General features: G+C 43.3%; 1 protein-coding gene across 2 annotated transcripts; it reads right to left on the bottom strand.

The window, feature by feature from the left end:
* Positions 1-2,589: 2,589 nt before the first annotated feature.
* pik3cb (phosphatidylinositol-4,5-bisphosphate 3-kinase, catalytic subunit beta) lies at positions 2,590-103,164 on the bottom strand. Of its 2 annotated transcripts, XM_080772553.1 has the most exons (24): positions 102,792-103,164; positions 79,640-79,719; positions 51,706-51,901; positions 45,899-46,127; positions 43,409-43,629; positions 39,550-39,732; positions 37,507-37,674; positions 33,964-34,053; positions 26,829-27,083; positions 25,839-25,935; positions 22,329-22,459; positions 20,943-20,993; positions 17,417-17,605; positions 16,308-16,429; positions 15,523-15,666; positions 15,229-15,328; positions 12,851-13,047; positions 11,853-11,962; positions 10,554-10,632; positions 9,066-9,236; positions 7,845-7,968; positions 7,404-7,549; positions 5,017-5,149; positions 2,590-4,605 (listed from the first exon to the last, which is right to left on the bottom strand). In XM_080772553.1, the coding sequence occupies exons 3-24, from the start codon at positions 51,859-51,861 to the stop codon at positions 4,468-4,470; spliced, it is 3,234 nt and encodes a 1,077-aa protein (XP_080628679.1). In that variant the 5' UTR covers positions 51,862-51,901; positions 79,640-79,719; positions 102,792-103,164; the 3' UTR covers positions 2,590-4,467. The 2 variants fall into 2 exon arrangements, with proteins under 2 accessions (XP_080628679.1, XP_080628680.1); XM_080772554.1 differs by lacking the exons at positions 39,550-39,732; positions 43,409-43,629; positions 45,899-46,127; ... (1 more) ...; positions 79,640-79,719; positions 102,792-103,164 and adding an exon at positions 39,315-39,342.
* Between the last annotated feature and the right edge of the window lie 4,212 nt (positions 103,165-107,376).

Genomic DNA, 107,376 nt, shown 5'->3' with positions numbered 1-107,376 from the left:
AGCCGATCTAAGCAACGCGCGACGTCCGTGTTGTGAGCTTGTATACTTTTACTTGGGTACTTTTGGTAAAGAATTACCAAAAGTAGCCGATCTACAAGCTCTTCTCACAATACGGACGTTTGGTGTTAACAGAAACAGCAGTCCAATAAATGACTGCCTACACAATGAAGTTGCAATTTATTGCAATTCAATGAAATAATGTTAGATAGCATATTCATGGCAGGAATGAATGAATATTAATAAAACATATGTTCGGACACAATTAATATGTGTCTCACATGCATGTATTTAGCCTACGTTTGTGATAAAGAATCTCACAAATATATTCTACAGCAAGCAACTGATTGCTCTCCTAACGTCATGCGCTGGGCCTGGGTGATACAATTAATCAGATTAGTAATACTATTGCAAACGAGTAGATTTATTATAAATAAAATAAAACAATTTCAAATAAATGCACAGATCATTTGTCTCGAGATCTGTAGCTTCGAGATCCGCCAGGGAAGAAAAGAGGGGAAAACGAAAGTTTAAAAAGTACATTTGTGTTGATTTCTTTCGCTGGTTCAACTTCTGCCTCTTCTGAGTTGGAGCGCAATGAGCGCATGCATGCAGAAGCAGCGCACGTGCGCAAACGCGTGCATGTGCGCTCAAGAGCGAGCTTGCGCAATGCATTATGGGGCAGATTTGCTTCGCTGTGTTTTTGTAGTGACCATCGGATGCTCCCTACAATTCCCGGTGCATTGTGGGATACTTCAGTCCACTACGTTAGGGTGCAAAAATGCTCACTACATATTCGGACACTATAACAAAATGGCGGAACCTCAAAGTAGTGCACTATATGGGGCATAGGGAATGATTTCGGACGCAGCCATGGAATCTTTCACAGACTTTCATACTAGGCTGAGGAATATATCCCACCCTTTTCACATTTGCCAGTTACAGCGCCACCAACAGGTGGATCTGTTGTTGTTCTTGTTGTAGTAACGACCCAGCACACTCAAACAAAAGAGGCTGATGACCCTCCTTGGGCCCCCTCAACTCTCCTCCTCCTCCCCCCCCCCCCCCCTCCCTCTCTCTGTTTAAAAGTACGGCTTGGGATAACCGTGGATATACACGGCTTGGGTCTAATTATGACAGGCAATTCCTCCTGTCAAAATATGACCCCCCAGTCAAAAAACACTTTTTTGAAATAGAAGGGGGGGTAACTACCTGTCAGTGGGGAGTGTTGGCTGGGAAGAGGAGAAGGACTAAGGCTATACGTCCGTGTAGGCTGTAGGGCGTGAGGAGGCAGTTTCAAGAAGAGCGCAGGGCCCGGTGTGAACTGGGGACAGGGAGGAACTCCTTACATGGTCAGAACACTCTATAGTAGGGAGGATTATCACAACAAAACAAAAAACATATATCCCAACAATACATGAACATTCATTGGAAACCCTGATGATAGCAGATTTTCTTTATATCCAGTGGTGCAATTTCATTTACATGAGTTTCCATTTTTCAATTATTTATACTTGAAATAAGTAGGTCTGATAATACATCTTACATCTGCTATTTTTGAACATTTCCTGAACATAGATTTAAATTTTGTTTTAACAATAGCGCAAAAATTATAATAAACTTAGTGTACACAGATTGTGCACAATTTAGGACTGTAATTGCATGTGTGAAGTCTGGTGCCACCCAGTGGATAAGCCTTATATTGCACCTGTCTGTTGACCCGTGCCATTAGTATGGACAGCCTTTATTCTCCATTTTCTCAATACAAAGCCATTTCCTATTTGACCAGAAATACCCATTTCACTACATTTCATCATATCAATAGAGCCTGCTGATGAACACAAATGAGCTCCTTATACAGCTAGAATGAAATTAAACTTTTCTACTTTTACTCAAGTAAAATGTTGAATACAGGCATTTCTACATTGTGGTATTGCTACTTTTACTTAAAGCTACACAGTGTAACTTTCCTCTTCTACACCGGAATTGAACCCCGTTTCCTGTGCAAGCGCTGAGCTAATAGAGCCTGCCTGCTTGCCCAGGGGATGAATTGAATCTTCACCATCAGGTCAAAATTCGTGTCAGATCCTGTGTCTAGGGGAGACATGACCTTCGACACGATCTAAATGTTTCAATAAATAGCAGGGAGACAGAATACAACCACCCCAGTTGTATGAGTTATATACAACCACCCCAGTTGTATGAGATATATTGTATTAACATACTCTACACCATACAGATTGAACATGACATTTAAAAAGTTCTTCTCCACTTTAAGTAAAAACAATCAGAGCTTCTTTGTCAGGTCAAACTCAAGTTGGACCTGACGAAGATCTTAGGCTCAAAACGTCATAGAATAAATATTGGACCCTAAGACTGTCATGGTTCCATTCTTTTCCTTGCGATCATTCCTATCCAAATGCATTACCCGGTTAAACCAGGAAAGCATAATGCCGTACGAAGCAAGAGTGAACAAGTTACCAACAAGAATCTGTATGAGGGAATGCCAACGATGAGCAAGAAAACAGACCGATTCCAACACAGTCAGACAATCCACAGCCAGCATGAAGAATGGACCACAGGGAGAAAAAAAACACTTAGATGGAAAATAACTTTAATATTTTATCCTATGAAAACAAAAACCAGCAAAACAATAAAAGCCTGTACATTTGACAATATCCAGTGTCTGAGTGACATTTGAAGGCTAGCGGTGCGAAATACAGCAGCATCACACATAAACCCACAGTGAGTGAACCATTATACACTTTGTTGCACAACCCTGAAAACGCAACATTTTTGTGACCCTTTCCGAGAGGCTTGTGCTACAAAGTATAAATCAGCGTTTAGGTTTTGCCCCAAGGGTTCATATACTAAATATACAGGGTCATATACTCGTTTGCGGATATTGCACAAAAAATACCAAACAGATGCAGATGCTGAGGAACACCTTATGTCAAAACCAGGAAATAACTTGGCATCACAACAATCCCCCTTTCCACACAGGCCCCTAACGCCACCCACACCTGCTCATTATTATAAAAACAAATACACGTATAAAGAGAGCGGCACATACAGTATTTTGCAAAGACATTCAATTTGGAACAGATCATTAAAAACAGTCTGAACAAAACAATAACTACCTCTTGCACGTTTGTCATTTTGGTCCTAAAAGGCATGTTATAATGCTTCAGTTATTTGTTGTGGTTATGAGGGTGAGCTGGATGGAGCTTTGAAAGGCTGACATCTTTAAGTAATGCCGTGATTAAAGACAAACTTCTTCAGGCTAGTGACAATAACCAGCAGGACACTTAAAAATAAATGTTCTCAATGACTTGAGTTCTTCCATAAAAAAAAGACAGAAACAATATCAAGGTTTTATAAAACCACCCAAAAATAAATGATTTAAGATAGTTTTTAGCTAATTGAACAATAATTTAAAATTCTCAAATATGATATTTCTCTCTCCATTTCAAATGATTCCAGTGTTCAATTATGTTCGCTCAGCCTTTAACTTCAAGCTAAGGCTCAGCGTTCTCTTTCTCTCACTCTTTTTCCTCACTCAGTTTTTGGAGTAGTAAAGTAGTCTGGCACAGAAATCTCAGGATAAAAACGTTAAAATAAAAAATACAATCTTCCCACAGTTGAGAGGCACACTTTCACGGCGAGGAACACAACTGCTACGACTGCAACCCCTGTGGCTAGTGTGCACATTTTGGTGTCATTATAAGACATGGGTGTCACAGCTGTCCTCAGTCATCTTTCCATCCCCACCCGTCTGTTATCGGAGTTGTCCTTTTATACAGTTCAGGGGCGGGGCCTGCATTCGCCGTTCACGCTGCCCCCTCCAAGCCATTGTCCAGACTAATCAGACGTCCATCTGACACGAACAAACCACCCGGAACCACCCCATTACCTCGTCACTGGGTCGGTCAGTCCACTCCATTTTAGGCTGCGCAGGGCCAGTCCATTTTCGGAGATGAGGTGGTTAGGGGGAGCGGTGCATTTGAAGGCTGCTTTCCCTTCTTTGGCGACCATCACGGTTCCACAGATATGCAGTACGCCACTGAACCTCTTTGAATAGCTGGAGGCACTGTGACAGAACTATATAAGGCAAGGGAGGGCTAAGTACAGGTACCTATACACCTAGGAGACTGGATGTACCGTACTCTGTGTGAGTGTGTGTGTGTGTGTGTGTGTGTGTGTGTGTGTGTGTGTGTACATGCTCAGCTGCTGTCATTTGGGATGGTCCTCTAGATTCCCTTTATTTTTAATTAGACGTGGTTGTCTCCCTGTCCGTCCTTGGCACCCCCCCTTCACTGTGTCCTCCAGACCCTGGTGGGCCCTGGTCTTCAGCTCTCTAGCTAGCTAGGTCTAAGAGCGGTTGTCCTTGGCTACGTTGACCCGTCCACCCCCCCTTCACTGTGTCCTCCAGACCCTGGTGGGCCCTGGTCTTCAGCGCTCTAGCTAGGTCTAAGAGCGGTTGTCCTTGGCTACGTTGTGGGCCATCCAGTTGACCTTGGTGGTCCAGCTTTCTCTGAGGGCTTCGTCAAATTTCTGACGGAACTGCTTCAGGGCCTCGTCGTCCGTCTTGCCCAGCGCCAGAGAGTCCTTAAAGGGAAAGGACAAAGGAAATGAAGCGGGAAGGGAGGAGAGGAAGAAACATTGAGGAGAAGGAAAGGAGATGTAATTGGGGTGGTAACGGGAAGGAGAGGAGATTTAAGGTGGAGAGAAGAGGACATGCGAAGGGGATTGAAGGAGACGCAGAAAGAGAGGAAGGAGAAATGATAACGGGAAGGAATTAGGACAGGAGAAAGGAAAGGGATGGTGGAAAGTGGAATTTGAGAGAGGTGAAGAACGAAAGATGTAAATAAGATGGTCTGACGATGTAGTTTATTTCACTTACAGTATGCATGCTCATGTGCATGAGAGAGAGAGAGAGAGAGAGAGAGAGAGAGAGAGAGAGAGAGAGAGAGAGAGAGAGAGAGAGAGAGAGAGACACAGACAGACAGAGAGAGATACCTTTAAGTACTGGATGTCTTTGACAGAGGTTAGCTCCGGCAGGCCAGCAGTCAGCATGAGGGCAAACAGGGTGATGAAGAGGTTGCCGTTCTTCCTCAAGATTAGATAGGCATCCTCACAGTATTGTCGGAAACTGGGAGGTTTAAGCACATACAAATTAAACATATTGAACCATTTTGAACCTAACATACTATAGTTATTATAACCTGACGCGATGCAACACGTTGTGTGCTTGTACATTGGCTATTTTTGCAACTTTCGCATATTCATATGTACAGTATAAAAACAGGGAAATATTTATGAAAAAACATAAAAGGATTAAATGAAAATGGAAGATGGAGATGCATACTTTGAGTTGAGTGTTTGATGGAAAACAGAAGGATATAGGATGCCTGTTTGCAGCACGCTCTGGCAGTGATGACAAGATCAGTGATGTAAAGTAACTTAAAGTACATTTACTCTTTTACTCTCTCAAGAGTTAAATTAAAGTTAAACATCTGCATTACTTAGTTTACAAGAAGTCTACAGAATTAGAGAATGTAAAATGATTGTTGGTCAATGTTAATGTTCCCTCCTATGGTACCACATCAATATGGAATATCCAACAATAGCAAAAACATTATTTTTGGGCCTGAGAGGCTAAATGTCATGAAATGGTGGTCCGTGGCTCAAATGCCCAATAAACAGTGGTGGAAAAAGTACAAAAATATTTTACTTAAGTAGAAGTACTGATTCTCTACTTGAAAATTACTTAAGTAAAAGTACAAAGTGCCCATTAAGAAAGTTACTTAAGTAAAAGTATAAAAGTACCTCAAATAAAATGTACTTAAGTACAAAAATTTACCCGGCGTAAAATGTACTTAAGTATAAAAGTAAAAATTACAAAGTACAAAATACAAAATTATTTTCAAAATGAATACAAAGAAATGAATTTCCAAAATTGTCATCCTGTCAAAAGTGGCTTTATTCCAAAAAATTAAATGGCATACAAATACTGAAAATACAGAACCCCCAACAGCATACATCGTGTTGGGAAAGTTCTTTTTTTTTAGGAACTATAGTTCAGTTCACAGTTGTTGATTTTTAAAATGAACTAGTTCCGTTCATAGTTCATCATTCCAAATTTTGAACTAAAGTTCATCGTTTGAAAAATGAACTATTATAGTTCTTTTTCGTTCTTTTTTTGCTTTAATTTTTATATATTTTTTACATTTTACAAAAATTGCTCTTTTGCAATGTGAAATGCCACCGAATTATTTTTCCTTCTCTATATGGGCTTTTGCATGCTTTTATTGTGAAGGCAAAAGTTTCTGAACGTTCTCAGAGCCTGCATCTCCGCATGCTGGGGTTGGCTGATCTACAAGCTCACAACGTGTCCGGACGCGACGAGTTGTGAGCTTGTATATCAGCTATTTTCAGCACGGAACACTTTGTACGGCGAAGAATAAATTAGGCATCACTGTGGAAGAGAGATGTCTTTTGTTGGCCGTTCGTGGCGATATTATGGACACGTACCTCCTCGAAGCGATAATAACCAACTAAGCTATTGGAATCTATTTTTCGTGGCACATTATGTGTGTACAACAACAAGTTCCCTCAGTGTTTGTGTTAGGAGTTGGGACAGTGTCTGCTGTCTGTCAGCGTGCATGATCATGCAGTAGCTAGATGCGCGCTCCAGTGACGGCTGAGAAAGATTAGTTAATTTGTGTCGGATGGGGACTTATTGGTTGGTTTTCCGCTAAATATTAAGGCATGGGCGTAAGGCATAAGGCAAGGACAAAAATAAAAAATCCTTCTGCTAAGACTGTGTCTCGGTCATCCATGTTGAATGCGTGTGACAAAACACAGTGTGTGCGTCTTGCCGTCTTCAAAGCAGGCCAGGCACAGAACACAACTCCGCCCCCCTATTATCTGAGAGTGGAGCGCACTCAGCGCAGCCCTGTTAAATTCTCAACTGCGCATTCCTCCAGTAAGACAAATATAAGATTTTATTATTTAATTTGTAGCGAGTAACGAGGTGTCCGATTTTAAATATAGCGCATTAAAAGTACGATTTTTTCCTTGTAAATGTAACGAAGTAAAAGTAAAAATACAGCAAAAGAAAAGTAGTCAATAAAAGTACAAATTCTCCAAACTTGTACTTAAGTACAGTAACGAAGTAATTGTACTTCGTTATTTTCCACCACTGCCAATAAATAATGGGCCTTGAAATGAAAAGGGTTGAAAACCACTGCTCTATTTGGACTGCCTGGTGGTCGCTGCTGAACGCGCGACAGTGACAAACAGTGATCCAGGCTAGATTTCCAAGTACATGCACACACCAACCTCCAGCCTGGACGAATGGCCAAGAAGCAGAATGGGAGTTGGAAAGCAGAGAAAGCACCAACCTGCCAAACTTTTCGGTGTTGCCCGTCTTGCCCTGTTGGATGACGTGGATGAAGTCATGGGTGAGGATGAAGGGCACGCGTTCCCTCTTGATGCCAAACTTGGACTTGAAGTTGCCCAGGATGTGACCAAAGTCGATGTGGAAAAGCTGATGGACACACACACACACACACACACACACACACACACACACACACACACACACACACACACACACACACACACACACACACACACACACACACACACACACACACACACACACACACACACACACACACACACTTTGAAAAACATAATGTCCCCAGTGTATAAGGCCCTTTTGAAAGGAAATAGCATCTATATTTCAAAAGGTATTAAAAACAGTACACTCACAGGACAGGACACTCATCGTGGTGAAACATGAGCACATTATAAAAAACATAAATGTTAAATGTTTGTACCTGTCCAGTGCTGCGGACCATGATGTTGTCGCTGTGACGGTCCCCTATCCCCAGGACATAAGTAGCTACACAGTAGCCTGCACAGGACAGGGTGAACTCCTCGATGGCCCGCTCCAGAGAGTCACTACAAGTACAACCAAGGACACAAACAAAGAAAAACCATTCAAAACAAAAACGAAATAAACACAGATGAGAAAGACGGAAATCCCACCTGTGTGAAGTGAGGGGCGCTCTATTCATCGTACATCATCCAATAAAACAAAAATAAATAAAAATAAGACATGTAATGTTCTAAATCCTTTAGACCCATTATTGACCTTGAAACATACCTAATTAGTTAATTGGCCAAGGGTTTCCACCGACATACCGACAGCCGATTTTCTCAGACACTTATGACATAAATTCTCCATGCATTGTCAATGGCATTTAATGTTTGTGTTCAGACAGAATCTACACTATAGCTGTTTATAGGAGGGGCTAGCACCCCTCAAACAATAAAGAGTGGACATTGGACAACAATGACCAATATGAAAAATATCAATTGTACTAAACTGTAGAGGATATAACATTAGAAAACGGGACTCTAACCTGTGACATACTGTTAGGGTGGATTACCAGACTAGTTGTACACCAGGCTACACCAGCCATCCGGGTCAGGGCTATATAGGTTTAGATGATTTTGATTTATATTAGGATAAATCTGCGCGAAAAAAAGAGAAGCGGGTAGGAGACTTCACATTCGATGTATCGCTTATCATGAGCTTCCGTGCTCTAGACTAGACTGTATGACGGAAGCATTTGAACATTTCGAGAGGCAACAGTCTGGCCACTGCGGGCTACTTCTTTTGGTCGATAAAGTATAGTTTTAGACCACGACGGAGGGACGCCATCTCAAGCAAACTTGAGCCACGAGAGACCCAACAGAGCGTGCCACGACGCGCAAGTTGCGCGTCGTCAAATAATTAGAAATAAGAAAAACTGTTGTATCATGCCCTTTCTAATTATTTGTTCGGCCCAGAATATTGTGTTTATCGTCATGATTTGTCAGGAGCTGAGTTGGCTTTGTCCGAGGCTTTAGTTTAAAAAAGGTACTTTCTGAAACGTCTAAGGGAAAAATGAATGGGAAATTCCCTTCCGGGCCACTTGTCGGGGGCGGGACTGCGACGCTCTGTACACGCAGTTTGGACAGCACAAGGTTGCACAGGACAACAGCGGTCTTACCCAGAAGAGTTCTTCTCTTTGATCCAGTTGAGCAGGGCGTCCTTGTTGAAGGCAGCAGTTGCCGCCACGTTGCTGCTGGTCAGCTGGATGTTAGCGATGGTGTCCGCTGATGACACCACCTCGATCAGCCCCGCCCTGTCCCCCGTCGCTAGGCAACCGTAAGGCACAATTCTTCAAGAAAAGGGTAAGGAAGAACTAGGTTAGTTACAGATTCCTGCATCCTAAATTCTTCCGTTCAAAATCCAAAACATACACTTCACTTTGTAAGGCAGAAAACTGAGAGGAAGATTGATATACTGTACAGAGAATATCTGTTCATAAAGCAAAGTTAAACTCATTGTGTGAATGTCAGACACACCCAGCCCATTGAGATAGCTTTACTACGCTTTTCGCACCTCATGCCTGTGCCTGCAAAGTGCAAACGTGTATCATTTGCCAAACAACTGGAAGAAGTTCGCTTCTAAAGTGAAACTGGGATGCATCGCAAAGTGCACATCTCTCCTTTATGAATATAGTAATTAACCACTTTCAACCTGGCAAATATACAACCCAAAGATAATACATTTTCATCTTCAAGCTAGTTCTCACAATCTCCACTAGAAGGCAGTGGAGGTTCATTTATTCAGGGTGTTGTTGCTCCTCCAGCTTCTATCCTTGATGCCTACTTTTCTGACTGTCTGAACTGATCTTGCAGAACAGCCCTAACTGAACAAAATAATACTAATACCAATACTCCAGGGAGACCCGGCAGAACACACGAAGAAGACTAATACTTTTCAATTCCAACAGTTCCCAGATCCGGTACAAAGAATAATTGGTCTCCACTTCTAATAGAGACCAAATGCATGTGAAATTCCTGCTCCAACTTGACGGGTGTTGAGTGGCGTGTGAATGAGAAACACACGCACAGACAGCTGGGTGAACATTAAACGGACACGTGTAGCTCGGTACGAGCCGCGGGTGATCCCCGGCGAGCCTCCCTCCCTCCCTCCGCCACATCAAAATGGTTCCGTTAACATCATCGTCCACATCCTCCTCGTTCTCCTCCTTGCTTCGTTCGATCCTTCAAACCTTTGTCCCTGTAACCTAAAGCCTGGCCTCTGGCTCGACTGTCAAAACAAGACCGTCTCTACTGCCTAGCTCCAGATGTGTCAGTGTCAACGTGTGAGTGTGTGTGTGTGTGTCTGTTTTGGAGAATAATGGAGGAAAACCTGGGTTTTTATAAAAGACAAATGTGGATTTGATTAGGAAGTAAAGAAGATTGTGTGTGTGTGTGTGTGTGTGTGTGTGTGTGTGTGGGGGATGTGTAGTGTTGAGGGGTTAGAGGTTAAATTAGCGGGGGGGGGGGGGCAGATTTAGAGCCCCTCCTCTCCCTCTACAGTCTACACCCCACCACAGTGCTGCTTCCCCTTCCCTGCAGAGAACAGGAACAAACAACCTGGTGGTGCGCGCACACACACGCACACACACAAGCGCACACACACTGACCTGAGGTCCAGATTATCCTCCTTCCATAGCATGTCCATCAACCTCAGAATCTGGAGTGTTAGCATGTCCTGCCTCAGGTCTGGGAAAGGAGCGAGCGAGCGAGAGAAAGAGATGAATAACAGAATGAAATTAATTCATAGAACTTTGTTTTAGCCCTTCCATTCATCCTCCCTCCTACCATCCATCCATTCATATGTACAGACCAACCTCTGTCCTACCATACAACATGCAGAGCAGCCAACCCCTACGCCACAAACATGTGAAACTGTCCTACCAACAGTCGTAAAGGAATGTGAATCCCTACTCTCCTACTAAAAGCGCTCTCAAATAGAGCACTTACTGTATAGCAGGTGGCCTCAATTCCAAACTGGCCCCGTTACAAAAGTCAACGCCTACCACCCGAACTGTTTACTGTACACATTATTGTCTCCACCAGGCCGAAGGTATGGGGAGAGAGTATGTTTTGCAATTCGTCCGTGTGTGAGTGTGTGCGTGTCCGTCCGTCCGGCTAATCTCCGGCACCGTTAACCCGGTCGATGTCAAATTTGGATGCCAGCGATGAACCTCTGCCCCAAATTTTCCAGAATGGCCTGTTGTAGCGCCATCAGGAGGCCAACTTTTGTAAAACACATGTTTGGATATTACTCCTCCAGATTCTGTCCAAAAATCATTACACACTATCTCTATAGTCATGTGTTCAAGACGGATCTGTCCGATATTTCATATTCCATCCTAATTGGCTAACATTAGCTTTCAAAGTTTTCAGGATTGGCCCATTTTGAACAAAAAGCCTCAAATCATGGACGCAGCGTGCAATTTATGTGAAATCTTTCATGGACTTTCCTACTAGGCTGAGGAATATATTCCACCCTTTTCACATTGGCCTGTTATAGCACCACTAACAGGTGGATTTTTGTGAAACACATTTTTGGAACAAAATGCCTCAAATCTTCCAATTGCCATCCAAGGCACATTGGCCTATTATAGCGCCACCAGGAGGCCACAACCTGCCCTGCCCTGGTGGAGACCTGTGCTGCGAGGGGCACTTTATCTAGTTAGTTTTGGTTTCTAACAGTTTATATGATTTTTTTGCATAGTGCTGTACATTTGTATGTCAATCAATGTTTCGATTCATTGAGTATGAAGGACCCCAATGGAAACAAGCCAATAGGCTTTCTCAGACCTTGTATTGAACTGCACTTTCCTGTGATGTTTTTTCTGCAAACTGTTAAAGTATTCAATCAATCAATCTCCTACCATCCATTCATACATACAGAGAAAATATCTCCTCTCTCCTACCGTCTCCGTTCTTGAAGATGATTCCTAAGGAGTCGCCTCCTAGCAGCTTATTGTTGTAAACAATCCACAGCGGCTTCATCTTAGAGTCCATGTACCGACACTTTTCAACACTGCCATAATGGAAGGAAGGAGAGAGAGAGGACGAGAGGGAGAGAGAAATGGGGAGAGACAACTGGTCAGTTGATGAAGCTTTCCCCCAGGGACCCCTTCATCAATTCATTTTTAACGAAGCCTCCTAGAACAGGGTTTATAACTAGTATGTAAAGTGTATACTGCAAGATTTTGGAAAGATTTTTTAAAAAGACTACATTCTAGTCCAGACTCCAGACTCTCATACTTTGTAGGAATGTAATGAATATGTTTGAGGAATGTGTTCAAGCTACCCTGACCTTTGACCACCTACTTCTAATCAGTTCATACTCAGTTCATACTGCCCAAGTGGACATTTTTGTGCTGAATGCCATGAAATATCACGTTAATAAGGTTCCGAAGAGTAAAGTAAAGCCTTCGGGGCATGGCTGTCCACTGGCAGGGGTGCAACATTCTTTTTAAGACTGTCCCCACACTAGGATATGCCGTGTAGCCAGCAGTATAGTGAGCCACTGAACACAAACATACAGTGACTATCAACAGCTGTATGTTGATAGTACAGTGTGTGTGTGTGTGTGTGTGTGTGTGTGTGTGTGTGTGTGTGTGTGTGTGTGTGTGTGTGTGTGTGTGTGTGTGTACACACAATGAGGCAGAGCCATTATTAGACTGTATATTTTGTTGTTGCTAAATTCAGTGTATAGCAGTAAACCTCACTATGAAGGGAAGGGTTAACAGTAGAGAGTGAAACCAGTGATGAGAAGAATCATTCAGGCTTTTGGTAGAACTACAGTGCTAGAAAATAAAACAGCAGTGCAATTACTGTAACGTATTTACTAATTACTATAACATTACTTAATGTTATTTATAGTCCTGCCAGGGACCCCTGGGGATCACATTGGGAATCTTACTTGATGCCGGCGAGGACGACGCTGGGATTGAGAGGGGAGTGGATGTCAGACAGGGTGTCAATGTAGCCAGTCTGCCTCAGACAAGTCATCATGGCTTCCTTCGTCAACATGGCCTCCTTGGTCTTGCTGCGAGCGTTCTTAAGGGTTCCCAGCTTGATTAACTCATTGACCGACTTCAGCTTAGTCAGGGCCTCCATCTGCAAGGTGACAGAGAGGAAGACTTAGTCAGGGCCTCCATCTGCAAGGTGACAGAGAGGAAGACTTAGTCAGGGCCTCCATCTGCAAGGTGACAGAGAGAAAGACTTAGTCAGGGCCTCCATCTGCAAGGTGACAGAGAGGAAGACTTAGTCAGGGCCTCCATCTGCAAGGTGCAAGAGACGAAGGCTTGATTTATACCTACAGTAGTTGTACACCAGAAATAGCAGATCTACAAGCTCACACGTGCCACATTGCAACACAATAAAGTGCAAGGCGATACAATATAGACATCTCGACGCAGAAGAAGTTCATACAAGGTTCAAAGTTCAAGTTGTACCACAACCACAAAGTTCTAGTTTTATCCACAGTGTCAGCTCTGGCACCGTTCATTCTGGCAGTAGAACGCTCAAGTAAACACACATCCGGAAAAAAAACAATTAAGCAGATTGTCTTCAAATTAATAGACATGGTTCAAACCAGTTTTCTTATAGCACCAGATGTTTACGTTTGTTCAGAAAAGTTAACGACACATTTGGGATATAACTGCTGACCAGACATGAACAAATAGAGTTATCAACAGTAAAAAGATAAATATGTACATACTGTATTGGGCATGTACTGTAGATAATGGTTTGTAACTTTGTATATAAAATAAATATAATGCTACTGTTCATTACAATTATAAATTACATCTCATTGCAGGACATATTCTGCGCATCACCTTAAAGTCACGCTAAATTCAATTCATTGTTTCCTTTAAAATCACGGTTTCAGTTTAATGACCTTGCTGCCCTGGCATTTGGCCTTTGTGCCTCAAAAAGTGACACCACCAAAGGCCAAGTGGCTAAATTCCAGACCTGGTTGTTATTATACCTCATCAAGACAAAGGGCACATTTCATAACATAAGGTTGTACATAAGAAGTTGAGACTCATTGTCATGAAATGGACACGCAAGCATTTTGAAGGTTCACTGCCAATAAATCAAGGATCCCAGGGATGATGGTATGATTGGCAGGTGCGCTCATTCCTCTGAAATAATCAACGCGTCAGCACTGTCACACTAACCCATGGCCCACCCGTGGGTCAACTCTTCAAAACAGGAAGTGACCCGGTAATGGTCAGTGCTGAAGAGGAAGCTGAGGGGGGGGGGGGGGGGAGTGTCCGGCAGAGTGGTTGTCGGAGCGGAGGTCGAGGGGTTGACCCGTTGTCACTGGGACACACTAAAAATAGTAAAATACCATCCCATCCAGTCCCGTCAGGACTCCACCGGGTTGTAAAACGCACAATAGACACTAAACATGGCTGATATATTGGACTGGAGAGATGACAGACGTGGTCCAATTGGACAGTGGTTCTTAAAGTGTGGTCCGACCAAATGGAGGCTCGTGTGGCTTGGGTGTGTAACTCAGAAAACTCTGCCAAGTGGCCGAGTAACCATTTTGTCTACTCTAGATGATGGAAGATCACGGAGGTCACCATAATCAGTAGGGTCCATCCTCTGAGGAGCTGCAGGAGCACGAAGGTGGACAGCAGCTAGACACTTTTTAAACTGTGTTTTAGAATGTTAGATTTAGGCTTTTAACCATTATGTTATACTATAGCTATGGAAAAATAGAATATATACAAGCTCGTAGTGTGGCACTAGATCTGCAATTTTCTTTTATCATGAAAACGTGTGCAAATCTTTGATTGTAAATTCTTTCACAGCAAATGTTTTCTGAAATACTTCAAATATCAATATAGCAGAATAATTTATTTGTCATTTTTGAATACTGTACATACTGTACAGAACCCCAAGAGGGGTTCCCATCCGGAAGGGTTAGAACACCAAAAGGGTTTCCCGCCCACAATGGGTTCATTTCTTTGCTTCTGGGGTGTCCCTGGAACAACATACTTTCAGATAGGGATCGGTGGCCAATTACACATAATGTTTTGGGCCCTTTTGACATGAAATTGTTTGAGAACCACTGACATAGAAACATACCGGTAGGTTTTTCAGAAAACTGTCATGATTTAGAAGACATTTTGTAGTAGAATCTGGTCTCAGGTCTTACAATGGGATAAGTGCGTTGATCAGGGACACGTAGACAAGCAACATTCTGAATACCAGGCGGCCTCTCTACCCACTACGTGCGTGTGTAAGTGTGCGTGCGTGCGTGTGCGTGTGTGCATGTCCAACCTGTTTCTTTAAGACCTCAATATGAGGGATGCTGCCTCGACAGTAGGCCTCCAGGATGAGGGCGAACTGGACGGTGACGGCAGGCATGTGCATCTCTGACCTGTAGAGGGTGCCAGAGAGACGGCAACGAGTGAGAAAAGAAAACCATCAAAGCAAACATTCTGTTATGGTGAGACACCTGGTCTCTTTCACAGTCCCACCATGTCTTTCACTTTCTTCCTCGCAAACACACACTCAGTCTCACACACACACACACACACACACACGCACACACACACAGTCTAACGCCCTCACCGCAGGTGCCAGAAGAGGAAGTGCCCTATCTTTCGGTTACGCTGGGCCCGGTCTAGGAGGAAGCGGGTGAGAGAGCAGTCGTAGTAGGGCTCGTAGCGTAACACCTGCACCAGCTGCAAGAGGTACTGAGACAGCTCCTCGTCACTGGAGAAAGAACACACAAACACCCAACTAATTGATTATAAAAAAAGTAATAGCTAATCAATATTTTAATAAAATAATAGATTCATATTCAATCCCTATTTTGGGCATTATAGGTTCATGTTTTTTTTTATCGCCTATTTGCTGTTTTTTACATGATACGGTTGTTCAACAAATATCGTTTCGTAATCGTAATCGTTTCGTTCGATACACTATCATATATAAATAACTGGCGCTTCTCGATTATTTGATTAATTGAATATTTTATCGACAGAATAGAATAAAATAGTTATTTGGAGCCCTACATTGCAAGGTTTAAAATAGTCTGGTGAAAAGATAGACAACACTAGTACAGAGTAGAACAGGCATTCTAGTTGTGAACACATTACTGTTCCAAGAAGGATGCTTAACCACATGAACCCTAGCATCCCGTTCCTATTCTGGGGTCAGCTATTGTCATCCAAGAGATTTAGTGTTGTTGACCGGGGAACGCAGTAACAGTATGGTTTAACAAGCTTTAACGCAAATTAAAAAAGTGCACAAATTATAAACGAAGTGTGTCTCAGCATATTGCATGTATGTGTGTGTGCGTGTGTGTGTGTGTGTGTGTGTGTGTGTTCATATTGCATGTGTGTGTGCTTTACCTCATGTCCATCAGGCAGCACACAGCGTACTCTCGGACGTACTGGTCGGGGTAGTTGAAGTCCAGCAGCTCTAGAGCGTCTCGGGGACTGAGCTTGGGCCAGATCTGGAGCAGAGCCTGGAGCTGAGAGAGAGAGAGAGAGAGACATACACACACACACACACACACACACACACACACACACACACACACACACACACACACACACACACACACACACACACACACACGTCAACTGAGAGATACAGGTTTTGTTCCAGTAGTTGCCTGACTCTAGGCCACCGTTTCCCAACCGTTTTAGCTTGAGACATCACATTTTTTTAATTACTAAAACATAGCTGAGACCATTCATGTTGCTCCTATGCCACTAAAATGTGGAACGCCCTACCAACAGCCACTAAGACATGTTAATTCCTTCCTTGGCTCCTTCAAAACTGCTCTCTTTGGCCCGGCAATTAAGTCTGAGCTCCCCCCATCCCTTTCTCCCCATAAGCTACATGTTTTCCCTTTTTTACTTTCTTTATATTATGATATCCTGTTTATTTTTATATAGAAGTACATTGTACATTTCTAAATGTTCTGATGAATTGAAAATAGTGGACCCTGTTGTAAAGTCTTTACAACAGGGTCCACCATTTACTTCTTTAAAAGAAGTGTAATGCTTAATCATGGATCGTTTTTGTATTCACTATTCTGCATACTGTAAAATGAAAATTTCAATCAATCAATGAATCAATCAATACCATGTAACATACATACATTTGACTAATGTCTTTGCTATGAATACAGGTGTGCCTTGAGATCAACACTATCACTGCTGTGCCTAATATAAGGGTTCAAAAGTCGTTGCGGGCAGCAATACGGAAACTGGTACACAGCATTTCTATCCATACCGAGTGAACCAAAACTTTAAACTATTTCATCATTTTTTGAGAGTGATGTCATGTTATGTAGTCATCAACTTCGAAGCAAGTTGCATGCCAAGTTAGGAGCAATTAGCACAAGTTACGGATATACAGTATCTCTCTAAATTAAATCAATCAATCAATCAATTGAAGCAATGTTAAACTATATCTATACATTCAATCTACATTACACGCCCCATCTAACCTGAGCCATGTCTTCATGTTTGCTCCATTTGACAGAGAGCAGCAGCTTGGGTAGTGACTGGGGGAAGTTCTCGCGGCAGTCGTAGCGTAGTGTCCAGATCAGGTCCTTCTCGTTCTCGCACAGCTGCGATAGCGGGTCTCGCTCCATGATCTCCTTCAGCTCAATGTGAAACTTCTTGCCTCCTCGACCCTGAGAAGAAGAAACACGTGTTGGTGAGATGGTATTAAATCCTGACAGTTTTCTGAAAAACCCATGTTTCTGTGGCAGTGGTTCTCAAGCATTTTCATGACAAAAATGGCATCTGTGTGAACAGGCAAACAATGCAACTATCTAAATAACGTACATAGGATATGTGATCAGCTAATCAACAAACACCCAGTGCTAGGGGATGAGCCGGAGACCGAAAAGGTGAGTTTTCAGACTGCAGCGGATAGGGAGTGAGTCTGCAGTCCAGAATGTACGTGTGTTTGTGTGTGCATGCGCGCGCGCGTGTGTGTGTGTGTGTGTACAGAGGGTGGATCACGTCCTGGAGGTAGGGGGTGTCACGCCCGTGGTCCATTGATGATCACCCGTGTTTTGAACTGGATGAGAGCAGCAACTGGGAAAACGTGAGGATATTGTGTGGTTGGAGAGCAGACGTGCTACAGCATTCTGGAGGAGCTGTAGGGGTTTGAGTGAGCAAGCTGGAAGACCAGCAAGTCGCAGTAGTCAAGTCTGGACATGACTGAGGCTTGTATAAGGAGCTACTGTAGGGTCTGATGCTTCAGACATTGTACAGTGCAAACCTACAGGAGCAACTAGCAAGTGATCGCTGCAATGTGTGCTTTGAAGGACAGCCTAAGTTCTTGGCATTTTGAGCAGAAGTCACCAGGGTGCCGGTGATGGAAAGATCCTGCAGGGGTAAAGACTTCCCAGGGCAGAAAAGGAGAACTGTTTGGCCACTGGATGGCAGCAGAGTATGACAAAAGTAATTTGGAAATCCCCACCACTTCCCTAAGATCAATCTATAAAAAAGCCAAGAGATCAAATTTATTATAAGACTAATTTGATTCCACATTACATGTAAATATTCTAACTATATAAAATGGGACCCTAACATCAAGGCACACACATGGTTCAAGCTCATGGTTCAGTCTTAACACGGCTTCAGGATAAAAACCAACATGATGTAAGGAGTCAACGAAAGGCACCATGACGGCATGACAGCCTCAGTGCACCGCAGCTTCTACAAAGCTTCATTCTTAACTATCAGTTAGTGTTTCTTCCACAATGCTGGAAAATAACTTATGTCTCAAGGTACTGATCTCCGTGAATCTCCCACAACAACTGAACTGAGGTCTTATCACGTCTATTGACATACACCATGTCCCTCAAAATGGGTCCAAGTAAAGATGACTCATGTGACCACGTGACTTTACACTCCTCAGTAGTAGGTCAGCAGGCGTATTCTTTGAACCAGCTCATTTTCAGTGGCACACACAGCACTGAACAGACACTATCCTACTCTGTCAAACTCCCGTTTAACCGCTCTTGATTAAACCCCCCTGACATTGACATTTGCGGTATAGCGGCTGATCACATTTTCCTTGAATTTCCATCAACGGTCGTCACGGTCAACCAGCCAGCGTGAACTTTCTTCCATAGTTTTGATTGATTTGATTCCATGCCAACATCAGCCGTTAAGCCTACGGTCTTTATACGTTCCCGGACTCTGTACTAGGCCTCGTTCTACATTCAATATCTTTGAAGAAAATAGGCGATCTACAAGCTCACAGTGCATTACATTGCGACGTGCTGCAAGCTGGTAGATCTGCCATTTTCACCAAATGTTCGCCCCCAGAATAAGGACAATAGTGTTCAAGTGGTACAGACAACTGAACAGCAGCATTCAGCCCATGTATACTTTAGTCTCGTTCACTCGCAATAACTTGTACTGTAGTTCTGCATGGTGCATTAGCATCTCGGCATGCACCACACACACACACACACACACACACACACACACACACACACACACACACACACTTTACTAGTTGCATTAAACAGCAAATTGTACTCTAGCAGAAATACACAGTTCTCACTTCACCACATGTTTGGGGCATGTACCGACAAGCGCTGCACATCACTGGGAATTACATAACTCCCCCAGTCAACCCGCCCTGTACGTGTGGCTTTTGGATAGGGGGGCCAGTGCAACAGGAACCACATACAGAACATCGGATTACAAATGCTGGATCCGAGTTAGGGGAGATGGTAGGGAAGATGCTTTGATGCTACAGCTACACCCTGCCGGAGTCACAGCAATTCCTGTTCAAATAACTGATTTAAAAAAAAAACTAAAAACAAGATTGGCACATGATTCATTATTGAAGTAGTGGTTTCTGTTTCTGAAATGGGTCTGAATCATTTTGATGGAAAGGGTTTCAATACAAATATCTAAATGTACACATGAGGTTGTAAGCATATGCTTATCGGTGTTGCGAGGACGAGGGGGTACTTTCTCCCCTCCAAGGGGTACCTGGGCCAAAACAGTTTGAGAAGCCCTGTCCTAGCTGATGTCACAGAAATAAATGCTGTGACATCAGTTAGTAACTAATAAGCATGTGAGAAAGACTGACAGTGTGTCAAGTGTGTGTGTGTGTGTGTGTGTGTGTGTGTGTGTGTGTGTGTGTGTGTGTGTGTGTGTGTGTGTGTGTGCGCGTGTGTGCATGCGTGCGTGCATGCGTCTGCCTGCCAGAAAATGTGTGTCTCACTCTCACCATGCTGGAAGACTGGAAGAATGAGCAGGAAGACTATTTTAACGATTATTTTAACGCTGAAATTAGCACTGCACATGATGGGTGCATGGTCATTTTATGGGAGGGACATTTTTGTAATAACAATTACCTTGAGCTTGGCCGCAGAATGCTCTGAAACACAAACTCGTTCAAGATCTTGGCACTGAACCCCTGATCTGGTCATCCCAGTTTAGTAAAATAAAGTAAATATATTTAGGACTACAGTTGAGCCGATTCTACTCTATGGCTCCGACACATGGACACTTTAAAAGAAAAACGGTTGGATGGCACTTACACCCACCCACCTTCTAATGAGAGCGCAAGATCTGTCTTGGAAGAGCCACCCATTGACTTCACTAGTCCGATTCAGAAGAACACCGTTTGCCGGCCACTGCTACAGTAGCTGACAATGAGGTTATATCTTCCCTTCTTCTCTGGAATCCTGCCTCAAAGCAGACCAGAGGTAGAAAACTGTCGTTCCCTGATGTCTTCTCTAGGGACACATGCATCAGTAAGCAGGAACTGGGGAGATCTCATAATCTGGATATAAACTTAATTTGGTGTATAAACACAGGTGACGTCTGCACAGGTTTGCATCATGTCGTACTTCTCAAATTTATTGTTTTTTTTTAGTTGGTTTGGTTTGGTTTATGATTTGATTTCTATTCGGAAACTCTCAAGAGTTACAGACCCATAAGGGTCAATTTGGACCCCCGGTCATCCCTGGACCAGCTCTGCATTAAACTCACCATTGGTATGCAGTCACTTCCTTTGGCGATCTCTGCAGCTTTTTCCAGGATCTGCAATGAATACAGACAGAGAGACAGACAGACAGATGAGCAGGCTGAGTATTCCAGGCCTTATTCTGCTGACATGTGCCACTTTGTCTACATCAGAAGTTACCATTAGGAGGCAGAGACAAATTGTCCTGCACACACACCTCATGTCAACCTGACCTTCACACTCAATCGATGTTTGATGTGGATGCATCAGTGCGACTGAAGACATTACTGTACATTCGGAGGTCTTTGGAAAATGCGTCTGTAGTTACTGTACGCGTATGCATCTAACTGCATGTATGTGTGTGCTCGCGTGCGTGCATACTTGTGTTACTATACAAGTGAGGGCCAAATGACCCCATAGTACAATTCAAGAACATTTTCTTGTTTTGTATTGTTAAAACAAGATTTGGGGAGATGGGCTTACAATGAGGATACGATTCGGGTTGGATCTGGTTAGGATTAGACATTTAGAGGTTATAGGTTTAGGGGTTAATACAATTTAATTTAGTTTTAATCACATTTTAGTCATATTATGTGTTTTAGTTGACTTATTTGATGGCTGATTTTACACTTTTACACTAGCAGATCTACAAGCTCACGTTTATCCCACGATATTTGTAACCCATTTTTCACCCGGTGCCAATTGCCTAAGAAGCTGTAATCCTGGGCGCCTACTCTCCCTCTGCCAACCTGGGGAGAGCCACGAACTGAGCTCATGCTTCCTTCAATGCATGAGGAGTGAGCAGACCAGACCACTCCTCATCACATAACAGGGGGGGAGTTTCCACATTATTCCAACCAGTTCCTTTCTCTTCCATCAGGCGCCCCAGTTGACCAGGGGGAGGCCGTATAGAGACCAGGATACATTTTTTATGAGGGTACCTACTCTAGGGCAGTGGTTCCCAAACTTTTTCAATGACCCCCAAATTGCCACTAATGATCCCACGGACCCCCATTTGAAGAGATATGCCAGGGACCGCCATAAGATAAGATTTGTACGGCTCTAGCAGTGATTCTCAACCTGTTTACCAACCCAGCGTCCCCAGCGGGAATCGAACCAGGGAACTTCTAGCTGTGAGGAGACAGCACTACCAACTGCAACACTGTGCCCCTTCGTTTTTATTTGTTGACGATTTGAAAATCATTTTTCGTCATAGTTTTAGTAGCCAATCCAGGGCTTCTATTTTCGGTTTTAGGGTTGATTATCTTTTTACTAATTATTCAATAAATCACTGTCCTAAAATATTGATGTCCTCACGCAAGTACAGTAGGCCTATATAAATCCAAACGTGTATGTATGTGAGGGAGAGTGTGTGCGTGCGTGCGTGCGTGCGTGCGTGCGTGCACGCTGACCTTGTCGAAGGGAGGGAAGACGATGGGATGGGGTAGGTATTCAGGGAAGTGGATGTGCAGGGCAGTAGCGTTTTCAGTGTAGGGGTTGGTCTGGATGGTTCCTATTGGGTTCAGCATCTCTTCAAGTTCATCTGAGCAACACAACACACCAACAACACACAAACACACACAAACGTGCACGCATGCAGAAACACAAGACGATATTGAACTAGAAAACAGTTCCCTACGGAAACTGCGTGGGCTCGCCAAAAGACGCAATGTATATAATGTACAGTAGAAAATGTATTAAAGCTGAAGGAAAAGTAAAAAAAAAAGAATGTATAAAAAATTGTAAAAAGAATAAGCATAAATAATAAGTAAAAAAAAAAAGTTAAAGTTTTTTCTTAATAAGTTAAAAAAAAAAAAAGTTAAAGTTTTTTCTTAATAAGTAAAAAAAAAAAAATTAAGGTTTTTTTTTAATAAGTAAAAAAAAAAAGTTAAAGTTTTTTCTTAATAAGTTAAAAAAAAAAAAAAGTTAAAGTTTTTTCTTAGTAAGTAAAAAAAAAAAAAGTTAAAGTTTTTTGCTTTTTTTAAGTATTCATTTTTTTCAAAAAATTACTTTTTTTTCAAAAAATTACTTTTTTTTCAAAATAATACTTTTTTTTCAAAATAATATTTTTTTTCTAAATAATACTTTTTTTTCAAAAAAATACTTTTTTTTCAAAAAAATACTTTTTTTGGAAAAAATACTTTTTTTGGGAAAAATAATTTTTTTTGGAAAAAATACTTTTTTTGGAAAAAATACTTTTTTTGGAAAAAATACTTTTTTTCATTTTTTTGCGTGCGTGCGTGCGTGCGTGCGTGAGCTGTGTAAAGGCCAGCCAATAGGAAGACATGGTGTGTGTGTGTGCGTGTGTGCGTGCTCTTGCGAGAGCTGTGTAAAGGCCAGCCAATTGCACAAATAGCAGACCTACAAGCTCACAAGGTATCACAGAGCAACTCATTGAGATCTTGTAACTTTAATGTCAGCCCTGTAATTAAGCCCTTATATGTCTCAGCTGTGGAAGTAAAAGACTTCCAAGTTCTATGCCAGTACTATGACTGGGAGATTACAATGGTTCTGAAGGGGGGAAAACTATGCCCCGAACAAATTGCTCTATCGCAAAAAGTAAAAGTCGAATGCAAATATTTTTTTCGCTGTGAGTGGCCTGAGATATTGACGTACACCATGTGCGATTGTGGTGTTGGTACGATTGAAAATGTGGTTATAAGAGCGAGTTAAGAATTGTCTGCGCGATAATATCCTCGTAAGAATTATACAATGGAGGTCAATGAGCAGATTGACTGTTTTTGTGTCACTTAAAAGGCCGTAGTTCACATTCTGTATGTCTCTGTGCTTTGGTGGTCACATTGTGTGAAAGAGGACATGTGTGGCTACAAAATGACAAAAGAACATGCGTGTAAAATGAATACTTTGGCCGGGACGACAATTTGTTTGGTAAATTTTCAAGGAAAGAATTTCAGTCTCCACACTCTAGTCAAAGAAGGCCCGCACTCTAAAATGGCACTAATTACACGAAACGGCCTGCGATTGAACTGCGATTTCGGAAAAACCGTTTAACGTATTCGAATACGGTTTGAACCACGAAAAAGTCCAGAGTCGTGTGAGCGTTCTAAAGTTTAAATCACGTTTCTACGACAAAGTATGCCAGAGTAATGAGGCTGCAAAAGTGAGCTTGATTTAGAGATAAATCCCATACATTGTCAATGGGAGGGAAAAACTATGAATAAAGTTAAATATTTTAAAAAGTATAAACTTTTTCAAAACAACTTTTTCACCAATGAAAGTTCAAAGATAGATGAACATTATAAAGTTTGAATGAAGTTTCAAAGTGAAAATATGACGGAGTAATAAGAGCTCCAAAAAGTTAACTGTGAAAAATGGGACCTTTCTTCCATCGACTCTCATTATAAAGGATGTAAAAAAAAGTTAAAAAGTTAAAAAGTATAAAAAGTATAAAACTTTGTAAAAAGTTGTATGCAAGCACACATCACTGCAAAGAGCTGAACAGTTTGAAGTTTGAACTAAATTTCTAGCATAAAGTATGTGGAAGTAGTAGGGTGTCAAAAAAACGGCGGAATAAAGAATAAAGTATAAACATAGGCTGGCAATAACTAGTGTGTGCTCGCTGTAGCGAGCCCACAATAATGCATTTCTCTTGTGTGTTTGTGTGTGCACTACAATGCAATGAGGCCGACTCAAGATGTCCCCGCAACACATGCTTAGCCTTTTATTTATAATATAATAGAGCACTGAAATCTGACGTCAATATCGGTAGAGGGCGCAAATCCACGGGTTCATGTACTTTTTATTTGCATTGTAATCCCCATAGGGGGATTTTAGATCGCCTCATACAAGTACTGTGTTTGAAAAAGAAACACGTCACCCCGGCCGTTTCACTCATATGGATATGAAGAATCAACTGACTGAGAGAAAATGCTATTGTTACTGCTACTGAATTAGTTACATTTTCTCTAGAAACAGACTGTATCAGAGTGACTGACTGTGGTAAACGATACAAAGACACCTCCCTGACAATAACGCCGAGACAGCTTGTTTATTTTTGGACCACAACGCTTATATGAAACGATTTTAAGATGAGCCCATATTATTCTCCATAGAGAAATGACTTCCGTGAACCAGTGGGATCGAGGGGATGAGCGAGTTACGTCAGGACTTCGGTGCTCTATATTTGTTTTATAACTATGTTGGTTCCTTTACTTTTATGTAAAGTGACTTTGGGCTACTTAGCTATATAAATCTGAGCTATTATTATTATTATATTTTCACTATTTGTCACTGAATGACACTGTGGGACTAAGAAATTATAAAATGGGGCTTAAGTGGTTAATCAAACATTGGAAATTAATTAAAAAAAATCCAATGATAGAATAATGGCTCGGATCCCTATGCTAGTCTGTGACAGGAAAAGAAGATAATGGCTAGCGGCGTCCCTACTCCCTAGTAAGGCCGCACAATATGTCGTTATCGTATCATTATCGAGGTATGAACATGCACAATATCAGTTTCGCAAAAAGGCAACGGTATCGTGATATATCGTCAATATATCGTGTCGTTGATATACTGTATCGTGACTTGTTATTATGCATTTTTGAGGGGCGCTAGCCCCTCCTATATACAGGTTTAAATAATGTTTGTCTTTCCTAGACAAACATTAAAAACGCCATTGACAATGAACAGAGTTTAATGTTTGTTTTGTCTGTCACTGAGCAAATCGGCATATTATGTTATGATATCGCGATGATGTAAGATAAGGGTTGGTATAGCGCCCCTCACTTCACACGTGTGATTTTTTTATAATGTTTCTTTTTCAATGTTGCAACACTTAATATGACATTTTAACGGAAATATCGTATAGATATCGCAATATTTGGCCGAGATATGAAAGTTTGTCCATATCGTGCAGCCCTAGTCCCTAGTCTGTATGGTTGTATGTGTCTGTACTGTACCAGGGAAAGAGGACCAGCTGTGCAGGACAATGTCGCCAGTCTTCAGCTGTCCTTTGTAGTCGAATACCATGGTGTTGACCCAGGCTATAGGGTAGTGCTGCGAGCCAGACAGAGACAGAGAGAGAGAGACAGACAGAGAGACAGAGAGAGAGAGAGACACATGGATTAGCACACCGTTACCCAAACAGTGGGCTAGTGGGAAATGCAACCACAAAATAAGCCACAATTCACCGTGTTGGAGTACAATTTACAATTTAGGCATTTAGCAGACGCTCTTAATCCAGAGCGATTTACATTAAGCGAGAACAAAAAAGCATGGGAATACATCACATAAAAACATTTATCATGAAACATGCGTAAGCTAAGAAAGTAACAGTGGAATATCTATATAATGAAACTATACATATAAACTATACATATATACTACTATGCTATACATATGTACTATGACGTGCTATGACTACATACAATGCACTTATGCTGTCTACATAACATGCTATAAGTCTGTATCAAATGCTATCTAAGTCTACAGAAATGCTATCTAAGGGGGTGGGGTAAGTGCTATGGGCCATGATGGAGTCTGAAAAGGTGAGTGAGAGTTTTTAGTCACTGCAAGTGTATTATTATATATACTATAAATAATATAAAATATATTGTACTGAAAAGAACACAATCTTCTGCTTCCTAAAAAAAGAAATCAAACAAACTACTACAATATGCCTTGGAAAATGGTCAGAAGAAATGTCTAATGTGTAGTATTCTGTAAGTAAAAGTCAAAGGATTAAACATGCTGGACAAGCCAGTAGCATGGGGTCATTAGAATAGGTATAAACTGTATACCTATTCTAATGACACCATACTACTGGCTGATACTTTATAGTATAAAGTATCAAATTGGACAATATACTACACTGAAACTTGCGGATAGTGTGCGTATAATCACATGCATGAACGTGCGTGTGCTTATGAAGCTGCGTGCGGCTCTCTCACCACTTTCCCGGCCTTGCGGATGGTCTGGTACTTGTTGATGTGCATGTTCTTGGTGGACTTCTGCTTCTTCACCTTGTCCATGACCGCGTACACGGCGAAGCAGAGGCGCGTCATGCGCGGCAGGTCGCTCACGGCGATCTCGAACTCCAGCTCGCCGTCCGACCACGCGTGCTCCGAGCGCCCGCCACTCTCGCTGCTCACCGCCGGCTTGCACAGCAGCTCCGTGCCATGGAAGAGACCCGCCCGCACCTGGACCTGAGGACGGAGGAGAGAGAGAGACGCAAAACATCCAGCTTGAATCAGATCTGTGCCGACACACATCCAGATTGAATCAGATCTGTGCCGACACACATCCAGATTGAATCAGACCTGTGCCGACACACATCCAGATTGAATCAGATCTGTGCCGACACACATCCAGATTGAATCAGATCTGTGCCGACACACATCCAGATTGAATCAGATCTGTGCCGACACACATCCAGATTGAATCAGACCTGTGCCGACGCAAATCCAGATTGAAGTCCGATTTGTTTAAGTAAGTCTAAATACAAACAAGTCACATGGAATCCGATTTAGGTCAGGTTACTGCATTCAAACTGAGACAGATCTCTTATAATCAGATTTGAAACCACCTCTGAATGTGGGTCAAGTCACATTTGTAAAAATCTGACTTGTTTGTGTTTAAACTGGGCGGCAGTGGCTCGGGTAGAGTGGGTAGAGTCGCTGGATGGGAATCATGAGGTTCCCAGTTCGATCCCGGGCTCCCCCAGAGTTAGGCCCTCATTTATCAATCGAGTGTAAAATCTGCCACAGATTCGAGTGCAGGTTTCGTAGTACACCCACGTCGCCACGGCATTTATAAAGTGATCGCAAACAGCTGATCCTTCCTTAATTTCGTTCTCACGTTAATAAATGTGACGGCTGAAATCTATCTGGCACGCCCTATGAAATCAAGCCTCGCCCTCGTTTTTGCGACCTGAAAACGGCAATACGTTTACTGAAACCATGGCAACATGAAAAAATAGGTTTCTCCCGTGCCTTGCTGCGCCTCACTCTCTCATACACACGCACAGACGCACAGCACGCACACGCAACTTGCAAGCTGCCCAACTAACTGGTGTGTTGTTAAATAAATAAAAAACGAACACCTGCATGAATTAAATAAAGTTGTAGGTCTACCCTGTCTGTTTCTCCTCTCGCTTCCCTTATTGCTGCCCGCCTCACGGTCCTCACCCCCGCACGCCACGCACGCACGCACATATCGCAATTTGCAAGCAACTTTCACTGTGTGTTGTTAGTTGTATATTAAATTATTAAAGTATTTTTAATTTAATATACAACAAGATATATTAGTGAACGAAAACCTGAACCTGAACCATAATTAAATAACAAATAGGCACACACACGAACGGTGACACGCTGCTGTTTTGCAGGTGCTCCTCCTGTCCTGTCTGTCTGTCTCTCTCTATCACTGTGGTCCGTCCGTGACCAACTGCATGCACGTTCGACAGTCTAATTAGATTGCCTCGCAGTCGCTGCAGTGGCTGCAGGACTGTCAACTGTCAATTATATTAACTAGAATTTCGCCCGCCTTCGGCGGGCTCATCCCAGTGTCGTTGCAGCGCAATATGGGAAGAAGGAAATTGCAGGAGTTGACAGACTCCACTTCATGTTTCAGCTGTGTTTTTAAACTCAGTAGTGTGCCCTGCACACAGCGCACACTCGCAATTGCAGCTGGAGGGCGACGCGACACACACACACGCCCACACACACACACACACACACACACACACACACACACACACACACACACACACAGAGCGATGTGTGGATAAATCAGAGATTTGGGAAATGTGTTCTGAATGGGCCTGAATATATGTGTGTAGTGTCCTTTTGTGCACTTAAACCTCTCCAGCTGATCCAAAATGCCGCAGCTCGCTTGGTCTTCAACCAGCCAAAATTCTCACATGTCTCCCCCCTGCTCCGTTCCCTCCACTGGCTCCCGGTCGCTGCCCGCACAGAATACAAAACTCTGATGCTGGCATTCAAAGCAACCAAAGGTATGGCTCCCCCATATCTTGCAAGTATGATCGAACCCTACAAACCCTCCCGCTCACTCAGATCAGCCAACGCAGGGAAGCTGGAAGTACCCTCACTAAAAACGCCGGGACAACACTCCACACGTCCCAAACTCTTCTCCCTTCTGGCTCCAAAACTGTGGAATGCACTTCCCATTGCAGTCAGAACTGCAGCATCACTCCCAATCTTCCGCCGTAGTCTGAAAACCCACCTTTTCAGACTCCATCATGGCCCATAGCACTTACCCCACCCCCTTAGATAGCAATTCTGTAGACTTAGATAGCATTTGATACAGTCTTATAGCATGTTATGTAGACAGCATAAGTGCATTGTATGTGCTATTGTCATAGCACGTCATAGTACATATGTATAGCATAGTAGTATAGATGTATAGCTTATATGTATAGTTTCATTATAGATATTCCACTGTTACTTTCTTAGCTTACGCATGTTTCATGATAAATGTTTTTATGTGATGTATACCCATGCTTTTTTGTTCTTGCTTAATGTAAGTCGCTCTGGATTAAGAGCGTCTGCTAAATGCCTAAATTGTAAATTGTAAATTGTAGGCTGCAACAATGATTTCATAAAGTGTAGTTTAGTTTTGAACAGGCAACTAATGTAGTGATAGATTAATTGAATGGGCCTGAATAGATAGATAGATAGATTTCTTTATTTTTGTGTCATGCACCAAAGGCGCCCAGCCCACATGGGCTAATTGGGCTTACAGGACACACCATATCATTGCATTGAATATTGCATTGTGTACAATAAACAGATATGTTTTGTTGATATTCCCTTTTTTGTTTTTACACAAACAAAACATTCTGCCTTATTTCCCACGCCCTGCATAAAAAGTCTGCCAAAGCGCACACTCGCAATTGCAGCTGGAGGGCGACGCGACACACACACACACACACACACACACACACACACACACACACACACACACAGAGAGCGATGTGTGGATAAATGACTGAGATTTGGGAAATGCGCACGCAAGCACAGAATGCACGGCGTGACAGGATTATATAGGTCACCCGTTTTGGTGTGACACACACGGCTTCCACATTTAGCTTCATACTGGTTGAAAGTGTCCTTCCAAAAATATTTTTTTTGCTCGAAATTCTTATTCACAATGACATTGAGTTGTGGTGTTGTTTTTAGGGTAATTGTTGCATAAGCGCTATTTCGCACTGGAGTCCCGTGAGGCGGGCCATCTCACTCCCCTCCCCTGTGTCTGAAGCAGCTAGCATGGAAGCTATATGGAACCTTTCCCTCCGAGTGCACACAACCATGCCGTTGTCCACGCGTCCATCCGATAGCTTTTAATGTAAATGTCCCATCCACTGAGCAAAAGCGATATAAGCGCCTTATTCATTAATTCGATTCATTTGGGTGTGGGGCTGTGCAGTGCTGTGGGCTTTAAATTGTGACGGAGGCGAGCTGCTGCTGCTGTTCGACTTCGAGTCGCTGTCTATGGAGCAGTATAGAGTAGGCGTGGCGCAGCATTAGAAGGGCGCAGCAAATACGACATTGAGGGGTAGAAACCATCCCGGTCGCGTGGTTGATCTAACGCGTGTGTCACTGTGAAGGACTGGCCCCATTAAGTGAACGTAGTTGGCGTAGTAGACGCCAACATGACGATTCTGACGTAGGCTGTAGAGGTTGAGCAAGAATAGCGTGTTTGAGAAAAGTAATATTTAAACAGTAAATAAGACATTTTTGGCGAATGCAATGTAGTCTATATGTTTTCTGGGAGTGTGGCGAATTTATTTAGCATATAGAGATGTCTGGTAAAAGTGTGGTTTGGTCGGAGAAAGCTGTTGGATAAACGGCCATGTGCTTATGTACCCCTGTCTATTAGGGTAGCAGGATGGGCCTGAATAGATAGATAGATAGATTTCTTTATTTTTGTGTCATGCACCAAAGGCGCCCAGCCCACATGGGCTTACAGGACACACCATATCATTGCATTCAATATTGCATTGTGTACAATAAACAGATATGTTTTGTTGATATTCCCTTTTTTTTTTACACAAACAAAAGATTCTGCCTTATTTCCCAGGCCCTGCATAAAAAGTCTAAACTCAGTAGTGTGCCCTGCACATGTAGTAACGGATGGGTTATAAATTATGATAATACTGTACTGCACTCCTTAGTATTGCACTGTACTGTAATGTTGTCCTCTGTACTGTACTTTACTGTACGTCTTTACTGTACTGTACTGTACTGTTGTTAGTGTTGTTATTGTTGTTTTTCTTATAATGATTATTATTATTATTGTTATTATTATTACATGCATTATTGTTCTGATGTGAGCTTGTTTGTAAATGAGTGAGTTTACAAAGAAGTTTATTGTTATTATTATTATTATTATGATTATTATTATTAGTATTGTTATTGTGATTATTACATGGATTATTGTTGTGATGTGAGCTTGTGGCTGACTGACTATCTAGAAAATGAAAACATGGCACTTCATTTAAAATAGGTTACAGACCCCTGTTATATGCGCTTGTTTTGGGATTATTTTTATAGACCTATTTACTTGTTTCTATGAGACATGGCAACAGCAGCGAAAGGCATCCACGTCTTTCTCTTGTGAAATGCTGAGATTAGAAACGACCATAATTATTTCATTTCTCAACCTTAAAAAATAAATAAAGACATCTCCATAATCCTTGGGAAGTGTGTGTAGCAAAAGTAGTCGGCATTGTCATGGTTGAAAGTATTCATGCAACACTGACGCTGTAAGCTGTGTGATGCTAACGCGCTAACACCGTTAGCATGGTCTGTGTTGGTGAAAGGGAAAAGGATAGATATGAAACTACTGGCCAAAATAAATGTCATAAAAAACACAACACCTAAAATCGGAATGTGATGGTGACCTATTGAGCACAAACAGACAATCATGATTTGCTTGCTGGACCTATAATTAATTTATGTGCATTACATTTCCACCTCGCACATATAAATCAAGCCACAGTGCAGTCAGAGAGTAGTTCACAGGTCACACACAGGAGCAGTGAAAGGGGGAGGGGACTTGGTATGGCAGTGTAGAGTAGGCACGACATTGAGAGGTAGAAACCATCCCGGTCGCGTGGTTGATGTAACGCGTGTGTCACTGTGAAGGACTGGCCCCATTAAGTGAACGTAGTTGGCGTAGTAGACGCCAACATGACGATTCTGACGTAGGCTGTTGAGGTTGAGCAAGAATAGCGTGTTTCAGAAAAGTAATATTTAAACAGTAAATAAGACATTTTTGGCGAATGCAATGTAGTCTATGTCTTTTGTGGGAGTGTGCAGGTTTTATTTTGCATAGAGAGATAGAGAGATGTGTGGTGGAAGTGTGGCTTGGTCGGAGATAGAGCACGAATGAACGGCCAGGTGCTCATGCACCCCTGTCTATTAGGGTAGCAGGATGTGCAGCCAAAATATATGGTAGCCTACTGGTGGTGGTGGGCTGACTGGCTGGGTTAGCCTATACCTATCGCCGATGCGGTTCCCATGCACTTGCGCTGGGCTGGCACGGCACATTTGACATTCCAGTGACACGTCAGGTTTATTAAACGAGGAGGAGATTGCATATACCGTAACTCCAGAAAGACAAGTGCTGTTGGCCTGCTGTAGATTACAGTATATAGGCTACCCATGCATGTTGGGACTCTCCGCAGCTGCATTGCACTATAGGCTACTTTCCAACGTCATGGAAATATTCCAGCACAGACAGCCCAAATCCGCATGTATGCCGCATGGACATACATGCAGCATGAGAGAGGCTATCATGTCGTCAAGGCAGTCATAATCAACGTTTATGTAGTGATTTCTGATTTGATCATTGATGAACGAATCATAAACATATGGATGAAGGCTTGCCGCTTGCATGTGTGCTGGTATGTGTTGGCGACGCACGCCGCGCGTTCCCGTCCTCCCGAGCCCCGAAAATGATCTCGCTTTTATCTGAACTGTCAAAACTGTCAAAACCTGTCTAAGCACTTATTTAAATGGTGAATGATTAAGTCCCTTACGCCTATAGCCTGCTAGTACTTACTACAAATAGGCAGCTGTATGCTTGTCATTGTCACTTGGAAATAAAGGCGTGCAGTCCATTTATGCCTTTTTTTAATAAAATAAGCTAACACAATCATAAGCCGCATCACCGCATGCGCTCCAAAAAGTTGCTTGCATAACAAGGCCAGTAAATCACTGTTTGATTAAGCACAAACTAATACATTGTAAACATGTTATATTGTTTTTAATTGCGCGATTTTAATTACTTGTAAAGTTGGAAATCTCTCTTTTGTTTTTTACATACACATACCGTTTTATATTAACATTTTAGGAGTGAAAACATATGTTTTGATGCCTGTGACAGTGTCAGCAGTTCAGACAAGGCTGCTCCGCTTGTGTAAGACAGAAAAAAAATGCGTACGCCAAGTGAGGAGCAACCGTGGATTTTCAACGTTGTCACGTTCAATTTCAAGCGTTGGCGGAAATGGTAAATGTCAAAAATGTCGGCAATTTCGGCGTGCACCCATATTTTGGCGTACGCACGGTTGATAAATGAGGGCCTTAGTGTCAAAGTGTCCTTGAGCAAGACTCCCAATTGCTCCTGATGTGCAGGTTGGTGCCTTGCATGGTTTCTTCCTCCATCGGTCTATGAATGGGTGAATGTAATGTACATGTAAAGCCCTTTGTGTAAAAGCGCTATATAAATGCACCATTTACCATTCATAGTAGGGTGGAACCAACACCGACTTCCTATTTATTGGTTGACCATGCTACCCCATCTCCCTCATTTGCATATTTGAAAAAATAAAATTTGTAATACAATAAATGATTGTCTTCGTGTAAGTAACTGGAGAAGTTTCATGGTGATAATCTAATATAGGTATACATATATAGGCCCACTCAATTAATAACCGGTTGGTTCCGATAATTGGGAACCAACCGGTGGAAAAGGGGTCTCAGTGAGAGGAAGTATGTGATGCTATCTTTGCATATCTTTCTATCTACATGTACAACACATGCCACAAAAAGTTTAATTTACCTTGGCAGTCTCCTCTGCGTTCACCTTGCTGCCTTTTAGTAGGACTATCTTATACGGGCTGGACACGTCCCAAACACTCGTCTGGACTTGCTGGAGGAGGGAGGCAGGGATATAGAGGCAGAAGACATCATTTAGCAAGAATAACACATCAATGCACCTCACATCTACCCCATTCCCTGCAAGCACACACACACACACACACACACACACACACACACACACACACGCACGCACGCGGGTCAGGCAGGTCATTGTGATGTCGAGCAGAGATTTGCTAGGGTCAGCAGTCGACAGGACAAACATCATCATATGACTGGCCCACGGCTAGAGCCCACGATCATGACTAACTAGCACACTTCCTGCTATTGGCTAACTGTCTCTCTGTGTGTGTGTGTGTGTGTGTATATACAGTATGTGTGTGCGCAGGCCTCTCAGGCAGAAACATTGTATCTTCATTTATATTAGTAATCTTTTCATGTTTTTTCGTGAATACTCTATTTTATACTTCGTCGTATGCCAGTGTCGTGTTGAAAGTCTATCTGTGGGTTTACTAAATATTTAACAAAGGAATGTATTGACAAGAGCTTGTGACTAAATAATAACTATATTGGGTCTATCAGAACAGGGGTTCTCCCCCCCCCCCCCCATTTCCTGAAAAGTAACAGTTTTGTACATAAATGGTTTGTGTCCGACAGCGACGATGTGTTTATAACACATGCAATTCAGTCGACTGAGAGCGAGTGCATTTTCCACGGAGTCACCGCCATTTGCCGGCAACACCTGTGGCAGTGTTTGTCGGCGGCATCAGTCCGACACCCTACCACAGACCCTAACCTCACAGGGAAGACACAGGTGACAACACATGTCTCGGCAGTTGCAGCCTTGGGATGCGGAACGGACTGACAACGCGGCAAGAAATAGTCCCTCTCCCCCACAATAAGAAGGAGCGAGTGCATTTTCAGACACGAGGGGGGGGGGGGGCAGGTAGGGGGAAGGTAGCAAATAGTTACACCTAATAATTAGACCTTTCAAACGTTCCTTCACAGAGATATTGAGATTCCACATTTACAGAATAATTATACTGTATAACATATTTTAATTCAGTTTATATACCTTTTTTTTCATCAAATATCAATGATTTATTTTTCTTTAAAAAACTAAAAAGAGATCCAGAATATATCTACATCGATAAAACTGTATTTCTTATATAGATAGAAACTTGAACCATACTTAATAATACTAGGTGTTTATATGCATAAAGTAGGTAGGTAGCAAATAGTTACACCTAATAATTGTGTGCAAGAAGCAAGTATGCACTCGACAGAGTGCAGTTCTAGTTGTACATAGATTTGATTTAAATAGATGTTTTTTATTGGTTAGTTCGATTAGGTGTTGCACCCTTAAACTTAATTAACAATCCCATGCCCACTGTATCCATCCATCCCGTTTAAATTAATTGTGTGGTTTAAAACTGTGGTGATTTGTGGAGCAAAACGTGTTAATATCATAAGCCTTTGTTTGCCTACAGAGCTTATTTTCTGATTATCCAAAATCCATTGCAAACATTCCATTGGAAATCTGTGATTGGAACACCTAGTGGGGGGGATAACTGCCTGGTTGCCAAACTCTTACAAAGATTCTGTATTATCTTTTTCTTGGCAATTTTTTGTGCCTCTATAAATAAATAGAGGCACAAAATAAATCTATTTACATTTACCAGTTTCAATCGTTACATGCCTATGCAAATGTCATGTGAATGGGTTATTGCAACAGTACATACGTTTTTGTAAATTCAGCAAAACGAAACAAAAGCCGGTCCACCTTTGGTAGCATGTGGCTGATAGTGATATATGGATCCAAGGACACCTGACAACCCTACTATTTACAGTACTATCCTCGTGTGACAAAGCACGTATCGTGCCATGGCGATGGAACACCATCCATTGCCATGGCATCCGGGATCCGGCAATTATGCCGCCAGGGGAACTTGCTATGGAGAGCCAATTAAATTGGTCTGACCTTTACAGCATGGAGGCACATCAAAGCATGATGAGCAGCTGCCTGTATAGTGTGTTGAAGGTAAGGCAGGTTTGACCTGATTTTAATGCACACAATGCACTTCCCTGTGAGAGGCAGGTGGCATGGCAATGACCACCACATGGTGTTTACTTGGTAAACCTGCACACCTGCCTCGGTGTGTTGTAACTGAACTCAATGCCCTGAAGCTGCCCTCTTTCAGGGAAGAGAGAATAGACCATTTACAATAATGCCAGTGCCACTCAAAAATGGGTGTATTTCTTTCTATTTGTTTCCATTTCCTTTTATTTTAGAGTAGCCTGCTTAAAGGGAATGCTTACTACAGGTGAAGGAGTTCAGTTTGGCTTGAGGCTAGCCAGGGTCAACTTCAGGGGAGAGCTGCCAGGGCCAGGAGGTTTTAGCCTGTTAAAGGGTTAGTTCAGATGTTTGGACTTAATCTTAGTAATTTAGTAGTTCCAGGGTCTGGTGGCCACACATTAAAAATAAATGAATCCACAAAACTAGCTTAATTTGTATTGTTGACCTATTAAGAGGTTTAATAGGTCAATTCCTTTGCAACCACTATGTCAAGTATTTCCTAAATTAAACTAAACTAACCCTTCAACACCCAATGTTGGGTTCCTGATTTGTTGTTTTCCTTGGGTTTAGTTTTCATTGTATTAGGAACTTTGTTTTGGCCAGTCTTTGTTTTTGATTTATTTTTGCTCAGGCTTGCACTGTGAAATCCTACACAGAATGTTCATAGGTTTAAATAAAAATATCGTAAAAGAAAGAAAAAAAAGAATGTTTGTAGGGGGAAAAAATGCATTAGTGGACTTGGAGCCTTGTGCCATCGGCCAACCTTTTTACCGATTTAACCGTTTAATCGCCAATGAATTGATACTACTGCTTGCCACTGCTGTTGTACCTCACCTGCCAGTGAGGAGCCACCCCAGGCCATAGGACTACATGCAGTGACAGGAGCCACCCCAGGCCATAGGAGTACATGCAGTGACAGGAGCCACCCCAGGCCATAGGAGTACATGCAGTGATAGGAGCCACCCCAGGCCATAGGACTACATGCAGTGACAGGAGCCACCCCAGGCCATAGGACTACATGCAGTGACAGGAGCCACCCCAGGCCATAGGAGTACATGCAGTGATAGGAGCCACCCCAGGCCATAGGAGTACATGCAGTGAAAGGAACCACCCCAGGCCATAGGAGTACATGCAGTGAAAGGAACCACCCCAGGCCATAGGAGTACATGCAGTGATAGGAGCCACCCCAGGCCATAGGAGTACATGCAGTGAAAGGAACCACCCCAGGCCATAGGAGTACATGCAGTGAAAGGAACCACCCCAGGCCATAGGAGTACATGCAGTGAAAGGAACCACCCCAGGCCATAGGAGTACATGCAGTGACAAAGATAACCCTCAATGCCTGGCGTCCCTCTCCCGGACACCGTTTTCGAACAATGGTTGAAACTGCACAATTGTCAATACCGATGCAAACGTTTTGGGACTAACCGTGGGGATCCTCCGCTTGGGTGGAAGTGGTAGAGGAGGGTTGGAGGACTTGCGTGTGACCACTGCTCCTATGGCTTTGATCTCCTTTTCGAACATGGCTTGGACGATCTGGGTATGGACCAGGGTGAGGTGGGGAGATTCCTTGGTTTGCAAACATGCCCGAATGTACTGCAACACAGACAGGAGAGGAATGCAGAGTTAAGTGTTTACCCCCAGAAGGTTGTGTGCTAGCACAGGAGAAATCTCATAATGCATGATTAAAGACTGAAGACTATATTGGCTCCCAAAGGCGAATTCCTTTACCACAGCAATGTACATATCTAGAGAACATTCAATACAACAGCACACGATTACAGCAATACAACACCATAAGAATGGCAAACAGTATGTGTGCCACGGTTAAGGTCAAACCATGTTGATATTAATTTTAAGTACACAAGAATGACATTATTTTGTTCTCATACTGTACATTTCATTGGGGAGGGAGGCAGCTCTTCGGTTCTGTAATTAAAATGCTGTACACCAAGTTCAGAGAAAGTACACATGCCATGCCTACAGCACATGCCTGCCCAGCTGACTATAAGCAGTACTGTCTCTACACAGACAGAATGAATGGGTAAGAACGAAACCATGTCTAATGAGAGATGTGACAACATCGCCTTAATGACTCCGGATCAGAGTGCCTCGAAGACTGTCTCTGGAAAAGGTCAAAGCCAAGACACAGTCCGACGCGCACGTACACACACACACACACACACACACACACACACACACACACACACACACACACACACACACACACACACACACACACACACACACACACACACACACACACACACACACACACACACACACAGCTAGGCTATAGAAAGCTAATGAGCCATCAACTGAGCCGTTCAGCTCCATTGCATCTTGTTTACATCTAAACGGCAGACTTATTTTTCTTTAAAGGACGCGTGTCAACTTCTCTCGTGTTCTTCAATTGAGACAAACGGCGCAGCTGGGCAGGGGGAAACCATGGGCTGGGGAGGGGTTGGTTGGGGCAGGAGAGAAGGCTGCTGTGGTGGGATTTCAATCAAGGTCGGTTAAAAATTAAATTAAGAGCCATTTAAAAGGATGCCTGTCGCAGCCAGTGATGATTTTCCGCTGACCAAATCAATACTAAGCAGCGTTATTACATCACCATTTGGGATTGCATGAGATCAGTTGGAACTTGGCTGTGATGAGCATGAAAAAACACATCTGTGTGAAGTGAGTGGTGCTCTTATCATCATGCATCATCTCATTCCGGCCCATCACAATGTGTGTGGACAATTTGTGATGGCCATTCATTGTCAATGACTCAATGGCATTCAATGTTTGTGTTTACACAGTTTTTGAGGGGCACTAGCTCCTCCTATATACAGGTTTAATGTTTGTTTTTAGAAACGTCATTGACAATGAATGGAAAATATACGTCATCTTGTCCCTAACACAAACCTTAAATCCCATTAACAATAAAGATAATTGAATGTTTGTTTTACATTATCATTACATCACCTAATCATAGCATGATAAGGGCGCCCCTCACTTCACACAGGTGTGATTTCTTTTTTACACAAATACTCAAAACTAGTCAGTATTAAAACTATGTTTGTGTTTAGACAAACCCTCAAAGCTGGACATAAGAGGGGCTATAGGGGATGGTCTCCACACAGGTCTGAGCATCTACCATGTACTGAGAGAGGGGATGGTCTCCACACAGCTATGAGCATCTACCATGTACTGAGAGAGGGGATGGTCTCCACACAGCTATGAGCATCTACCTTGTACTGAGAGAGGGGATGGTCTCCACACAGGTCTGAGCATCTACCTTGTACTGAGAGAGGGGATGGTCTCCACACAGCTATGAGCATCTACCTTGTACTGAGAGAGGGGATGGTCTCCACACAGGTCTGAGCATCTACCTTGTACTGAGAGAGGGGATGGTCTCCACACAGCTATGAGCATCTACCTTGTACTGAGAGAGGGGATGGTCTCCACACAGCTATGAGCATCTACCTTGTACTGAGAGAGGGGATGGTCTCCGCACAGGAACTCCAGGCGCTGGCTGACCCTCAGGACGTACTGCGTCCCCCGGCGGGCCTCGTCCTCCGGGCCGTGCGTGGTCAGCCACTTCCTGGTGGCCAGCTCCATCAGCTCACTGGGGGTGGTGGACGGAGGCACCTTCAGGCTAGCAGTGTCCTGTAGGACAATGCGGAGGAGAGGGAGAGGAACAAAACATTTAGGGCGGCAATTGTCAGATGCTCTTAATCCAGAGCGACATTTCTACCTCCTCAGAGGTACAGTACAGCTCCATAAGGGTCCATTTCTACCTTCTCAGAGGTACAGTAAAGCTGAGCAAGGGTCTATTAAATAGACCCTTACGGAAATAGACTTTATTTGGACCCCTGGTGAACCCCGGACGGCCGGACCCCATGTTGAGAAACAGTGAGACAGATAAATACACAAAATAACCAAAAGTCGGCTCTTCTTTGAGCCAGTGAATGTAAATCTTTATAGTACTATGTCATTCTAGACCAGGGGCCTTCACAAAAGGGGGTCCGGGAACCATGGGGGTCCTCAGAGTTACTACAGGGGGGCCGCCAAATATTTATGTGATAGGATGTTTTTTAACCCTAACATCCCTATTCTAAGCAGAACTTTTGCCAAAAATGGCAGATCTACAAACACCTCATACTGCGAGGCAAAGAGGTTTGTTATAGAGGGGAAAAAGAGCAGACTAAGTGCATAGTGAAAGGTGAAGTTTACTAAGTATTGACGGTTGTGGTTCAATTTAATGTCTGAAAATACACATTAACATGAATCCAACATACACTGATAATAGTGCTGTCAAACAAGTCTATGAAGCTGGAATCTTTAATCTGCAACAACACTTTATACAGTATGTAGTGGGGGACCGGGGGTCCCTGCTTCATCTCTCTCTCAGCTAAGGGGCCCTTGGCCTAGAAAGACACCTGCTCTAGACAATTGCTTCAAATTGTGTGGCAACAGTTTGCGGACGGTCGTTTCCTGTTCCAGTACTGCAATCGCCCACCCACGCTCCCCCATAGAATAATGGTTTGTGGAGATCAGTGGGCCTGGACATGAAAAGGGTTGAAAACCACTGCTATAGACTTGCCAGCGGAGTCCCCCATGGCTCTATACAAGACTCCTGTCTTTGCTCTAAATATCCTTGTAGAAAATAGCCGAGCTACAGTACAAGCTCACAGCGCGTCATCATGCGACGCATGGTGAGCTTGTAGAGCTGCTCTTTTTATTCAAATGTTCTATCCCAGACTAGATTGATGCTACGGTTGATGTGGTTAAAACAATGCTGAGGACCCATGCGGTCTTATGTTGGTTATTGATGAGTGAAAGGCTATTTCTGCTATTTCTGTTCTTCTCACCAGTGTGAGAAGAACATGATAAATAGCTGCGAATCGCGGAGTTCATGGAAAGCCCTTTGTCCGAGGTGAACTTGAGATATTCTGCTGAAAGGAAGCGAAGGAGAGAGAGGGAGGAATGTGGGCGGAGGGGCTGCTACGCCAGAGAGATTATATGATAGGATTGCACCCAACAACCTGCCGCTGGCTCTGCCTAGCGCTGAAAGCATAACATGTTCCCATTTGTGGATCTGAACAAATCCTCTCTCTCCGGGAGAATGTACGCAAGAGAAAAACACTGTTCTAGATGAGAGAGGTGAACGAAGACAGACAGAGATGTGGGTGGGTCTAGCACATACATTGGGCAACTGGCGGCCACATGTGGGTTAATATCTGAATATTGATATATTATTTATTTCAGCTGTTACAATTCCAAACATGACCCGCTTTAATTACTTCAGCTTAATGACTAGTATTAAATGCATTTGGAATGTTACTTTTCAGGATTCCAATTCAAAAATAGCAAAAAGAATTATCAGGATTTCAATTCAAATACAGCAACAAAAAAAAAGCAGATATTAAAGCACAAAACACATCGCACTGCGTGAAATAGAATGGTAGTGAACGGTGGTGGGAGCTGAACTATCGCTACTGCCCCCAGGCGGTGGTTGATTAACTGGGGACCACTTAGAACCCCCTCAAGGACCACTGGTGGTCCCCAGACCACTGGTTGAGAATCACTGGTCTATAGGGTTCAAGGGATAAACTATGAGCCTGTGTGTACACTACAATTAATGAATGCCAATTCATATTGAAGTACTGGGTTGATAGTATGCATTGTCCCTACCAAGATTAGAAGTAACTGAAATGACATACTGACACTATACTAAATTATATACCCTTGGCTAACCTGGAGTTCCACAGGGCTCTATACTAGGACCCCTAGATCAGCTGTTGTCACAGAAGGTTTGCCCACTATAGGGTACAAGTGGTTAAATTCAAGTCAACAGAAGGCCAATATAGTGTTAAACAGGAGACCCTGCCTTCGTCCACTCAACAGCAATAAAAACACCCCATCGCCACACTTCCTGTCCTTAATGTGGCTTATTGTGTCTGCGATAGCTCCCTTCCTGACAACTGTCCACCTGAGGAGGCCCACATCTATGGCCCGTGTGCTGTGCGTGCGTGTGTGCGTGCGTGTGTGCGCGTGAGAGAGAGAGAGAGAGGGGGGGGGGGGGGGGGGAGGGAGAGAGGGAGGGGGAGGGAGAAAAAAAGGACTGATGTTGATCAAACCTGATATTCAACCATCTGCTAGGACACAAACATCCGTTTGATTAAAAAAAAGAAAATAAATTGTATAACAGAAGGACAGCGAGAGAGATGAGGTATAGATGCAGTAAGGGCGAGAGAGGGGGGGGCATTAATTTAATCGGAGTGGTTAGCTCAATTGGTCTGTCATGATAACATCTGTGCGTGTGCGCGCCTGCGTGTGTGTGTGTGTGTGTGTGTGTGTGTGTGTGTGTGTGTGTGCGCGCGCACGCGTGTGTGGTGTCCTCAGGGAGGATGCCATGATTTCCACTGATGGTGCTGACCCATTTAGTTCTGTCACATGGCTAACCAGTTGAGCTCCGTCACGTGAGCAGAGCACCCCCTACCAGGAGGGAGCCAGCCCTGGGCCTGGAGAAACAGACAACACTGACTGGGGTGTCTCGTGAAACTCCATGGCCTCAAACACAGTGGGAGAGGAGCCCAGGGTCTGCAAAACATGATCCAGTTTTACTGGTGTCCATTCGCTGCACGTCGTCTCGCTGTGTTATATTCCCATGGTGTTGTGGCTTGCACATGGAATAGTCGAAAAAGGATGATAAGATTTTCATCTTCTGTTACATTACAAGATTTCTCCTGAAGACATGTTTAAGGCCATGTTGAACGAGGCAGATTCAGACCAAAATCTGTTTCAATGGCTTCATCACAGCTGTTGAAAAAGTACTTCCATTTGAAAAAAAGAGTTTCAAGGTAAACGTGAAATTGGCGATCAATCTCTCAAAAACAATCAACACCAATTATCGTCCTGGGAGAGAAAAATGTTGTCCCTGGCTAGTACAACAGGAGCAGAGACACCCAAGCCATACAGCGTGCATTTGATATTTCCGACACAGACACACTGCCCTCTTGCCTAACAGCTAACAACAATCTAGCTACTAGAAAGATGCACAGACCAAAGACATAGTAGTAGATAGATACTAGAGATGGAAGATCGTGTACACAGTCAAAGTAGTTGCTTGCTCGACAGAGATGTAAGAGAGATGTAAGATAGTGTACAGTGTACACAGTCCGAGGTAGTTGCTTGCTCGACATGAAGCATAGAACTACAGCTTGACCAGCTTGACGTTTGCAAACAACATGACGCTGAAAGTGGGCTCAACGTCACTACACCTCGTCACTGTGCTCGTTCTCTATATCAACAGTGAATATATAAACGACAGCTCACTCACTTGGGACTGCTCGAAGTGGATGGTGATCTTGAGGTCGACGGGCTTGTCGTTGACGCTGTCAGGGACGGGCGCCGCTTCCAGCTGCGGCGAGAAGCACGCCTGCAGCCACTCCGTGCAGGTCATGGTCTGGACACGCTGCATCCTCTCCTCGCTAATGCGGAACATCTTACTGCGGAAGTCCTTCACTTCCTGGTCCTGGAGGGCGTCCAGCTCATGGAGACCTGCGGGCCGGGGATAGGTTGGGAAGGAACATGGAGGCAGTTGAATGAGAACTGTACGTGGAATCATATTCCATGTACAGTTCTCATTCAACTGCCTACTGCATATTATGCCCGCATGTACACATTGTACAACACTGTACAATGTGTTAAAATGCTACAGTAGTATTGATTTTAGAAAGGTGGTTGGGACTAAATGAAGGAATACTAAATATCTGGTCAGGTTTATGCATTTCCGTTAATAAAAAACATCAATCAAAACAATAATGCTTATTAATTGGCAGTGAATAGTGATCATAGAAAGAGCTTCTGTGATACAAGCATCATGCACTACCTGCAAATCTTGCATTCAACAATCAGGGACTCCGCTCAGCTAAATTCAATACCATTTTAGGCATAGTGCTGCTATGGTTCACATACGGTATAGGCACAATACATTTAAACCACAAAAAATCACAATCACAATAAAAAAGTAGCGATTAAAAAAAACGGTGAAGATTTCAGGTTCCTTTGTGAATTCGGTGTAGTCAAATGCTGTATAAACATTGGAATGTTGGATTACAGGATTTATAACAAGACCTTTAGCCTGCCTTCATGAAAAATGCACCAACACCTGTGTGACACCTGATGCCAAATGTTAGCAATGAATGTCTTTAGAGGATCACCGATGGCAATCTTTTATGGGATGAGCCTCTTGTATCCATGCTAATGCCAAATGCTAGAGGTAGGAAACTGTTCGGTGTATCCTATGTCTCTCTCTCGCTCTCTCTCTCTCTCTCTCTGAGCACAATACACTCTTGATAATGAAAACATAATTGACATTAAAAGCCATTAAACATTCATATGACCGTCCGTTCTCAAAAGAGCGCTCTGGACCACATTAGGTGGGAGAGTGTGCCGTCTGTCTCGTGTGCATGATTTGGGTGCGTGCTTCTACTGTATGCTTGTCTGAAAAAGCAAAGCTCACAAGCATTTTCTGAGTACGATTGTCTTGTTGCTGTGCTTGAGTGTGTGTGTGCATGCATATGTGCACGTGTGGGAGCCTGCAGGGTAACTTTTCAAACGCAGCTCGGCCCTGACAATAGCCTTACACAGATCACATGTGACTACAGTAGACCCAGGAGGGAGCTACAGTATCAGTATTGTGTAGTTCTCCTTCGATTAGCGTCAGCTCCCACTTCCCTCTGGCTTCCTCTCGCCCTCCCCTGTTTCTCTTTCTTCTTCTGAAGGTCTGCTTTGGCCAGCGGCCAGGAAGACTTCCTAATACCTTACTATAACAAACACTCGCGCACGCGCGCACGCACACACTCACACACGCACGCACGCACGCACTGGATCCACGCTTTCAAGATTCATTGAATTGATCTGTGAATGACAGCGGCGGCTGTGGTTCAGGGGTAAAGTGGCCGGATGGTAACCGCAAGGTTGCCAGTTCGAACCGGGGCTCCCCCAGAGTTAGTGTCGAAGTGTCCTTGAGCAAGACACTGAACCCCTAATTGCTCCTGATGTGCTGGTTGGTGCCTTGCACGGTTTCCGCCGCCATCGGTGTGTGCATGTGTGTGTGAATGGGTGAATGTAATGCACAATCTATGTAAAGCGCCTTGGATAAAGGCGCTATATAAATGCACCATTTACTATTTACCATTTAATGACGCATCTGTGTATTATTCCATGTGTGTATGTTTACATGTATGATATACACGCGTGAGTGTGGGCCTCAATGCAGCATTCATATGATCATTATGGTATACAGTATGTGGGGTCTAAGTTACAGCGCCAGTCTGGCTCGCCTCGTCCCACTCCCCTCCAGGAATCTAAATCGCTCACGGAGATAACACAGAGTGACAGGCCGCGGAACGGACAACAGGGACCCGTCCAGTCAAACCTCACGCTTCTCCTTCAGATAGCCGAGCTGATGATGGGAGGCAGCTGTGAATCAGCCTCGCATCAGACTGTCACGGCTCTGTATGCTTGCGTGTGCCCTATGCACTTTTCTTTATCGGCAATGTCCAACGAGGACGGCGAGGGAGCCAGTCAAGAAAGAGAGTGAGTTTCAGTGAACGTTGAGTCATAAGTGTTTTGTTTGTGGCTCAGAGCGTTTACATCATCCAGTTAACCACTTAAGTCGCATGTACTTCAAAAAATAATAGTCAATCTACAAGCTCAAAACACGTCGCTTTTTGGGCTTGTAAATTGCCAGGTTGAAAGTGGTTAAGAATACCAAAGGATGAGCAATATAAAAATTTCCCCCTTTTTTTAGCCACTGCCTCACCCTTCCCAATGAGCACGCCGATCTTGGAGTCGAGCAGGCGCTCGGCGCGGCCGCAGATGCGCGTCATCAACTTGAAGACGGGCAGGAAGGGCCGCACATCACACAGCCGCCGCGTCTCATCCTCCAGCTCCTCGTGCACGGCCGCCTGGTTCACACACTCGAACATGTGGCTCTCCATCTCCCCCAGCGCGGGGAACAGCGGGAACGTCTGGGCCTGCTTCCATAGGAGCTGGTGGGGTAGAGTGGTTAGTTAACATGTGGCTCTCCGTCTCCCCCTGTGCGGGGGACTACGGGACCGTCTGGGCCAGCTTCCATAGGAGCTGCATGGTGAGAGCACTGGTGGGAAAAGGTAGTCAAATGTTTTATTTAATAGTAAAAGTCCGGAGTTCAAAATGTACTTGAGTAAAAGTACTAAACTATTGGTATGAAAATGTAGTGCAAGAGTAGAAAGTACTCATTGTGTAGTGTCCCATTTCAAGTTTTCAAATGCTTAAAAATCTTTTGAAAGTAGCCGACCTACAAGCTCACAATGCGTCGCCAATGTGTCGCTTGTATATTGGCTCTCTGTAAAATGGTCTAAATGTATAGTGTATGGGTTTTGTAATAATAATTTAAAACTACAAAGTAACTAAAGTTTTCAATAAATGCAGTGGGGTAAAAGTAAAGATTTTGCCTCTGAGATGTAGTGGAGTAGTAGTAAAAGTATTGGAAATACTTAAGCAAAGTGCAAATAACTCAAACATGTACTTACATACATGTATTTAGTTACTTTACACCTGACCACAGGTGAGGAGGTGGTGGGGTAGAGTGGTTAGTTCCTTTCACTGGTTTGTGGTAGTAAATATAGATTGCACATTTCACGGTAAAACCGAAAGGACAAGTGCCATGTAAACATGACGGGCTTATGATAGAAAGTACTGGGAGAGCAATTCACCCTTTGTCAAGTCCCGCCCCTGGTTGTGCCCCTCTTCGCACGGATTGGTTGCCGTTTCATGGTTGGACAAAAATCCTCTCTCTTCATCCACTACCATTGAAATAACGTGTTTTTCAGTTGCTTCGTATTGATATTCTGTGCATTCATTTCTTACACAACACACAACATCAACAACAAGACCCTGTGCGTCATAATGGCACATGTAAGGCTGCATGGCTGGTAATGAAAAGTTTGTTGTTCAGTGAAATTGCTGACCACCCAAAAAATTTCAAAGAGACTTAATTGACATTGACTTGTTTCAAGGTGATGTTTGGTGTATTTTATTTCCACATTTTCAGAAACCATGGTTCTGACAAAACAGGAGAAAAATGGAGCATATCAATACTCAAAACATATAACTCAAAGCATAATATAAACAATACAATAAAGAAACAAGGGCTTACATTTTGATCAGTGATGTATGGCTTGGGTCTGGAGTGGAGAGCTGTGTGAAGGCCTATTCATAGTCTGGATTTTCAGTGGTGAGGTGACCACCGGAGCTGAAATAACGTTTAGCGGAGTAAAAACAGCGGAGTAAAAACAGAGAGAAGGGCTGGAGCGGTGGCAGTGTTTTGCTCTTCACCGCGGCTCGCGAGTCATGTTGTAGTTCGGTGGTCACCTAAACACCGAAAATCCAGACTATGTATGAGCCTTGAGTGAACTGTGTGTGGAGTGAGTGAGTGTTTGTAGGGGAGCACACCTGGGCTGACAATGGCAATCAGCCAAGGGGGCTGATGGCAGACACCTGTGGGTGATTGGTGCAATTGTGGTGGTGGCAGGGGAGTTGAGTTGAGAATGGTTTTGTCCACCAGAGGCTGCCATTTGTATTGCCTGGGGAAATTCTCAACAGCTGGAAACAAACAAGATGACACAGATCTGGATGAACCAATCAGGAAGTGAATCACCATCCACCAGCACACCCTGGCATGATTCACATACCCATGTCCCTGAAGCACTGTCACCATGTTGGTATGGATGTGTGTGTGTACTACTGTATGCATTACTGTGTGTGTGTGTGTGTGCGTGTGCGTGTGTGTGTGTGTGTGTGTGTGTGTGTGTGTGTGTGTGTGTGTGTGTGTGTGTGTGTGTGTGTGTGTGAGTGTGTGTGTGTGAGTGTGTGTGTGTGTCATAAACACAAAGAAGGAACAGTACATGTTCTCCCTCAACACAAATATTTGCCTCTTCAGGAACACCCATGATTTTATCGTGAGCTTACTATATCTCCACATGGATAAACAGGCCACCACAATAACATACTGTAGACAGAGGACTCAACTCTCTGACCGAACAATGGCCTCATAATATGTATCCAAATGATTCCAGCGAACCGTCATTTGCATGTTCAATTCCATGGAGTTGGTCATTAGCATTATGATAAAGCACATTGAAAGAACATTTTAGCATCTAGGTTCAAGTCATGGCAGGTCTCCAGTGGGAAGGAAACTAGAGGATCTCGCTCAACAACAATTCCAGTAAAGCTCCATAAATGCTCTCTCATAACAAAATAAGTATTCATTCGTCAGATCATTCGTAGGTGTGTGACAAATCATTACCAGGATTAAGGCCCAATCCCAATTCGTTTTTTAACCCTACCCCTCAGCCCTTGCCCCTTCCCCTTGTCCCTACATAATGAGTGTCAAGGGGTAGGGAGATAAATCATCCCCCTAGGAATTGGAACGTCCCTAAATATTGAACGTCCCTTGTAGATATTGATATACAACCTGTTCTCAGAACATAGCTGATCTGCAAGCTCACTACAGGCCAGTGGTCCCCAAACTTCGATGTTATTTCTGTCTCTAGGACCCCCAATTTATATTGTAATATCAATGTTAATTAACTCTGAGTGTACAAACTATCATTTAGCCCATAACCCACTTTGAAACTACTTTCCATTTGATTTAAGCTGTAGAGATGGAACGTAAATATAACATTGCTGTGGTTATGATGAAATAAATATATTGTAATTTTGTCTCATGTTGGTAGCCCACCATGCAGAATGTAATTCAGCTAGATATAGCTCATTCTGACACCTGCTCAACAGTTGTACCTGATTCATTGATTATTGTATTAATTATTGTATAGCATGGGTACAGATATAGGGTTAGAAAAAGGAAAAACTATTTACAGTATAGAAAGAAGGGGCTTTATTTTCATCAACATCAAATTTTCCTGCACTGACCACTGCTCAGCAACTGCCAAACTTTGGGTTTGGTAAGTGCATCGCTGTCTACCTTTTCATTGGATATGCTTCTGAAACATCCCTCACGCCTTTGTCAGACAGCGATCAATCAGACGAGGCTTATTAATTTAAGACCCCTGGCTTTCACTCTCCATCTCTTTGTTCCCTTTTATTTTTTGCTCTCTCCCTCTATGACAGTGTCTCTCTCTCTCTCCCTCTATGACAGTGGCAGGAGGGTTTATCTCTCTCTCTCCTTTATGTAATGTCACACTTGGATGATTTATCATTTTCAGAGAGCTTTCCCTAGCGTCTCTCCTTGCTGGCCCCCGGGGGATGGGTTTAACTAGATTGCACGTGTCCATGCCCACCTGCATGTGCACTTCGGCATTGCAGGGGAGGGAGGGGGGGGGGGCTGGGGGAGTGTGGGATGATTATCATCAAGATTCCAAAATGCCAGGAAAGAAGTCGCAAACACATTCTTAATTGGTTATGAGCTCATAGAGGCAAAAACAACAACACACACTTCCATGACTCTTACTCCTCTCATCACGTTAAAACTCTCAAATCTGTGGAGATTATTGTGCATGTGTCCTTATAGTATGTTTTAAACACCTGTTACTAGTTCAAAATAACACATCACGTAGGGCTGAAATATCTCATTTGCATACAGGCGTTGATGTTAAAACTGACAATAAACTGCGCAGCAGCATTCATTTGAGGTTTTTTTTAAAAAGCCACATTCGTCAACTTGAAAAAGATCAATCATTTATATGGCATCTGACCTCCATCTCTCAGCCCATTAACCATAGTCTGGCATGACGTCAGGAGCCATTTGCATGCTGTGAGTGTGTGCTAGGCACTCGCAAACAAAAACAAACTAGCCAGGAGCAACAGCCAGCTCTGTCAAAACAAGCATTAGGCAACGTCTAGCCGACCAGCTGACTGTGTGTTTGTGTGCATGTGTTACGGGTGGTTTAGCCTATAGCTCTTTTTTCCGACTGGGACAAAGCCCTGGAGGCCTGTGAACGACAGCACTGCAAACAAGAAGCAGTTCATCGCGGCCAATTATACTTTGGAAGTGCAATCAGTTCAGCTAAGAATACAATGTGACCTTTACAAATTCCATTAGAGTGTCGCACATGAATGGTTAACACTTTATAATAAGGTACATCTATTAAGGGGAAATTAACCATCTCTAAATGGTTATTAAGCACTTAGGGTAGAGACAGAGTGGGGTTCTCAACGGGCCTTAAAATTAACCCTGACTGGGCCCGACTGGGCCTGCCCGAGGCTTGGCTTTAAAGTATTTATTTAAAGACGGTTACACCGCGGACAAAGCCAACTCAGATCATGACAAATCATGACAATGAACACAATGTTTTGGGCCGATCAAATAATTTATAAAAAGAAAAACAAAACAAATAGTGTTGTCTCCTGCCTTTATTTTCTTCTTTCTAATGATTTGATCGGCCCAAAATATTGTGTTCATTGTCATGATTTGTCACGATCCGAGTTGGCTTTGTCCGCGGCGTAACCGTCTTTAAAGAAATACTTTAAGAAATGCCTATGAGGAAAATGAACGGCGATTTATTTTCCGGGTCTCTCGAGGGGGCGGGACTGCGACGCTCTATTCCCCCACACAGTAACTCTGTCATTTCTCGACCGTTTTCTTTTTTTCCAATTGCTTTTCAAATGCTTTTAATTAAAGTTATGTTAACTTTATTTATGAACTAAATACAAATACATTGTACATAAAAAAAGACAATACAATTATTTTTAATACTACTCATTAAGCTACTAATTTAGACTGAAGTAATTGTTTGCCCACGTGTGCTCAAGCTCGAGTATTTCTTTCTGTACAACTGCGGAGGTGTTGATTAGTAAGGAGTTGGCGTCTGGCCCACTAATGAGTGTGTTCACAGTCACAGTGTGCAGCGCTAACTTCACTCCCAGCATGCAGTGCAAAACCTCCGTGTGAAGACGTGTGTGTCACTGCGGGTTTGCCCCTCCCAGTCTGTCCGTCTCTCACCAGCAGTAGTGTAAAAAGTTGTCAAATATTTTATTTAAGTAAATGTATCAATACTGCAAAATAGGAAATACTCTGTTACAAGTGAAAGTCCGGAATTAAAAATGTACTTGAGTAAAAGTCTGAACGTCAAAATGTACTTCAAGTACCAAAAGTAAAAGTCACTCATTGTGCAGAATGTCCCATTTCACCAGTTTTCAAAATGAACATCTTTTGAAAATAACAGATCTACAAGCTATTTTCAAATAGCTGGAATATATATATATATATATATATATATATATATATATATATATATATATACACACACATACATACACACACACACACACACACACACACACACACACACACAATATTTAGGAGTACAATATTTGGATCCAAGATGTAGTGGCGTAGAGTTAAAAGTATTGGAAATAGTCCGGTAAAAGTAACTCATTAAGTAGCCAGTACTTGAGTAAAACTTTTTAAAACTTTTCAAAATAAAGGCGCTAGAGTGCCCGGGAGTGCTGAGCAAGGCGTTGCCTAGCAACAGCCACTGTCAAACTTTTATATAATGAAAAAGGACCTAAAGATGTCTCCAGACTGTGTGGAGACATTTGGGGCAGAATAAGTGTACCACTGCTCACCAGTTTGATCTGCAGGATGGTGGCCTCGCGGGGGACGTCCATCTGGATGTAGATGCCGGTGGGCAGCAGGAAGTCCATGGTGACCAGGGCGGGGGCGTGGCCGGAGAGCGAGTGGGACGCCCACATGTCCAGGAGGTCCGTCATGGCAGGAGGCATGGCAGGGGGCGTGGCACGCCACCTCCTCAACCATAAGGACCTGAGAGAGAGAGAGAGAGAGAGAGAGAGAGAGAGAGAGAGAGACAGAGAGAGACAGAGAGAGACAGAGAGAGAGAGAGAGAGAGAGACAGAGAGAGACAGAGAGAGAGAGAGAGAGAGAGAGAGAGAGAGACAGAGACAGAGACAGAGAGAGAGAGAGAGAGAGAGAGAGAGAGAGAGAGAGAGAGAGAGAGAGAGACGCCAGGTTTAATAATGTGGTTAACATAGAAGATGTAGTAGAAAATAGTTTTGACTCGATGTGAGACATAATGCTGTTTGATTGATTGGAATTTGCATTGACAGTTTGCAGAATGGGTAGAGTTCAAGGAAAGTACAGGTCAGGGCCGCAAATGGCCCGTGGGCCGCCTATTGGGTAACCCTGTGTAGCGTGTCTGGGTTGAGTTAATGATCAGTTACAAACTTAATGACAGGACCGCAGTGAGAGTCCAGGTTAAACAAGGTGAGCTCACAAAATAACAGTTTAACACCTAGTAATAAGGCAAAAAGCAGAGGTTTGACTCATCCACCAGCTAGACAAAGAAACCACCTCGGCTAATCTCAAGGCAAGCAGGCTTCTTGTTATGCTCTTCAACCGATGTTCTGCTGTAGCCACAATACACACGTAATGATATGTTCCTGTCTGGCTGAACACGCTGCAGCCGCCGTTTATTGTTGAGCGGTGCCTAACCGCTTCAATCCAATGAACAGTGTCTGTCCCCCATGTATGTATGTTTGAGTAATGTACTTAAAGTACATTATAGTCGCACCAGTCACAGCTCTTTTTTTAAACTTTGAATCAAGTTTTTTTCATTTGCTAAGGAGTTTTAGGACTAAAAAAACACTATCATGTGCATAATGCGTTGTGTAAAGAGCTCTGTTTAGGAGCCATAAGAATGTATTATATCACGTATTATTTATTTGTTAGGTTGAGATATTATTTCTGAACACTCTGAACAAGGGCTTTAGAGTGACAACACTGGGTGTGCATTTAGACCAGTGGTTCTCATTGATGAATTTCCAGTGGTCCCCAGCTAAATGATGGAGAGTTGGTAACCAAATGCACCCTTATAGATCTTTAACTCTTGAGAGTTCAACATGAAAAAAATTAAACTTTAGGTTTAGAAGTCTACACAATTACAGAATGTAGAAGAATTGTTATTTTGATTGTTTGCCTGTTATCTCTCCTAATGGTACCAACATCTGAACATTAATACAGAATGGAATTGTGGACACAGGCAATGGAGAGCACATGCAGCGTTCCTAGCAGCAGCCAGAGACAGACAGAAGGGAGAACAGAGAATTGCTATACAATAATTATCACCTTCATTTCATCCGTGCAACTCTCATTAAATACACTCAGACTGGACATCCATCCGTTATTTTTTTCGGTGTCTACCGCATAGGATCACTCCCACCATACCCATGACAGTAACGTGCCAAAGACGATAGTCATCGCAAGGGGAAAATTGGCAATTACATTCAGAATTGCCTTGCTGTTGAACGCGAATAAACGTGTCTTGCCTAATCTGGGGGGAAAATGTTTAATTTTCCATAATTTCTGAAACCATCTTTAGGAAGAATTACGAGATATTTGAAAACTTGGAAAAATAGATCAAGCCTGCCATAAGTTTTTCTCCTCTGGTGAAAAGCTGGAATTTGCGCGATGGCAGTCTCTCAGTCAAATCTGGTCACAAATAGTGTAACATGGTATCTGAGCAGATACACATCACAGGCCCTTGTCAAACAGCACAGGTGCCAGGTGGATGTTGCAGCAGTACCACCGTGCTCCTGCGGGGGCAGCGCCTTGCTGTGCTGGGTGCAGAAGGGCATGGGGGAAGAGCTGCAGTGTAACCTTACTTGGGTGCGGGCCAGTGCTCAGAGGAATGCCCACTAAGCAAACAGCAGAACAAAAGGTCAGTCTGCCCTCTACCTCATCTGACAACCTAAAGCTGCTCCTGCTGCTACAGCACACACACTCTCACACACACACACACACACACACACACACACACACACACACACACACACACACACACACACACACACACACACACACACACACACACACACACACACACACACACACACACACACACACACACACTAAAGTCTATAGATGCACACACAGTCACACTCACAGTTGACCATTGCCAAGGTAATTATCAGATCGTGCTGTTCCCTTCTGTGTGTCATCTGACTCCATCGTTCGTAATAGCTGCTGGAAATTATTTTATGTGGCAGCCAGAGGTTGGCAGAAGTCTTGACAACTTAGGTGGTGTGAAACAAATCTCAAAAAATAAACAAAAAACAATGCACTCTTGGACAGACGGACGCACAGACACACGCACGCACGCACGCGCCCACTGGTTTCCATGCGAGACGAGGCCGCCTTGCCACAGCTGGCCTGCTCTTCCACTTGTCTCTTTTGCTCTCAATTGCCTGGTGCTCACGTGGCCCAGCGTCCATTAACTATCATAGCTCCATCTCCATTTTGGCTGAATCTGCCCATTAAAAATGACATTCTCCATTGCCTCTAATGGCTCTTCCCCCTCAGTGTTAAGTGGCTGAGCGAGCCGCAGATGGGCCAGTGTAATGCCATGTGGCTGGCGCTGGCTGGTCCGCTTGGCGTTCGGAGACACTATCTTGGCCACTTAACATTATCTGCTCCACAGTAAAACACACAGTGTTACTTTAACTCATCAGTGTGCACAAATGTAACCAAATGGACCCGCAAGGCAAAATGGTAATGGTGTTCTGTCTGAGTGCTGTGTCGTACGTGCTTGCGGTCCCCTATTGTGAAATTACTTTAAAAAACGCATTGCGGTGCATTGGGAGCTTGTGCCTACAATATATGACGGATTTTTAAAATGTTTAAATTCTTCATTGAAAAAGAAAACATTTTTGACTATTATGAGCCTGCAACATTAGGGACAGCAGTGGTTAAACTAGAAAAAAAATATCATATTACTTCAAATAGAAATGTTGATATGAAATTGTCTGAGTAGCTCAGTGAGTAGACCACTCACTCCTCCTGGGTTTGATCCTGGTAGCCCAGTAGTACGGCCTGGGTAACTACTGTAAGTTGTACAGTAGGCCATGGACAGTAGGCCGTGGACCCTTATGGGTCTGTAACACAGATAATGTACAAATGGAACCATTGTACGAGTTAAATTCACATTGTTTTTACACTACACATTGGGTCCCAGAGATGAAAAGAATACCATTAAATGGGGGTCCGGCCGGTCCGCATGACCGTGGGGTCGATCATTGAAATGAAAATGTTTGAGAATCACTGCCAGAGCCATAAAAACCTTCTCTTATCGGGGTCCCTGGCATATCTTTTTCAAATGGGGTCTGCGGTCTAATAAATGTAAATTTGGGGGTCCTTGACATGAAAAAGTAACCATGGTGAGTGTACTGCTCCATCTTAGCAATCCATCTCCCAGGGGTCTAGCACATTAAGGGGATTAGTCTCAGGTGATACTGACCACCCCAACCAACTAAAATACTTAAAAGTATATGAGGTTATTATGAACTTTTCTTTTCTTCAATTTCCTCTCCTTTCCAACTGGCCCTCCTGGCGCCCCATGGTGGACCCCGGAATTTGAAAACCGGTGTCTTGACTTAATGGACACAGCCTAAGTTCAATGCACAAACAGCAGCAGTGATGGAAAAGGTACATTTTGTACTGAGTAATATTATCAATACTGCAATTTAGAAATTCAAAGTTTACTTGAGTAAAAGTATTGGTATCAAAATGTACTTAAAGTACCAAAAGTAGAACGTACTCTTTGTGCAGAATGTCTCATCTTTTGAAAATAGCAGAAATTAGCAAGCTCACAATGTGTCGCATTGCAGTGCATTGTGAGCTTGTAGATCAGCTATTTTCAAATAAGGAGGATATTGTACGTTTTGTAATAATAATCTAAATCTACAAAGTATTAAAGTAACTAAAGCTGTCAAATAAATGTAGTGGCGTAAAAGTACAATATTTTGATCTGAGATGTAGTGGAGTATCAGTAAAAGTATAGAAAATTGGAAAAACTCAAGTAAAGTACAAATAATTAAGTACAGTAAGTAAATGTACTTAGTTACTTTCCACCAGTGAACAACAGCCTCGCCCACCATCGGCATGTGTATCAAGCATGTTCACAATCACAACACCTTTCACACACACACACACACACACACACACACACACACACACACACACACACACACACACCGCATGTTTGGTAGGGTGACGTCACAGAGGGGGTACAGTTACATGTTTGGTAGGGTGACGTCACAGAGGGGGTACAGTTACACACATGAAAAGAAACATGACACCCCAGAGATTCTGTCTGACGCACCGATGATCAAGGACAGATGAATAGGTCCTTCATGCATGAACAAGCAAGCGCACACGCACGCCTGCACAGGTATTACTATAGACTACTTCTGAGGTCTAACATTGTCACAAGCACCAAGAATCAACATCACCTACAGTATTATGATCAAGGAATAATTTGGTACTACACTCACTGTTTGAGAGGTCATTTCATTTTGTACCTTTTACTCAAGTTACATTTTGAATCCAGGACATGCACTTACTTGTAACAGAGACAGAGTGTTTCCACACACACACACACACACACACACACACCAGGGTTATGGGGTACGCGGTGGCGAGCAGCCAGGAGTCTTCTGCTAGGTCGGGTTTCACAGGAAGACCGAACACGGAGGGGCGCAACAGAGGTGACAGATAGAGGATGGAGTGAGAGAAGGGGGAGCTAGAGAACGGGGAAGAGAATATATAGATGGAGAGAAAGCATTTTTATGTGAGAGCTATAGACACCCTAGCCTGAGGGGTACCAGTCCAACCACATCAGTCAGTACAATGTGCATGTCCCTAGATCACCACATGCACACACACACACACACACACACACACACACACACACACACACACACACACACACACACACACATGCTTTTTCACGAAACCGTGAACTGAATGACCTGGTGACCTATGATGAGTCCATGGATGTAGTCATTTACTGACAAGTTGGAGTTCAAGAAATGCAACAGAAAAAGGGAGTTAGAATCTCAAGAAGGGGAAAGTGCACCGGATTGTCTGGTTGAGTCATTATTATGACCAGTAGTAGTCAACGGTTGAGAAACAGTGGGATGTATACTACACATGGGATGCATAGCAACTTGCAAGTGTTAACTTACAAAAGCACTAAAGCCCATATCCCCACCCAACACAACAGTGGTCCCCACTATTCTAAGTCAGGGTGGTGGACCATGGTTCACAATCAGTTGAAAACCCCTGCTCTACAGGGATAAAGGACGGCTATGACTTTACTTTGAGAAATGCAGGAATGTTTTCCCGCTTTTAATCCAGATGTTCCACGCCTACCTTGCCAACAAGAGAGAGGAGTATGAAGTTGAGCGCATGGACAGAGGGAGCACAGAAGGGGAATACAGACTTGGATTTATGCAGGCTAGAACTATGAAGACAAGAGCGAGCCAACTCTAAGTGGATTAACATGTGCATATATTGAGCTATCATGACTAAAACCATGCCATAATTTATGAGAAAGATGGTCGATGAAGTACGCAACCCCAGTACTTGAGTAAAAGTACAGATACTAATGGTCAAATATAATCCGCTACAAGTGAAAGTAGCTCAGTCAAAATGTAAACTAAACTAAAAAGTATAAAATAAATTGCTTTTAAATATTACTAATTTAAATATACTTAAGTATTCAAAAGCACATGTTAAAAAAGACTTAAGTAAAAGTAAAAGTAGAGGTTTTTGCAATGTTGAACAAACAATGTTTGAGTCTTCTGTGTGCCACAGCATGTCACATTGACATTTAAGGTCACACAAACTATGTCCAGACGCACTTTGCGAGCAGTGGAGGTGAGACACGACAGGTGTCGATGATTAGACTATTCAAAATCATAAAAGAAAATTAGATAGGCCTACTGTGGAGGAAAACATAATTGGTCTTAGAGCAATCAGATGAAACACTTTTGGGCCATTTATGTGAAGGAGCCATTCTACTTGTGTGTGACACACACTACGATCCGAATGTCGCAGCAGCAACAATTTCCCAATCGTAAATCATAATCCAATTATAGTATGGTGAGCCTGTGCGAATTGTAGCAACAGTTACGTGTTCTTCACTGACAGGACTGGCACCTGCTGTGGTGCTCTGCAGCTGTAGGCCATCTGCCTCAAGGTTTGACGTGCTGTTTTCTCAGAGATGGTCTTCTGCATACCTCGGTTACTGTGGTTACTGTTGCCTATCAGCTCCAACTAGTCTGGCCATTTTTCTCTGACATCAACAAGGCATTTTTTGCCAACATAACTGCCGTTTCTTTTTTTTTAATCCCCCCCCTCCGCAACTTTCTCTATAAATCCTAGCCATGAGGCTGTGCATGAAACTTCCAATAATTCTGAAATGCATCTGGCACCAATAACCATGCCAAGTTCAAAGTCACTTGACTTAAAGTGTTCGGTTTGAACTCCAGCAGATCGTCTTGACCATGTGTACATGCCTAAATGCATCGAGTTGCTGCAGTGTAATTGGCTGAGGAGAAATATGTGACAACGTGCAGTTGGACCGCCGTATCTAATGAAGTGGCTGGTGAGTGTATGATACAAAGCAGAAAACGTGTTATGCTTGATCAGCACGTTTCGGCATCGACTTAGTTATTTCTCTAGCGCCACCACCTTCCCTCCGCCTACTTCTCCATCTCTGGCTCTGACTGAGCTCGTCTGACTTCATACAAAACAGCCAACGTTGTCTCACAAGTCACAACACTGATTGGTGCCGATGACGTCGACTCGTCGGGCAGGTCCAAATTTGACATACACACCTCAGTACCGAGATGTCATCGGGCTGAAACCATGCCCAAATTTGGAGTCATGCAAGATACTTCACAATGGATAGACTAACGTCACAGGCTGGCCACATGAAGTCCTCTGGAGTAAACCAACTATACAGTACTGTAGTAGGCCTACACAAGTACAATTCTTTGGTATTTTACTTTACTGGAGTATTTACAATAATTTCTACTATTTCATTTGAGATACAAATATTATACCTTTTACCCCACTACAATCTTTTGAAAACTTGAATTTCTAGTTACTTACGTTATTATTGTTACAAAACATACATGAACCACTTGAAAATAACCGTACAAGCTCACAATGTGACATGAGAGCCATTTTCAAAAGGTTTGTATACATTTTATATATTCTAAAACTTCTGCATAATGAGTACCTTCTACTTTTGATACTGTACTTGATATGAATGCCTTTGAATCTTTTTCAGTACATTTTGAATTCTGGATTTTTATATCGCTGTATTGATACTTTTGTGAATAAGCTATTGCATGAATACTTGTAGGTCCTCTTAGTTCATTTTATACCAAATATTTACACGCAGTCAATTCCACTCTTGAATTGACAACTACATTGACGGTGATGCTGATTTTACTGTACAGGGAAACGTCAGCGAGGGTGAAGAGTCACACCAGCACGTCTGTCAAGTTGGGCCCTACTGTACTTCACAGGCACGGTAGTGTGATTCCATGATGACATGTCTGTCAATGTGTGAAGTGCAGGAGGGAACCGGGGGGATACAGTTGAGGTTAGTTTGGAAAATAGTTTGGAAAGCTAGCTCCAACTCCATCCATATTATGGCTGGGCAATATGGACAAATCAAATATCACAATGTTTTTTCACAAAACACTTCAATATCCATATGTTCATAACATTATATTGGGACGATAATATATATACACTCTTAAAATTGTCAAAGATATTCCAAAATAGGAAGAATTGTAGATCTACAAGCTCAACGCTTCACATCGAGACACGTTGTGAGCTTGTAGAGGTGCCATATTCCCTATTTTGAAAAATCTTTGAACATCATTGAGAGTATAAAATAGGGCTGAATGATGCCATATCATTACATTACAATATTCAAAATACCTAGACAGTTTGTGATATAAGACTATAGTGTCAAAGCACGATCATGTCCATGCAAACACACAACTCCAACCACACAGAATCTCAAAACAAGCCCAAGACTCAAACAAATGCAGAACTCCATCTGTACCACCACAAAGCATGAGACCTCAAGTAACCCCACCAGAGAAGACAAACAATAATAAATAAAGATGACAAAATCTAGTTTGTTCTCCACTTAAACATGTTTTGAAAGAACACCGACAGGGGGGGGGGGGGGGGGGGGGGGAGGAACAAAAAAAAGGCCAGTTGGTTGCCATGGCTACAGTCCATCTCATCGCGAAGTGACAGTGACACGTTGGAAAAGCCTTTATGCCCCAGATGCATTGTGCTTATTTAAACACTGCCGCTGCTCACCACTTGCTGTCTAAAAAGCTCTCTCTGTCTGACAGTAAGGGGTCTGTCAGGCTCTCAATGGAGTGTGTGTGGCTGAGATAGATAGCAACCACACAGTCATAAAGGGAGCGAGTGTGTGTCTTTGTGCGTGTACATGCATAGACATAACTGTGTGTGCAGTCTATTCATTAAGGATCCTGCTGGCTCTGGGACATGTGTTCCTGTCTTACACCCCACACTGAAAATGTTTTAACAGCCTGACTTAATTCCTCGGATGCCGCACTCCATATATTCTACCAATGTTTACATACACGTGCAAGGACGTAAACACTGTCCCACCCGTTGAGGGACACCCTGAGTCAGTCAGTAAAGTGAACTCAGTCATTTGTGGGATCCGATGACAGGCATGTCTGATTGTCTGTACACTTGACCTGACCTTAACACATACAAATAAATGAATTGTTTCCCGTCATCGACACATTATAGCAACCTTGGGGAAGTAATAAGACAATAAAGTCCACACCCACAACACCAGAGGGAGTTCAACAAACCATGTGCAACCCAGATTCGGCTCAAACAAGGGACTAAATTAATTTCACTCCTACGACACCGAAATGTGAAACGCCCTACCAACAGCCATTAAGACATGCAATTCGAAACTGGCCCCCGAAAATAAAATAAAATAACTAAAAAGTGTTAAAAGCCCAAAAAGTGAGGCTAGCGGTAAAGTTTTTAAAAGGTGTAATTTAATTCAACATGGGGAAATTGCATGGCTGTCAGTGAAAGGGTTAGAAAGGAAGCACTCGTGTATATGAAAAGCTGATAACATGTACACATCACTTATTGGGTTATGACAGGATCTTAAAGAAAATGAATGGATCCCGCACACTCACGTGTGCCTTTCTAATACGTTTTAATGACATGGTTTAAAACCGGGGCTTTTCGTTTGACCTGACAAAAAGCCAAGGCTTTAAACGTCATTAAAACGTAACGTATTGGTGAGTGTGCAGGTTGTAAATGTGTATGGGTGGTACTGCAAGAGAGAATGGAAGTAGGCTGGTATGTAGTGCAGTCATTAAAGCAGCACTAGGACTAGGTTACATACTTTAATAAAATGTTCTTTTTGTTCAAATTCTTACATTCTTTACTACATTCGGCAGGATAACCATAAATAAAATGCTGAGAGAGAGAGAGAGAGAGAGAGAGAGAGAGAGAGAGGGAGGAGGGGAGAGAGAGACCAACAGGAGTTTTCTTGTTGACTATCATGTCGTCCCGCCCTGACCTTGAATTCCCCCAAACCATTCATCTGATCAGTTCAGAACTCAGTTCAGAATGAAAGGAGGAGGAATGATTGAACAACATCTTAAGGTATGTGTAGTATGTGTCTGTGTAGTATACACATTCTGGGAGTTCTGCGTGCGTGCCTGATCAGATGAAGATGAAGAATTACCTAACTATAAAACACAGAGCTTCCATAATGACATCATTATCAGGAATCAGCAGACTGGTGGCACTATTCTGACATAATGAGTCTGCTCTGCAGTGTAATAAGGATGAGCCATGACGACAATTAAAAAGACAGCCGGGAAATCTTGAAATGCGTCCTCTTCTCACTCTAACCAACTGTCTCGGATTTCAAATGCTTCGCTCGGATTGTTCTCTCGTATTTCACATTTCTGCTTTGATGTGTTTGCTTGTGTGTGTGTGTGTACTATAGTACAGTATAGCAGCGTGAGCTAACCACATCCTGCTACTTGGAGATAAGTCTGTTTGTACAGTAAGCATCACCCACGCCCACCCTGCTCTATATGTGGGCTACATACAGGAAGTGATGACACCCAAAAGGAAATGAGTGACAAATAACGCTCAGAGCACAAGTGCCGCAGTCATTCATAAAAACAAAACCGTCGTAGGCTGAATCACAAGCTCAGTTGCTATTTTAGTTGTTGAAGGTTGTGGTTGACATTGTTTTCCGTCTGTCCAAATGGTACAAAAGACTACAGTTCTGGCAGTTTATATTCTATTGTATGTGAATAGCAGAAGGACTAACTTCACTAACCTAATGGCTCTAAGCATAACCTCAATCCCTATTGCACATTACAAAAGCTAATCCTAAAACTAAACCTAACCCTTACTTCTAACCCAAGGATGCTTAATCCTAACTTATTTTACCACAATCTACTATTACAATAATTACAACAATCTACTATTACAATCTTTTACTAATTGTAACCCTTAAGTTCCTTTTAGTGGATTTTAGTGGAGGTGCTGGGTTCAAAAATGACATCAGAAAAAGATCAAACAGTTTGACCAGATGAAGAGCCTTGGCTCGAAACATCGTCAATAAATAAACTTTTGGAGCAGATGAGTGTTCTCTTTTCCTTATAACCAAAAGGGCTATAATTTAAACTGCCGTTTGTGTCACGAGTGTATTCACATTCACAAGCAACACATTATTTTCAATATGAGCTGGATTTATCACTGTAAATCTCAAAAGCTTCAACCTGTAGGACCGAGGCATCACCAAATTAAAAGGCTGTGAATTCTGTATTATTATGTTATCCGTTTTTATGTTGGGGACTACGGATGAAAATTATTTTGCTAAATCCTGTGCATTTACATTACATGTATTGTTCATGAATTTCCCTTACAAATAAAGACAAATGATGTGTGAGGATCTTTACTCTCCGTCTCTCTGAGCACCTTCACTCTGACTTCTTTGTCCATTTCATGGAATATCAGACAGGGGTTGTTCTGAGATATTATGAGGTGAGAAGAGATGGGAAGAAGGCAAGCAAGCAATACAGAATACAGATCTGTAAACTCCATCTCCCATCATCTGGCCTCTTCACCCAAGGTGCCCAAAGTTGATATTGTGTATTTGGCCACAGACAGAGTTAGTGCCAGGCACCCCAGAAGAAAACATGTGTAATTTTGTATTTTCAAAATTATTTCAAATGTTTCACAATGTTTCAAGATTTTTCAAAGTCTTTCAATAACAGGTGATCTACAAGCCCCCCAACGCGATGTGATGCGTTGTGAATCGCTTATTTTGTAATTACTGAAGTATCAAACAACTGTTCCTCAATTTGCTGGAGTCCCAGGACAGCACATCGATAATCACTTGTCTAGGCAGCAAGATAGGAGGCAGAGAATTACAGCCAGGGCCCAGGCGGTCATAATCCACGTAACTCGAGAACCGTTCGCCCCACCACCTTCAAATTTGACACACGCGTTCCACACCACCACAGGGAGTGCTGTCCCAGGTGTCGAGTCGGTCAGATAAACTGTTTTCCAGAACCTTCAACCACCACAAAAGGCTCTGGTCAGGCTTTGCCAGAGGACATCACCTGTACATTCCATGACGTCACATTGACATTAGGCAACACACTTCATATTTGGGCATGCCTGACACAGAACTCCATATATAGGAATAAAGGGACAGAGAGAGACAGATACAGAAATCTCCATATATGGGCATAAAAAGGAACACAGACAGATGGGTGGAACGGGTACTCTGACACGGGTACAACAGGTATTGCAGAGTCGGGTGGGGCATGGATCTCCAACTTCCATCGTTACAGACTCTGTGCTCTTATAAAAACCATCATCGTGACATCATGATCTATTTTGGCTTCACAAAGCTGTGGCACGCTAAATCATTAATTAGGTTTAATCATCAGGTAAAATTAGATTTGACAGCACCATCAATTCACTGTGACACCATTTATCATTATCAATACACTTCGATGCCTTTCTTTATAACACAAGGGAGCAACAAAAAGTGAGCAACATCCACAATACTAGAGGGAGAGGGAACAACGACCTGGTACCGCCCACTTACAAATCAAACATGGGCAAATTCTCCTTCTACAAGTACAACACTGCCACCCAAATGTGGAATGCCCTGACCCCTTCCCTCAAAAAATGCAAATCACTGGAGTCCTTTAAAACAGCCCTGAAAAATCCAGGAAATGATCGCTCCTCCCTTAGTCAAGTGACTACCCCCCCCATCTCTTTATAACCCCCTTCCTTTGTTCCCCAGCCTGTCTTTTTATTATTTTTGGTGATGATTAAAAAAAGAAAATCATGTCATGATTATTAATTGAATACCCAGGACATGAATGGAAACAAGACCGCAAGGACTTTTTTCTGTGATATATCAAATCAAATCAAATCTTCAAGATTTCTTATTTGGGAGAAAGTGTTGGGCTAATTCCATTTTGAGATATTTTGTGTGCGTGTGGAAATGTAGGCCAAAGGCAGTGCTAGAGTAAAGTGTGCGTGTGGAAATGTAGGCCGAAGGCAGTGCTAGAGTAAAGTGTGCTTGTGGAAATATATTTGATGTTGTATATTATGTAATCTGCCTCGTAAGGATCTGGAGTGTCAGTGTGGTATTCCCTTGATCATTGTTTGCAAACCGTCATGTCGGTTTATTGTAATCGTTTATGTAAACTGTACAAAGTGTCCTGTAAGTCCATATGGGCTGGGCTTCTTCGGAAGCATGACACTTAAAGAATCAATCATCAATCATCATCATCATCATCATGTAGGCCGAAGGCAGTGCTGAGTAATGTAGGCCTAAGGCAGTGCTAGAGTAAAGGCCATGGGATGAACAAAATCAGTACCGTTCATCCTCATGCATGAACGTACACAACAAATTCCATGGCACTCTAGCCAATATTTGTTTAGATTTATCTTGTTGTTTGGGACGAAATACATCATCCTTTGAGCTACACCACTAGCATGGAAAAGAAAAACGCCCCACCAGATAATAACCACCAGAGTGCAAAGCTTTAACAATGAGCACATCTTGAAAGCATTTGGTCCATCCACTCTCACATAATGAATAATTTCACGAGTGACCAATAGGCCATAGAAAAGAAAAGAAAGTAACAGGGCTTTTTTGTGAATGTCAACAGAGTCCTGCACAGGACGGTTTTATATGTCCCACTACTGCTGGATGCAACTAAAAGGTGCATGCAGGCAGCTAAAAGTGCCGTTTGGTACTGCATAATCCAACAATATGACAAATCTTCTAATCCCGCATAATCCAGCAATTTCCTAAGAGTATCCTGGGTGTTTAATACGAAAGGGAAACATACAGTATTTCAAACCGAAACTCAGAATGAGAGAGAAAGTGAGAGATGGACAGAGACAGACCAACAGACAGAGATACGGCCATTACAGCACCAAAGACAGTAATGCAGTGTGCTCAGATGGACTTTTTTCACCTGGTTGAGGATAATGCTAAAATATTTATAACGGAGGGTTACACTCTCTGTAACCCAGGTTCTCTGAGTGGAGAGACTGGCTCTCCACTACATATTTTCAATATGTACGGGAACTGACCCGACGGGGCAGTGTACATGGATATCTCTTTAAGACACATCTTCTATGGTGGCCCTGCCCAGATTCCAATCAGCGGGCTATTTAAGCCCCATCTGTGCAGTGCCACTTTGATTAATTCTTGATTGACACGCATTTCGGAGCGGCTCTTTTGTGGAGAGCCAGTCTCTCCACTCAGAGAACCTGGGTTACAGAGAGTGTAACCCTCCGTTCTCTATCGTGTTCGAGACTGGCTCTCCACTACATATTTTCAATATGTACGGGAACTCTCTAAGACACACCGCGAGGAAATAAGCAGACCAGCTGCCCCTGCGGCAGCCCGAGGCAGTTTAACCTGAATTCCGTCCGAGCCTATAAGTGGTGAGCGCCATGAGTCACAGGCGCTTGCCAAAATGCTCCAAAACTTCAGTATTCATACCAAGTAAGTAATACTCGTGGCCTAGGCGCAAGACGCCACCTAGGCTCAGCTGGCCCAGCACGATGCTAGGCCGGTGACCACCGGGGTGAAGGGCTTCTCAGGCCAGCCCGTCAGATGCCCGGCCGACCTGACCGGTCAAGGTGCTGGTGACCCTACCGCTGAGTAGCACGCAGGAGCGACTCCCACAGGGGGAGCGGATGCCACCACGTTCCATCGGTAGGACAGGGTGAATGTAGACAGAGTCGCCCATGTCACTGCTGTGTAGATCTCCGTCAGAGATACACCATTCTACAGCAACCAGGGGGCACTCCTGCCTGCTTGTCCCTGTTGGATCACCCCTGTGATCCGGTGGGACAGTCCAGCCTTCGACCATGGTCTACCCGAGCACTCTCTGATCAGGCCGTATGGTATAGAGTGCAGGGATTGGTGCCAGCACCACCTAACCATTGCCATGTAGGAAGTGGCAGCCTCCTTCATGCACTGATAGGGACATTCTTGTGGCTGACACTGCTAACAACAAAAATGCTGTCCTGCGAGAAGCCACCCAAGTGTCCACGCTTAATTGGCTCATGCCGCAAGGCAGACAGTACCACCTCCCGTGGGGGGGCTGCCGACCTAATGTGCGAGCACCCGGTACACCGTGGTCTCCCTCAGCCCTAAGGGGCGGAGGCACCAGCTGGCACACTGCCAAGAGATGCCAGCCAGCAAACTAGTGCTGTGGGATCCAACAAACGGCACCGGTCACGAGGACGTCCCACGCCAACATCCGTGGATGTACTCAAGAACGACGCAGGAGCGCAAAGTACCAACAAACTGGCCAGATGGAGATCCAGGATCACCGGAAACGACAATGGAGGGCTCGTCTGAGGACGACCTCGAGAGAGCTACAACCCATGACATGGTGGAACCTACTCAGGGGTCCACCTGAATTGACCGCCACTGTCTCGAGAGACAGCATGTGGGGGCTGGGTATCCTGAACTGTCCGGACTGAGGAGTGGGCTCGGTGTGCTGAGCACCTCTAGCCATACCCCGCCGGTTGGCCCTGGAATTGTTTGTTTACGCTCTCTGCCGTGTGGTCTGGCCGGACCGCGGCGGCAACGATCAGCGACCGTAGATGGCCTCAGAGTACGCCGACTAGGTCAGCTCCTCTGGGTTCTACCCCGCTACCCGCCGCAACGGTTTACAGCCGCGATGATCAACCAGGAGGTTCACCGACGAGGTCGGTTTCGCTCGGGGTCTCACAGCGCTTCTGCAGCCAGGGAACCCAGGCTCCACCAACGAGGTCGGCTTCGCACTTGGGACCCTTTGGCCGCACCGAGCGCCGTCTCAAGGTTTCCCCCGACGAGCAGGTTTCACCAGGGAGCGGACGCACGGACCGAACGCCGTCTCAAGGTTTCCCCCGACGAGCAGGTTTCACCAGGGAGCGGACGCACGGACAAGACTGAGGCTTCCTCCGCGAGGCAGATTCGGCACTCAGTCTTGTTGCTGTTGTTGTTGGCTAGCTGCGCCTAGATAGCCATGACTTCGTGACTTCTCTGGATGAGAAGAGCTTTCTCTGTGGTTTCAGACCGGTAACCGGATTCTACCCCGCAGAGTCACACCTAGGTGCATAAACGGCTCGCCGTGACACACTGTACACTGTATCGTGTGCTCTGCCCGACCGCCACAGCACGCTCTGCTGTGTCACTGAGCCCGGCTCCACCGTGAAACTACACCACGGACGCATGAGCTGACCTCGTCAGCAATACGCCCTATAGTGTGATAATGGCTGAGATTCAGGCATACTTCCTGGCAGACCCAGCATGTCATGTCTATGTTACCAAACGTCGGACAGACACAGCATGTCCTGTCTGTGACAGAACTACACCACTGTCGCGTGAGCTGACACCCCGCCAGCAATACGACAGTATAGTGCGCTATGATGACTGCCCAACATAAAGGGAAACCTTCGACTGACCCAGCACGTTCTGTTTGTGTCACTGAACCCAGATCCACAATACCGAACTACATCACCGGGGTGTAAGCTGGCGCAACCCCCACAATACATGTATTCATTTACTCTTTGTATGTCTATTTCATATGGACCCCAGGGAGATTAGCTGTCGCTTTGGCATCAGCTAATGGGGATCCATTCAGTAAACCATACCCTGTATAGTGTGCTCTAATGGCCGTCTGACCCCAAGGAATAGTGTTAGTCCCGAAAACTTTCACTAAATCCTTCTTTACAGACCTGTCCGTACCAGGCAGGGCAGGAAAGAGGTGGAGCTATAGCCTGAGCTTAGCTTGCCCAGCTCTGCCAACCTGGGACAAGGTTCAAGGTAGTCTTTATTTGTCTCTCTTGAGAAAACATTGTCTTGGATACAGAGTCACAGCTGTATACAAATAGCATATACCCGTTCACATAAAAAATACATTTTTATGGGTCTGTCAGTGGAAACGACTGGTCTTTTGCCTCTAAAACAGGCATGGCCCCTCCAGCTTCAGCTGGAAGGAAGAGACCATTCATACAGGAGGTCCTCATACCAGGGCCCCCGCAGGGCACACACTGGTCATGGCCATCCTCTGTGGGCGTGTGAGCTCCACCTGCAGCCTGAGAAACCCCTGCTATTTCCATCTCCTCTTGTCTCTATATAGATATATTCATATGTATACCTATATATTATTTATTATATGTGTACCTATATATACATATATATATACATCTTGTATTGTACACCATATTTTAACTGTTCGGAATGTGCTCCACAGGGAGTGGGCCCATAGTAATTGCTTGAACGTGAGGGGTCATAATCTACCCTTTGCAGCTCACAATGCTGCATAAACGAATCAAGGCAACATGGTACCCTAAGACATCCCCATGACGCGGATTCTCAGTGTGCTCCTTTGTTAGGACAGAGTCCCCAAATCAATGTCCACAGTTTGTTTTGTGTCACCAGCAGAGTTATGGACCTCTGGAAGAGGTTGTACATAAACTGCTCGGCCGCTCTGAGGCTCTAGCACAAAACAATCTGACATTAAGCACACTGGAGGCTTCCAAACTTTTGTATATCATACCAGTGGGCCTACAAGTCCACATGCATAGTGTGTTGTTGTAGCCATTATCATACTTATAATAATAACAATAATAATGAATTGCATTTTTATAGCGCTTTTCCAAGTGCTCAAAGCGCTTTACAATGGTACATATATATATGCCTGTACTGTATTGTACAGACTGTACAATACATTGGTAGTGTATCAGCTTGCGTGATACACATACCTGTATGCTTGTATTGATACACACAGGTATATATATATATAAGCATATAAGTATATATTAACCAGAACCAATTGTGACAGAGTAAGCGATTTAATAGCAGCGCCTAACACGGTGGGTCATCTGGAGTTTTTGTCTCCTGATCTTTGAGCCACACCGCCCTCTTGTGAACCGTGAGGTACAGTGCAGTCTGGGCAGCCGTCCCTGACGAGCATACCTCCTACACTATGACGCTCACGTCAACCTGTCAATGAGGAAGTTGGAACACGCTGGGATTGTTTGTTTACACTCTCTGCCGTGTGGTCTGGCCCGGACCGCGGCGGCAACGATCAGCGAACGTAGATGGCCTCAGAGTACGCCGACTGGGTCAGCTCCTCTAGGTTCTACCCCGCCAATCGCCGCCGCGGTGTACAGCTGCGATGATAGACCCGGAGGTCTCACCGCTTCTGCAGCCAGGGAACCAGGGCTCCGCCAACGTGGTCGGCTTCGCACTTGGCTTTGGCCACACCGAACGCCGTCTCCTAGTTTCCCCCAACGTGGTCGGGTTTCACTAGGGAACGGACGCACGGACCGAACGCCGTCTCAAGGTTTCCCCCAACGTGGTCGGGTTTCACCAGGGAACGGACGCACGGACAAGCTGAGGCTTCCTCCACTGTCTAGCGGATTAGGCCTGCAGCTTGTTGCTGTTGTTGTTTTTTTGTGGAGCTACGCGGCGCCCCGAGAGGAGTCGTCGAGACGACCAGCTCTCTTCTTACCTAGGTAAGTGGACTGTGTGCCACGCAGCTTCATGTTCTAAATATATATATTTATATATATATATGTTGTTTAATAGTGTCAAAACTGCTGAGATACACGAAACGTCTGCTCTCGTGGAAATCAAAAAATCAAAGTGGCACTGCACAGATGGGGCTTAAATAGCCCGCTGATTGGAATCTGGGCAGGGCCACCATAGAAGATGTGTCTTAAAGAGATATCCATGTACACTGCCCCGTCGGGTCAGTTCCCGTACATATTGAAAATATGTAGTGGAGAGCCAGTCTCGAACACGATAGAGAACCTCATTTTTCTGGTGAGTGTGTGTGTGTGTGTGTGTGTGTGTGTGTGTGTGTGTGTGTGTGTGTGTGTGTGTGACTGTGTGTGCATGTGTGACACAGTGTTATAGCAGGTCAGCCATTGACAAGACGACAATGCAGACCTGCTCTCTACACCTCCAGCTGTCGCCATGGGAATAAAGAATAGAGACAGGCTAAGAGGCTGGCTTTGGAGAGACACATCACATACAGCAGCACCAGCCCAGTGATGGGAACTGAATACATTACTATACAAACAACATACCAAGCATTCCCAACTAGGACACCTCCTGCTGAAATGAGGAGTGTGTGTGTGTGTGTGTGTGTGTGTGTGTGTGTGTGTGTGTGTGTGTGTGTGTGTGTGAGATTACAGCAGAGTCATGTCACAAAATTAATGATGTGTGTATGAGTGTGAGAGAGACAAACGATGATCCATTCTTTTCTATGTATTAATGATTGAAGCTGCACTTGACTTCTTGACTTGCACCTGAAGTCAGAAGATTAAAAACATCAGGGCTAAACACCGCCAGGACATAGAAGAGGAGTTAGGGATAGACTTGCTAACAGAAAACAAAGGGAGGAAGCGTTGTCTGGGTTCAGAGGCGTTCTCAAAGGGTTCTCTTCAAAAGAACAGGTAAAGAAACAAAAAAGAGCATGCTTGTCCCCAGTGTGCAGACTCTCCAGGGAAGAAATATTGACCTAATTCAGTCTTCAGGTGAAAAATGTATTTATGGCAAGGCAAACAAAAGATTACACGTTTTGACTATTGGCTCTTACTTAATGAATTCCTTGGGGATAGAAAGAGAGAAATGCAGATTGACAGATAGGAAACAATGAGAGAAGACTGTCCATGAGAGTGTGTGAGATGGGCAGTCAGGAACGTAAGTTAGTCATTAGGAAAGGCGATTGATTGATCAATCAATCAATCTATATAGGCCTATCTATCACTTCCTTCTTCTCAAGACAGATAGCCTACCAATGACTTGCGTCAGGCTCACAGAAAGATGACTATAACAAAAATGGGTGCTTCTTTTGGTTGGCAGCGTGACCAGTTGAAAACGATCATTATGATCGATATCATTCCCGCTCCTGCACGCTCCCGTTGACTATTACCGTCCCGTCCCGATCGCGGGATTAATACAAATATTAATCCCATCCCGCGGGAATCCCGTAACCCGCGGGAATCCCGACAAAATGTCAGTCTCTAACACACACACCGTGGCCATTCCCCGACTGCAGCAGTCAGACTTTCTCACACTTTCAGAGGAGGATGGACAGACAGAGAGCTGGATGGAGGGAGGGATGGGAGGAGGTGAAAACAGTTTCAGCATGACTGGGAAGTGGGAAACATGAACAGATTGACAGTGGAATAACATACACAAGAACAGGAATTAAATGGAAACTAAACGACTGCGAGAACAAATGTTTTAAAGTCACACTGAGATGGCAAACAAGAGAACCAGCATGGAGCAATGGGAGAGAGACAGACAGACAGACAGACAGACAGACAGACAGACAGACAGACAGACAGACAGACAGACAGACAGACAGACAGACAGACAGACAGACAGACAGACAGACAGAGACGTGGGAAGGGCAGATACACAATGCGGGGCTGTAGTGGGTGGGTTGAACTGGGCTGGGCTTTTACAATAGGCCTCTGTTTTTGGCAAGCGCCAGCTTGCGTGTGTGTGTGTGTGTGTGTGTGTGTGTGTGTGTGTAGTCCCGTGCCCTTCACAAACACTACCCTTGTGTTGCCTTTGCCCCCCATAACCTAGTGCCATCCCCTTTACCTCATATCTCTCTCTCCTCTTCCACAAAGACCAACACACGCATTGAGCGCCTGCAAAAACCCTGAGTGGAGGGCAATGGGGTCACAGGGCACAGATGACAAACGGTAAACAAATGCTCACATAGTGGATTGGATATGTCAGTGTCTTGTTCAGAACTACTCTGAGGCAGTGCATTAACACCTTTAAAGGATGGTCTTTCTCTTCACACACACGTCAAACAAAAAGCACATGCATGAAAACGACATGCTTGGTTTGGCACATTCAGACTGTGTGGAAACGTCACAGGAAATGCAACCGATGGATCCAGAGGACGTGTACACACGTCCTAGCGCTTTTTCATCAATAAACACAAAAACACAACACAAAAACACAAACATGAGTAAATACTAAGCTAATACTAGCCCCAATATCACACCCAACCATCTCGTTGATATTTTGCAGTACGTATATTGTGACCTTTGCCGCTGTCCAACAAAATGAAATACTAAAGGCTATGTAAGCTCCTTATCACCATCATCACAGATCATTATTCAAAGCAAAGTCCCACACACACACACACACACACACACACACACACCCACCCCCTTTAGGAAAACCAAACATATGCAAAGTTGGCCAGACCTATCAGATTCCGTGAAGCAGGAAGTGCACGCACTCACACACTGTGGAGGAATATAGAAATACTTTGTTACAAGTAGAAGTCCGGAATCCAAAATGCACTTGAGTAAAGTACAAAAGTATTCGTATCAAAAGTAAAAGTACTCATTATGTAGAACTGTCTCATTTCAGGTTTTCACATGTATAATAATCTTTTGAAAATAACAGATCTACAAGCTCACAATGCGACACGATCTGCTATTTTCAAATGGCCCGAAATGTGTATAGGGCTGAAGTGGTTAATATAAGTTTTGTGTTAATAATCAAAGTCTACAAATTAACTAGTAACTAAAGTTGTCAAATAATTGTAGTGTAGCAAATTAGCAAAAGTACAATATTTGCCTCTGAAATGTAGTGGAGTAGAAGTACTGAAACTATGGCATACACAAGGTACAAATACCTCACAATTAGCCCAAAAAACGATTGTCCAATACCAATCCAAATACTGTAGTTTAGCAACAGTTGCTATGCAGGTCACTGTACTAAAGTACAGTACTTAAGTAAAAGTGCTTAGTTACTTTCAAGTTTCAACCACTGCAGTCACACACCACTAGTGTTGAGTCTGCATTTATCAGACCCGAGGTGCCTATGGAAGGGGAAAACCTAGGTTGTTGACCCATCTTCCTCTTTCATTCATTGCTTTGGAGAAGCATGTCAGACAGAAAGAGATGTTTGTGGGAATAGTAAACTTTAAGCACTCCTTTTAAACCAATGGTTTGTAAAATGGTTCCCAATACCGGAAACCGAATTATACATTAATTAATGGTGATGGTAATCTGAAATGGTAATGGTAATCTGAAAGATTCTACACGCATACAGAAACGCCTAGGCTAGGCTCCCAACGAACCGTTTTGACCATATTCACCAAGTCAGTGTTGTTGACTTCAACGCTCTTGCTGCAGACTTCTCCTTTCCTCACGCTCTGTGCATGTTGCAGGATGCGTGTGGATTTAATGCACTCTTCTTGCAATCTGCCTGAACTCGTCAACCCTCACCCCCGCCCCCCTTCAAGTCCATTATTGTCTTTAGCAAAGATAAAGGGAGATGTTGTGGATGTTATGTCACTTAACAAGGCAATGCAGAGATAAGGTGTTTGAGAGGCTAAAGTCACTGTCACAGAGTGCTGTTATCACTCAAATAACAGTGTTACACAAAGTCATTGTACGGATACTTAACAAGTTACAACATAGCTCACTTCAGCATCAGCATTACTATTCAAAGTAACACTGCAGTCAGCCACTCAGAGAACAGAGTGCAAACAACAGTGTGGCAGGGAAGTGTCTTTTAAAAATGAATAAATAAACCATGCTGCAGGAATCTTCAAAAGTGAGTGTATATGTTGTATAAAGAGAAAATAGAGCGACAGAAAGAAACATATGCTGTATAAAGAGAAAAGGCAGAACTGTGACCACTGAAGCAAAGGAACTTAAGGAAGAAGACCACAGGAAGTAGAACAGGATTAACAGAGATGTCTTGAATGAGCTATAGGCAACGACACACGCACCCAATTGCACACGCATGTGCACGCAAACATGCACATAGTAAATTACACCAGGCATGGGTCAATAATGTAATCGTCATTTCATCATCTAAGGCAGTGGTTTTCAACCTTGTTCATGTGAAGGCCCATCTTTTTTCGGCATTTGCGCCACGGACCATGATGATATAATATAATGGTCTCTCAGACCCAAAATGTAAGAATTTTGTTATCGTTGGATAAGATTTTGTCCACAATTCCATGCTGAACTGATGAGAGATAACAGGCACGAAAATCATTCTACATTCTCTAATTGTGTAGACAGAAATTTAGTAATGCAGTTGTTTATCAATAATTTAACTGGAGAGCGTAAACTGAAACAAAAAATTCCATTTGGTTTCATTTTACACTCTCAAGAGTTAAGCCCTAACCACACCAAAGGGCCGAGATGGTTTTAGCGTTGTCCCAGCGGTGTGATACGTCTTGTTGCACGTTGACGCAAGCCGTCCCAAGTGATTAAACGCATGGAATTCAATGTCCCAAACCACACCAAAGGGTCACCATGCAACTCCTTGCAACCGTTTGGACCCAAGGAGTTGCATGGCGACCCTTTGGTGTGGTTGGGGCTTTAAAGATTTATATGGGTCCATTTTGTTACCAACTCTCCATCATTTAGCTGGGGACCAGGACTACCTGGAACACCCTCAAGGACCACTGATGGTCCCCGGACCACACGTTGAAAACCACTGATGTAAGGCAAGGACCGACCTCCACTTTACTGCGGCAGAAGGCAGAGCCAGCAAAAAGCAGGACAGCAAAGTTGAGAAAAGTTCAAACGTTTCGCCGGTGTATGTGGCGAGAAAAAGCTGCAGCCAACCAGAAGCACGCATTGGATTTTTTAAAATAAATGTGTACAAGGTGATGGAGGAGTTTTAGACATTTTGTATGCACCCATTTTGTGGAAAAACATAGCAGATGTGAATTCAATGCAAGATCAGTATGGCTATACTGTATATTAGACACTGGATGTCTAGGTTGCCAGGAACACAGCACTCTAGCAAAAGATACGTCTCCACATCCTCTTAATGTATCCGTCCATCAGCCTCACTTTACCTACCACACTCACTTTTTTCCCATCAAATCACTTTCGATTCGCTATGGCTTCAATTAGTTACCCATGGATGTACATACATGCAGTTCATCAAGAGAAGCCTAATCAAACACGCAATATCGTCCACGGCCAGGCAAACGTGGTCTACCTGTTATGTACTAAAAAATTGTTTTTTTAATAGTTGTACATTTAAAAAAAAAGAAAAATAAATCTTATCAACTAGTATCAACAAGGTCGACTAGTGGATTCACTAGTCGACTAGTTGAATAGTCGACTAGTTGCTTAAAGCCCTACTGAACAAGAGCCAAGTCTGGTGACACTGCACACTGTGCACAGACTGAACTGAAACGTGTAATTTTGTATTATTATAATTGTTTAAATTTTTATACACATACATTGACAGTCATGACTTATCAATTATGCAATTGTATTATGCATGCAGTCATGTATTATGCACTTTATGCCTCTCCTCTCTTTTTATATCCATCTTTTATATAAAAAGGCCTATACAATCTGTGACCAGAAACTATTAGGACACAACTTTCTCACGTACTGTATGCCTATATTTAGTGGACGACGTTATTGCTTTTGTCCAGTTTGAATGCAGCCCAGCCTCATTACATGCAGACTCGGTAATAATAACCTGTGTTTAGTGGATCCATTGTAGCAGGGTTAATGTCAGCCAAACACTCTATTAAAGAATAGAGCTGCAAAGGGCAGGGCTTCCTAGGATTGTGCAAGTGACAGGGCTAAGAGAAGTGTTTTTGTGTCAAATGGAGTATCATGACTTTAAAATAAAAGGGAACTTTAAAAAAAGAAAGTGTGAAAAGACAGATTTCTGGGAATTAACAAGATATGGTCTGCTCCTTATTTGGCATGCTGAGAGAACAAGCGGTACACAGTCAGTGCAGAGCCATGATCTCACAAGAGCCATAAACCAAATCCTTCTGCTCTCTGGGTGATGGAGTAGAGGTGGGAAAAGAGGCCGGATCAGTGGAACAACAAGTAGCGAGGATAATTGGATCAGGCTAATTTTTCACATTTGTGTAGGAGTAGGGGAGGGTAGGAGGTATATGGGGGGGGGGGGGAAGAGAGAGAGAGAGAGAGAGAGAGAGAGAGAGAGAGAGAGAGCAAAAGAGAGCAGGTGGGAGCCATCTGTAGTGTGATTGGCCATGAGCATTGATTTTGGCACAGCAGGAAGGGAAAAGTGGTCACCATGCCGACAGACGTTTACAGATGCGTTTACACCTGCACTTCCAAATTTAGTCCCAAGTATTGAAAGATGAAGAACAGAAATAAACACACTTCATGCATTCAACATTGATGACTATTGAAAGATGAAGACAGAAATAAACACACTTCATGCATTCAACATTGATGACAAAAACAAACACAAAGCGACAGAAAACAACCATTATTTCACTTGAGGCAAACCATGTTTTGAAGGAGACATTCATTTAGATGGCACGGCCATAATAGCTGCTACCATAATGGAAAATCATAAACCAAATATGACAGAGAATCATCCCTGCAGTGCACAATAACAACTTAATTCATATACTTTGTCGGATGACCTCGAGTAGGGTTCCAAAGTTTTGGGTTAGCTTTGAATAAAGGTGGGACGGTTCTTTGGGACATTACAGGAACACATATGGGAATAAACAGGAGTAACCAGGGGTCACAAACATGTCCGTACACGGAATTGTTTTGATTTTCTGTTTTACACACCATTAATGTTTTTATTTTGATCATAAGACCCACTTACTGAATGTCAAGTCTGTATGTATGACAATTATTTACTATGACTCATTGGCACATTAGGAGTCTACTAGTACTAGTGGTTCTCAAATGTTTTATTTTAAGGACCCCTTAACTCTGAGTGTTCAAATGGAATCAAATGGGCCCGTAAGGGTTGATCTGTTATGGTCATTCATATGGTCATCTATTTATGCGTTCCTGGTAATATTATTGTACACTCATTTTCTATGTCGGTGGCAAAAATGGAATCATGTCGATGACCCCTGGGAATAACATGGAAGTGTACGGCCACTTTATTTAACGTATTTTCACAGTGCTTCCGATGTACAGGCGGAAGCATTGCGTTAGCCAAAAAGTCTGTCTCAAGAGACTTAATTAACAGTTAACTGAAATATAGATCATAATGAGACAAAACAAGACTAAAAGCCCCATTAGCCACTTAAACCCCAGGGGCGTCCAGGAGGGAAAATCTAAAATATCGGAGTTGGAACCTGAGACCTTGACCAGCCCTGAGAGCTGTTCATGAGGTGGACAGCCGCTGCCCCCGCCGGCGGGGGATTGGATTGGGGCTTAAGAAGTAAGAAGGCGGCTTACCCTCTCTCTGGCCAAGGCTTATTGGTTAGCCAAATACATGGAAGTGGGCTTCCAATCCAATGCCATATCTTCCAATGCGTTTCCCCAGGCTCTTACTTTTGAGCCGAATGCGAATAAAAATAAGAGGAGGCTAAAGATACTAAGATGCTAAAGATACACTAATAGACGACACACATAGGGGTGGGGCTAAGCGATCATGACAATTTGATTATTATACTACAGTGTGTGAGATGGGTCAAATGCGGAGAACAAATTTCACTGCTGTAATGTGTGTGACAAATCGTACGACTTTGACTTGACTACTTTCATCCTATCAATAAAGGCAGAAAAAGCCAAAAAAATATCTTTAAAAAAAAAGAAAAAAAAATCTTGGATGCAAGAGGAAGATATTGCCCCATGGTGAAGCTAGAGGAAAGGACACAGGGTCATCATCAGGATGTCACAAGACCCACAGTAGCAGTGCCTCATTATGTGTATTTAACTTTTCCCCAAAATGTGATCACTACTTAAACTTTAAGTAGTGATCACATTTTGGGGGAAAGTTAAATACACATAATGAGGCACTGCTACTGTGGGTCTTGTGACATCCAGATGATGACAAAGCGATTGAAGCGATTTCATTTTCAATGAGACCTGCATTTTTTTTCTGTACGCACAGAGAAGTCGAGGGGCAACATCGCAAGCGTATTTACGTGCATACGCCCGCGACTCACCAGACCTGGATTCTGTTTAGCTTTTTTTTTTACGCCCCTCTTGAACAGAGCTGTAGCAGACCTGTTCTTGATCCATGCGACAACATGTCCATCGCTGCCTATTTGAAAGGACCTTTATACCTTTCAATCCGGGAGCTACCTCTGTGCCTCATTAGTTGTTGATATACATGTAGCAACATATACTGTATACGGTATGTGCAACAGCCTAAGCTGGCTCCTTTCCAGGCGAAGAAGCAGCGACTCTCTCGCGTGACTGAACTTCTCACCCCATCTAAGGGAGATGCAAAGCTAATATAATCCATCAAAACACAGTACAGTCAGTTCGATCCAACACCATCGCTATTTTCGGCGTATGTGGCATAGAGTTAAAAGTTAGAGTGAAATATAGAACTCTGGGGGGTCCTGGTCAATGAAGTATATTAATTGTATACAATATTGCTCATCTATATGTAAAATGGTGTTCTTTTTTTGTGTGTGATCATAATGTACTCAATGCGTCCTAGCAAAAGAGAGCATGCTCTCAATGGTCTTCAATGATCAAATAAAAGTCAATAAAAAGTATAATAATAATCCCATAGGAATCATTGCTATAGTCTCTGTTCAGTAATAGGGGTCTCTGCACCTCTTATAGTAAACAGAAAATATGTTTTTCAGATGAGGATAACAATGTTTATCCAATTAGGAGTCAGGAGAGCACTCTACAGGATACAGAACAGAAAAGGTCTGTAGAGACCCCTGTTACTGAACAAGCACTTTATAGCAATAATTCATGTTTGAAGATTTGAGCTTTAAATGTTTAACAATTTTTTTATGGCTGCTCTCCTCCAAGCATTCTGTGGCTGTCCCAGCATTCATTCTCTCTCTCTCTCTCTCTCTCTCTCTCTCTGACAGGTAAAGTAGGTCAAAGCAATTTAACACTTCAAAGCCTATGTAGGCTAGTATGACAAAAAATGGCAGATCTACAAGCTCACTCTTCTTTTGAGCTTGAAGATCAGCTATTCTAGCAGATTTTTGGAGCTATGTGAATGTTTGGTAACACTTTGCGATATTTGCATGCCCAAAATAGAGATCATGCGCCCATGGGTTCAAGTGTTTAACAGATGGCACATAAGTGCACGCGCACACGCACACTAGTGTACCTGCTGTCACACACACACACACACACACACACGTGTACCTGCTGTCTCCTGGAGGCTCTTACTTCCTCTACCTCTGCTCGTTGTCGAACGTGTCACGGGAGCTGTTGGAACACTGCATCTGTCAGGGAAACACACACACACACACACACATAAGAGATACAATACGCACACACACACACAGTGTATTTATGTTGGGTGTGTGAGAGGGCGTGGTGTGCAGAGTGGTTGAATGCAGGGGGAACAAAAGTTTTAAGTCACTCTAGCCCAACACACACCGGCTCCTTCCAACGCGACGCGTTGCCGCGCGGCGCCGCCTGGAAAATGGAACTGGTTCTATCGGCGCGCCAGGCGAGGCGTCAGCGCGTGTCGGACGCCGCCGGTGTGCGATAGGTTAATTGAAAATAATGGAGGCGGCTGTTTTGACGCGCGGCGGTCGCAGACGGTGTGTGATGGGCTTTAGACTGGAGTTGTCCCGATACCATCTTTTTGAGTACGAGTCCAAGTACTTCATCTTTAGTACTCGCCGATACAGATGCAGATGGATCTCCGATTTACACTTGTCAGTTGTCATTTATGCTTGTAGATGTGGCCGTTCTTGGCGATTTGCTGCTCAGACTTGCTCCCATTGCATTAATTCAGCCTAGTGTCAATTGGATGTTTTGGTACTCGGGTCAAAGTATCGGGACCAGTACCGAGTACGAGTACTTGAGGGTGGTATCGGCCCGAGTAACCGATACCAGTATCGGTATCGGACTAACTCTAACTTAGACCCTATTTATATATATTTATATATTATCCAAGCTGTAAGCATGCCACGATAAATTGTGAGCTTGTAGATCTGCTATTTTAAAAACAATATGTATACATATAGAAGAAATTGTGAAGAATTGGGAAAAATCGATAAAAAGATGAAAAGTAAAAATCTATCGGATCCACTGGCCGTTTTTTGCCGACACCCGCCCGGCTGGGGCAGGCTTCCCCCTAAGGGTGACATGCTTGCACTGCAGGTAGGAGGGAGGCAAGAGAAGGATGAGAGAACACACACACACACACACACACTCTCTCCACGCCCTCTAGTCAAGGTCATTGTTGGACACGTTATTTGAGGGAGCATATTTCGTTACACCTCGTAATACGCGTCGGGGACACCAATATTAATGGTCGGTTAATGACAATTTCTTTCAGCAGCTTATTGATGATCATTTAATTGCCAACATAATATTATGTATATTACTTCAGGATTAATAAGTTTTCTAATTTGCACACCATCAATCATAGCTTCACCATTTCAAATGACTGCTCTCCAAGTATATTTTCTATAATAACTATATGCACCGACTGGGCAACACTGACATTGAAGACGCCCTTGAGCGGAATGCATCCAGGATTGCAGCTTTTCATCATTATCCATTTAACGTGCATGTAACCAGGTTAGCCCCACTGAGAGAACAACAACACGCTGCTGCTGCAGTAGTGGTTCCCAAACAGTGGGTCGGGACACAATTTTGGTTTATTTTAATTTATTAATTAATTTTTTATTTAAAATGGTTAAAAAATATATATGTACAATAATGTTCATACATTAAAAAGAAAATCATTAAATTCATTTTTTTATATATTTTTTATCCCACGATTTTGTAACCCATTTTTCACCCCTGTGTCAATCATCTAATGTGATCCTGGGCTCTACACACCCTCCGCCAACCTGGGGAGAGCAACGGACTTAACTCATGCTTCCTTCATGCTTGAGTGTCCAAGTTGCTCCTTTACACCTGACAGGGGGGAGTTTCCCTGGTTGGACGTAGCACGTGGAAGGAACACGTTATTCCAACCAGTTCCTTTCCCCTCCATCAGGCGCCCCGGCTGGCCAGGGGGAGGCAGTTTAGAGACCAGAATTACTGCATGTTTTTGTGAGGGTACCTATCCTAGGGGACACGGGGAGAACATGCAAACTCCACACAGAAAGGCCCTTTCGCCAACCCCGCCTTCGGGTATGGGCACTGATGACGCGGAGGAGGAAACACGGCGCCAGCACCCACAGCGCCCCGAGCGGGAATCGAACCCAGGACCTTCCAGCTGTGAGGCGACAGCACTACCAACTGTGCCACCGTGCCCCTCAAAATCATTAAATTGTATCAAATTAAAAACAACTAAAATGGATTCCACAAACTTTTAAGCTGAAGTGAAAATAGCCGACACACAATGTGTTGCTGTGAGCTTGTACAAAAAAAAAGGGGGGGGGGGGAAACTGGCCGGCTTTCAATCCAATTAAGTTCAACCTTCAAATTAAAATCTGACAATGTAAACAACAACACGTGTTACTGCATGTATGCACGTTCTAGCTCACTCCGCTGTTCCTCACTTGATGTGCCGATTTTTTTTATGAACCCGACCACTGTATGCACCGCTATTGTTGAAGGCTGCCATCTTGCGTTTAAAGCATTTTAACACACTTTTAGTGACCGTCTGTAGGGCAGTGTAGGCAGCTACTTACTGCATGTAATCACGGGCAACGGGCGGACAGCGTATAATCACGGGTGACATGATTTACGTCTACAGATCTGAATATTGGGGCTGCACGTCAATATTCAGTCCTGCACGGGTCCAATTCTGTCAACCCGCACCTGGTTGTCAAAATTGGACCCGTGCAGGACTCCGCCCTGTGTACCACAGCTGGCTTTCAATCCAACTGATAGTTACTTGCATTCAGGTGTGATCTTCGTTATTCTATTCCTCTAATCTGGGATCTAATCTGGGATCTGGGATGTTAATCGTCTAACGAGTACTAAACCCTAAACATGTCTAACACGAGCCAATTTCATGTTAATGACGTGTAGAAGATTTAGAACACTTTCCTGGGGTATTTATGTGTGTAATATGTGGTTTTAGACACTGGGCTCACTTACTTCCTGGACTACATGTTGTCTCAGTAAAACAGCTCAGTGCCCATACCCGAGGCGGAGTTGGTGAAAGGGCCTTTCTGTGTGGAGTTTGCATGTTCTCCCTGTGAACCCTAGGGTAGGTACCCTCACAAAAATGTAGTAATCCTGGTCTCTAAACTAACTCCCCCTGGCCAGCTGGGGCGCCTGATGGATGGGAACTGGTCGGAATAACGTGTTCCTTCCACGCTCTACGTCCGGCTGGGGAAACTCCCCCTTCAGGTGAAAAGAAGCAGCTTGGACTCCCCATGCATAGAAGGAAGCATGAGGTCAGTCAACTGAAAAGAAGCAGCTTGGACTCCCCATGCATAGAAGGAAGCATGAGGTCAGTCAACTCCACCCCCAGGTTGGCAGAGGAAGTGTAACACCCAGGATTAAGTTAGATAATTGACACTGGGTGAAAAACGTGGGGGGAAAAAACTAACAAAATTTTAAATTAAATACATGGGAGAAGGTGATCCCAGAATAAACTTGACCGCAAGTGCCAAATCAAAACTACCAAATCTGTACAGGGGCATAGGAGGACCTTGCTGTTCCTACATACTGTATGAGGACTCAAATCATAAAGGCCTACCCAACCTAGATATATACAGTATCTTGCCCGGATAAATATTTTAGGCAGCTGGCTCATAATTTAATTGTACAGTGTAAAACATTTTAGAGAGTGAATTATTAACGTTTTTGGCTGGGGACCCCCCTGGAAATGCTTTGGCCATGTCTTGCGAGCAATACCAGGCGTGTATTTTTAGAACTGTCGTGCACTGCACGGCGCTTCTGGGACGCATCTGAAAGTGAAATACGTCGGGCCGAAACTGAGGCTTAATCAGAGATCTGGGATGCTAGACAACTGGAATCCAAAGTGAGTGACACCCACAGCCCACAGCCACAACACTAGAGGGAGCGGCCGTGATCTGATCTGCCCCCCAACATTTAGAACAAACATGGCAAAGTTCTCATTCTACTGCTCTGACAACAAAAGGTGGAATGCCTTTTGCATGGTCTCTTAAAAAATTGCCCCGAAAACACATCCATCAGGAAACCATCAGAAGTAATTCTGATAGGATGTAAAACCAGTGAGCACAGTTTAAGCAGGGCTGTTCGGCTCTGGGGCGTGTGCTTCTCCAGAGGCAAGCTTTCCCGAGATTAGCAGACATTCGGTAGGCCAATCAGAGGCAATGAACAGAAAACATTTGTTTTCTCATGCCAATAAAGCTCCCTTTGTATTGAATTGATATTAAAGTCCCGAAAAACATGCAATTAGTAGTCACTTGAGTGGCTTCCGCACTTCCGCTGTACTTCCTTCTGACACACACACACACACACACACACACACACACACACACACACACACACACACACACACACACACACACACACACACACACACACACACACACACACACACACACACACACACACACACACACACACACACACACACACACACACACGGCGGCACCAGTGAACTGCAGCAGCCAATGAGGCATCTATTTTTTTATATCTGTGGGGCTGACCCTCCATCTCTGGAGTCTGGAAACACATCAACACTTCCTGGTCTGGGTCAGCCAGAGGCTGGTGTCTCTCTGTCTGGAGGCAGCATTCCAACTAATCGGTCTCAATGAAGGAGATGGTATACTATAGTGTGATGATCTATTACTAGTATAGTAATAGATCATCTTTTTGTTTTAACCGCATGGTCACAGGATCAGGCAGGCATCACAACGTCCAAAACAAGCTCAGATAAACCTTTTCTGTACCCCATGATCATTTCGATGTCCAACCATAGTCAATTGATTAACTTATACAAGTTACTGTGGATGCATCTATCTAGCAAACGTAAAAAAACCAACATCAATGTATGTACGCGTCTACAATCTCTACATACGAGTGGCCCTGTAAAAACAGGCCATACTGAGTTCCTGTGTTTTCCCCAGTGGTAAAAACAGCCTAGCTTGTTTACCAGGGTGTTACCCCGAGACGGCGGAAAAACTACTTTGGGAATGTGTGCGAGTGTGATGTTCTATATATTATGGACAGTGTCAGACGTTACACGTGCAAATGTGTGCGCACACATAAACATTTTCCAGTCTGGGTTTCCCCAGAAATTGGTTATGGAAATAATATGTAGCCTTCACACACGCACACAGAAACACGCATGCACTGCACGCACACACACACACACACACACACACACACACACACACTAAAACCACGAGTGCCGTGGGTAGAGCGGTTCCAGGAAGTGTGTGGTTGTTTGACACTATGATACAATCTTCAGACTGAGAGAGTCAATGTTTAACTCAGTGACCGGAGTCAGCTCACAGCAACACATGACCCACACAATCCATGTGTGTGTGTATGTGTGATGTGTGTGTGTGTTTGTGTGTGTGTGTGTGTGTGTGTGTGTGAGGCTCGTCTCAGGGACCCCGCTGATGATTTGGTTGGCCTACTCGCACTTTGTGCTGCTTTTTATTTATTTATTTTTTTGGGGGGGGGGATTGACCCTTTGTCAAGTCCCACCCGTGATCCTGCCCTTCTTCTCTGCACCCATTTCTGTTTTCTGTTCCGTTTCTTAGTTGGACATAAATCCTTTCTCTCCAACCACTACCATAATAAACAGCAGGAATCAGGATAGATTCCTCGAGTATTACTGAACAGCAGTGACGTCAGTTTATCTGAAAGAGCCAACTTAAGTGCTTAACCTTCAAGGACAATGGCAATATTTTCCTATATACCAAGACGCTTTTTGGAAAGCTAACCCTGAATACTAACCCAACACAGCTATAAGTATCGAGCCAGTAAATGCACGCATGCATGCACGCACGCACGCGCACGCACACACACACACACACACACACACACACCAGCCTGTGCGCGGTGTGCTAAAATAACACTGAATCGTACAGAGTATCAGTGCTAGAAAAACAGTGCTAGCTGGACCTGGACAATGCACAATGCAGTGGTTAGTGACGCAGGTCAGATGAAGCTGATGTAGTTGCTTGCGTAGACTGGATTTTTTTAAAGCATAAGAGGAGATTCAGATGAGTCATCATTGTGTCTGGGAGGCAGGCCTCTATAGCAGCCCACTCATCCCGTCTTGGGAGGAGCCTCGCGGCAAAAACATTACACGGTGAGGCTGGCTTCCATACGGACTATGAATCATGTGCGGGGCACTGGCACATGCTCACACCATGTTTACGTTAGATGTTATCGGCCTGGAAGAGTTAGGAGGCACAAGTCACTTTACTGCTCCTGCATGCTTCTGCATGCTCCTAATGTTTACATGACATGTTACATTAGATGTCACATCTGCCGTCGGGTGGAAGCCTTGAACCAATCCTTTTATGAAAATAGTGAAAACAAACAATCTACAAGCTCACGAGTCACATCATGAGCTTAGACTGGCTATTTTCATTTTTAGGCGACACTATGTATGATGAAGTAGGCCATTAATGTACGACAAACACATAAAAAGTTTAAATATGGAGATACGAGGTTTCTGTGCGACAGCAACAATTACACGATTATAAATGTTTAGTTGTTTACATTCTTAAGGCCCACGCATACTCCAGTTTTAGGTGATAAGCTACTCACCTTTGTGGTGCTTAGTAAAAACAGAGATGTGTTGGGGTGAGATCATGTAAAAACAGAGATGTGTTGGAGTGAGATCATGTAAATCATGAGTCGCTCATCAGTCATCACGTCATGTTGTAGTTTTCACAACCAGCGCGGTGAGTAGGTCATCACAGAAAAAGTGGAGTATGCGTGAGCCTTTAGAGTTTAAAGGGACAGCCAAGAGGAGAAAGAACAAGCAATATTTCAGGCACCTTAAGTGCTAGACTGTTTCCCTCCCCTAACTGTTGTGCATGAACATTGCCATTGCAGACAATGTTGTTGTGTATAGTGTGTGCGCGCGCGTGCGTGCGTATGTGCGTGCGTGCGTGCGTGTGTGTGTGTTAGAGCGGTGCCCATTGGCCTACTTGGAACGATGCAAGTTGGAAATGATAAATGTCCCTTTTATGCCCATATATGGAGTTCTTTGTCAGGCATGCCCAAATATGGAGTCTATGCAGATGTCAAAACAATAATTGTGATTACACAGGCACACACACATGCATGCACACTTATACATCAGTGCCATCAGACCATTCCTCAGGTAATAATAAGTAATATTAATAATATTACTACTTTCTGTAGTACCTTATCTGTGACACGGCAGAAATCTTCCACACAGTTCTTCACATTTGCTTTGGAAATGTAAATCCGTTTCCCATGTCAATTAAATAATGCCCCTAAAATTCTCATATTTTCTCCCCCTAAAACTGTGTTAGTACTCTTATCATTAAAACAAACAACACAGTGAGAGAGTGAGTCTGCTTATTAGGCCCTCTCTCTCCCTCCCTCTCTCTACACCCTTCCTCTCCTCCACCCATCTCTTTGCAGAGGAATGTGAAGAATGCTAGATCCTGAAGTTACTGAGGGATTCATCAGCAGGCCAGCCCAAGTATTCATCTCTTCTAGCCATCATAGACCATTACACCCCCCCCCCCCCCTCTCCTGGCCTCCTCCTCCTCCTCTTTTCAAAAAGAGGACAGTCTAAAACAGTAATTCCACTTCAGCATTCTGAAGTTATGAAGTCAGAACGGCTCTCACAAATACTACAATGTAAGGATTAAGGACACACCCACACGGCCCCTATACCTACAGTACCACTGAGGAAGGTCATGAGCGTGAGTCATGGGAGAACAACAGTCATTGGTCCGCACACTCCCCAAGCCTGTCCCCAATGAACAGCTCACACTCCAACTAGGCCACACAGTCACATTAACCACTTAAGCAATACTATTTTCAGAAAATATTACTACAACAACAATAATAATACTGCAAACAGCGGGGTGAGGTATGCCTGAATGCATTCATCTGAGTGGAAATTTCAGGGAACAACTTCAAAAGACATGTTTTTTGAGGGATGCCACCTCAGAGTCCTACAGTACATTAACTTCTAACATGTAGAAAGATAGGCTTGTTGTAGGAGAAGGTCCTAAAGTGCCAGTTGGCTGCAGATATAAATCCACCCCCTGTGAGACAGAGATCCTGTCCTAATACTAACTCATTGTCTTTTAGCTTGGTCACAACAAGGGATGACACAGCCCTGAGGCATGGTCCGATGGCACTGATGTATTAGTGTGCATGCATGTGTGTGTGTGTGTGTGTGCACGCGCGCGTGTGTGTGTGCCTTCGTGTGTGTTGTTTTCCCATCAATGGCATTGCTGTCTAAAATCCCGAACCACACTTGGTATAATTATCACCGTTATTTGCATTTGTGGCACTAGTCTAACGTTTTGCATGGGAACAAATCCGATCGTCTTAACACACCCCTCACCAACCTTAATCTGGTCATCTTAACGAATGCTATGTCTAACCAATGCTATGCCTATGTCTAACCAAAGTATGCCTCCCCCTCAGGGTAACCCACAGCATGAGCTCAATGATAAAGACTTAAATGTAGCAATTACGAGTGGCAAATAATAATAATACAAAAATTACACAACACAAATAAACATACAAACGTACACAGAGGAATGTGACAAAACCTTGTTTGGCTTCAGGGCGAGACACTACATTAGACCATGCGTCAATCACTGACACAGCGATGACAAAAGAGCATTGTGTCTGTCGGAAAATACAATATACACCCACATGTTGACATTCAGACACACACACACACACACACACACACACACACACACACACACACACACATCTGTGATGCAAGCAAGGCAAGTTTGAAGTAGGGCGGGGTGATATCTAAAAAGAAAAAACTAATATCACGATTTTGAGTAACCGACGATATTTATCGTGCATCCCGATGCACCACGATTCAGACTACGTGGCTTACTGTACGCGTGCGGTTAAGGATAGGGTTAGTAATGCGGGCGGTTACTTTTTACTTTTATATACATTCTTTACTATTACAGTCTTTGTACCTTTATTGTCTCTGTTTTTGTTTTCTGTTTTTGTCTTTGTTTTTGTATTCTGTATGTGTGTGTGTGCTACCATTTCTCTATATACACTTTGCGTATATACACTATATCCTAGCATCTGTCTGCTGTCTCTACAGGGGAGAAGAGGGGGGGGGGGGGGAAGAAAAATGAACTCTTTTGACTGAATCGCCTGTCTGTATTTGACCTGTAAAAAGGAATAAAAACAAATAATATAAAAAAAAGTAATGCAGGCTAGTCGGAATGGTGGTGCGTTGGAATAGCCTGAAATCTTTGCCATTTAAAAAATATATACTTATCAGTTATAGATTCTATATCGTTTGATTATTTATTGTTATTTTTTTTACAATTTCAGCCCACTGTTGAAAACACTAGGTTTTGGCTGTCTGTTTGGCAGCTCAAAAGGGGGAAAACAAAGGTGCGGTGTAAACTGAATGTTCAATTTGTTCATCATGTTTGTACTATGAATAAAAATATAAAAAATAAAATATTTAAAACAGGGCTTAAAAAGAAAATATTACGATAACATATCACATTAATCACAATATCCTATAAATATGAAATTATGAATATATTGGCCCAGCCCTAGTTTGTGAAGTATACCATTTATTCCTCATGAAAGTGAGACTTTTCAGTCCGTGTATGAGACCGCCAACGACCTTTAACCTCTTCTTTCTCTTTTTGTAGTACATATTGTCAGACTGCCCGCAGGTGGGCACTGTGTGTCTGATTTCCCTTGGATGCTGTAAATCAGTTACCTTCGGCCTGACTGACTGAACAAAGGTTCATCTCAGTGAAAAGAGACACACACACACACACAGACACACAGACACACACAGACACACACACACACACACACACACACACACACACACACACGCACACACACGAGAATGGGAACTGAAAGAGAGATGACAGATGCAGTGGCTACAAGCCTACAATCCTAATTAAATTATCAGTCATCATCAAGAGTCCCAAAAAAGGGAATGATTCCATAATTACAACACAGACATTGGGGCTGTGAACATGACGATGATGTAGTCGGCTGAAAATAGAAATGCAGAAACAGACCTCGCAAGGAACAGGAAACAGGAGCTAGAGCGAAAAGGAGGGAGAGAGAGAGGGAGAATACAGAGATACAAATGGACAGTGGAAGAGAGCTACAGGGGGTGCAAGGAAAGACTACAAAATGGTCTCTGTCGACTGGAAATCTCATATCTCCAAAACGGTTACCTTTTGGATTGGATTTCAAATTCAAAAATAGAAAAAGTATACGATCTACTTCTACAAGCTCAAAACGCATTGCTTCGCTCCATGTTAGGGCCACAATGAATGGAAACTATAGGACCACAATGGAAACAACAGGTGGGACTGCCCAGAACTCTGAAGTCCCGTTAGACCGCTCCCGTGCTTCCGGTTATGTTTAGGGTTAGTAATTTCGGAACATTGTGTCACCCTTTTTAGCCTTAATGCCCGTTTACATTTCTGACTAGTAAGTATTCAATCAAACAGCTTCTGAAAAACTGAAGGTTTTGAGGCATGCACAAGGACAGGAGGACAATGTCAATGTGAGAAGCAAGTCCTTTACATGCAAATTAATTTGATTACAATCAGATTTGGGTAATACGATGATTATCATGTTTTGCAAACACCTTGTTCACATGATAAGCATATTATCGTATTACCGTCCGTACTAACCAGTTGAATTAAGGTCAAAATCAGCAGATCTAGATTTCTTATCAATCTTTTGAGGTAAGCCCGTTTTATACCTTTATCAACACAACGTTAAATCCGGCATTATTCTGACATGCATTCACCACCATCTGATTTCTTTTGGCTTTTGATTCTACGCCAAGAAGGTCACAAAATGGACATGATGCAAAGCAGTGTTCATACATACAAAACAGCATGGTTGGTTTGGTTAGAGGAAGTGGAAAAAGCAAATTAAACACATTTGTTGGGGTCACAGGCGCCAACGGTGAACTTGCGCTAAGGTGCGCTGTCAATTCATAATGCAAAAACAATAGGTGAAGAACAATGAGGTGCTAAAATGATGCTTCCCGTGTCACACATCCTTCCAGTCATTAAAGGGAAACATTACCTCAACATTGCCTCTAAATATCTGTAGTAGGGCTAAAAGGCCATTAACAACCATGACACTGAACATTTTTCTGTGTGCCTGACTGTGAAATACCACTGAAGTTGTACTGAAAAATCTACCCCAGCGATGTCACTGGGATATAATCCATAAATGTAGAAACTACAACCGTTTCTTTGTGGTTTTTAATCGACCCTTCACTTATGTTGTTAATGTTAACCCATGAAGACCTGAGGCCGATAGATCAGTAGTTCCAACACTTTCAAGATTATTCAAAAATAATGTAAAATAGCAGATGTACAAGCTCACAGCGTTTTTGAATATGCAACACTAAAATGACACAAATGCCTTCCAGGTTCTGAATGGGTTCAAATGTGATATCTTAGGTTCAGAAAATATGAAAACGTTGATGTAACTGATGCCATATACCATTTGCACACGCCAGGTCAGTGCTTTCTTGCCAAATGCATAATCGGATTATAGTAACACAGAACGGCAGAAACGGGAAGAGATTGCAATTATGCACAATTGCACATCAGTATATTCCTAATACAAGAAACGTTTTGGACGTTTTAAACAAGTTGATTAGGGATGTGTAATCGGGGACAAAATTGGGTGATCAGTTATGGTTAAGGTTAGGTTAAAGGGATATGGAATGAATGTAAATCAATGCAACTCAAAGATTTGTTTAAAAAAAAAAACACATGTGTGAATTATGCATTCCAGAGTGTTTGTGTCATTAGCAGGCGCAGACAGGCAGACAGGGGTCTTCGGGAATGTTGCTATGGCAATGCAGCATGGAGTTTTGTGCTGTCTCGGATTACAGAGAGGCTGGAGCCCCTAGGCTTGTTCACCCTTAACACAGCACGTGAAACTACTCCCAACCTTCTACAGATACCCACGTCACAGTATCTCATCAGGTTTTTCATGCCTTTGTCTCGTTCCCCATTTTTTATCATGTCTTCGTGAAATGGCCCGCTCAGCAATATCGACTGCCAAATAATTGTCCCAGCCCTCCACTTAGTCATCGTCTACCCAGTGAGAATTTTCTCATCAATCTAAACTTCACACCATCCTTAAACTCCCCATAGATCCCAAATCTTTAATATTATAATTAATTAAAAATCACATCACTCAATTAAATTGAACAAAATGCCTGGGAATGGACCTGGAGGTCCATTCCCACAACGCAATTTGTTCAACGTCTCTGTATTCCTGAGATGACGCATTATATACTTTTGACCTTGGCCTGGATTGTGTCCTTTGTCTTTTTGATTAAAATTTTAATCATGTCTTCGGAAGCCAACTGATCATTCTTGTGAGACTTATGAAAATGCGACCAGCATTTGATTTTCACTTTGACCTTGATTGTGCGATACCCTTCGATCTTGTCAAAACCAATTATAATCATTTTAGGGGCAGCCTATTGATCATTCCCTCAAAGTTTCATGAAAGTTATTTTGTTGACAGACAGGATACCCTTCCATGCATTGGTACCCGCAGAGTAATAAGTAGGAGGAAGAACATGGGATAATTATTACAGATAAATCTTGGGGGCACGCCTTTGATGGGGTGAATAGTAGCTCTTCACCCATCTGAGTGGCCAGATGGATGGGCAGCATGCATTTTCAGAGCATGTTTATTTTAATGATCAAACGATTGCGTTCCCAGCTTGGATCAATGGAACTAACATAGTATACTTTAAGTTCCTCTTTGGTGGTATCCGAATGACAACACCAAGGCGTTAAAGAAACAATACCATGTAGGCATGTACTCTATTGTGCTGAATATAAGACTGTTTGTTTCCAATGGAAATATCCTAATCTTGAAAAATGGGGGGTCGTCTTATAATCAGAGTCGTCTTAGGGCCGATTCATACTCCTATTTTACCGCTGGTTCGGCGCTGTAGTGCCGAAATGATTTCGGCTCGTCAGACATTTTCAGTAGCACCGAAGAGCTGACTTTAGGACGGTACCCGTACCCGCCCCCCCGAACCTCAAATGATGTCACATTGTAGGCTCTACAGAGCTGAACCGACTTTTATTCGGCTCTAAAATAGGAGTATGAATCGGCCCTTATATTCGGCACAATACGGTATATATTTTGTTTTATATTCATGTTATTGTTTTGTCCATTATTTGGGGAGCCACTTACAGTATGCTCACGGCCCACCAGTGGGCACCAGCCCACAGGTTGGGAATGAGTACAGTAATATTGATTTCTGCCACCTTACTGGCACACAGAAGGAATCTCCAGGACTAGAAACCAGCTAATCCCCCAAAGACATCACTCTGGCTCAATTATTTAATACTAGATAATAGAAAATGAAATGAACACGAATAGGAATAAAGTCAGAACAATTAAGTCGTCCTCGGATTCCTTGTCGTCTGATTTTGCTAACTTGTAAACCTCACCAGAATCATATTAAAGCCAATTAGGCATGTGGCTATGCCATCAAATTGCATCAATAACAGTCCATTTTAGCGATCAATATAGTAAGTTACCATGTGATTGTGCGTAGTTTGTGAATGACTCATAATGCTGTGTTCAGTGGAAAAAGGAGCTCCATACAGGCTGGCTGATTGTGGGCCATTCATTTGGAAAGTGAAGCGATCTTTATAAATACTACTCCAATAACAACAAAAGTGCTTCACAATAACACTGTTGGTGTAAGTGCAGTATACAAGAGACTTGCTGAGAAAATACATATTTCACTTTCACTTCCCCAGGCATTTCATGTTGCAGCTTTCATCATCAAAGGTAGTTCTCTTTTGTGATGTCATGCACATGTAGACACCTCCAAGAAGCACTTCTGATAACTATTACTAGCACGCTGTAAATGTGTACAGAAAAAGCCTTGGCGTGGCCAATAATATGTGGTCAAAAGATTGCCATCTCTCAGTACTTTCCCTCAGCCGTGTATGACTATACCCTTGTACTGTATGCTCCCTGCCTCCGATCCTTCCTCCCTGCTTACCATTATCTCCCTCCTTCTCCCCTCCTGCATTCCTTGGCAGGCCACGGCCTGTCAGGCAAGAAGGGCACTCACCTCTCACTTTCTACTACACTCATATATACAACTTTACCCTTTCAACATATGGTGGGACTGCAATGTATAGCCAAGTTAAGCTTAGTGCCAGGCAACACGTAGATTATTAGAGATTAGATATTGTATATCTTGATATTGTGATATATGCATAAGTGTTGTTTTTTTTCCTATCACATAAGCTATTTTACTTTGAATAAATGAAGATTATATTCATGAATATTAACCTCACAATTTAAGTCTGAATTATACTCTTCTACATCGCCCTATGCACCACAAATAACATATTTTAACTAAGAGAAAGGTGTTGCAGTGAGTCTAGGTCGGAGGTTATTATGGTGAGCTACATGTTTGAACAACATATGAATTAGCCATTATTCATGCAGTGAATCCAATAGTATGCATTCTTTTTGCTCAATTCAAAAAAGGAGAGGTTGAATGGCACAGTGAGAGAACACACAGCTTGGCATACACACACTGGGAACATATATGCAAGCACACACATGCACACACACATACTGTACACAGTTACACACACAAACCCAGTAACCCACACCCCATTCCTGGCTTCCTTACAAATAAGTTCAGGAGAAGATATTACGCAAGAGCTTCAACTGTAGTCATTCATCATTCTAGTTCTAGTAGTAGGCCTACCGTTTGATTGTGTGCATTTCTTAGACCTTTGCTTTGGCATAAACGTACTAATGTATATATATATAGTGTAAAAGGCCTTTCAAAAGTGATAGAACGCGCCACCTATAGTTCATTTTCAATGAGACCTGCGTTTTTGTGCGGAGCACTGGGGAGCAGTTGCGGTGCGACAACGCAAGCGTATTTACGTGCTTGTTTCGTGCACACGCCCGCGACTCACCAGACCTGGATACTGTTTAGCTTTTTTTGTTGTGCCCCTTTTGAGCTGACCTGGAGGAGACCCGTCGTTGATCCAGGCAACAACGCCTGCATTCCTCGCTTCCCGTTTGAAAGGCCCTGAAAGCAAACTAAATTGAATTGAGAGAGACAGAGACCGATTCATACCACCGTTTCAGGTAAGTAAAAACAGAGAAATGTGTACGGGTGAGCGGTGAGTCTCTTATCACCGCGGCGTGATGTCATGCTGTAGTTTTCGGTGGTCACCTTATCACCTAAAAGTACACATTCTGTCAATCACTCCCTCACCACACTGATGTAATATGTGGCTGTCAAGTGGCTCCGTTTGAGGCCTCCAACAGAGAGCAAGTAATCAGCGAGACAGAGATGGAGAGAGGTTGATAGAACGAGAGCACAGTGAACAAGAAACTACTATTTACCTAAGCTATTACTATCAAAAGGTGTCATAGAATTATATAGATTGTGTCATCTCTAGGCTAGCAAAATCTGCCGTGTCAAATCTGCCATTTTTAATCCATTTTGACCTGAAGACGATTCAACAAATGCCTTCTGCATTTCATGTCATGAAAGGTGCTATACAAATTAAGTTTTTAAGTTATTTTTTATTCTAAATCATGACAGTTTTCTGAAAAAGCTATGTTTCCATGTCAGTCGTTATTCGATTTTTCAAAACACCAAAAGGTTCCCGCCCAAAATGGGTTAAGTATATTTTAATTTAAAACTCTTTATAGTGTTCATGTTTATGTGCCTCCATTTGTCATAGCTGACTTAACACTTTTTACTGTGCAAAAAATGTTCTGGCACATGGCTGATTATCACAGCTTTGGTGAGTTAGCTATAGCAATAAGCTCTATAGCTAAGCTAGGGCTTACTGTGCTCTGCCTCTGCTCAGCATTCCAGAAAGCTTCTAATTAGGGTTGCCAACTGTCCCTTGAAATATGGAACCATCCCTTATTTGGAAACTAAAAGATGTGTCCCTGGCCTTATTGAACTGATAAGGGACACACTTTGTACAGCTCATATACAGTACAGAGTTGAACTTGTCTCTGCACTGAACTTGTCTCAGTGGCTGTTAATGATACGCGTGTCATTCTTGTTTACCATTTTTAAAAGCGTTTTTAAATATTCTTTTGAACAATATTTTAAACAAAAGTAAAATATGGCTACTAAGTTTAGGGATGAGGTGTAAGGCAAGATAGGGCCCCTAATCTCTTTTCCAAAACCTACAAGCTCTTAACCAATCTACAAGCTCTGCAATTATTTTTATTTTGGCTACATATTCTCCCGACAATATGGATGCTGGGGTTCTAGTGGTTAATATAGGCGGCTGTTTTGACGTGCGGCGTTCGCAGACGGTGTGTGTAGGGCTTGACTTGGCTGTTCTGCTGTTGCTTGCTCTACCTTTACCTGCCGCTCCACATGAAGCCATCATCACTCTGTCCACATCCACGCTGTCTTTCTCTATCCCTTTCCTTACATCCTAGATTAGACCACATTCTGGTTTTATTGCGTAATTCGGAGAAAGAATTAGAGTGACCCTGTTTGACCGTTGGACTTGGTCAGGGAAGTCGGGATATAGACATTTTCTGAGCCAGTTACACAACTTTGTTACCGAAACAGTGAACACTAATTTAGATTCTTCATTCATCCTTGCCCAGTTCCTTGGGAGAGGCCTGCTTTGGGAGTAAATCTGGCTCAGAGTAAATAGCTGCATTGTCGGCTGTGTGTGTGTGTGTGTGTGTGTGTGTGTGTGTGTGTGTGTGTGTGTGTGTAAACTGACGTCAGCTAGCCTTATCACCAGTGTTCTCCAACTTTACCTCAGGGGAGGGCTTGAGAGCAAACCCCACCCAGTGTGGTCATTGATCAACCAGAGCCTCTGTCTGATGCATAGACTGGGCTAAAAGCATATTGAAACTTCATGGCGGCACTAGGGGTGACCAACCGATAGCCGTTAGCCGTTAACCGTTTATTAATTTGTTTACCGACAACACTAACGGCTAATGGTTCACCGATAAAAAAAATAAAATATTTTGAAGCGCCGAGAGCGGGCACCGCGGCCAAAACACCAAGCACACGCACACGCACACACACACACAAACACACACGCACACCCCCTCTTTCCACCTTTACTGTCAGTGCAACCACGCATGTGCCGTGACTTACTTCCCCCAAAACAAAAACACCAACGCAACTGCATGAAGTACTAGTTGTAACGGACCCCGGGATGGTCAAACTTTTATTGTGAAGGGGTTCCTGCCATGTTGGGTCTTACAGACCTTATTTGACTAGTTTCCTGTTCAAACTTCAGGAGCACATCAATGGGCACTGATGGGTTGATGAAGTTCACCTGTTGTGCTGCCGACGCCCAGCATGGTGCTGCAGATAGCAGGAGTAGACAAAAAAAGGGCCTCAGTGGTAGAGGAGCGAGAACTGCATCACTATGGGACCAGTACACAAAGTTTGGTCAAGGCTTATCATTGGAAAGGAAGGCCAATGGAAAGGACTGACGGTCAAAAGCTGAACAAATTATGGACACAAAGCAGTGAAGCACATGCCACTTTAGCACCCAGCTGGAAAGGGGATAAGGTGATTCTCTTTTAATGTTTACTTGGTCTGACTGGGTCTTATTCTTGAGTGGTTCGTGGTTTATTGTCTGAGGTTTATTGTGGTGGTTTTCATATGGCATTTTGATATGGTAGTTTAAGCTATAGTATATTGTATGGGATATACATGTAATTATATGGTTTATTGGAACTTGTTTGTTATACTGATTGATGAGATGTTGGATACTGGATGTTTATTGATGCATTTGTATGCCTTTTCTCTTCAGTTCTACGTTGATTTAATAAAGAAACTTCAAAATCATCAGTTCAGTCTTCAACCTTTTCATGGCCAGCTGGGTCCGCTACAGTAGAACTTTACCCGGATCATCTCTACATTCTACAAACCATGGAGGCCTGCTGCCTACAGTACACCTGCAATAAAATGGACCTCTCACTCCAAGGCATCTGAGCTCAACCACACTCTTCAATCTTACACACGGTCAGGAAACAAAGAATGACTATACGGAAAGTGAACAGTGAATTCAACTTTTATAATGATGGACATTTACATTTTGAGCATATTTAAATTGCATAGGCTCTAAGGAAGGTTACATTTTTCTGCTATTAAGGTTTGCAAATGCAAAGGTTAAGTGTTTGTTTTGTTCATTTGCAATACAATGATCTATGGAAATATGAGTTTACTGTGCTACATTAATCCTGTAATTTAAGGTATATTTAGTCGTTTACAAAATGGCAGACCATACAGATTCCGAGGTTGAGCAGAAATTGAAAAGTATTTTTGACCTATATGAACATTGGAAAATGGCAGCACGAGTAGTAAAGAAACAGTTAAGGTCCAGCGTTACAGAGAGGGACCCAAGACTTCTCCTTTACACCTTGGAGAAGAGTAAAGACATTTTTGAACTGTATGGTGAAATCCGGCAGAAATGCATCACACCACCTGATGGTCTACGAGGCCGAGTGGCTTTATGTGAATGCGCTTCAAGAGATTTTTTCAAAGTTGTTGCTGAGAATATGGTCAATGGAAAGTTTTACGGAATGGAAGTGCATAATTATTTTCATGAAAAGTTTAGTTATGATTCCTTTCACTCCAAAGCCTCATGGACAACAGAGTATGAAATGATACGTGAGCAGAAAAAGAAGGAAGAACTGGAGCAGCTAACGGCAACAAGACAAGTGGAAGAGCAGAAAAAGAAGGAAGAACTGGAGCAGCTAAAGGCAACAAGACAAGTGGAAGAGCAGAAAAAGAAGGAAGAACTGGAGCAGCTAAAGGCCACAGAGGAGAGAGAGCAGCAGAGGAGGCTCCAGGCTGCCGCACAGGAGCGGGAGCAGCAGAGGAGGCTCCAGGCTGCCGCACAGGAGCGGGAGCAGCAGAGGAGGCTCCAGGCTGCCACAGAGGAGAGAGAGCAGCAGAGGAGGCTCCAGGCTGCCGCACAGGAGCAGCAAAGGAAGCGCCAGGCTGCCGCACAGGAGCGGGAGCAGCAAAGGAAGCTCCAGGCTGTCAGAGGAGCAACAAAAGGAGATCCACCACTGCCAGACACAACAGCCAGGTCGTGTGCTCTGGATCGCAAGGAAGAAAAGGTCATCGAGGAACAGCTGGAAGTGAATGAGGGAGTGGCAGCAGGGAGGACCAAAGACTCAGCCCAGCAGGGTGCATCGGCCCTGGCCTCAGATCCCAAGAGGCCAGGGGATTCAGTTGGAGCTGGTGTTCTGCAGGTCGGAGGGGCCGAGCCTCATGCCATCCCTCAGAATCAAGTTCAATCTGAGGGCCAGGCCCCCAAAGCAGGGGCTGCCAAGGAAGACACCCTGACTGCTTTAGTAGCGACACGAGCAGCTAGAGGAGCACCACTGCAACGAGGACAACAACCAGATGACGTACAGGCAACCGTACCCATGGTGGGAGGAGGAATCATGGTGGGAGAAGGGTGGTTCAGATTATTGCTACCTATTGTGAAAATCTTAAATGCGTCCGGGGTCACATGATTTTTATGTAAAAATAAATTGTAACTTTTAACTTTATCTAAAGGGTTTTAAAAATCACTTATTTTTGGTGGGAGTGTAACGGACCCCGGGATGGTCAAACTTTTATTGTGAAGGGGTTCCTGCCATGTTGGGTCTTACAGACCTTATTTGACTAGTTTCCTGTTCAAACTTCAGGAGCACATCAATGGGCACTGATGGGTTGATGAAGTTCACCTGTTGTGCTGCCGACGCCCAGCATGGTGCTGCAGATAGCAGGAGTAGACAAAAAAAGGGCCTCAGTGGTAGAGGAGCGAGAACTGCATCACTATGGGACCAGTACACAAAGTTTGGTCAAGGCTTATCATTGGAAAGGAAGGCCAATGGAAAGGACTGACGGTCAAAAGCTGAACAAATTATGGACACAAAGCAGTGAAGCACATGCCACTTTAGCACCCAGCTGGAAAGGGGATAAGGTGATTCTCTTTTAATGTTTACTTGGTCTGACTGGGTCTTATTCTTGAGTGGTTCGTGGTTTATTGTCTGAGGTTTATTGTGGTGGTTTTCATATGGCATTTTGATATGGTAGTTTAAGCTATAGTATATTGTATGGGATATACATGTAATTATATGGTTTATTGGAACTTGTTTGTTATACTGATTGATGAGATGTTGGATACTGGATGTTTATTGATGCATTTGTATGCCTTTTCTCTTCAGTTCTACGTTGATTTAATAAAGAAACTTCAAAATCATCAGTTCAGTCTTCAACCTTTTCATGGCCAGCTGGGTCCGCTACACTAGTGGACTGTGGAAGCAGGAGGGAAAAAGAAAAAAAGACGAAAACACACACAGCATTGCGCGCCCGCAGATCTGCCCTTCATGCAACGAACGTTGGTTCCTTAAACGGCAGATCTGTCGTTTTATGGATCATAGAACGAACGTACCTGTATGCTGTTAGCTTGTTGCTAACGGGACCCCCCCCCCCCCCCTCTCTCTCTCTCTCTCTCTCTCTCTCTCTCTCTCTCTCTCTCTCTCTGACGTTCTCTCTCTCTCGCTCGCGCGCGTTAGAGAGACGTCTTTCTCTCTCTCTCTCTCTCGCTCTCTCTCTCTCTAATCCTTCCTGAACGGTCCGCGATACATATGTGCGGATAGAAGACTGTAGCCTACGCACTAGTGCACTGATTGACAGCAGGCCGCGTGTAAACGGTGTATTTGTCTATTTTTAATGCGCAAAACAGCGCTTTTTTTCCCTTAACGGTTAACGGCTAATTAGCCGGCAAGTCCTGGCGGTAACCGGTTAATACAATCTTTCCATTTGGTCATCCCTAGGCGGCACCTGTCAGTGGGGAATGTTGGGCGGGAGGAGTACGATGAAAGCTCTACGTCCTCGCGGTGGGGGCTCCTCACTGGCAGGATAGCAGTGACGACATAAACGTAGATGTGTGTGGGGAGGAATTCATTGGCATAACGACTAAATTGGGGAGAAAAAGGTAACTGGCTAGTGGCTACTCTAATTATTAAAATAAATAAAAGAACAAATATTCACACAATGTTTAGCCCAAAAGGAATGTATAAGTTTGAAGGGCCATTATATTTGTAATGGTTATGGGGTGAACTGTGCCATCCACTTGACAGAAACTATGCTTTCATAGTTATAGTGCAAATGGCCCTTTAGATGTGTTTTAAGCCGACACTGTGTTGATACTGTATAACTGTTGCGTCTGCGTGATATTACTGTTCAAGTGTCATGCGATGCATTTCTGAGATACAAATCCAAGAGAGTAGAGAAAGAGAGAGAGAGAGAGAGAGGACTTGAGCCGAGTAAAAGTGCTCTTTAAATCAGATTGTGACTGTTTGTGTTACAGTATACACTTAACACATTTGTGTTGAGTGTGTTAAGTGTATACACAAACAAATTTGTGAGCCCCACGGGCCCACCACACTTTCACATGACTGTGAGAAATGCTCCATTCATCTCTCCAGTCACACAACCCCTACCCTCCCACCTAGAACCTGTAGGTCAGACACACACACACACACACACACACCCAGCCGTACTGCGAGTCTGCGACCGGCTGTGTATATATGGATGTCGGTGTCCTCCAACAGCCACTATTGGTGATGTAACTAAGGTACGTTTCAAGGTTGGTATCAGGTCAATAACGGGTCAAAAGGATTTAGAATAGCAGAGCTCTAGGACTCAGAGCAGCAGTCGTACCCGGACAGAGAGCTCTATAGGGACTCAGAGCAGCAGTCGTACAGCAGTGGTGAGCGCACCTCATGAAGTGCTCTGCTTGTGCAAGTTGTAATTGTTTCAATAGACATACATGGGGCTGGGCTAATGAACAGCACATCATTCTACAATAATCTATCTGTATGCATCTATCCCACATCTACCCGACCCACATGCAGTCTCCCCAGTCCCCACAGAAAAGCTCCAGTCCCCACAAAAAAGCTCCAGCCCCCCCCCCCGGGTTGCGAACCCAGGACCTTCTTGTTGTGGAGGAAACAGTGCTAACTGCTGAGGCACCATTGTGGTGGTAGTTGTTCTCTGTGCATACTGTACACTAAGCCTTCTGTACCATGAAAGACAGACAAGCCATTTCAGAGCTCAAGCCAAGGGCAGTTTCTGTTGGCTTGAATAGAGAGAGGAAGGACTTTCAAGGAAAACTCACGAGGCTGTGTGGGTGGACACACACACACACACACACACACACACACACCTTAGTAGTATGCCTCTATCTCCTGTGTGTTACTTGAAAGATTGACAACTAGCTGTGATGAACCCAAACATTCAGCATGCTCAAAAAACCTGCACCCAAACACTAGTCATCTTTGGATATATATACCAAGAATATGATATGATTAAAAAAACTACCCTTTGAATAACTAATAAGCTATAATTGGATAATATAAGGTTAGGTTTTCTAATTGTTTGAGGTGTGACATGCTTACACGTATGAATTATAATCTTCAGGAATGCATAACCTATGCTGTGAAACGTATCAGGAATCTGGCTGTTTGAAAGAAATTAACTTCTTTTCACATCCTAAACAAATACCGCGGGTCCATTGACCTGCGCCTCAGTTCAGACTTCAGAGACCTCATTCGTGTGCACTGCAGGCTACAACAACTCGGTACTGTCTGTAGTGACAGACTGCTGCCATTGCCAACATTTCAATCAGTTATATTCGAAAATGTGACTGTCACACACACACACACACACACACACGCACACACACACAGAGAGAGAGAGAGAGAGAGAGAGAGAGAGAGAGCTGGGAAGACTGAGCACAGAAGTCTGCACCAAATATTCACAAATTCGACTATAATTGCCATTAATGTACAATGTTGAGTCCAAGTTTAGAGAGTGCAGTCATTGTTGCCAAAATTAGGAAATTGGCGTTTTTGTTTTAAATACAAATAAGCGGAAGAAACGAAGACAACAAAGTCATCGTTACCTAACCCGAGTGTGATAGCAACAACATACCATGCAACTGCAAGTCACAAGTGAAGGACAGGACCTGCTGGGATACATTGTATTGTAGACTGTAATCACTGTATTGTAGTCTACAATATCCCAGCAGGTCCCAATCAAGCGACAGACAGCAATGAACACACACACACACACACACACACACACACACACACACACACACACACCGGGGGTCCTGGGGGACTTAATTCTTACCCTTTAGTCCGTAGTCTGCGGCTTCAACTTGAAGAACCGAACCGACAAGTGTATATAAATATCAACGCGGAACGCAGCCAGGAGAGGAACAAGTTGACAATCTGACGGTAAGTAAGACTTGAGCAGGTCTTGGTGTAAAATAAATAAAATAAGCAGTTCGACAGCCAGCCAGGGAGGAATCAATCCACTAGTGTCCACTCGCCCTGCGGGACGAGAGAGAGAGAGAGAGGGAGAGCGAGAGAGAGAGAGAGAGAGAGAGAGAGAGGGCGCAGGTGGAGGAGAGATCTGCGGTTGCTTCCTGTTTTTCAGAAGGTGCAACAACCACCACCACGGCACTGACTGACACTCCGCCGCCGTTCCTCGATCCTCTCCAGTCCCCTTCTCTTCTCCTCTGAATGAACTGAACTCCTCTCTGTCTGTCCTCCTCCTCTTTTCTCTCCTCCCCCTACAGACTCGAGTACAGACTACAGTCACAGCCCTGCCTGTCTTGTGTCCTGTGTGTGTCTACTCTCTTGTTCTGCGGCTCTGCCGGCCGGCACGAAAGAAAAATAACTTGTGAGAGCTGTGATTTCACCCGGAAACAGAATGTTCCCACCCCTCCTCGGTCCTCATCCTCACTGCCTGGGAAAAAAGGGGGAAAAAAGCCCAGCGAGTGAGTGGAGTTGCAGAAACATTTTACTGCGATTTGGTGTTTACTAAAGTAGATTTCGAAAATGAATGGCTGGTTGTGCTCCCATTTGTGACTGTTGGTGCCTGAGTGTGGAAAAAAGCGATTGATTGATTGCAATCATTGAATCAATACTTTATTAACAGTTTGCATGGACAAGCACAGAGAAGTACAGTAGGCCTACAATAAAGGATGAATCTAAAGAAAGCCTATATTGGCTTGTTTGTTTCCATGTCACCTCAGCCACAAACCATGGCTTATGCACTCGGACATTTAACTCACCTTATAATATTGGCCAGAGCAATGTGCCCTGATTCATATATCCGTCAAAACAAAGCCTGGCTGTAATGTTGCATTATTGCATACTTGCATTATAGAGAAGAAGGATGATTAGAGTAGGCTACTTGAATGTGAAATATAATGAGCTTTGCTGCCCCCTGGTGGTTAGTGAGGTTTTCATTTGAACTGATTGATTGATTGAGGCCTGTGGCCTTCTTGGGTTGGAGGGCAGTTTTTTAAGTACCTCATCAGTTGTTACTACCAGTAAGACGCCTGAGGGCGAGAAGCGCTGGTGCTTTGCAATGGTGGTCAGATCAACATATACGCCTGGGTGACAGCAGACTGCTGGGCGAGCTCTGGTGCTTTTGCATGGGGTCAACATATTATGGAATGAATTTTGTACTGGCCAGGCCCATATATGGAGAGTGTCTTGAGCGTACAGGGTTTGATTAATTTTTGGGCCTGTTGAGATCTGTAGTTTTTACCGGCTGCCGGGGACGCCTGCACTAATAACTTTGGGGAAGGCCCGTCTAGAGTTTGAATGGACAGGTATCAGTCAAAAGGGAGACATCAAAGAGGAACGATGGATGGGGAAGGATCAGAACCTGTTCTGACATATCCATAGGGTTTGAGGTCAATGTAGTTGCTGGTCAATGTTGATTGCAGCTCGCATTTACTATGACATCAGGGATCTCCATCCCTGATGATGTCACGAGTCACGAGACCTGGGCACCATATAAAGTCTTATCTTTATGGTGCCCTTTAGAAAATGTGGGATAGTTTTGAAATATTGAAATATTTCTTCCCTAATTTAATAGCTTAATAACTATATTTCTTCATTAACTTAATACTAATAGCAAAATGGCCACCATGTGAATATAGTGAATGGCATTTGGTCAAGCAGTCAAGCTATTTATGTGTATAATTGCTTGCATAACCACCAATATGGCATGCAGTATGAGGTTACGTATATTACATATATTTAAGCATAGGCTTATAGCGATTGTTCTGTGACCTATTAGCTGTCACCATGGACCAGATATTATACCTTAGAGTTCTCAAACTCTGCCCGAACCTGACCAGGCCCGGGCCGGGCCTAAAATGTATGTTAATCAGTAGGGCCGGGCCGGCCTCGCAGGCTCCATGAAAATATATATATTGAATTTGTTTATAATAATAAAAATAATAGTTCTGTTCTGTCTGTTTGTGTATTTATCCATTATGAAGATGGTGCTCACTGGCGTTTCACTTTTACTCTGTGTAGAGTTCTCAAATTCTGCACAAACCCGACCAGGCCCGACCCAACGTTTTAGGGCCGGGTTGGGCCTAAAATCTATGCTAATTAGTCGGGGTGGGCCGGGTCTCGGGCCTGATCAGTTAGGGCCCAGTTAGGGCCCAGTTAGGGCTGGGCCTTACTTTTCGGGCCAGATGAGAACTCTATGGACTCCATTTTCGTCACCTTTTTTTTGTACTATTTTGCAAAACATTTTTGAATAGTTAAAATGGCCAGTCTACAAGCTCACAACGTGTCAATGTAGATTGGCTAGTTGAACTATTCAAAAATGTTTTTCAAAATAGTAAAAAAAAAGGCAAAGAAGTTTAGGGATAAGGGGTTTAGCCGTGAGCCCTATACCTGGTGCCTTTTCTTCCAAACCAGTTTAAGTACTATACATGGGTGGCCTTAAGGTGGAGTTGTTGTACCATGTCTGGGAGGACAGCATTCCTCTCTCCTTGTATCCCTTCTAGGCACCTTTTTTGATAGATGCTACATCATGCTAGTTACACTATGCACATCTTGGCTATATATATCTATATCTCAATCAATCAATACTTTATTTCAGACCCAGGGAGATCCATATCACAGAAATATACAGTATAAAACACATACAGTACAGTGGAAAAAGAAAGCAAATAAAAATACACACATAGACAAGTCCAATGCTTCCACAGTTTGGAAGAGAATCTATACAAGCTGTATTCAGGTTTCTCGTGCTCTCTTGCTTACATCGACACCACAGATGACCAGTGTACAGGGATGTGCAATATGCTTTAAAAAGTACGATCTTCACAGGTACAGACAGAGCACATGCTGAACTTGTGACACAGTGTATTTGCTTGAGCATACAGCTTCCTATGTTGTCTAAAAATGTCCCTGTAATATATGCACGATTATGAAATTATGACCGATTCCGATCTGCAGTGTCATGTCTGCCAATACCGATTCTGACCGATTCTGATATTATACAGAGGACCACAATGGAAACAAGCATATATAGGCCCTATAGGGTCGTGGCCCAAAGCTTGTTAATAAAGTATTCAATCAATCAATAAATAGCCTATACTCTTTTCCAAGTGTCACACACGTTACTGCAGTGAAATTTGTTCTCCACATTTGACCCATCTCTTGGAGCGGTGTGCCGCAGCCAAGGAAGGAGCGGTGAGCTGCAGCCGTATACCGCGCTCGGGAATCATTTGATTAGTTGATTTGATTTGACTTGAATGACTACTGAATGAGATGTGTTTGGGTGAGTCGCTTATCACCGCAGCGTGTTATGTTGTAGTTTCCGGTGGTCAAATCATCACCTAAAACTGGAGTATGAATAGGCCTTTAAAGGGTCTGAATACAGTTAATTGTTTACACAACAACACTACTTGAGACACAGTGACCACAGCATAACTCATGTACCAACCCTTGAACCACTTCTGCTACAGTACATTTCCTTATTTACACTCAGATTGCTGTTCTAAAACAACAATTATTTTTCAAAACACTACACACAATTCTCTATATTTGGCACAGTCTTCATGAATACAATCTCATGTGTTCATATTGAACACACCGGATCTTTATTAATGCCACCCTTTCTTTTCAAAATGTTTAGTATAATCACTTAAGCCCTGTTTTATACTTCCTATATACCTTGGCAATTCTTCATAAATTGACGATCTACGAGTTCACAACACGTAGCATTTGTATTGTATTTACCTTTACTTATTGACGCTATTATTTGTTATTGATGCTACAATATTGAGGAACTGAAAACAAAGAATTGTAGACCTACTCTTGTGCATTTGTAGCTGTAACAGCAAAAGTTGGATCTTGAAAATAAAATATTTTGTTATAGCCTATTTGAGTATAAAAAACATTTTGTTTTACAACAGACTACTACATACAGTATGTGCTACACTGAACATGCAACATGCAATACATCAACAAGGCATTCAGTTTTTATCCAGCAATATTATTCTTCCATTTTTCCATTTTGTTTTCTTAGTTTTTTAACCAAAAGCCACACATACACAGTAACAACAGTGCTAATACACATACTCATATTACAAAAATCCCCCCCCCCCAAAAAAAAAGAAAAACCACCAACAACAACAGCAATCTAATATTGTAGTTTAAGAAAACAAATAAACCAAATCTGAATAAAATAAAAATATAAAAGTTTTGAAGGAGTTTGAAGTTGCCTATAGCGTAGCCTACACAACAGATAATCAGGATAATCAGTAGAATAGCCAAAAATGAAGGTCTGCAACTAGCTAAAAAATAGATTAATGACCTTGTTAATGAATTATTTATCTATTACGATTTATTTTAAATCAATTTGTATTGAATTCCAGACTGAGGGAGCAACA

This window comes from Protomyctophum bolini (assembly GCF_963924005.1).
Source record: "Protomyctophum bolini genome assembly, chromosome: 9".
Taxonomy (NCBI): Eukaryota; Metazoa; Chordata; class Actinopteri; order Myctophiformes; family Myctophidae; genus Protomyctophum; species Protomyctophum bolini.
The sequence above is the reverse complement of the archived record's forward strand: the minus strand, read 5'-3'. Positions and strand labels throughout refer to the sequence as shown.

What these genes read in the sequence shown, in the direction of transcription:
- pik3cb (XM_080772553.1), bottom strand. Translation starts at nt 51,861, where the DNA reads ATGCCTCCTGCCATGACGGACCTCCTGGACATGTGGGCGTCCCACTCG. An exon ending in TTGAGGTCTTAAAGAAACAG is followed by an intron (nt 13,048 to 15,228) that starts GTTGGACATGCA and finishes GTCACCTTGCAG; the next exon opens with ATGGAGGCCCTGACTAAGCT. An exon ending in GTCGTCCTCGCCGGCATCAA is followed by an intron (nt 11,963 to 12,850) that starts GTAAGATTCCCA and finishes CCATTATGGCAG; the next exon opens with TGTTGAAAAGTGTCGGTACA.